Source organism: Amblyomma americanum, chromosome 11, assembly GCF_052857255.1.
Source record: "Amblyomma americanum isolate KBUSLIRL-KWMA chromosome 11, ASM5285725v1, whole genome shotgun sequence".
Taxonomy (NCBI): domain Eukaryota; kingdom Metazoa; phylum Arthropoda; class Arachnida; order Ixodida; family Ixodidae; genus Amblyomma; species Amblyomma americanum.
The window spans coordinates 74,813,924-74,945,919 of NC_135507.1; the positions used below are offsets into that span (position 1 = coordinate 74,813,924).

At 48.2% G+C, this 131,996-nt stretch overlaps 3 protein-coding genes and 1 pseudogene across 5 annotated transcripts; 1 reads left to right on the forward strand and 3 right to left on the reverse strand.

The window, feature by feature from the left end:
* Positions 1 to 14,164: 14,164 nt before the first annotated feature.
* LOC144109704 (chitinase-3-like protein 1) lies at positions 14,165 to 40,911 on the reverse strand (annotated as a pseudogene). Its single transcript, XR_013309630.1, has 12 exons — positions 40,871 to 40,911; positions 38,516 to 38,661; positions 37,370 to 37,414; positions 35,238 to 35,300; positions 34,698 to 34,721; positions 34,265 to 34,423; positions 30,038 to 30,255; positions 21,489 to 21,583; positions 19,132 to 19,243; positions 17,115 to 17,280; positions 16,634 to 16,747; positions 14,165 to 14,368 (listed from the first exon to the last, which is right to left on the reverse strand). The product of XR_013309630.1 is annotated as a chitinase-3-like protein 1 (transcript).
* Positions 40,912 to 68,259: 27,348 nt separating this feature from the next.
* LOC144110414 (uncharacterized) lies at positions 68,260 to 70,429 on the forward strand. Its single transcript, XM_077643292.1, has 2 exons — positions 68,260 to 68,408; positions 69,205 to 70,429. Exons 1-2 carry the CDS (start codon positions 68,304 to 68,306, stop codon positions 70,075 to 70,077), a joined length of 978 nt encoding a protein of 325 aa, XP_077499418.1. The 5' UTR covers positions 68,260 to 68,303; the 3' UTR covers positions 70,078 to 70,429.
* A 4,295-nt stretch (positions 70,430 to 74,724) lies between these two features.
* LOC144111318 (uncharacterized) lies at positions 74,725 to 84,377 on the reverse strand. 2 transcript variants are annotated; one of them, XM_077644579.1, is made up of 6 exons: positions 84,297 to 84,377; positions 83,726 to 84,205; positions 81,982 to 82,209; positions 79,423 to 79,824; positions 76,905 to 77,197; positions 74,725 to 76,082 (listed from the first exon to the last, which is right to left on the reverse strand). In XM_077644579.1, exons 2-6 carry the CDS (start codon positions 83,888 to 83,890, stop codon positions 75,935 to 75,937), a joined length of 1,236 nt encoding a protein of 411 aa, XP_077500705.1. In that variant the 5' UTR covers positions 83,891 to 84,205; positions 84,297 to 84,377; the 3' UTR covers positions 74,725 to 75,934. The 2 variants fall into 2 exon arrangements, with proteins under 2 accessions (XP_077500705.1, XP_077500706.1); XM_077644580.1 differs by lacking the exon at positions 81,982 to 82,209 and having other exon boundaries at positions 74,730 to 76,082.
* Positions 84,378 to 90,233: 5,856 nt separating this feature from the next.
* LOC144109705 (uncharacterized) lies at positions 90,234 to 98,714 on the reverse strand. Its single transcript, XM_077642502.1, has 4 exons — positions 97,629 to 98,714; positions 93,162 to 93,565; positions 90,978 to 91,242; positions 90,234 to 90,359 (listed from the first exon to the last, which is right to left on the reverse strand). Exons 1-4 carry the CDS (start codon positions 98,712 to 98,714, stop codon positions 90,234 to 90,236), a joined length of 1,881 nt encoding a protein of 626 aa, XP_077498628.1.
* Between the last annotated feature and the right edge of the window lie 33,282 nt (positions 98,715 to 131,996).

The window sequence follows — 131,996 nt, forward strand, 5'->3', positions numbered from 1 at the left end:
ACGAATATGGGAGAGAAGCATTTCTTGCTGAAGAGGGAATAGAACATAATTGTGAAGACATTGGGGCGTAATAATCAGACTTATGGCACATTTACAGCGATGTCTTCGTGAGGGATTTTCGCTGATGTGGACGAAGTAGACGCCCGCGTCCGGATTTATAACGCCAACCATCTCCTTTTTCTCATTGAGTAAGAAGTCTGCTATGCTGTTGAGGCTGAGTCAAAGGTTTCATGTGAAGGAAATAGTGAGCTCTCCGCAATGCGCCTCCCGTTGTCGTGTAGGTGTTGTCCTGCGAATAGGTGCATTTTGGGAGAGGGACGCAGAGTGATGCCGAAGCTTTAATCACACCTCCCCATCTACCCTCCCCCTCCTTGGAGAGGAATAAAAAGTCCAGAAGCTTTCACCCAAACATTGTTGAGAACAGCAGAACATCGCGCTTTCAACGCATGAGTGTTAAAGGTTTAGAGCCGTGTAGGTTAAATCTTTCTCTACTCCCTCGTCGAGAAGAATTTGGGAATAACTTGTGCTCTTTTTCCAGACAACGTATGGGAGATGAACGTTTTGCATTCGATTGGAAATAACTTCATTGAGAAACATTTTGAACAGTTCGCTGAACATAGAAACATATAAACGGTGAGCTGCAAATTTGTACATTAGTTTTTTGCTTTGTCATAAGGATACCTGCGATACAGTAATGGTGCGGGTGTGACCTATTTGCTCAGGCTCCGTCTTACTATCTGTTTCATTAGCTGGTCTCTGATTTTGCCGAATGAGGGAGAAGTATCAGGCGCCTTCTCGTTTGGGCACCGCATAAAGTAAGATTCATTAGGATTTTATCCAAATTTTTGTTCTGAAAAGCATAGCAAAATGACAATGCCAGCTAGCAAGAGAGTATATTTACGTTCCGTGCAGCTTTGCTTAAGCTCACAAGATAGTTTTCCGCACTAAGTAAACATCCATCAGATAGGCCACGTCGAGCAATAAGGAAAAGCGCTAACATTTTGTAGACACGTGTCAGTCTTTTTTTTTCTCATTACTACAGTGTGCCTGCTGGCATAATGTGATAGCTATAATTGTAGAGACGCACTGGACACTTGAAGGTCACAAATTCTCATCTATGTTATTCTTGAGATCGGTATACCAAAGGTTACTTTGATAACCGACTTGCTTCTAGATTTTTTTTTTTTTTTTCAAATTCATACTGAAAGGCTCCGGAGACAATACCAGAGCGTCTCCATCTGTGTGCACTTCCCTCTATTTGTTGACCTTTTGACTGTTTTGCTCAATGTCAAGCACGGCTTTAAGGAAGACTGTTAAAGAACATCTACTCTTGTCGACGTCTGCATGTATCCTAAAGATGACAAGCAAAAGTTATTCATGAGTTCGAGCTCAGGCGAAAATCGGGTTGTACAACAAAAAAGTTTGACAAACACACTTCTGATGCTAAAAATCTGGGAAAGCAGCTGAATTTACACTCGATGATTACGTTAATTCTTTTAATGTGTTCAATGATTTTGCTATAAGGCGATGCTGCAAACACGCTTCAATATATTTCTGTAGGATGAAGGTGAGCACGAGTGGGTCGATGATTGAAATGAGGGGGTGGGTTTTGGCAGGAGAGTGGGGCGAGGTGGGAGATGGCCGAAGGGTGTTTTTGGAGGGCAGCTTGCTTTTTGACAGCGCCTCTGAATTCGATTTCGCCGTCACTTTTTTCGTTCCGCTGCATGGCTTCTAGTGCGTGCGGCCCTTGTGGGGATGCAGCCTATGGTGCTCAACAAAGGCCAACTTGGGCTTCCACTGCGAGTAATGTGGAAGCCCAGGTTGACCTTTTCTCGAACTTTGCAGAAGGAGCAGGTTTTGTAGAGTGGAAGTATGGAGGATACAAGCTCCACGCTTGTGCTGCAGACTTCAAAGAACATCAGATTTCGTGAGGGAAAGGGGGGGGGGGAGGGGCTGTCGAATTGGTTATAACAGCCCTGCTTTTGCTGTAAAAGGTTAAACATTCGGTTCTTTTTTGTGTTTGAAAGGTTGACGACATGAATAACTTGCTTCTAAATTGTCCGTAAATTCATTTTGAAGGTCCCCAGACAAGTTAACATATCCGACTTCGTGCACTTCACTCCGTTTGTTGACCTTTGACTGTTTTGCGCATTGTCAAGCGCGGCAGGAAGAAAATCTAATAAAGGACACTGCTCTTGTCGACGTCTGCATTTTTGATGAAGATAAAATTCAGAAGTTATTTTTGAGTTCAAACAGGGGCAGAAATCGGGTTTTTGTTAAAAGGTTAGGCGATTCGGTGTTTTTGTGTTATTTTCTTTCAGTGACGATAGTTGACAAATAGCGTGAATTTTTCGCCAAACATAAAATACTTTATTTATGCTTATGTTTTTGTAAAAATCTAGAAATGGCAACTTGAAGCAATGAGCCGTTTGCCGCTCGTTTCATTATGCAGCACCTTTGCGTCTGTGAAGCCTGGCTGCTTTAAATGCGCACTAAGGGCATTTTAAACACCACAGCGGCGATTTGAAACGCTCAACAAACATGGAGAAGGACGACATTAACGCGGACAGCGTTTGATACAGTATTGTTAATAAAACTTTCTATAGCACGCTTTTCGAAGTTATCCACAAATTAAACGACCCGTAGTAACACGCGTTAAAAAGGCTTGAAATCGTAAACAATTATCTGATCACGAGCAGCTTTAAAACACGTGCAGGGTGAGCTGCTCATCGAGTGGTTCCTTCAGCGTCGTACACTGGCAAACTGCATTTCCCTGAATAGGCATTTCGAGTAGATGTCGGGTTTAATAAAATTTTTAAGAAATACCTGCCCAGGTTTCCGATGGGGCGCCCGATAGTTACACGTTAAAACTTTAGTTTAGCCGTGAATAAGGGGGTGTCACTTAGCCGTGAACGGTTTCGATGCCCCTCAGCTGACAAAACAAACAATAGTTTTTGTTTGTCTAATTGACGCGGTCAGATCACCTTTTTCTCCGTTTTATGTGACTGGCGCAGCACTTTTACCTGTTAGCTGAATAGAGAGTTCTCCTTCTGCAAATGACATCGTTATCGGCGTCATCGGTGTTTTAATTTGCAAGCTCAAACTTCCGCGTTCATCTTCTGCACAAGACAGTGCTGTTGCCCAGCGTGAAGCCTTGGACTTGACTCCCTGCACATAAGCTGCATTTTTTTCCGTTGTTAACAATTAAAGATGTCCAGCAGCTCACTGTTGCTGTAAGATTGAGTGAAAGTCGTTGAGAGGAGATGGAGCGTTTATATTGAAACGGAAAATTGAAACGTGTATACCAGTCATTAAATTATCAGGTCGCGGTGACTGTGTGGCGTTCAGCGCTCGGCTACTGATCCTAAAGTCGGGGATGCGATCCCGTCCGCGGTGGCTGAATTTCAGCGGATGCGAAATGCAAAAGGTGTCTAGACTAATCCGAAACCCTCATCTATAGCGGCGTGCCTCGTAAGCAATGTGTTGCTTCGGGACGTTCAGCCCCTGGTGACCACATTCCACATTCTATACTAATCACCTATCTATGTACGTGCCGACTTTCATTTCGCAATGATTCTACCATTGTCGTCATATAGCGTGGAAATGTCTTTGAAGTCACCACTACAGAATTCACATCTTCAAAACGCAAAACCACGTCAAAATGAAGTAAGGGCATGATATTTTTTCGTATTTAATTAATCTATAGTAATACATACACTTCTCCGGGCGCTCACTAGTGCTCACATACCGGCATAGTCAAAAGGTTATACCATAACAACAGCATTGGGGAGTTGCGGTTGTAAAATGTTGTGCTGCACTCTTCCGCGTTTACTAAATAAGGAACCCGAATAGATGTAGAAATAAAAAATGCCAACTCTGTCCCGCTTATGTGATTTCTTCTAAATTTTTCTCTGAAAGGGCTCTTATGCTGTTTTCGTTGACATATTCGTGTGTACCACTGCCAAGCCTCTGCAAGGTGCGTCGGCATCGTCAAGCCTTGCCACTGGCTTTTTCGGCGCGCCCAACATCCTCATGATATTAAATAAACTTGTGTGTGTGTGTGCGCGCGTGTTTGCGTTCGTGTGTGTGTGTGTGTGTGTGTGTGTGTGTGTGTGTGTGTGTGTGTGTGTGTGTGTGTGTGTGTGTGTGTGTGTGTGTGTGTGTGTGTGTGTGTGTGTGTGTGTGTGTGTGTGTGTGTGTGTGTGTGTGTGTGTGTGTGTGTGTGTGTGTGTGCGTGCGTGCGTGCGCGTGCGTGCGTGCGTGCGTGCGTCTGTGCGTGTGTGTGTGTGTGTGTGTGTGTGTGCGTCTGTGCGTGTGCGTGTGTGTGTGACTACACACTCTTGCATTTACCAGGTGGCGAAGAATCGCTGGGAAGTAGCGATTTTCGGAATATGCCCAGTGGGGTATCCTCTTAGGCCCCGTTGCACACTTTCATGCGGCAAATATACGCGGAAGGATAACGATGGGGTCTGTGTGGAGGAAAAGAAATGAGGAGAAATTGGGGATATTGGGGAAAATGTGGTAAGAAGCCTCGAGCGAAAATAGCTGCAGCCCCACGGATACTCGGTTGCACAGCTAGAACGCGATGGGGCAAAAACTGCCACCGAGTGGTACTCCTTCAAACAGCTTGCGGTGAAGGAGCAGTGCGTGTTGTCAATAGAGTACCTCTCACAATTAAGAAAGCACTGGAAGCAGCACGGAACAGCTGCTTTCGGGTCGGTCTGGGCCTCCCAAACGCATCCACTCCCACGGCAACTGTAGCTGAGACCAGGCGCCTGCCCCTGCTTGTCATCGCCTCCCGGGACACAATGCGTATTCACCATCCACATCTATTACAACCTGGAAAGCACTTCCTTTATCGTACTGATATAACCCACAGCAACTCTGGCCTTGGCCATGCCGTGCAACTCCTAGACACTGTCTTCGTCTTTGCCTTCCTGGACACTTTCGTCTATTGAAATCAATGAATTTGTACCTGGTCTCAGTGTGAAGAGCAGGATGCCACAGGATGAAATGCTTCTGGCCGCTTGAGTTACACAGTTAAAGAGTGCGCGCAAGAGACTCAAATTTTCACCGGCGCTGATCTTCTAAGAAGGGTGGTCTGCTAGCCGCTAACCCAACAGTTCAGCTGAGGCTGATGCACTGGGATAAGCCGGATGGCTCTTTGACCGCTAGGGGCCCTCCTGGGGTACTACAGAGTCATTTTAATAAACGTTTGTCCTTCTGCTTCCTCTAACGAGAGTTCGTCTTGTGGTTTCTAGGTTCCTTGCATAGGAAAAGAGAAGCTTTGTAGAGCTGCTTTTCAGTCTGTAAACAAATATCACCCTAGCTGTTCGGCGCAGAATATCAAGTAATGGAGAGTTTCTTTGATACTGCACTGCTGTGTCGATGTGGAAGACGTCGTCCTGTGAAGGCCATGGGAGTGCATATTCCTAGTTGAGGGCAAATATAAACCGTACGAGAAACTCTCATTAGGAAATGAACCTTCCGCGAAGATCTTAGTCTTTGCAGCCTCTTGTTTTACGTCCGTTAGGCTGATCTTCAAAGAAGCGCCATGTGCTGACCTTTTTATTCGCCCAACTGGAGGAGAATGGAACATTATACAGACATTAAAACATTCTTTTGTTCCCCCTCGCTATGTACTCGTCATGCAGTGAACTTTTTTGCCTGCCCATATGGAGGGCGTTGGACTGCTTCACTAGCATTGAAACTTCATTGCATTCCACTTCGACGTCTATTTACCACAATTAAATTATCGCATACGTTAGCTTTGTTATTTATTTTTGCTTTTTTTTGCATCCTTCTTTATGCATAGCTCTTCTAAAACCTCTCCCCGCCCAATAATGCGGCAAAATTTTATGCCGTTTTGTTGTAACGGCAGATTTTTCTTTAGTATTGTAGTATCTTTCTGTAGATGTGTAGTATATTCAACTAGTATTGTTCTATTGTTCTGCAGTTGCGACAAGGAACTGCACAATATTAAAGAAAATTCTGTTGCTGCAAGAATATGGAGCTAATGGGATAGCTAGCGCCTTTTAAAAACAGGAAACGCACTACAGAAACCAGACATATGCACCCAATTAGGCTACGGGAACTATGCTACACTAACAAATTATTTTTTCATTCTTATTTTCCGCGGACTGCCCGTGAATGGAATGCGCTAGAGCTATGTGTTACCTCACAATGAATGTTTGGAAAATTTGTAGCGCTTGCCGTGAAGGCAGTTTATTTTATGCGTTATTAATGATGATTGTATATTAGCATTTTTATTGTGTCCCCATCTCCATATTTTGGTCGTGCCTTCAACATTAGAGCCAGATATTATTGTATAAATTATGAACCTCATCTAACCCACTTCTGTAATAACTCCTTCGGCGTTGACATTATGCTGAATATATTAAAATAAATAAACTAATATGGCCGCAGGTGGCTCAGGAGAGGGGTAATTTAAGTAATATGAAAGAGGCATTCGTGCTGTAATAGAGAAAACACTTATTTCTTGACCCTTGATCGGATCGCGTTTTCAAGTCGAATAGTCGGATAGCCGGTGCCCACATCGCCCAACACATGGGCGATACTGGCAACGAGTAGTGACCACAGCACTGGGCGGAGTGGAGTAGGAAGAGCGGCCCAAGTCTCCGAAGATTGTTTTACCGGGGTGGGTACGGATCTGCACGGGAGGTAATTACGATGATAATGTAATTCGGCAGGCGATTATTACCTTTGAAAACAGGTGAAGCAGGTGAGCCCCACTTATCTAAATATTTTGAGCAGTTTCTCATAGAGCTAAAGCGGTGGTCAACATCTGTTCAAGATTCACGTGGGCCTTTTAATGTTGTCATCCTCCCCAATTAACGTGGCAGGATAACATCCTCCACGTGATAACATCGGGATAACATCCGTGGCCGCGGTGGCTGAGTGGTTATGGCGCTCGGCTGCTGGCCCGAAAGACGCGGGTTGGATCCCGGCCGCGGCGGTCGAATTTCGATGGAGGCGAAATTCTAGAGGCCCGTATGCTGTGCGATGTCAGTGCACGTTAAAGAACCCCAGGTGGTCGAGATTTTCGGAGGCCTCCACTACGGCGTCCCTCATAGCCTGAGTCGCTTTGGGACGTTAAATCCCCATAAACCATAAACCATAAACCAGGATAGCATCCCTTTAAAAAACTCCGCGTCCGGCTCTCCGAAGAAGCAAGCTTTAAAGGAAATACGGTTGTACTTCGTGAAAGACATGAGAGCGCAAAATGGCAACACGGACGAGTAAGGGAACAGGACGAGCGCTGCCTACTCGTCCGTGTTGCCATCTTGCGCTCTCATGTCTTTCACGAATACGCACCAACAAGCCCAGCTGCAAGTACTTATTAACGGTTGCAATTGCTCAGCAGTATCCACCCAAGCGTAGCCATACGGCTGCAAAAGAAACCTATCTAGCTTTCACAGAAACTCCGTAGTTGAAGAAATGGCCCGGTGAGAGCTCCCGCCTCGGCTTCGAGAGCGTGTCGGTTCGACTCCCGTCCTCGCCGGTTGCCAACCGGTTTCCTTAAAGGGTTTTTCCCGTCCTGATGCTCGACCTCCCTGGGTACATGGCTTGGGAACGGGGCCTGCACTTCAAATCTTGCTGCCGTGAGGTATAACAAGCACTTCACCGAAAATAGACTACAGCTGAGCCTTCGCTTCTTGCAGAAAACAGTGCGCTTTAAAGACTCACTCCAACACTCGCTGTACCCTTAGCACTGCTGCTCGAGAAATTTCGCCTGCTCGTGAACCTAAAAAGGTTCCGGCCATCATTTCAAAGCTAGATATGTCGAAGATGTCTGCAGAGTAAGGAATAGCGTTTTTTTTTTTGAAGCTTGGAAAATATCCACCTCGGCGCAAATAAATTCACGCAGACAAAACAAAAGAGACAAGGAGACAACGGACAGGCGCCTCGTCTCTTTGGTTTTGTCTGTGTGAATTTATTTGTGCCAAGGTGGATTTTTTCCAAGCTTCAAAAAATGCGAAACCAACTAGCCCAGCAACAAGCCTTACTGAGGAACAGCGTTGCCAAGTGTAACGTCTTCTCAACTATATGTTCAGTGCCACCGCATCCCCCTCACTCTCTTACAGACTCTATCAACGTCTTTACACTTAGGCTAACTCGCGCTTCGTAAACCTGGTAGTCACGCCAGAGAGTTCATTCGGTAATTTCCGACCGCTATATGCTACGACGCGACAGCGGGAGCGATGCCTGCGCCGTTTAGCATGAAAAACTATCTAATGCTGCTGTTATGGTAAAAGCTTTTGACTGTGCCGGTATATGAGCATTAGTGAACGCCCGGGGAAGTGTATGTGCAGTCTTTGCCAAAAGTAAGCAGGCTACATGGTCTGCCTATCATTCGAATAGTAGAGCCCTTACGGCTTCCCTAAAGTTCAAGAAGTTCTTGGAACTTGAGGGCAAGGGTTCTCCTTACCATACAGAGATTTAGAACTTCAGGGTTGACTAAACAGCTTCAAGATACGACTGAGAAACAAGCCGTCTAGATTGGTTACTTCTGGCAAAAAAAAATACTACCGCAGATTAATGAAATACGAAGAAATACCATATCCTGAATTCATTTTGACGTGGTTTTGCGTTTTGAAGATGTAAATTCTCTAGTTTGACTTGAAGTTTGAGGTTTATTTGAAATTTAAAGTTTACTTTTATTTTAGTAAGAAATGAGGGACACGAGCAAAAAATGCACGTTAATTCACTTGATGGCGCTCGGGCCCCATAACATGGCAAAACAGCGAGGTGTCGGTAGTAACATATGGTGCACTTACAATTTAGGCAGTGCATCGCAGTACATTTACAGACATTTTAGCTCTTACTACGCATTTTTCAGTCTTTTTGTTGTTAAAGGCAAAGGCACAATAAGAAATGATAAACATGAATCAGCGAATAATAGCAATTGTACATTGCAACAAACCCGCAAGAATCCAGTAGACACAGGAGAAACACACCTCACGAAAAGCAGAAAAAATACATTTGCGAGAGTTAAAATGGATGTATTCTTTTCTTATTTACATTTTCAATATTAACTTTATTTTCGCGAAAATAGTTTAACAGAGTGGGCAGAGTATTTGCAAGCATTTGCTGGCCAAACGTCGTTCTTACGAAAGGTCCCGCCCAGTTATGAGCAGAACGCGAAGGATATGTTCGTGTAAATGTTGTTAGATTGGCGATCGAAACATTGTACTCTCATAGGTAGTTATGTGCTGTTTGTAGCGAACTGCTAAGTTATACGAGTAGAGATAGTGTGCTGAAAAAAGCGGTGCAGTATGAGTGTAGTCGTCTTTTCCAGCTATATGGCGAATAGCTTTTTTTGTAGTGCATATATTCAATTTAAATTTGTTTGTGCAGTTGTACCCCATACAAGGAAACAGTAGTTTAGTGGATACAAAAATAACGAGTTACAGATATGTAGCTTAATTTTCGGCGGTAGGAAGAAATGGAGTTTTGCTAAAATACCTACTGTTTTTGCCAGGCGTGAAATTATTTCATTTATGTGCCTATCCGAGGACATATTTTCGTTGAAATAAACACAAAGTGTTTTCATTTCAACAACTTCAATAGGAGCATGGTCAAAAATTACATTATTATTTGAGGGCACGATAAGCATCGGAGACTGGCTTGTGGAAAAAGCACGGCTTTTGTTTTGGTTACATTTATCTCCAGTGAATTAAGTTTGCTCCAAGCGCTTAAATTTTCCAATGATTGATTAATGTTATATACAAGCTATCTGTGATCATTGTTTCGAAATAAGTGTTGTGTCATCAGCGTATATTATATATTCTGGCTTTCTGCTAATGTTTACAAGGTCACTGACATAAAAGTTAAACAATAGGGGCCCTAGGATGCTTCCTTGAGGCACGCCTGTATTAACACGCTTAGAAGAAGAAAGATTTTCGCCTATTACAGCTTTTTGTGCGCGATGCTCCAGGTACGAACGTATAAAGCCTAGGGTTATACCTCGAATTCCATATGTTTTAAACTTTTTCAGTTAAGTCTGATGATTTATGCGGTCGAACGCTTTTGAGTAGTCATTGTATACACCAGCAACCATCTTCAAAGCCATTTGCGCGCTATGTCTCGAAAATGGGAAAATATCATTGCGAAATAAAGGTCGGTGCGTAATTTGGTGGTTAGTATGGTATGAGGAATGTGGTGACTAGGAGGTTGAACTCCCCGAAGCAACACACTGGCTACAAGGTACACCATAGAGGAGGGTTTCGGATTAGTCTAGACACCTTTTGCATTTCGCCTCCATTTAAATTAAGCCACCGCGGCCGGGATCGCATTCGCCACATTAGGATCAGAACGCAAAAAGCCACAGAGTCACCGCGACCTGATAAAGTTAGGTGAGCGGCTGAGATTAAGTCTTCAGGGTTACGGTGGCCCCAGCTGGCAAAGGACGGGGCTAATTGGACAGACACCGGAGAGGCCTTTGCCCTGCAGTGGGCGTAGTCGGAGTCATGATGATGATGACGATGAAAAATAAATTCTTCAGCTCTTTTCAGCGGCTTTCACTCAATCTTACAGCAACAGTGAGCTGCTGGACATCTTTAATTGTTAACAACGGAAAAAAATGCAGCTTATGTGCAGGGAGTCAAGTCCAAGGCTTCACGCTGGGCAACAGCACTCTCTTGTGCAGAAGATGAACGCGGAAGTTTGAGCTTGCAAATTAAAACACCGATGACGCCGATAACGATGCCATTTGCATCAGGAGAACTCTCTATTCAGCTAATACGTAAAAGTGCTGCGCTGGTCACATAAAACGGAGAAAAAGGTGATCTGACCGCGTCAATTAGACAAACAAAAACTATTGTTTGTTTTGTCAGCTGAGTGGCATCGAAACCGTTCACGGCTAAGTGACACCCCCTTATTCACGGCTAAACTAAAGTTTTAACGTGTAACTATCGGGCGCCCCATCGGAAACCTGGGCAGGTATTCCTTAAAAATTTTATTAAACCCGACATCTACTCGGAATGCCTATTCAGGGAAATGCAGTTTGCCAGTGTACGACGCTGAAGGAACCACTCGATGAGCAGCTCACCTTGCACGTATTTTGAAGCTGCTCGTGATCAGATAATTGCTGACGTTTTCAATTTTTTTTAACCCGTGTTACTACGGCGTGGTTTAATTTGTGGATAACGTCGAAAAGCGCGCTATAGGACGTTTTATTAACAATACTGCATCAAACGCTGCCCGCGATATTGCCGTCCATCTACATGGTTGTTGGGCGTTTCAAATCATCGCTGTGGTGTTTAATATGCCCCTAGTGTGCATTTAAAGCAGCCAGGCTTCACAGACGGGGAGGTGCTGCATACCGAAACGAGGGGTAATGAACTGTAATAAAAAAGAAAGTATGTGGCATGGCAAAGGGTTCATTGTTTCAAGTTCCCATTTCTAGTTTCCTTACGAAAACATAAGGATAAATTATTTTATGCTCCGCGAAAAAAATCCACGTTATTTGTCAATTACCATGACTGGAAGAGAATACCACAAAAAAACACCGAATTGATTAACCTTTTAACGAAGAACCTGATTTCTGCCCCTGATTGAACTCAAAAATAACTTCTGATTTTTATCTTCGGCAGAAATGCAGACGTCGACAAGAGTAGTGCCCCTCATTAGATTTTCTTCCTGCCGCGCTTGACAATGCGCAGAACTGTCAAAGGTCAACAAACGGAGAGAAGTGTACGAAGTCGGATATGTTAATGCGAAAGCATTTCTTGTCTAATGAATGGCGTGTACAAAACCTGCCGGAAGAGCGGGTCATCACGAAAATGACCATTCGAAAAAAGAAATTCACCGGAATTTCGGTTCGAACCCAGATTCTCTTTGTGCCAGGCGGGCAGGCAACGCATACGTCACGAAAAGTTGTTGGTTGAATAGGGGCACGAAGTGAGCGAGTTGTGGTGTGTACGGCGATAAAATGTGTAAGAGATTTGTCCTGATGTTCTGCAGCGATGACTTGCAAAAAGTTGCTGATGTCATTCAAGGGTCACTTGATAAGTGCCACGCTACAGCGATGACTGCGCAATAAACAGTTGCTTACATTCAAACCCAAATGCTTCCGCATTTTTCGAATGCAGCAGACTGAGGTGTTCTACATTTTTTAATTATCTTCTCTGCTGAGCTTCAGAGCGAATTTGCAAAAAGTCTAGACGAAAGTCAGTCGTATCTTCAGCCTGCCTAACACAAATCTACCGGGGCACTTAGGTCTGCTTACCTGCTATGAATGCGAAAGCATTGTGAAGTACTCCTGTTGGCGTTGGTGCCTTTGTGGTTTGTGCCTTTAACTTAGTTCGCATTGGTCACTAAACCGTACACCATTCGGAGGTCCGTCGGTCATTGCCCCTTGTATGCAGAATTGGTAATTCTCTACTTAACATTCATAGATCGTGGCGAGTCCTCATACCACTACCAGCGCAGCGGTTAAGAGATGCGATACTACACTGGCAGGTGGCTGTTCATGTCACAGCCACCCGTAGGCATTGTCCGATACATGTTGCTCTTCCCGAGCAACCTGTCGCACCGCTGGCGCGATGCTTCTCCGAACATTCCCGAGCTTGCCCGACCTTTCTCCGGCAAAAATTTTGAACTAATTTTGAAGTAACTCGGGTAAGCTCGGGTAAGTGTCCGCACTTCGTGTACACACTTTCTGTGGGTGCCTCGCGTAAGCCAAGTAATGCCCGTGCATTAAAAACAATCTAATTTTAACATTTTACAGCGAAAGCAGGGTTACTATACCCTCTCCGCCCTTCCCTCCTACTACCCACGGATGCTACTACCCACAGATTCTTCGTCAGACCACCGCCGCTATCATTTCAGTGTTGCTAGAAACGGCGTTATTCTATATACTCAGTAGAATGCTGAAAAGAACTGTTTTGTGTGCACAATTATGCCATTATCTATTCGATGGTGACAAAGACGACGAACTCTTTTCTGTGACGCCTTTCTAGAACAAAATCATTAACCTGTAACCTGTACCTTCAGCACTTTCTGACGTCAAACAACGCGCACTGACTAAGCCTAGTAGCTCTGTAAACACGGAAGCAATCTGAAAATTTGGTGTGTTTCATGGCAAAAACTTTGTGGTGCAGCATCTTCATAGAAACCGAACGCTTCGTGCGATGTTATTTTGCCATGAACGTGGGGCAAAGCACAGTACAGCGGCAACGACGAATTGATGCTGAGGCGAGAGGCCCGGGCGCCGCCATATTGCTCGGATTTATACCGGCATGTAGAGGCGGGCGGAAGCCGGACGCGGTCGCGCCCAGATTGGCTCGCGCTGACAATACACATTGACCACTCCCGGCGGGTGGCTGATCACCCGGCGAACATGTCTAGCCCGACTTGATCGACGGCGATCAGCCGCTGGTCGCCGGTCTGCCGTTCGCCAGTTTTTCGCTGTAAAATCGCGTGGCCGTGGTAGCAGCACTCCTTCCAAGAAGACCAGGAGGCAGTGTCGTCCGATAGGCTCGGTCTGATGAGCCACTGCGGGGGAGACTCCGAAATCTAGGAGCGGATCGCGGCATGAAGAATTCTGGAGGGCGGTGGCGGGATACTAGATGTCAATGTTCACTTCGGCGGTGTGCTGAAACCCGCGATTCGGAAGGGGTGCTCGTCGAAGTAAGGCGCAGCAACTGCGAAAAACCTCGACCTCACAACCTGCCCTCACTGAGGACGACCTAACTCAGCCTTGAACTCTCATGAGCTTGAGGCCCGATCTGCTGAACAAACCAAGTTTCGAGCTGTCGCAGAATTCACCCCAACCTCGCTCTTAATTGACTCAGGTGAGGTTGAGATCAATCTGAGGTGGAGGCCAGCCTCGTTAGGTCAAAGCCTGATTAGTATTCCCACATCTGGTGGCTCGGAGGTTTACCTTTCCGGTACGGCCTTCGCTTTTCACTTACAGCTCTGAATTCGGTGGGGATTGCAGTGTGCAGGAGCATCAACAGCCGAGGATTCTCGTCCTGCACGCAAGAGCCAGCTGTGTTACACGACATAAAGGTGGTTTGCTATACGGTGGTATAGGCGTAGGATGAATATCACGGAACAGACACTGCGAATAGAGTCTCGGCAGTGTAGTTGTCTAGCAGAATCGTTTCTGCCCTCCGAGATTCCTTCCCAGTTTCTTTTTTTATTCGCGGCGAGAACGGGTGGCACTCGGCCTCCCCACTTGCCCCTCCTGTGCCGCTGGCGCACGGTGGTAGATACGCATGGCGTGCCTGACGCTCTGCACGAGCGGGAAGTGCTTCTCGGAGCAGATGCCCCGGATGTCGTCCTTGTCCACTTGGACCAGCATTACACACAGGCCCGGGTGCTTGCGCAGCGCCAGCCGCACCTGTGTGAGCATGAGGCAGCTGTGAACGCTACAAACTCTGCTGGGCCCTTCAAGATTAAGATCAACGTTCTGGCATCTAGTACTCCGCTCGCAAACAACGTGGGAGTTTGACGGGCTTCAGCCTTTAATACAATCGTCATCTGCGGTGTCGCAGCTCGGATGCGTCCGTACTCCAATTCATACATCAGGTGCAACGCTGTGAAATGTGCGGAAATAGTCCGGGCGGGAAAATAAAGGGAGGCGTGTTACTCCGCGCTTGTTTCATGGCCGAGTGGTCTGTGGCACGGTAAAACGACACCGTGTTGTCAGCAATAACAGTGCATTCAATCAAGATCATGAAAAATGTGTCATGCGGTAAGCCTACATGCAAGGCATTTACTATGTTTCGCTCACCACAAATAACGCACTACTTTTTTGTCGCTGATGCAGGCAGCGCGAATAAGGGCGTTAGCTTTGACAGTGTTGCACATGATGTTTGAAACGGAGTATAGGGTCGTGTACTTGCTTTAGATGTGAAAGCCGTCGACGTAAAGCCCAACGGTAAAAGGGGCAGAGGTAAAGGTGACCTTGAACTAAATTTCGTTTTGAGTAGTGGAGGAAGTTGAAAGATAGCGCTTGAACTGACCGAGCGGTGCTCGAGAGCAGGATGATTGATTAGCATTACACGGACGCTGTAGTGTCACGAACGGCAGCGCTTTGAAGATAAATTTACAAACTGTGTAGGCTCTCCTGCTAGATGGTAGGGTTTTAAAGCTCTCGAGGTAATCTGGTTCTTGAATGCGTAAAATGAAATGAACAGCGCAAAAAAAAAAGGTATGGTAAAAGGCGCCGTGGACGACTCTCATGAAGCTATCAGTGCATTAAATTCGAGGTTGCTTGATTTATTTCTTCGTTAACATTAAACAGGCTGTTTAGAGGAGTTATTACATTACGGGTTGCACGGAAACTGTTTTCTTCAGGCGACGATCTAAATGTTAATGAATCAGAATGAACCAGGACATAATTGATCAAATCATTCCAGTCCCTTGTATTTCCGAAATTAAATGATCACACATGTGCCTGACGTAAATCTCGATGCCGAACTGCATCACGGCAAATCACAACACAGCGCGGCATACTGTGATGGAGCGCTATATTTCACGCAAGGAGCGTTACGAACTTCGGAAGATCCGCAGTTCATAGCAATCTCCAAAACGTAACATTCGGCTCTAACACTTAGAAAATGGTCCTGGAGCTTGACGAAAACGTCGGTAAGTATCTGTACATATATACTTAAACCACCACGGTGCAGATTTGTGCTTTGCAAAGCGAGGTTTGTTGTCCCAAAGCTATGCATTCGCTATGAGGGACGCCGCGTACATAATGGAGGTCTCCAGACTAATTTCGAACATCCCTTACAAAAATGGTCTATACAGAGACTATAGACGTCTTATAGACTCTATTGCCTTCCTATAGATATTTCTTTTCGTCTATTCAAAGTCATAGACCGTCTATAGACAAAAGTCTACAAAAAGTGTATGGTCATAAATCTATAGATTGTCTATAGACTGTCTATAGGACTTGTAATGCCTATAGACATTTCTCTATGGTTTGTCTATAGAGAATCTATAGACTTTATAGAATGTCTATGGACATTCTATAGACTGCCTAAAGAAATTTTTGTAAGGGATCGTGCACTAAAGTCGAAACAAGTAGCCGGGAAGAAGGAGCGTGAAACAGCAGGTACCACCCTAACCCGACCTTGCGGAAATAGATTACACGTAATGCTAAGTGCTGATTCAAGGCAGCGTAAGTGTTAGGTTGCGCCTGCGGTGCCGCAGTGCTAGCCGCTGCTCGGAGTAGAGACGCTAGTTCGGTTCCGTAGGCTCACATTCCGCAGAACAGTGCGTCTCCGTGTGCATGCTGACGTGTGATAAGCTGCAGCAGCGTGGTCCTGAGCACACGTAAGCTGCACCTACCGAAGCACGCCCAGGATTTGTGCGGGGCTGGTACTTTCTTCCCTTAACAGCATTCTCCTAATCTAAAGACGTACTGGAAATAAGACTGCGACTCTGACCAGCAGTGATGTACTTAGGCCGCTTTAACAAAAGCGAAAATAAAAGGTTGTCATCCGATAAGAGCGTGAGGAGGTACTTCTGCTCAAAAACTGCCTCATTATCTCAACGTTGAACAGAAGTGACGACACTGAGTACTGGGCTTTTATAACGGTTAAACCATATGAACCCGTGCTAAATGCCGCCGGGAGTGAGCGAAAGAGCAGCCCACCTTTGCCGCGATGGTCTTCTCGGTGTCGTAGCCGACCCATGTCATCCCGCTGCGCGCGTAGTAGCCGATGGCGGGCTCGATGTACTTCACCTCGTTCCACTGCCTCTTGCAAATCTGCGCCGAGAAGAAATCGAAGAAGCGGAGAAACACACTCTTACTGCATTCTGACCAAGCACTAAGGTTACTAAGAAAATTATAAAGCGCACAACATAGCATCATCGCAAGTTATAGGACGCAACCAGAATGATGGGGATTTTTTGAGCGGTAAGTTGATACACAAATGACTCCTAGAGAAAACTAATAAAATAGGAAGTTCCATTAGAATGAAGCCAATATTCTTGCTATATTAACTTCGCTCACTGGTTTCAGCCATTCACAGCGCAAAGGAGTGGTTAAAATAGACATGCTCAGAGAGTCCCTCAAGTGCGCACAGGCTTTGAAGCGCGTCTCATAGAAGCCTTATAGAGGACTGTATGCTTGCCTCCCCGTATGAGGCGTCTCTGACGTGCTTTGCTGCAGCCCCGAGTCCGTGCTGCGCGGCGTCACGAAGCTGGAACTGGTTTCCGCCCAGGGTGAGGGTGAAGCACAGGTGTGACTTGGGGGACCGGGCAGCCAGCTAGCTGGGCCAGCTTGTCAATTTCGCGGTTCTGCGTGTGTTGCGCGACGAATAGTGAGAGCGAGCGACGAAGAAAAAAAAGTAAGAATCCGCACTCTTTTTCGGACGGCAGCATCGCTGCCGCATTATATTCTCCACCTACAAAAGATAGTTCGGTTCATGAGATTTAACATACCGAAGCTTTATATAGGTTAAAAAAGGCGGCATAGTGAAGGGCGCCAGGTTGATTTCGACCACCTGGGGTTCTTTAACATGTGCTGACATCGCACAGCACACGGGTGCCTTTTGAATTTCGCCTCCATCGAAGACCTATTGCACGTTTAATCACTATGCTGTTCTGTTACTGTGCACGAGGATGCGAGATCGAATCCCTATTGTATGCTCAAGAGATTTGATCTCGCATCCTCGTCCTCAGTAACAGAACGCCATGCTGATTAAACGACTACGGCGGGCAGAGTGGTCAAATTGTAAGCGACATCCAGCGAGACAAACCTATACCACAAAACGTTTTCTAGCATCACATGAACGACAAAGATAGTTCCGTGATTTTAGTACGGCAGTGTTGGCTACTTTAGAGATGCTGAGAATAATGACAGGCGGAGACAAAATGGTCAAGCAACCGCGGTATTTCAATGTCACATGTGATAGAAAGCTGTAGCATAGCGTATAGTGCTACGCCCCTGCTGCCATTTTACATACGCAGAAGGTCCTCACAGCTTAGGTGGCCCCGCAGGTAGCCCGCACCTAACCTGTACCGACCATTTGCGCATGCGCTTTCGGTTGTGGCGGTAGACGGTCGTTGTGCAGACTGACGCTTTCAGGTATTTTCGCATAACGAATATGGCTGCCATAAACTGCATGCCACATGCACGCGCCATGCACTGAAGCACCTGCTCCCGCGGAGTTATCTTCACACGAGCATTGGCGGCTGCTTATGGTGATACATGCAATGCTGGCACGTTCTGGTGTTACGCAGCGGTAACAGCAGACAGGCAAGCGTGAAAGACTTCTAGACACGAGCATCTTATTGGGCGAACTTGGGCGCCCCACCTTGGAACCTACAGTTTTGGCTGCGATAGCGTAGCGATGCGCAAGTGGCAGTTGTGGGAATAGAAACCGCCGCCACTCCAAGCCGAATTCAGTCTATTCTTCTCCGGCATAGGAGTTTCAAGATCAGCTGCACGCATACGCATAGCCTCGAACAATCTTGCATATTGTAGGCGTACGCAAGCGCGATTGCCACCTTGAGCGCATAGATGAACTGGGGCAGGAGGATCGGCTGACTCGTCCCGTTTAAGTGACAACAATAAGATCCCGCACTTCAGCAGTATAAAAGAAATATGCTTTAGTAAAACGAGCTTTTGGGCAAGTTGGTTACTTTGCTTCCACATAACTGCAGCGTAAAAAATTACGAGCACAAAAAAGGAAGAAACACATACGACACGGACAAAAAGCTGCTTTTGTCCGTGTCGTATGTGTTTCTTCCTTTTTTGTGCTCGTAATTTTTTACGCTGCAGTTATGTGGAAGTAGAAAAGAAGTTTGGCTGAAAAAGTAAGCGCAAGGAAACCTCGCTTCAGCGCTAACGATTTTGAAGAAATTTGTAGCCTTTTTAGAGACCGGATTGACACAGAGAAGACATCACTCAGTGCTATGTTTAGGGCTAATTAGTGGGTACTAATAATTCACTTGTAATTAGTATCAATTAGTCATCCGTAGTAACTGTTGCTTGGTGTAATTAGCAATTACTGCCTTATTAAAAGAACCTACCAATATGAAGGAAGCATTTCTTTAAAGTTTTGGTACCAACTCTACCTCGCTTTTAGTCTTTAATGCGAATAAAGTGACATTATTCAAGACAAGAATGTAGTCATATGAGCTCACCAGAAACTGTGCGGAGGTGCTGTTGTCGTACTTGCTGTACGGGTTAGTCAGTGTGGTGCGTTCGTCCGTGTGCCTCACGTAGCTCGTCTTGAAGCTCGCAAAGTCCACCAGCCTGCACGGGAGGGAGCCACGATAGAATGACGCGATCAAAAGCGCGCGAAAGACGCAACCGCTGGCAACCTCATCCGAGGCTCGCTACGATAGATGCATGTGACATCCCGAATTCGACTGGTCAGAAACTACGTTGGCGTGTATATCAAAGCCTGACCGGGCTGCTTTGTTTTCTCTCGACTTATCAAAGCACAGGATATATGCCCCAGAATTCGTATGATGAAAGGAAAAATATGGAGCGAATAAAATTCAAATGCGTTAACGGGGCACTGACACAAAGTTTTGAGGGGTCCATTTTTTATTACTTCAAAAGACGCCTACGGGCCCAGTAGTTATGAAAATTAGCTCAGAACACTAGTGTGCAGAGTGAATAATTAATTACGAATGATTTTGTACTGGCAATACCGGCTTCGTTCGGCGCCAGCCCTGAAGTGCACCCTAACGTGACGGGCGAACGGCCAACCTAGATTACCATATTCTTCATGACGTTGACGTCACCGGCAAGAACTGGTTGTTACTGTGAACAACCACTGGGATCGGTGACGTCACAGTAATTGAGGAAAGCGCATCTTGATGTCATTCGATGCGGGAGGAAGTGCAGATTAGCTCCTCGGACAGAATCTTATTAAATTATGCTGCACTCAACGTCTGCGACCGAAACTCGCTTGAAGGCATCTCCTTACGCCATTAAAAGCAATCATACCGTTTGTTTGCGTTCGAAATTTTATGTCAGCACTTCTTTAAAAAACGCATATTTTCGTTTTGGACGTACGAGTAGTTGCGATCATTGATGCTATGAGTGACTTGGGAAAAAACTGGACGTATGAGACAGATTGTAACCGCTACTGGCGCGCTACGTGACATTACGCTTTCTCGCTCACCGCGCTGGAAGACCGATATTTGTTGCAATACATCAACGTCAAATGGCCTGAATGAGCTGTAGACAATGTAAACTGCGACTGACAGCATGGTTATGCTGGATACCTGCACGTTCCGCTATCCATGTCTTCTTCACTGCTGCTATTAATTTCTGCATCTGGTAGTTTGAAGTCTAAGTCTAAAATTCTATAGGTTATTAATGCCCATTCATTTCCTCTATGCGTTCAACACCATGATTCCGCTTCGACCATGACGAATCTTGCAGCTCGAAAATTCGCCCTTTTTTTTTCAGAAAATACTGTCTTCCGTTAAGCTTGATATTAGAAATTGACAATGGAAATGTCTGACTGTGTAAATACTCATACGCTATATTTTCGGATGTGTATTGCTTTCCAGCTATTGTTCTTTCCTGCAATCATGGTTAGAAATATGTACACAAATGCTTGTGTGTCACGTAAGCGAAGGTTTTTTTATTTCTTTGTATTATCCATTCTGTACGCGTTGACTGCTGGAAGAAGCAAGAGCCCTTCTTAACCGGAGCGTTAGCTTCTGCCTCATTGTTTTCTTTTTGTGTGTTTGCAGGATGAATGAATTGCAACTTCAGTATCAACTCCAACACGTGATTACTCCACCGCAGCACAAACTCTATCTTTGATCAGGAGATCCAAACAAAGCCTAGGAGCGCTAACTCAATAGAAAATGTGAGTTCGGAGCGTGTTTTTCTTCATGCATTCTCGGCACCTGACCAATGAAAAACTATGCATCCACACCGTATAAATTTCTCAGATTAAGTCGAAGCATTGGCTTTTTTTTTCACTATAATGTTTTCCTACTCCAGGTGATGTGCTGTGTGGGCTTCTTGGAAACGTGATTTTTTGTTTAAATTTTACCTGCTGTAGTAAAGAAGAAGACCTGCCATGCGCAGGCTTGCGGCTTCAACAGTCTTGCAAGATTTTCGTGTTTTGCTAGTTCAACTAATTGTGCTCAGAGAAGAACGAACTCACACGAGTGAAAGTGTCCGAGGCACCTCAGAAAAAATTTAAGAAAGCTATTTCTTGCATGTCCCGGAAAGGCACTAAACCCGTGCTTTGGCCTATGTAACAAGGAAGAGAAAAATGAAAAAAAAATTGAAACGGCGTACCCGGTCCACATATTCCACTAGTTTCTCTATTCCTGGTTCATTTGGATAACAAAGGCTCGTCATCATCAGGCCTACAAGAATTAATAAATAAATAGAAGAGGAGGCGTCCTTAAGCGGAAGAGCTCGCTCCTAATTTCCGTATCGTACATGACACACAGAAATGAGAGTATAGATTGACTCGGGCTACCTTAGCTAAGGGACAGGTAGCCCTGAAATTATTACTTACTTGAGGATCTTGAGGAGATCACTCTCAACGGTCTTCTGCGTGCGGTCGATACCGATGGTGATTAGATACTGCCGTTTGAAGGATTCGCGCAGGGCCTGCAAAATGAAAACAAAAATACCATGTCAGCAACTCACCATTAAATGCACTCGCCGAATGAGATCATATGTTTCTATAGGTCATACCATAAACGGAACTGTATGTTTTACGAAGTCAACGGCCTTTCAATTCAAAGAAAGCACAAGGGAGCGTTTTTTTTTTTTTGTGGTGTTAAGGTAGGAAGCGAATTAGGGAATGATTCTAGAAAAAAAAACAATTTTACAAAAACAGAGTGCATGGGTTCAGATCCCAAAGGCGGGATGTTAATCTTCTTTTATTCTCTGTTAAATTATCTATCCTAACTACCTATCTAAACTCACTGCTTAACTAATTTCCTACTTTCCCACTCACAACATTAAAATAGCATTCCCTAGTGTTACTTTGGTTTGAATTTTTCAAACCTTTCGTATACCTAACTTACGCGGGTTACGCATATTTAATTGCTAAAATTTTATGATATGCGGACTTTACACCACTTTTCTTTTAAAAATCTCCTAATGTGCCATTCCCAATGAAGTGTGCACTACCACGTCTTTTTTACGATCATACTTACGACCTGTTTAAGTTTTTGGCATCGCGCAGTTTATTGGCCTTACGCGTGAGCAGCGGATCTAGCCGAGCCGCCATCTCCTTCCGAAGAACACCATCGTCTTCTCACCACAACGCTCATTGAAAGTAAAGCACGCATATAACTATTGGAACCCGAGTTCATAAGGCATGCGTGTAGCCTGGCTGGCATCACAAGCTGCCAACGAACCGTTCTGCTGTGTTTCGCCTGGCAGGAGGCAAGAATGTGAAACCAATGCTCCACATGTCTGTTCTCGAAATAAAATAAACATCAAAACTAATAATGCAGTGAGTACGGGCCTTTTGGTGATATAGAATAAATTGATCGCGTTTGCGGCAGCCGCCTGGTCAATGCTGATATTTACGGGCTGACAAACTGCATAGTTTATTTCTTCAGCGGTTTAAGAAAAAAAAAGGCACTCTAGAGCAAAAAAAAATATGTTTTGGCAACCTCATGGATGCGTGGCATGTAGTTACATTTAATCCTTGTGGGCTCTGTACCGGCTGTGGACCATGAAGGAAAAAGTTTTTTTTTTTTTTCAGCGAGAACTGGTTTAGTTTAGTTTATGGGGGTTTACCGTCCCAAAGCGACTCAGGCTTTGAGGGACGCCGTAGTGGAGGGCTCCGGGATAGTTTCGACCTCCTGGGGTTCTTTAACGTGCACCGGCATCGCACAGTACACGGGCTTCTAGACTTTCGCCTCCATCGAAACTCGGCCGCCGACTAATACATGGGGCTATACAACGGATGCTGACCGTAGTCAGCAAACAATTATTCATCGTTTTGTGAAGGGGTATTTACAAAGCACAGGCTGCCGACAGTCTGAAGCCAACCAGCTGAGGCTAGAAGACAGCTCACGTGCCAACTAATTTAGCGCCATTGTCGTCAAGAAATAATAATAATAATAATAATAATAATAATAATAATTGGTTTTTTGGGGGGGAAAGGAAATGGCGCAGCATCTGTCTCATATATCGTTGGACACCTGAACCGCGCCGTAAGGGAAGGGATAAAGGAGGGAGTGAAAGAAGAAAGGATAATAGGTTCCGTAGTGCAGGGCTCCGGAATGAATAATTTCGACCACCTGGGGATCTTTAACGTGCACTGACATCGCACAGCACACGGGCGCCTTGGCGTTTTTCCTCCATAAAAACGCAGCCGCCGCGGTCGGGTTCGAACCCGGGAACTCCGGATCAGTAGTCGAGCGCCCTAACCACTGAGCCACCGCGGCGGGTCGTCAAGAAAGCTTAAAGTCATTTCATCGCTCGGTGGCTCAGCATCCGTACTTGACACCAGTGGCGTAGTCAGAAATTTTGCACGGGGGTGGGGGGCTCATGTTGCAGGGCGGCCTCCTAATATAATTTGTGGAGGAGTCAAACACAAGAATAATAACTGCATTGCCATTGACAATGCCATTCTGTGTTAGATAGCGCTACGCACTCTCTAGACGAGTGAAATATGTATTCTTTAAATAAAAGAATGTATTCATACGTCTTAAAAATGGTCACAGACATAATTGAAACCAATGGTTCTATGTTTTGCGTATTTAATTACTAAAGAAAATATCACACGAAGTCTAAAACTATATCAGTCCGAAACCAGCAAAAGCAGTGCATGGCGCTGATGTGAAAAAGGTAAAGGACATGAAATGAGCAAGCAGAGGACAAACATTTTAATGAATCTTTGTCGTTCAAGAACCGTTAGATTTTTGTACAAATCCAACGGCCAGGGAAAAATCTCAATGACGCTGTCCTTCGTTCGAGTGTACTGCACAGCAGCAGCTGTCACCTGTCATGTATTGTGAGTAATTGTACCGAAATTTTATTCGCCACAGCGAGCACGTGTATAAACGAGGAGTTCTGCGAAATGTACACTAGAAGTGCGAAGATAAAATGGAGCATTAGAAATGCGAAGATACAACTTGATAAAGGGCAAGGAAGTGTCAGTGGAAACAAAGTCACTGTATGTATGCACAAAACCTCGCAACAAGATATTTAAATACATGTAGGTCTCCATTAAATCTACGTATCTAAGCAAAAGTCACTGCATACAATGCGTCAAACAAGGCAAATAAACATCTTGTGCAATCGCAGAGAGTAAACTTTACACACAGAAAGACAGACGATCCAGGCAAGAACAAAACTATGATAGCAGAAGTCGCGATATGTACTTGGGCCATGCTGCGGTCGCGACAGCACCATATGGTTAGAATAATAGAGGAACAATGCAGAAATTAATAGGAAGGTATGCATTTTTAACTGCTTGCACGGCGACAAATATTCTGCACCCATAATTACAGAAGGCTATTCCTTTGCTTGATTCAAAGAAAAAGTAAAAGCAGGCAGATAAAAAAGAAAGAAAAGGACAACGAAAGCCACGAATGACGCCGCAAGTTGAAATAACAAATATCCGAGTGTGTAGGTTGGGAAACACTGCGTTGGCAGGGCTTTCAATGAGCAAGGTCAATCAAAATCGGTAATTGATGCGCTCAAAATTTTCGTATTCACATGGTAATTTTGATCATGATGCTAACTGTTACAATGATCGGCACAAATTTCTGCGGTATGAACAGACATCATCATCAGCCCTACTACACCCACTGCAGGGCAAAGGCCTCTCCCATGTTTCTCCAATTAACCCTATCATTTGCCAGCTGCATCCACCCTTTGCCTGCAAACTTCTTAATCTCATCCGCCCATCTAACCTTCTGCCGCCCCCTGCTACGCTTACTTTCTCTTGGAACCCACTCCGTTACCCTTAAAGACCAGCGGTTATCTTGCCTTCGCATTACATGCCCTGCCCAAGCCCATTTCTTTCTCTTGATTTCGACTAGGATGTCATTAACCCGTGTTTGTTCCCTCACCCACTCTGCCCGCTTCCGATCTCTTAACGTTACACCTATCATTTTTCTTTCCATGGCTCGCTGCATTGTCCTTAACTTAAGCTGAACTCTTTTCGTTAGCCTCCACGTTTCTGCCCCGTAGGTGAGTACCGGTAAGATTATGCTGTTGTACACTTTCCTCTTGAGGGAAATTGGTAAACTGCCACTCATGATCTGCGAGAATTTGCCATATGCGCTCCACCCCATTCTTATCCTTCTAGTTATCTCCCTCTCATGATCCGGATCAGCTGTCACTACCTGCCCTAAGTAGACGTATTCCGGCACAATTTCTAGGCTCTCGCTGCCAATTGTGAACTGTTGTTCCCTTGCTAGGCTGTTGAACATTACCTTGGTTTTCTGCATGTTAATTTTTAGACCCATCGATCTGCTCTGCCTGTCTAACTCGTTGATCATGATTTGCAGTTCACCTCCTGAGTGACTCAGCAAGGCAATGTCATCAGCAAATCTCAGATTATTTAGGTATTCTCCATTTATTCTTATTCCCAACTGTTCCCAATTCAGGCCTCGAAATACCTCCTGCAAACATGCGGTGAACAGCATTGGCGAGATCGTGTCTCCTTGCCTGACGCCCTTCCTTATTGGAATTTTATTGCTTACTTTATGGAGGACTATAGTAGCTGTGCAGTTGCTATATATATCTTCCACTATTTTGACATAAGGCTCTTCTACCCCCTGATTACGCAATGCCTGTATGACTGCTGAGGTTTCCACTGAGTCGAATGCTTTCTCGTAATCAATGAAAGCTATATATAGAGGTTGGTTATATTCTGCGCATTTCTCTATCACCTGATTGATGGTGTGAATATGATCTATTGTAGAATATCCTTTACGAAAGCCTGCCTGACCATTTGGTTGATTAAAGTCTAAAGTTGCCCTGACTCTATTAGCGATTACCTTAGTAAATACTTTGTAGGCAACGGATAGTAAGCTGATCGGCCTGTAATTTTTCAAGTCCTTGGCGTCTCCCTTCTTATGAATTAAGATAATGTTTGCATTCTTCCAAGCTTCTGGTACAGTCGAGGTCATAAGGCATTGCGTATACAGGGTGGCTAGTTTTTCTAGCACGATGTCCCCTCCATCCTTCAACAGATCTGCTGTTACCTGATCCTCCCCAGCTGCTTTCCCCCTTTTCATTGCTTCTAAGGCTTTCTTTACTTCATCTTTCGTTACTGGCGGGATGACGCATTGCTGTGCACTGCTGTCTTTCTCATTAGCGTTCTGATTACATTGGCTACTGTACAGGTCTGTGTAGAACTCTTCGGCTGCGTTAACTATCTTATCCATATTGCTAATGACATTGCCCTGCTTGTCTCTTAATGCATACATCTGGTTTTTACCTATGCCTAGTTTCCTCTTCACTGTTTTTTTTAGGCTACCTCCGTTCTTTAGAGCATGCTCGATTCTCTCCATATTAAACTTCCTTATGTCGGCTACCTTGCGCTTATTTATTAACTTTGATGGCTCCGTTAGTTCTATTCTATCGGTAGTGTTAGATGCCTTCATGTTTTGGCGCTTCTTAATCAGATCTTTCGTCACCTGAGATAGCTTCCCGGTATCTTTTCGAACTGTCCTACCGCCTACTTCTACTGCGCACTCCGTAATTATTGATGTCAGGTTATCGTGCATTGAATGAACATCAAGATCATCTTCCTCAGTTAAAGCCGAGTATCTGTTTTGCAGCGCTATCCTAAACTCCTGTGCTTTCCCTCTTACGGCTAACTCGTTAATGTTCTTCTTCTTCGCTAGCTTCTTCCGTTCCCTCTTCAAGTCTAGGCTAATTCTAGACCTTACCATTCTATGGTCGCTGCAACGCACCCTTCCGAGGACGGCCACATCCTGAATGATGCCAGGTTTAGCGCATAGTATGAAGTCTATTTCATTTTTAATCTCACCATTGGGGCTCTTCCAGGTCCACTTCCTGTTTTCTCGTTTGCGGAAGAAGGTATTCATGATCCGTAAATTATTTCTATCCGCGAATTCGACTAATAACTCTCCCCTGCTATTTCTAGAGCCTATCCCATAGTCACCTACCGCGTGGTCGTCAGCCTGCTTCTTGCCCACCTTCGCATTGAAGTCGCCCATCAGTACAGTGTACTGCGATTTTACTCTATTCATTGCTGATTCTACGTCCTCATAGAAGCTTTCAACGGTCTGGTCATTATGGCTGGATGTGGGTGCGTAGGCCTGCACCACTTTCAGCTTGTACCTCATATTCAGCCTAATTACTATTGCTGCTATCCTCTCGTTAATACTGTAGAGCTCCTCTACGTTGCCAGCTATATCCTTATTAATGAGGAAACCCACACCTAGTTCTCGTCTACCCTCTAACCCGCGATAGCACAGTATGTGTCCGTCCTTTAGTACTGTATACGCCTCACCTGTCCTCCTAACTTCGCTAAGCCCTATCACATCCCATTTAATTCCCGCTAGTTCCTCGAACAGCACTGCTAGGCTAGCCTCACTAGCTAAAGTTCTAGCGTTAAACGTTGCCAGGTTCAGATTCCAATGGCGGCCTGTCCGGAGCCAGAGATTCATAGCACCCTCCGCTGCGTCGCAGGTCTGACCGCCGCCGTGGTCAGTTGCTCTGCAGCCGCTGGGGACTGAGGGCCGAGGGTTAATTGGTTTGATCATAGAAGGTTGTGGCCAAGTACTACACCAGGGTGGCCAAATCCTGCTCTGGTGAGAGAGTGCGTTGTCGGTTCTGGTCACCGAGATAAGGCCGCACTCCAGGCCTGGTTATGCAATTCCATCGACAGGCGGATTTTTTTTTTTTAAACCCGGTGGAGAATTGCGCGGCACCAGGATTTGAACCCCGGTCCTCTTGCACGCGAGGCGGATGTTCTACCTCTACACCATAGCTGCATCTCAGACATACATTTTCGTAAATGCCCGTTTATGCCCGCAATTGCCCTTTCGCACCAGAATGTCTTTTCTAGTCTGAAAAAGGCATTGTAGGTGACAAAATTCAGAATGATTCCGGCGCCGGTGGTGGTTTTGGTCAGCAGTGCTTGACAGTTCGAAAATATTCCGGGGACGGCTGAAGCCTCATAAGCCTCCCCCCCCCCTCCCCCCCCTCCCCCCCCCCCTCCCTCGGCTACGCCCCTGCTTGACAAAAGGGGTAATATTCTAACGAGCCCTTCATGTTGCTACTCTTGAATGTTTTTTAAAACAATACAACTGTTCTGCAATTGGTAGATGGCGCTTGCGGAAATGTTCAAAAATGGCTGTTGCGCCTCCAAGTGAAATATGTTTACGCGTCGATGGTGCTTACAGCTACTTATGCTTTTACAAAGCTTGCCATAGAGACAATTTTCTAAGCAACGAAAATGGCTCTTTCTGCTGTACGCGAAAACCCTCGCGTTCACCTGCCGATAGGGACTATGAAAAACAATCCATTTGAGTTTTGTTTTTAGTAAAAATTGTTTTTGCCTCTTTTTGACTTTGTTGATTAATGTTTGGCAGAAAAATACTCATTAATTTGCTGCGAGGATTGGATTAATACAGCTCAAATAATTTTTTTTAGCCAGTTGAAGTAGTGACACCAAGAACGAGAATTATCCCCGACGATTGTTTGGAAGTGAATGGCGGTGTAAACGCTCGGCTGCGATTTCATTTTAGTTTCTGTACCTTGCTAACTTATTAAAGCCGTTCCTCTGTCTGTGAAAATAGTGCCTTTGTCAAGATAACGCAGCGCTATATCGGCACAGGCCGATTAAGATGTAAGGTGCCGATGTAAGGCCAATGTAAGATATGGAGCGTTTCACGTTTCACATGAAACTGGCTTTGAGTGATGTGGAACATATACGTATGCATACGTTCCCCACCTTACATACGCTTCCGAGGAACAACTCGACACAAAGCGTGACACACTAATTAATGCCCTTCACTATTTGCCCGGCAAAAACCATTACAGATGCCGCAAAGCTAATGCTTCCTTTCAAAATGGGAGAGATGACATAACTTTGTTTCCAAACTCTTATACGCATTCGTCATGAGAGTTCGTTGACCACCCACTGTGTTACTAACCATGATCCATTGTCACTACCTGCAGCAGGCGCTCGGGCTACAATCCAGGCGCTTTTTTTTTTGTGCGCGAGATTCGCTGAATAGGGTAAAAGAATGAATGTTAGTGCGCGAGCACTAAGGGTTCTATTAACGAAAAAACTTTTGTCTGTCTGAGGCCACCTAGAACTACAGAAATAAAAGAAATATCACCGCGTCTGCGCAGCGCGTGGATTTCGAATCCGCGGCGACGCGAACAGACCAGCTTGGATTTCCATTGCACAAGAGCACTATGCTATCGCCGCTTTTCTTTTTCAACATGGTATTTATTACAGTGATGCTATGTATTATGTACATGGACTCTGTACAGACATTAGAAAAAGAATGACGAATCAACACGATGCCTAACACGACACACCTAAGCAACAAAGTACAAGAAAAGAAGCAGTGAAGAGCACAGTACAAAGAGCGAAATGCAACCAGTCACGGCTCTCATTTAACTGCCAATCTCTCGCGCGGTCCGTTGCACGTCGTCTTCTTCATCAACTTGCATCCTAGCGCAATGGATTCAGACAATACCGTTATCGCAGTGCCCTCTTAAGGTGCGTTAAGCGGTCCCAAAGTTTTATAGCACGCTATACCACTAACTTCCCCAGACACGGATTTCGTCGATCTTTGCCTGAAGCCTGACCTTGAAAGAACATCGTGGAACCAAAAACGAAATAAAACTCGACGTGCTAGCGCGCACGCTTCGCACTTGACCAAGTAAGCTAGCTGTCCCTAACTTTTTTAGTGCGCTCCCACTAAGTTCGCCAGTCACGTATTCCGCCAATCTTTGCCTGAAGCCTGATCGTAAAACCCCCGCCTCGAACCAAACGCGAAATGAAACGCGACGTGCTGGAGCACGTGCTTCGCATTTGGCCAAGTAAGCTGTAATTATTTCTTTTCCCGCATTAAGAGAAAGGGGTTCGGGTGCGAGTACCGTGATGATGTCGGTGACGTTCTCGACATTCCTGGGCAGCAGGTCCAGTCCGGCCAGGTGCAGCCCGTCGACGCCGCTGCGGTCGAGCCACACGCGGGCGTCGGAGGCGAGCTTCTGCGGCGACCAGCCGGTGTGCAGCATCGCCTTCAGCTCCACCGAGAGCAGCAGGCGCACGTCTCCCGCCGTCTCGCGCACGTGGAGGAACTTCTTGAACGCGCCTGTTAACGAGTTGAAGGCACTTCCATACCACGTCTCACGAGTGGCTGGCACTAAAAAGGTGACACGTGGAGTGATATAAGGAGTGCCGGACTGGGGTGCTACACAATTCAGCAGACACCGCGATCATGCCACGCTGACGTCACGAGTTAAACGTTTACCTGGAATTTGCTGCGAAGTGAGGATCTCGCTACGCAGAAAAAACTCATCAGCCTGGCGACCGAGGCTGTGACCGACCAACGGCACCGTTCCCGGCCCGGTAGCCCAATCCCCGGGCCCTGGACTTAGGCTGAGGCCCAAGGGGGAGCATGCTACCACCCTTTGGCCCAATAAAGTTGATTGACTTACTGACCTGGAACCATATCCTATATAAGCTGTCAATTTTACATCGTTGGAGTCGCGACCACTGGGCCGCCCTCTGTCATTGATCACTCAATACGGCCGCGGATTTCAAGCTTGTGTGGGAAGCGACCTGGACTGGATCTCATCATTGGCTGCGATATGCAGCCAGTGGCAGTCAGTTCCGGTCACCTGCTGCTGACAGAGCGCTGCGATGTACCTCATCATTGGCTGCATGCCGCAGACAATGGCAGCCATTAGTGAGGTCCATTTATCAACCTCCCAATTGCAAGGTCGCTTCCCACACAAGCTTGAAGTCGACGGGTATACCCAAGTGACTAATGACAGAGGACCAAGTAGACGCTGAATGTACAATAGAAAGCGGACAGCCTATAGAATACAGCCCCTGAACTTCACCCTACCGCTTCCTTTTCTCGCCTTCGCGCACCCTTTCCTCGTTTCACCACATGTCCTCGCAATCTTCATTAAATCGATGCGCCAGCTGGGAAAGTTTCGGCGAAACGAACTGCCGGGCTAGCATTGCGCAGAGCGCGTTCAAAGTCGTCACGACTTAGTCAGGGGTTCTGGCAGAACGTTCCCACCTTCCTGAACGGTGAGGCGGAATTGTTTTACGCGGGATATACCAGGGATGTTCAGAAGTGTGTCGAGTCGGTTTTGTTGGTTCATGATCATGTTGGCAGCAGTGAAAGGACGGAGCGAAGAGAAGGATACACAACACACAGCGCTTGTTGTTTTGTAGTCATTTTTTCGTACTGTCTTCGCGATGTTACCAACATGACATACCAGGAATAATGGCTGTTTCCACGCCATATATCATATGCGTCACTAAGCTGCACCTTGCTGAAGTAATACACCGTTTACTCCGTGAAGCTTCGGCTTGAGCTGGCATACGAGTCGAAGTGATAATGTCCTATCGATTCCGACCGGGGCTTTATCAAGTAGCCATGGCCTTCCAATATTTAACATTCTCTCTACCTGGGCACAGATTCCAGACACTAACATTTTCTTAGTAACTAAAAAGTCCATATCCCATAATACTTTCCGTTACTAACATTTTGTTAAATAACATTCTGACATCGTAAGTTTTGAGTATCCGCCTCGCATGCGGTAGGTGCGGGGTTCGATCCCCAGTGCTGCCTGGTACCCACCGGTGATACAATGGGTAAAAGCCTTCCCCTGCCTAGTGATCGGCTTCTTTAAGGTGAAATGATTTGGAATTGGCTCTTTGACCCCACCTTGAGTAGAATAAAAACCTTGCGCAATGGGCGCTCTCTGGCCACAGATGCCCTTGCGCCAAAAAACAAATTTTCATCATCATCGCCAACACCGTAAGTTACGATGATTTTTCTACTATGCCATTGATAATCAGATGGCATTCTGTGAAGCCTGAGTCTAGATGCCGTATAAATTAGCAATGAGCAGAGGGTGTTGGCAAAAAGCGCGGCTTTAAGTCAGCCCACGTGCTGATTTATCAGCGCCATTATCCTCCCTGCGTGACACTTATAACATTGGATCGGTGGCTGCTTTGCGCACTCCTATGACGCTTGCTGGGTTAGAGCCAGTCACGAAACGTTCTCACGTGCGAGATGCTTTCACACTCTGACAAGCGATTTCGTCGCGCCAGCATTAAGTTCTACTACTTTGCGAGCATCGCGCAATGTATTAAATTGTAAGAAATAAAAAGTCTAATAATACTACTTTGCTTTTGGTTAGCCTACGGGAAATTTGTATTTAGAGCAGTTAATCGCACGCTGGTCGGCGAGCGCTAAAAACGAACGGCGAAACATGGCGTCGTGGTTCTTCATAATGCAAAAAAAAAATTAAAACACGAGTGGCATCTAAAATGAGGAAAAGCCGAGCTGAGTCAGTGCCATCGGTGGGGAGCTGTCTTAAAAGAGAGCAGTTTTTACTCTTTTAAGTTATAGAAGCTGCGAGCTCTAACCCTTGTTAAAACGGAATTCCTAAAACAGAAAATGAGGAAGGGTCAGGAAAAAAATCTAATTAATGCATTTCCAGAGCAGCAATCGTGTGTAAACGAAATAAGGACTGTAATGCCTAGTTATATTTCATAGTCTTTAAGATAACGCAGAATTGAATGGTAGCAGTGTCCGACGGCTTAACTGCTGTACCAGTGGCTCCAAGGCTAAAGCCCACCCATTCAGTGCGGCATTAGTTTACGGGATTGATTTACGTAAGATGCCGCTGGTAACTGCGGACACGGCGTTATCTGATACCGATAAATACTTCGGGAAAATGCCATTGCCGATCCGCGAAAAACAATGCATGAGAAGATAGAGGTTCATTCAGCCTTTCGCAAGCGGTTTAAAACCCACTCAGCTAGGAGCTACGTCAAAATAAACAAACTTTCACATGCGTGATAGGTGACAGGAGTGTAGCTTAATGGCGACTATTAAGGCGCGTGTCTATTGCAGCAGAAGCCACACGAGGAACTTTATCAGAGGTTAAAAACTGCTGTAGTCGCATTCTGTCGTCAGCGAATACATTGGCAGCCACTGCTCACTTGTCACCCATACTTATAGAACATTCAGTAGAAAAGCTGTCGGCAGTTAAACTGCATCGGCCATCTGTGGAGCCTGTAAAACAATTGATGTACGGGCAGGGAAAACACTGCTCATGTGGGCCTGATCTATGGCGGATCTACTGGCGTTCATGTAACCTTGACCAATGTCAGAAAACATCTATAATATAATAGGTCACTAAGGCATGTTTTCAAATCTTCATCCCTGAAATGCTACAGTATCAAACTACCTTCTTGATTCACTGCTGTTATCGAATATCGTCACCATTTCTGTGAGCCATTGTCCAGCAATGCCGAAAGTTGGGCGAGTTGGATAACCTTCATGATTAAAAAATAGCGCCAAAGGAATACAAGGGACGGAGAAGAAACGACGCAGACAAGTTACATCGTTCCCTTTACGTCCCTCGTACTCCTTATGCGCTATTTTTCATCATGGGCATTGTCCAGCACTGTCAACTAAAGAACCTTCCACATGGATTTGCTTGGATTGCTTGCTTTATAACTGTTATTTTGTATTCAACTCTCCACTCCTCTTTGCAATTCGAGTTGGCCCTGGGCGCTAAAATAAGCAAACAAACAATTAAATAATGGCAGAGAAGTAGATGCTGTCTCCATTGTGCTATGCGTGGTCACAATGCCCATGTGTTTGTGGAAATAGGTTCCTCACTGGGGCCAGGTTTCAATGCTCCCGACGTGTCGCTACCGCCTCTTCATTTCTATGGATGGGGAAGTTAGAGATATGCTTCAACAAAACTCGGTGCTGAGCTAGCTAGTTCCAGGGTTCGAACCCGGCCGCGGCGACCACGGCAAAAGGCGCCCGTGTGCTGTGCGATGTCAGTGCACGTTAAAGACCCCAGATGGTCAAACTTAATTTTCCGGAGGCCTCCACTGCGCCACCTCTTTCTTCCTTTCCTCTCTCACTCCCTCCATCATCCCTTCCCTTACGGCGCGGTTCAGGTGTCCATCGATATATGTGAGACAATTACTGCGTCATTTGCTTGCCTCGAAAGCCAACCAAAACCATTAGACGGTGACTCATTTTTTGACTAATCCTTTTAGAGAGTTAGAGACTGCAGCCCGAGAATACGGTCACGTGGGATGAGCGAGCGCACCTGGGTCGTAGTTGTAGAGCACTTCCTTGTCAGTCGGCGCGTTCGGCCCCGGTGGGCTGGGCACGCTGGCGTAGATGAAGTGCGAGCACACGCCGTACGGGTAGATGCCCGCCCGGTACCGCGGAGAGAAGCGACACAGCAGGTTGACGCTGGGCGACGCTGGGGGGGGGAACGACATCGCGGGAACAAAGTTGAAAGAACATCACTATGGCCAAACGCACTCGGCAGCAGCAACGAACATCTAAGTACAGTGCGAAGTTTTAGTAACAAGTGTATCTTCTGAATAAAGCAAGAGAAGGGATTCAGGAAAATATTACTCAGTGTACACGGCTGAACAAAATAATCTCGTACTAGACAAGTTTAGAGAGTAATAACTGGTTTCGTGCTTTTTTAGGAACATGCACCGGTGAGATGACACTGAAAGTGCACTTGCCTGAGTACTTGCTCGGCGCGTTCTCTGCATAAAATAAAAAGAGAAGTAAACGAGGGAGTTAGGCTCACAAAAAATTCATTTAGACAGTGCGTAGATTGTCCATAGATTTTTGTCAATCAAGTCTTCTAGACGTTCTAAAGGCCACTTTTAAAGATTAGTCTGCAGACAATGCAAATACATTGGGCAGTCTCTAGATAATCTATAGATTTACGTCCATACATTTTAAGTAGACCTTCTTCTATATATTGTGCATAAAATATATTAGAACAAAGGGTATATCTATACAAAGCTGTTACTCTTTAAGAAGTGTATAGAAATCTATAAATCATTCTTATAAGGGCGTGTTCTACGTGCTTATTCATTCAAACGTGGTAACATCATAGTATCGATGCACTGAATTCTGTGGCTCCAATAAACGAAAGGTAATAGCAGTCAACGTACACTAATTCGTGACCATACGGCTGGCAGCAGTCCTTGTAGCCAGTTTATAAATTCTTTCTCATTGCTTCTCTTAAGACAACTTCGCTTATAATCACTTACGCTCGTCGTTTCCGCTCTCCTCGAATGCTTTCTTGATGGCCGCCATGCTCTCTTCCTGGGAATCTGCAAGGAGGTTAAGGAACGCTCCACCATTTATGTTCAGGTGAGGTAGGCACGGCAGTCAGTCCGTTGACAACTAAGGCACAGACCGGAAAACACGGTCCACTGAAGACAAAAAGTGCGCGGCAGCCTTTCTCAAACTCTGCACAGCTATCATGCATCTACTGCCACTATCATCTTGGAATCCACTTTGTTACCCCTAAAGAACCAGTGTTCATCTTGGCGACATTCACTCACGCCTCATTACTTTTTGGACTCCTGAACCAAACCTGTCGGCCATTCATCTAGAGCTTTTAGCGTTACACTCAGGGGAAGCACAGCCCTAATGTCGTGAATTTTATTCCGTGATACGAAAGCATGTTTAATTACCTAACGCTGAGGAAAGTTTAATATGAAACGCAGCTGTAGACAGTACTCGTTCTCGCAATAAATCGATCCAACTTATAACGACTGCAGTTATAACGAACGCTCACTTATTGCGAACCAGGAGAGTGCCACCGTAAAAGATAAGGAGTTTAAGGAGGGGGGAGGGGGGAGGCAGAGATGTTAACCAGAGGGGCTTCCGGTTGGCTACCCTACACTGGGGAAGGGAATGAGAGGATTAAAAAGGGAAGAGAGAAGGAACGGGTCTGCACCTGAGATAAAACGAACAACCATGACAGCTTAACTCGGTTAGAATGAACGATGAGGCCACGGTGGATGAGGCGCCATAAGCTCGGCCCAAAAGTTGTAAAAAATTGTGAATCCAGTAAGCGCGGAGATTGAAGAGCGTCTCTGAGCCACTGTGTCACCCGCCCCCAAAATGAATGTGGCGACGCTAAAATGCAATAGAAAAAGCGAGAAATTTCCGACAAAACGGCGCAATTTTACTGTATGCTGTCGAGTAAAACACATTCCTGTAAAGACGGTGCCTTCGTTGGTGGAAGGCATTTCAAGCTTTTGCTTAACATGCTTCTGTAGAAGAGGATGAGCGGCTGCGACCAGCGGCTGTCTCTCGTCATCGGCCATGCCTCGCAAGCTGTGATAATTTGGTATCTCCGTTTACGTACGCTACTCCCGAGGCCGAACACTACACCTATCATTTTTCTTTCCATGGCTCGCTGCATAGTCCTCAACTTAAGCTGAACCTTTTTCGTTAGCCTCCACGTTTCTTCCCCGTATGTGATTACCGATAATATACAGCTGTTGTACACTTTTTTCTTGAGGGATATTGGTAAACAGCCATTCGTGATCTGAGAGAACCTGCCATATGCATTCCACCCCGTTATTATTCTTCTAGTTACTTCCCTCTGATTATTATGATGAGCGGCCACTACCTGCCCTAAGTACTATTCCCTTACCACTTCCGGCGCCTCCCTACCAATTGCGAACTGCTGTTTCCTTGTTCGCCGCTACGGAAATTATTAAGGCCGCGTGTACGGGACTGGTTATAGTTTGCATCGAGCATTCCTTCCGTAAAGTATGGTTTACAGGCCATGCAACTACTGAAGATGATGTTAAACATCCCCGTGATTATACATATGTGGACGGGGAACAACGCGTCGTTGATGCACCGATGGGCTGGCAAGAGTTCACCTGGGATGGCACCACGGATTGACGTAGGCACTGCAAAGCCATACACTCACGAAGCCATTATACGTGAAGTACGAGCAGTCCCCCACAGATAAGAATCTGATGAACACGACGAGGATGCTGACTCGCCACCAGCGGCCATCAACGCTTAAACCACCATTAGTTAAACACTATTGTTAAAGCAGCTTGTTGGCACCTGGGGCCTCGGCGAGAAAAACACGTTATGACCGCCCTTGAAAGCTGCTTGGAAAGCGCCATGATATGCTCTCCTTCGAAAAAGTTGACGTGCATAACCAACTTTTCTAACTCCAGTTTGTACGGACTTAGTATTCATGGCTGAAAAATGGGAAGTACACTTACTACGAACCGTGGGTACTAGGAACACATTCCGCGCGACCCCCAAAGCCCTCAGGCTAATTATAAGCGGGGCTGGTCTGTACTCTGTTTATGGGCTGCAGACCCCGAGCGACCCGATAATCTAACACCTAGCTTGTTCTTACCGTCGACGTGCATGCCCTCCTCGTTGTCAAAGTTCCTGAGTCGAACTGGAAAATGAAAATATGCCATACTCAGCGAATAGATTGCAGGTCATTAACTGAACAATCGTGCACGTGGTCTTCGGAAGGAAGGTAAAACTCTGCTCCGCAAAAAAAAAAAAAAACTAGGTAGACGGAAGCATGCCCCGCTTTAGCTGTAGCACTGAGTGTTGGAATCTGTGTCGCTTTAAACAGGCACAACTTCTAACCTCAGGTGTTGAACGTCCAGTTGCAAGCATGGCTCCTATCGTACCCATTGCAGTAAATGTTCATGCACTGAGGCCTTGGTGTGCGTTATAACTACTTGCGGTTTAAATAAATCCGGAACTTCCTCTTGTCTTGTGTGCGAAAAGTGTTGCTTTGGCAGGTAAAATTATTATAAGCACAAACAATCCTGTATATTGAGATCGGAGTTGGTAGCTCGTATAGCTGTAATCAGGGGCGCTACTGGGTGTTGATGTAAAAGCACGCGTTCTATTTGTAATTCGACAACTAGTATTACGTTGAAAATACTGGCAGGGTGCGGTGGAAACATCCAAAATATGGCTAAATGGCTGTTATTGTCATTTGTTCACAACAGAAACATCCTGCTTTCGTTCACTATTCACATGTTAAGAACAAAGCTAATGAATGAACAAGAACACGCAGCAAGTGAACGCATCTAAACTACTTCTGAGGTCAGGACTGGACTTTGAGGCCATTATACAATCTGCCACGGTCAAAGAACGAATGGGCTTAAACTATCTCTAGGAAGGAGGATGGTATCCCGGAGGTTACTGAGCTGCCTGTTTAAGCATCCGGATAAGCCGTTTCTCGGTTGTTAACGCGATTTCTCACGAATTGTTTAGCTCTTTGGTAAAGCTGTTAGGTGCCGGCCTGAAATAATACTTATGCATGAAAGCGGTTTCCTACGCTCTCTTGGCCCAGACAGCCGAAAATTAAACCTTTCGGAATAGCAACTTGACGTCGTGAAATTGCTTCGGTGAAAGAATGTGGAATAGCTAGCTGTCGTCATCTTAACTGGTTAAACAGGACCACGGTGCCTCATTGCAAAAGCGCCGTCCAAAAGCGGGCAACTGTTCGGCTTCGCGTGAGTAATTAGTGACTCACCTCCCTGTTGGGTCATGCCGGCGAAGGAGAACAGAGTGGCCGAAGCCAGCGCCGTGACGCAGACGACGGCGAGGAACATTCCGTACTTCCGCTTGGCCGCCGGCAACCACCGCAACACCCACGACTCCTGGTAGTCCAACTGCTCACTGCAAACGCGAAGGACACACTGGTCAGTACATTTAGAGCGAAAGCTCTACTCTTCACCCTACAACTCCCAAGGTCAAGTTTGGTGCGCGTTTGACCTTGAGCCGGCGGAGCGGAGGTGTGGCAAGTGACGTCATACCACGTGACTCGCTGTGGAGAGGCTCCGCGTCTGGGCTTGCTCGGAGCCTCGCCGTAAAATTTAGCACTAGGTTAGCGCTAAATTACTGCTAGTTTTTTGCCGACGCCTACTTGATTTGAATGCCAGAGAGATCAGCGAGATTCGGGAGATCAATCACTACCCTGACTCTTTATTGTTTCCCTTCGTGCCAGCTCAGCATGTGTGGAGAGGCGGAAACAGCGCCCCGCAACCAGCGACATATCACTGGAAATGAGAGAACAATTTGTTCCTTCCCCTTCGCGAGCTGGTGATTTCTACAGTATCGTTAGGTGGTCACGCCTACAGTTCGTGATTCGATGGAAGACACCGCTCCACACAAGTGGCGCGCCATCGCGACAAGCAAAGAGTCGAAGCGTCCAAACGGGTCGATTGCGAAGCACAGAGTTAATATTGCTGCGGCCAATGCATGGGCGCGGACACACTCCAACTGCTCGTAGTTTATAGCTCCTCAAACGTTTCCTGAAGGTAGCGATTAAACGGGACTTGAACCTGTCAGCCTTGCTTGTTGGATGATGGTGGTGTGCAGCTTAATTAGGAACAGAAACCGCAGCGTTGGGCTTTGTACGTTTCGGGTGGTACATATCTCTTACTGAAGTCATGGACCCATGCCGATGTCGTCGGCTCGTATTCTTTTTCGTCCTGAATGGATATGAAATGAAATATTCCAGTAATCACTGCCGTAGCAGCGATTTCATCACTTCAGATAACACACTAGTACAAAAAAAAACAAACACAGCTGCATTCAGAAATACACGCAGACTGTTCGAGCTATTACGGTTGATTTATACGCCGTAACGTTGCTGCAGCTGTTTGTGCTCACCTGTGGTACTAGCGCGTTATCTGAAGTGATTAAATTGCTGCTACGAGGAGACGAAATGACCAGATTCAAGGTTCCGGCTTCGACAGGCTTGTTATATATTGTCACGAACTGGTGACTGCGATCCAGAGAGCCGAAAGGCAGCTAAAATGGCGTCTAAACAAAACTCTTCATTTGGGCTGACTTGCGCTCACGATGGACTGAATCACTTGGCGGCGGCAGAGCAACAAGCGTGCTCGGAGGTGGTCGAACCGAATGCGTGCAAAGTTACCAGAACATTCTGGAACGAGGTAAAACCGGCTCCGCCTGAATGCGATCAATCGAGATAAGTCTGGTTGCGTATTGCATCCACAAAAAAAGTGATAAAGCGGCGAGGCGGCAGCTTTGAAGCATGAACAAACACTGCAAAGATTCGCGGCAATATTTGCGAATACGTATAGCCAAACCACAAGTCCACATGATACCAGTTTTCTACATCACTAGAGCCTTCCTTAGGCAGTTTTCTAAACGATCTAAGTCCGCACGACAAGACGATCACCATCATAATTCACAGCTATACAGATGGATGATGACCGCCACCTCTCTCTCCAACCACCTTGCTGTAATGTACTGGAGACAGTGCTGCGCACGGCAAGGCGCTCGATTGCGCCGCTGATGAACGAAGCGGCGGCGCTAGTGTCGCCCTCTCTTGAATACTGTAAGAACAGGTTACCCCTCGCGATCACTCGAAAGCAATGGCGGAATCGCCATTCGAGCTCTCTTGAAAGCGGGCCACTACTGACGAGGTCCCTGGGGTAACGCAGAGACACTCGCCTGTTACACTTCTTGTTGACTGTAACCTTGATCTCTCCCACCAGGAGAAGCAGTTGGCGCCAACAGCTCGTGGAGTGGGCTGAGGTAGCGGCTGCAATCTGGGGGCCCCCTTAAAAGTGGTATCACTCATTTCTCTATGTCACGGGCATCACTCATTTTTCTATCTCTCGTCAACAAATTGCGCCTCATTACTGGAAAGCTTGGTAATGCGGTACATATTTCCGTTTTCTCCGTGAAAGGAAAAAAAAAGGATTGCATGCGTAGGCGACGCAAGTTTCATCCCCACAGTTCCTTTTCCGTGACATTTTTGTGGTGGGAAAACGTGAGTGTATCCCAAGCAGTCCAGTTGTCCATTATTTAGCACGGTTGAGCCAGGCTAACGATGTGTTCTTGGAACACTTACTCTTTGGGCGCTTTAGTTTCAACAGCTTGGGTTTTCTTGTCACCTGAAAGAAAGAGAAAAGGCTCGTCATTCGAAAAATACTATCTAGAATTAATGCATGCAGCACTTGCATTAAAAACACGCCGCGCGCTGAGTATCCTGACATCCTACATCCTATGTTCGACCTACTGCCTGTTGGTGGGGCAGGAGTACTTGCTTTTGGGCTAGTTGGTTCATCATAAAGTTAAATGGCAGCAATTTCGGACAAAAATTTTGAAAAGTGTACAATTGTAAGATACTTTTACGAAAATAATGAAAGCAATGGTTCATTCTTGCGATATGCAGGAAAATCTTTCTTTCAAATTGTTTCCATCGATCGCATCGAACATTCAAGTCTGCCACAGAAAACCAATAAGGAACGCGTTTGACGATAGCAAGAACGTTAATATAAACAAAATTTCAATATTGCCGACGGGTGATTTGCGGATATATTGAATGTTATAGTTAAACCTTAAATTACATGATAAACATTGCGTTCGTAAAAGGTTTCCTGCTCAAAAATGCTTTTGTCCATAATTTCTGGGTATGTCCTGCAAAACACTAATTACTGTCGCAGTAAGCACTTAATAAAAAAGGGTTTAATGCATTCACTTGCAGAATCTTTGATGCTCTTGGCATAAATATTGCACAAGGATTAAATTCGTTCAGTGCAGAAGACGACGGAACCATATGCCTCTGCACGTTCTCACTTTAGCTCGTTCGAGATTTCGCACAGCGGTTTTTGCATTTGTGCCGCACAAAGTGGCGGCCTGTACTGCTTCACGAAAAACGACCTAAAACGTGTCTGTGCTAGGATCGAGCATTACGAATCCTATTACTGCCCCATAGCAGGCTGATTTTTTTTAAAGAGCGCAGTATGTTGTTTTGTTCAGTCTCTTTTGTCGCACAAGCGTCATCAAGCCACACTCCTTTACTGTGCTCGTTTCGTGTGAAGCGCGGACTTAAAATCAGAGCATGCGATTCAGTTTAAAAGTGCACACCTTCCCTTTCGGAAATTAAGAAACGTTGTTCATGACAAAGGCCGTTGACGTCCTCTGCCAGCATGCACACGTCATAGCCTGCAATTTCAGTTAAGCAACGCGTGAAAAATTTCGGAAAGGAAATAGCACCCTCCATTTCTTTTGGTCCGCACCATGTGTGTAATCGAGCAAATAAGGCCGATGCTGCTGAAGAGTAGGCACCACAAAGCAGCGCTATGTTCTTTGTCGCTGACAAGGCTTAGCTGGTTAGGGCAGTCGACTGGAGTGCTTTGGCCAACAGCACACCCATGTATAATATGAAACAAGTGGGAGCTTTTCATGGTACACTTTGAGAAGAAGAGGTAGCCGAGTCTGCGTAACGCTGGCTCATGGCGTTATGTTCGAGTGCCTAGGCGACTTCCTCGTAACGACAAAACAAAGAAGAGCAGTGCATCACTGTAATAAGGAAGATAACACAGCCTCTTCTCACTCTGTGTGTAAAAACCAGCGACTGCATCGAGAGGAAAAAACACGGTTTTGATGCTGTGAGAATGCTCGTGCGTGAATGCCGGTGCTGAGCTCAGCAAGTACCAGCTTTCAGTGTGCGCTAAGTCGAAGCGCCCGCAGCGACCGCTGAAAAGAAGCGCAGGGCGGTTGCAGCCAAGTTCAGCCCCTGCGAGACCACGCTGCCCTTGCTATAGCACTTCGCAGAGAGAAAAAGTCTGGGAGGCATCATGGGCCTGGCTTCCTTACCGGACATTCCGACCGTGTTCGTCTTCTTCTTCTACTCGGCAACGTGTCTTTCTCGCGGGCATTGCTGTCTTCTTTTTTTTACCTCTCCAAATGCCTGAACAGTAGTGTTGCAGATTCCCTTGCTAACTGTGTCTAAAATTACCGCGTTTAAAAGATTTTTTAGGAATTTTCATGAATACAATTCTCTGATACTCTCTTCCGGTGTTTTGTCTTTCATTCCTCTTTAATTATTCTGATATATCACCCAAGGCACAACCATTACCTTGGCACCAGTGCACCCTCTTCTTTGGGCTCTCCTCACTGAACTCTGGCCAGTCCCCCGTCGTGGGTGTGTGCCATGCCCCTAAGGCAACAACAACAAATAGTGTTGCCTACTCCTTCCCCCTGCTTCACAACAACTCGCATTTAGGTAATGACGAAAACTTTACAGAAATAGAATGCTCCAGTGTTCCTCACTCTGTGATTGCGTCTGAGAAGAAACATCTTAACGCACAGGCATGTTCGCACGATGGCACTTGGGCTAGTGCACAAGACAATCGCTATTGCGCTTGTGCGAGTCTGCCCGTCGTCTTCCGTACGTCCCGCGTCATTCAGCTGCATTCACCAAGTCGCTCGTTTACACTAAAAGATCAGGGTAGCACTTTCCGCATGCAGTATGATAGGCTTATGGTTAATGGGAGTCTAACGTCCCAAAGCGACTAAGGCTAGGAGCGACGCCATAGTGGAGGGCTCCGGAGATTCCGACCACCTGGGCTTCTTTAACGTGCACTGACATCGTAGAGTACATGCACGGGCCTCTAGAATTTTGCCTTCATCGCAATTCGACCGCCGCGGCCGAGATCGGACCCGCGTCTTTCGGGTTCGACCCCGAACCACAGAGCCACCGCGGAGGCTTGCATGCAGTATGAGAAAACGTGCTTTGTCTTGGAATTTTGCGTTCATCCCTCGGCAGCGCATGCAACTGTTCGTACTAGACAAGGATACCGAAGTACATGAACACTGGCTGAAGGAACTTGAAATTAAATAAAAGGATCCAAATCTTCAGGGGCGTAAAAAGGCATGCATATCCATGACCTGCAGGATATACTGTAGGCGCACACAACACTACGCATAAAATAGGCGAAAAAAAACTAAATAACAACAGGGTAAACACGCCCGCCTGACAGCGCTCTTTGCTTCTGCGTCATCATTCTAATTTCCACGTCGCCCACTGTATCCCGAGATGCACTCATTTGCTATATCGGGGCATTTTTCTTGAGCAGGTGGATGCAGCTCAGCGACGTCCAGTCCCGAATACTGGCACGACCTTCAGGGCAAGAGGGATTCCAGAATTTGCAGCCCAAGTTTAGAGTCAGAAGGTATGCAGCACGCTTGAGGATACACTCCACAGAAGTGACAGAAAGCCTCCCACAGTGTCATATGCTCAGCAGCAGTTGATGTCGTTTGCTCACCTAAACCTTGGCGGCTGATAGTCGGCTGAGCGGTTATGACATCCGCTGTTGATGGGGGCGGTGTCGCAGACCCGTCACCATAAACCTCTTATTCTGATCAGGCGTTTTAGGTCACTGTAAGCTGCTTTAGTCCGACTGGTACTGTCGATTTTGTTTCGCATCCCAGAAATGTGCAAGCTCACCAAAGGTTTAGCCAATATCGCTAAGTAAGATAGCAGATGAAGCGGCCCGCAAAGGCCACCAACATCGGCGATACATTCGCTTCTTCACGATATCTGATGCGTCCAAAATGGCTAAAAGATGTGCTTCTGAAGAAGCGCATCGGCTCTGGTGCTTGCTGACTCATCACTACCAATTTCTGTGCTCCGTCTACCCACATCCGAGATCAAGACTCCCACCCAGAATTCCTCGCCATCTGGGAACCCTTTACCACCGACTGCGCCTGAACGCAGCATTTAGAAACGGCTTGCGATATCGTTTCGGACAAATGAACAGCGCGCTTGGTGAAAACTGGGGCTCGAACGAAACTCTGGGACTTATCCTTCTTGAGTGCCCTGTACATGCTGAGGAGTGTGCGCACTACGAACAGTGCATGCAGAAGCTCTCCCCAGTGCCTCTACAAATGGGAAGTGTTTTAGGTCCCTTGGCCTGTGCTACGCAGCAGAGACATGCAAAGAACTTTTTATTTGCATATATAAAAGACACTGAGCATCTTGACCAGCTCTATTTTCACCTTGCATGTTTAATCCTCATACATTCTTCTCGCAGTGAACTTCGTTAGCCCATATGTCGGACTATGCACTTCATCATTTCATATGTAACATCATTATTCGCCGATGCACCTCAGTGCGCATTTAATGGCTGCATTGCATCTTTTCACATTTTTATTTGTTTTATTTTACTTTTCCGCACCGCTCTCCTTCCGCCTTTATCTCCCAAATTCCCTTCCCCGCATAGAGTAGCATGACTGCGATTTTTAAACTGCGCCTAAATTCTCCGTTCTTTTTTCATTAAAGAGCTCCTCTTTCTCTCTCTAAGTAAGATAGGAGCATCAACTCTGGCGCGCCTCAATGCAATCGGCAGGTACGAATTTGTCACTCCGCTTCATTCCCTCTGTTTGCCGACACGGCTTTTCCCCCTTGGCTATACTCCTTTCAGAAATAGTCGGGTCGAGGCGCCATTCGTAGACATTGCCGCGAAACCAAACATTTTCGCTGCCAGTGGCACAGCAAACACAGGAGATGCGCCAGTACAGCGTCACGAAGTAGACGACAACCACGATCGAAGCATGCGACGGCGCATGCGCACGCCTACAGAATAAGAGGGAGAAACGGTCCGGCACCAAGAACCCCAGAGCTGTCGGAGCGACGTCGCGGTGAGAGCGTCCTACCAGCGTGAATAACAAATCAAAGCGCCGCTTATCAGATTCCCCACCGAGCTTTTTGCGCTGTATCAAAATTGATCTCCACTTATCAGCGGAGTTGGCGCTCGTTTCCATCTTACTCCGTGGCCCTTACCCACTCTGGCTCCTAGGGATGACGTGCGAGAACAAAACCTGATGGTATACGAGGGATCGACTAAATCGGAGAGAAAATGAAAAACTGCTGCCTAGCCTATCGTCGATCGAGAAGCATCGGCAGTGGCTGACGACAGTGCCGGGTTAGTTGACGTGGATGCACTTAGGGCACTTCACTTTAAGCCCAATTAAAGCACAAAAAAAATTGTGCCTATGGTAGAGGTACAGTGCGGCACTCCTGGGCATACTGTTTCCTATGCATCTGCGCTTGAACTCTTTCGAACGTGTGCAATCGGTCGTCCGTCCTATTTAAGGCCTCAGCACCCAGTTCGATCGCGAGAAGACGAAGAAGCAGTAGCCTAGCGCTAGCCAACATAATAATAATCATCATCATCATCATCATCAGTGCTCGGAATGACCACGAGACTCGGATACGTGCGAGCGCGATGTTCCCAACGCAATATAGGGGCACATGCCCGTGGTGCGGGGCCACACCCACACTATTTCACATAACATGGGAATGCGAACGAAACAACGCATTCCGAGAACACAAACCCCCGAGTGCGGAGCACTGGGAGAGCCGGCTCGTCAGCTGCGAGCTCGCCGTCCAAAAGAGGATGGTAGAGCACGCACGGGATGCAGCCAAACTCAGTGGAGCCCTGGACTGAGGGACCACCCTTTGCTGAAGAAGCCTTCCCTGCAGCGCAGCGTGAAGACAGCGACACGCGAAGCAAGCAAGAAGACTTCTGATCGCCTAAATACTTATGATTCAATAAAAGTTTTCCTATCCTATCATATCGCCCCACCGTGCGGTCGCATCGCTCATCCCTTTGCTGGCCCCTTTTTGTGGTTCTCTTGTATACTGCGCTCAGGCACCATCCCTGCTCTGCCTCCTGTTGTACAGCGACGCACCTTCGGTGAGCGCCTGCCTCTTCGGTCCCTGGGAGTAAGGGGCGATCAGAAATACGAGGACGACATTCAGGGCTAACATGGCTTGCACAAGATGTCACACCAACGGGCTGACTGCTACGACGGCGATGTTATTAACTGCGCGGGTGCCGCGTGAGCTTCGTGATGCCTTTAAAACATTCGTGTCCCGTGTTTCCACTAGCTTCTTTCCTAATTTAGGAAACAATGCCTCCACTTAGCAGCGCTGAGACCAACAGCTGTTTGGTACGGGTAAAAGTGTCCGGTAGTGCGAGATCATTGACTCCTCTCAAAGCGCATTGAGACGACACGAGCTTTGGCTTCGCCAAGCAGTCTCTCGCTGTGCTTTTTTTTTTTACAGCGAGCAGTATGTGCAGAATCTCTTCACAGTAAAACGGCATCGCCATTGTCGTTTGTCTCAACTGAAAACTACTAACGTTCACCGCTTCTCCAAAGATTTTATTTCTTCGTCTCATTGCTACCACGTCTTTCCCTTATTGTGGCCGCTGAATCACCACATTTCGAAACTTATAAAAGAGAAACGTTCACCTACGTTAGACCATATCAGTGAGGAAACAGTGAATCTCTCAAGCTACGTCCAAAGTGCAGTTTAAACTAGTCGCACACATTAAAGATTCGCGTTTAATGAGAGAGTTCTCAATACGCACTACTTGCCAGTCCACTTCACGAGTTGGTCGGCAGCGTTCCCGTGTACCGCAATGCAGCGCAAAGCGATGTACATTTTTCTTCCGTGTTCGCTATGCAGCGGCGTTTACAAGATGCCTCGAAGCAAAGGCGCTTCGCCTGGGGAACGGAAACCCGCGAGTCCTTCTATGAATCCATGATTTGGGCCAGCATGAACTTTGGGACACAAACGAAGAGAGACACATGGAACACGGAACACGCTGTGTTCCGTGTTCCATGTGTCTCTCTTCGTTTGTGTCCCAAAGTTCATGCTGGCCCAAATCATGGATTCATACCAACTGGCCCAGAAAAATGCCATTTTGCCTTCTATGAAGACACCCGACAAAAGCGCTGGCCAGCCTCTCCATGGGAAGCGCCCCTCAAGGAACACCTCCCCGAAAGAGCAGCTCCGTGAAGGAACAGGCGGAAACAAAGCGAAGCAATTGGTGGCAGAGCGGCGGAACGAGGCAATCGACAGCAAGGTCGCCAAAGTAACAGGTAACAAATAGTAGTACTATCTTGAAGACATGGCGGGAAAGGGCGAAAAGTAAGAAAGGATCACAACGACATGAGCTGTCAGAGTTTTTTTACGAAGCTCATCGTCATCCCAATCAGCCTGACTATGCCCACTGCAGGGCAAACGCCTCTCCCGTGTCTCTCCAGTTAACCCTCTGCTTTCAAAGTTGCGCCCACCCTATGCTTGAAAACTTCCTAATTTCATCCGCCCACCTAACCTTCTGCCGCCCCCTGCTACGCTTGCCTTCTCTTGGAAACCACTCCGTTACCCTTAAGGGCCAGCGGTTATCTTGCCTTCGCATTACATGCCCTGCCCAGGCCCATTTCTTCAACTCTTGATTTCGACCAGGATGTCATAACCCACTTTTGTTCCCTCACCCACTATGCCCGCTTCCGGTATCGAATGTTTTATGCTATCGCAGTGCTTTCACGCCTTGTTGTTCAGGCCGCCAAGACCTCCGCACGCCCACTAGAATACCGAAGTAGTGGTCTAGTGGTTAATGCGTCCACTCCGCATTCGAGAGGGGATGTGGGTTCCATACCCAGTGCCTCAGGCTGCATACCGTTTTAGAGCGCTCTTGAGACCGTTCTTGTGTTCGGTGCCGTCGTCGGCGTAACCGGTCGTCCAAGTAGCAAATCACAACGCCACCTGGATGATCCCGGATGGTGGCTAGCGTAACGCACCAACTTCTAGGTGGCGCCTTATTGCGCCCATACGCCACAGCAGGTGGCGTGTGAAGTTCAAACTTCGTACTAAAGTCTATGGTAAAGGTCTGTAACATGTTTCTAATGGACACAAGGTTTCCCCTGACCTCGGGCTCGGTTCTTCTGCAGCGCAATGCTGAGGAAAAAGGCTCTTCTGCGACCCCCCACCCCACAACTCGACAGCATCGGTCCTCGAGTGACCGAAATCCGTTTTGTGCGACAAAGTCAGTTCTGGCCCTTTTTCGCAGACTGTCTCTTAAAGCCTACAATAGCACGACTTGAAAGCGTATTTTTTTCCCAAGCCATGACACTGAGAAGATGGGCACAAGGATGGGCTTTGATGGAAGTGAAACGCGAACAAGCCCACGTACTGGACGATTTCAGTAGGCGTTCAAGAACCTCAGGTACCCTTAATTAATTCCACGAGTTCCAGTATGGCATCCCTCACAGCCCTCGGGAAGCGTCATAAAACAAAAACTTACTGCCCAAGCTCATTTCCTCAAATGAAAAAAAAATTCCTGTTTCAGGGTGCACTTTGTTTCTTCAGGACTGGCTAGGTGAGGATACGTGAGGTTTCAAAATCTCATATCACACACTATATGTGGTTTCGGGCTAATACATTCTTGCAGGTAAGGTTTCGTCATCCTTGGGTTCTTAATAAAACTAATAATAATAATAATAATAAGGCTATATTTTACATCATTTGCATGATGTAGCAGGCCTGCAGGAAAAGCTGCCGGAAAGCTAGCTTGACAGGACCACAGGCCCCCTTCATTGGCAGTTCGCATAAAGTGGAAAAACAATAACATGAAAGCACACTACGTGTACAATATCACGCGAAGCTTGTGGGGTTTGAATTGGGGAGATAAATACGTTCCCCCCACTCAATCGCGGCTGACACGGTTCAAAGCCGCCCGGACCCGACCCCGTGATCGCGTACGCTACCGAGCGCTCGCCGACCACGGCGGGCCTTGCTCTGAGGGAACAAAGGAACGACACATTGGCTGACACAAACAGGCATTTATTGCTACGGCAACAATAACGCCAGCTAGCAACAACGTACGCTAATGAATCAAGGTCGTCCGACTCACCAGCAAGGTTCCGAGCGAATGTTCGCCCGCGCCAGGGCAAGGGATATATACTCCGAAGGCCGGACGGGACGAGTACGGGAGCCTGTCTCCCCGTCGCTTCCTCGCCCCGCCGGCGAATAGCGGAGCCTCGAGCGATACGTCCGCCCGCGCCGACGATCCCAGCCGAAGCAATACCACCTATCTATACCCAGTTATCTAGGTGGTATTGGCCGAAGCCCCCATGCCCCCTCTCCCGCGCGCGGGCTTTGGCAGTCTTCCGCGCAGCGATGCTGGCGCCCTCTCTTGCCACTTAATGTAACTGACAAGGGAATGCGCTCAGCCTCGAGGTGAGACTGCGCTGCACGGTGCCTCGCGGGAAAGCAAACTCAGGGGGCTGCAGGGCAGGTCCCTACAAGCTACATGGAAAGCAAGAAACATAGGGCTTAGTAACTGAATTTCGCTTACGAATCACGTGCACACATTATTCACTGCTTAAAAGGCATAAGGAAAAATCACATACTATATTTTGAAAAGATCATGATGTCTTGAATGTGATGCTCTCTAGTTGGATATTTCTAGCGTGTAAATTGTTCAGTATCTTGGGTAATTTGTTTTGCAGCATTTCTAAAGCATGTTGTTCTACTTGTTTCAATCTTCCATTCAGAGAATACCAAGAGGCGGGTAATTTTTTCTCTGCAGGCTGAAATATAATACAGGAATTTCGTAACGGCAAAATAAATATATAAAATTGTTAGTGGTTGAAGACCGTTGCGCTAGTACCGTTGTTAGGTTTCTGGATAGCCCTTCATTCTGAACAACTTTCTCAGAAGAGCGTCGGTCACCACCCTTCCTACTGCAGCACCCTCACCGACTCAGAAGGAGCCTTCGTCAGGCCCTGTCACCACTGAGACGCCGACGGCCAGTCCCCCGCCTCCAGGTGGCAGCGTGCCGTTGCTGCGCGCAGACGAACGGGACACCGTCACTGCTGGACCAGATCGGTCGCTGGCTGCCAGTAGACAGGTCGAACTGTCCTGTCAGCCGATGCTGTCTCCAGCTGGATGCTCCACGGCATCGGCAGCCACGGCCCTGGCGGGGCCTGGGCAGCGTTCAGAGGACAACCGCAGCAAGGTGGCCGCTCGTTCCCTCGGGGGTCCTTCAAGGAGGCGCGTTGGATTCCCATGGGGAGGAAAAGCCTGACAGAAAGGACCAACACGAGGATGAGCACTGGGCGTCAAAGTGGACATTTCTTTCCCCCACACGCAAGCCCAGAGAAAGAGGTGGGTGTCATCATCATCAGCCTGACTACGCCCACTGCAGGGCAAAGGCTTCTCCCATGTCTCTTCAATTAACCCTGTCCTCTGCCAGCTGCGGCCACCGCATGCCCGCAAAATTTTTAATCTCATCCGCCCACCTAACCGTCTGCCGCCCCCTGCTACGCTTGCCTTCTTTTGGAATCCACTCGTTACACTTAAGCAAGGACCAACAGTTCTCTTGCCTTCGCAGTACATGCCCTGCCCAAGTTCATTTCTTCCCCTTGGTTTCGACTGATGTCATTAACCCGCGTTTGGTCCCTCACCCACTCTGCCCGCTTCCGGTCTCTTAACGTTACACCTGTCATTTTTCTTTCCATAGCTCGCTGCATTGTCCTCAACTTAAGCTGAACCTTTTTCGGTAGCCTCCATGTTTCTGCCCCATAGGTGAGTGTTGGTAATATACAGCTGTTTTTACTTTTCTGTTGAGGAATATTGGTAAATTACCGTTCATGATCTGAGAGAATCTGCCTTATGCGCTCCACCTCGTTCTTACTCTTCTAGGTATTTCCATCTCATCATCCGGATCCAGCGGTCGCTACCTTCCCTAAGTGGACATATTCACCACTTTTAGCACCTCGCTAGCATTTGTGAACTGTTCTTCCCTTGCGAGAGTGTTGAACGCTACTTTAATTTTCTGCAAATTAATTTTTAGTCCCACCGTTCTGGTCTGTCTTTCGAACACATTGATCATGCATTGCATTTCATCTGCTGAGTGACTTAGCAAGACAATGTCATCAGGGAAACGCAGATTACTAAGGTATTCTTCATGAACTATTATCCCCAACTGTTCTCTATCCAGGCCTCGGAACACCTCCTGTAAACATGCGGAGAGCAGCATTCGCGAGATCGTGTCTCCCTGCCTGACACCCTCCCTTATTGCAGTTTTATTGCTGACCTTATAAAGAACTAATGTAGCTGTGCAGTCGTTACAGATATCTCCCAGTATTCTCGCATAAGACTCTTTTACACCCTGATTCCGCAGTGCCTGCATGACAGCCGAGGTTTCCACTGAATCAAATGCTTTCTCGTAAACAGTGATGGCTATATATAGGGGTTGGTCATATCCTGCGCATTCGTCTATCATCTGATTGATAGTGTGAAAATGGGCTATTGTTGAAATGGGCAGCCTTTACGAAAGGCTGCCTGATCATTTGGTTGTTTGAAGTCTAAGGTTGTCCCGATTCTGTTACCGATTACCTTTGTAAATACTTTGTATTTAACGGTCAGCAAGCTTATTGGTCTGCAATTTTTCGTGTCCTTGACGTGTCTTTTCTTGCGAGTGGGGTGTTATTTTTATTTTGTACTGTAGGCCCCACTCGAACGACACTGAAAGCGACTGTGGCTCTTGGTGCTGAAAGTTGCACGTTGTATCGGCTAATCGCATCGAGTACAGCCAATATAGCCAGCTGGCCACACAGTTTGACCATGCTGGTTCATAAGCCTCTCGGCAGATGACACGAGACTAACAGGTGTAATTACCGCATAGAGTAAGGAATTAGTAAAAGGCTTTTAGCTTCGAACTTTTTCGCTTTAAAGTTTTCGCCTTCATGACGATTCTGATGCCATTGCATTAAAAAGGCGATGGCATCTCGCGTATTCTCGCGCACTCCTGCATATCCTGGTTACGGGACTTCCGAAGGTAGTTTTAATTTCACTTAAGGGAATGATTATTCATTGCCATCCATCCAACCGCAGCCATTCGATTACACAGTACAGCTATGCAGTTTTCGCGGAAACTTTGTAGTGGAGGAAAAATTAGCCCGTCTTGGGACATAACCCGGGGCCACAGTCTTAGCGGTGCAGCCGCTTTACGAACCAAGCTATAGCCAGGACTACTGGTGTGTAGTTACTGCCTTATTTAAAATCTACACCGCCTTGGCGGCTTCCCCCACGCAATGAACTAACACTGCTCCCACTTCTCGCTGTTGAGGAATAAGGCCAAGCCTTGCCATCGCTAGCAGTCCTGGTAAGCTCTGTTGCATGAGTTACTGCCAACAAAGACAATACAAGCACGCACGACGATTAATACTTGACAAAATCCTGCTTTTTGGCTTTCACTGACCCTGAACAAAGCAAGTATTGATTTAAACATACCAGAAAATGACGGAAGGGAAAATGCGGGTATTTCCCTGACTGCTGTCCGAAAAATGTGTCCAAAACAAATTTTTCTGCTCAAATGGCGGAATTTTAGGTGACGGCATAGAGCATGCCTCCCATGTGGTTAGTCCCGCTTGCTTCCTTACACCTCGCAGTTAATGTCATAACTGGTTGTCCTGCCGGATCAAATGAAAGATAAGTGAAACGTTACAAAAACATACTGCTCCCCAAATACAATGCGCTAAAGTTGGAGCGTGGTCTGTTTCTTTTTCTCCGCAGTTCACTCCTACGAGAAGAGCTGTCCTCGCAGTTACCGCATGCGTCGGAACGGTTCTGCTCATAGCAATTGTCACGACGATTATCGCGCTGACATACCGGCCTCCGAACGCGCCTGCAAAACAGTCAGAGTACTGTGACACGGTGGACTGCCACTTCCATGCCAATCTTCTGAAGTCCAACCCCAACAGGAGCATCGACCCATGCGAGGATTTTTCAGCTTACGTCTGTTCCGCCTGGATGCCTCCTGGTGACCACAGGGAGCACTCGAAAATCCCCGTCGACGACGTCGCCTTCTCGCGGATCGCAGACTTCAGCACCATGCTCTTCAAAGGCACGTACAAGTTCCTGGTGGCACACAAGGCCCTCAGCATGCACAAGTCCTGCATGGGCGCAGAGAACCCCGGCGGCGCCTACCTGCAGCAGTTCCGGGCGCTCATGCGGGAAATGGGTCTCAGCTGGCCGGAGCCGTCTCCATCGAACGCGACTGCACTGGGAGTACTGCTCGCACTTTCATACAAATGGCAGGTCCACTTATGGTTCGATATCAGCGTGCTGCCCCAGCCTGTCTTTGGAAAGTGGCGCCTTGCTTTCAAGCCTGCGCCAGCGTTACCCATTCTTCTGAACCAGTTTGACTCTGTGAACGACAGCACCAGCTACACAGCATACTGGATGGGTTACTACGGTGATCTTTGCGGTAACACCACGACTTCCATGAACCCACATACCCGCCATGATATCATCAAGGACACCCGTGCCATGGAAGGTAATGTGTTAATAGGGCTGAGTCAACTGATCTTCACCCCAAGAAATCTTCCGGCTGTCTTCCGCCTCGAAAACATTGGTGATCACTCGCACAATATTCCGACTGCTACCTGGATCAAAGTCCTCCAAGAAAACATACAGCTGGATCCTCGGTTGGGTGCCAGCGACGACGTTAGCCTCAGAAACGAGGACCTCTTGAAGACGGTCGGTGAATTCTTCGGCCAGTACCCCGAACCGCGACTTCTCCGACAGTTTGCTTGGACATTCCTCCAGATGTACGCGCCGATAGCCGAACCAGGGATGCTGCTGAGACATTTCGGCGCCAAGTACAAGGTTACCACCTACCGCTCCCTATTCTGCTGCTTCCACGTCGAAGACACGCACAAGGTGCTCGTGCTTTCGATCGACCTCTTCAGCCGCATGGAAGAAAATGGCCAGGACGCCATTCGCACTGGGTTCCAAAGACTGGTTTCGGCAGCCGTCAAGAACGTTGAGAACACAATGTGGCTATACGACCGTAGCAAACGCTTCGTCGGCGACAAGATAGCGTCAGTTCAGATGCGAGCTAGGCCTGAGAAGCTGGAAAAACATGAGCTTGAGGAAATTTACAAGGACTACCCAAGCACCGAGGGGTCGTTCGGCGAACACTGGATGCAAGCGCGTAGGATCATACGCACTGCACACGAGAAAGTTCGTCATATCAACGATTCTTAGGCGTACTACGACGCGCTCATGTTGCCACAGAACTTCCCGCCGTCCTACCCCGAATATGACAATGCCTCGGGGAGCCTTAATGTGCCAATCTACCTCTTCAACACGCCCCTATACTACAGTGAAGGAACGAACGCCATGTTCTTCGGTGCTTTGGGGTACTTGCTGGCGTTAGAGTTGGTGAAGGCTTTAGACGAAGTGGGTATACGCTGGCTGCCGAAGGCACGAGCGTTGACAGCGTTTGGTCTGCGGAATCGAGAAAAGCCTTCCACGAAAGGGACCGCTGCCTAGACACCCGTGCTGAGGGCAGTGTGTTTCCGGAGGTGCCGGCGCTTGAAATCACATACGCTGCACTGGAAGACGCTGATGAGAGTGGAAGCGGCAATCTCCCTGTTGCAAAAGACCTTGCACCGTTGAAGGCTTTCTTTATGACCCTCTGTCACATGGCCTGCACTGCACGCGGCTTCAAGAGCGCCTTCACGGCGGATTGTAACAAAATAGTGCGCAATACTGCTGCCTTCGCAAGCTCGTTCAACTGTCCTGTTGGCGCAAAGATGAATCCCGAGAAGAAATGCAATTTCTTCGCCTGACTGCCCGCACTGGAAACCTCTCATTGTGGTGCATCGAAGTGCTTCTGTGGTACTTTTATTCCCCTACTTTTCCCGACCCTCCTCCCTACCTTCGCTGATATATGCTCCTCTAGAACTTAATTTGTGCTATCAACTATGTTTTGATGAATTCAGCATTCCCCCTTGAAAGAATATCTTTTCATTTTGATTACCGGCACTATTGTTTGCAGTTTTGCAGTAGAGATTGCCTTGATGCAATACCAATCAACATTATATTATTACTCTGACAGACACCTCTGCCGAAAAGCAAACGATAGTGTTAATATCTGCCTACTTTTGAGATATAGCAAATGAGAATTATGAAACGCCTAATCTCACTTCGTTTATATAAGACCCATAATAGACTGATGAGGAAATGAGATCCATCGTTGTGGGAGATGTTTGAGGGGAGCATGTTTTCTGGTTTCTGATGGGACAAAGCAGTGTGTGCTGCGCTTACTTGTAAGGAAAACTTGTGCTCCCATTGCAACCTCTGACGGACGTCGTAACTGCTGTCAGAATTGTAGTCGACGCCGGAAACACGTGCCAGTTTCTGGTCGCAACGAAAGACAAATTAGTTTTACCGCTTTTTATTTTTCGCATTTTTTTTCTTCCGGCTACTATAGATACACTGCATTTGACAAGAATGCATGGCGTCACCTGATGCTTCGACCAAGTGTACGTGCCTGACCACAGACTCGTCGCTTTTCGAGCATTTCGCACATTACTCATATTCCGCTAGTTATCTTACGTTCATGTTTACGAGTGTGTTCATGTGCTTAAGCTTTGTGTGTACCGCAGACATTTGTTGCGATGCGGATAAATGGTGTGCCGGCAATGCATCCGCCCTCAGAAGTCTTCATTTCGAGCTTTTAGTGCATCCAAATTGACGGGCTATGAATTGCTTGGTGTTTCTAAAAAAACTGATAGAGTTCAGAAAAACCTTTTGTCTCTTGATTTTGCCCTTTTTTTGATCGGATGGTCACGCAAATCAACTCTCACAACCACGCCCACTTACCATCGTAACCTCCTATGGACACCAATGTCAATTTCAAACACTTCTCGCCGTTTAAATCCTGCACCATTTCCCTTCAATCTAGAACACTGCGATGCAAGTTTTTCTTAGGTGGTCTCTTTCTCCATACCAGCGATTTTTTAAGCACGTGTAAAAACATCAGTGCGTTGAAGTTGAGGATGACTGCCTCCACCAGCTTAATTGACATGCTCTCTGACACGGCGGCTGGAGCAGTAATAAACAATTGCTTTCAGATGTTCCAGTCCACGTAGTCCCCACGGAGGAGCAAATCTCTTGATACAGCTGCGTCCACTGTTGATTTAATTAGTCCGCAATCTAGGTACTAATGATCTAAGTACTAGGTACTCTGGGGAAGCTGCCTGATTATTCAAAATTTTTTTCGGAGGGGGACAACATCCAAGGAATTACCCAGAACATCGGTGGCAGCGCCTGAGTTTATCTGGGCCCATTTTGCTCGACTCGGCGGATATTTGGAAAGGGTTTAGGGTTTCCACACCATTAAGGGAGGACGAGACAGGACAGCGCTAGCATTCACTAGGTTCTTATTGCGGATTCAGAGATCTGAATATGCATAATGAAATAACGTCCAAAACAAAGGAAAAACAAAAACAAATGCCGTTTACGCCATGAACTCGACCTTTCCCCCAGGCGGCCTACATATGCACTCATCTCCTGCTCGTTAAAAGCTGATAAGTTGAGTTGAAAGTTGGCGCTTGTCCGGTCTCGTCCTCATTTGTCTTGTTAGCAAGCTGAATTGATGAATCGGTGAGACGATGAATTTCGAACTTTCGTAAGTCTATTGTTTGATATCACCTGCGCTGCGAAGATTTCGCTTGACTGTTTTGCCCAATCGCGTGCCCAGCTATTCGCGAGTAAAGTCAACTTCAGGGGACGCTGCCAAGTCTGGCAACATGCCACGAGTGGAGGTCCGCGCATAGCTCGTCGCTTACGAATGTATGGGCGTTCCTTGCTTTTGCCGAAATTCGCGCTGTTTTGTTGGGGCTAATCGCGTCTTTGACGTTGAGCACTTTGGACATTCTCGAAGGGCACCGAAAACTATCAGATCGAATTTGTGGTGAAGGAGTGGCTGTCGATGATCGGAAAATCACGCTAGCACACGAAAGTCTTCACGGACCTTGCGTGGAGAAAGCGTACTGTTCCTGTTTCGCCGGTCTCTGTGTTGGCACTCGACATTTCCCCCAGACTGCCTACATATGCACTCAACTCCTGCTGGTCAAAAGCTTAAAGGACCTTGGCGACTTTGCCATTATTTAGCAGGAAATCAGCGGCAGGCGCGCACGCCGGAGGTGACCCCGGCCGTCACGTTTTTTTATGTGTCGCGTTTGTTTCCGCGAAAATATTGATAGCAATCAGCAATGAACACCTCCAGTCGACGTCAATTTATGTTCTCAGTTTAGAACATGCAGCTATCTTTGGCGAGAATGGGCAGCAGAATAATTTGGGATGTGAATTGTGTGCGATGTGATCGCTCTAAGATAAATATGCTTTTGAAGAGAGTCGGCCTTATGCATGGATAGAGCATGGATAATGCGCATGCGCCCACTGCTTTCGTTCTAAATAAATGTAAGGAGAGTGCGCTTCAATGACCTTAGTTGCAGTCAGCGACTGTCCTGTCGTGTGTGCTGGTCTGAAAAAAAAACTACGCTTAATGCAAAAATCGATCACCAGCTATCCCCGCAACGTATTTTAACGCATTGGTGATAAGGATCGCATTCACCGGAGAACCCGGAGGTGTGTCAAAAAAATTGGGATTCGTCGAGAAGGTTAGACGTCAATGTGGAGCTGCGGAATTGAATGGTGATTAAAAATAACATGAACTGTGATTAAAAGGTCACAAAATGACTCAATCGTGATTAGGGCATGCAAATACAGGGAATGCTCAAATTGGTGAAAAACTGGAGTCGTCTGCGCGCAGAATGTTCATTGAGGCGAGCGGGATAGCCCATTTTGAGAAGCTGCGCCATCTGGCGAACTGCGAGACAGCCAAATCCCTGCTCGCAACTGTGGCAGGTCTTGCAGTGCCCCAAATGGCGTAGTCTGTCAAATCTGCTACTGAAACTTCTCCGCGCACTCGACTGCAGGTTTTCGGTGTTGAAATTAGTTATTGAAAAATGCAGACTATCGTAAGCTACCTTATGGTCTGTGCTTGTGCCCAAAGAGGAAAGTAGCTTGCGCAGGAGAATTTTTACAACTTAGAAGATAAATAAGGAACACCATGTATATAAAGAAAAGTGCGTTAAAAAGACAATTGGGCAATAAGTCGGGAATCTAAGCTTGACCCTTGAATTGTATAAAATAGAGGCACATCCGTACTGTTCGGTTAAAGCGGGGCTTTGTATGTGTGTCGTGTGGTCTTTCACATAATCTGGAAACAATGTCCCTGTCCGCGTGAGCAAGAGGAGCCGCTCACGGGGCCGACTAACGCTATCGCGTCATACCTTTATTGGCGGATGTCAAATGTCTCCCAGATTTTTAGTGCTGTACTTCTCCTGATAGAACGACGTCATCAGGAAGACGAACTTAGCACTTAAGTCCGCATAACACCTTTTTGAACTTACAAGCCTTCGAGAATCTCTTTCTTAACGTCATCTTGAGGCAACAATAGGATACTCGTATAGCGCCGAGCCCCTGATCTGCTACGCCTAAGCGAAATTCAAAGTGTACTTTGCGGAAGTCACGAAATTTTTCTTCGAGCAAATACTTTTGCTTCGCGGTGCCTCAGATGTTTTCATTGCGGATAGGGGAACAGCACTTACGGCCCAGTGTACCCAGATCAAACTCAACAGAAAAACTACTAAATACCACCCGAACATCAATGGACTTACGGATCGTCTGAAGAAAATCATAGCGGTCATGCTTTCTATTTACGTCAACGCTTAACACAAGCCATCTCACCTTACGTGGTCTTCACTTACAACAACACAATCCAGAAAACAACCCGGTCGCCCCATTAAATCTCGTATATAGCATGGAGACAACGACAACGCTGATGCAATGTAGCCGGACGTATTCGACGCGATCTACCTCGACGTCACCACTTACCTGCAGCGCGTAGAAGTAGCTTGATGACTTACCTGGCTACACATTCAAGTCCAACAGCTGCACTGACGCCCGACATACAGTGTACGCCTGCACCCCACGGAATCCAAACCGGGTGTCCGGGTATGGGCCTGGACGTCCATTCGCTGCCGAAGACTGAATGAAAAAACTTTGCACTGCTTTTTCTGCCCGCACAAGATCCTTCCACGACTAGGTGAAGTTATAACTGATGGAAGTTATTCCTGATGGAGAGACAGCATTCCAAGTACGCCGCGCACAGCCAGAAATGGGGTACATGCGTATAACCCTATATTATTAGCGCGTAAGCACTAATCTTAAGGGTGCCAACCACGAGCAAAATCGCCTCTTGCGTGTCTGTCCGCAGCTGGCCTCACGCGAGCGCTCCGTCCCGCGGCACTGCCTGCTTATCGTCTTCTGCGTAGCGCAAATACGTGCTTTCTCATTGATTAGAATGTCGTTAAACATTCTGTGTAGTTTTTGCATTTGTATTCTGTTTATTTCTGTTCAGGGGATTCGCGACCACAAGAGCATGTCGGTGACTTGTGCACTTTGCTTTCTAGATACTCGTATCCTGCCGCGTGGATACCAAGACTGGGCGCCGCGCAAGCTTCTCGCCATTATCCCGTCATCCCATCGTATCATCGAACGCCTTACCTGTCTACTGGTGTCTCCGTTGCGTGACACCCGTGAGACCCGTCCTGTGACGTCATAAACCGAGACAGCACCTCCTGGAGCAGACTCATCACCATGGACGCCTGTAAAGCCACCCTCCGGCTTCGCATTTCTGAGATTCGCGGCCACAAGAGCATATCGGTGACTTGTGCACTTTGATTTCTAGTTAGGCCTTTTTACTTATTGCTCAATTTTTTCGCATATACCTGAGGCCGCTGATCCCATTTGCTGTGTTTCAATTGGTGTGGGTTTGTGCACATATCGCCCTCGCATCGGCTCATTTTCTTCCTGTCGCGTACATGTGTGTGAACAAGACTGTCGATTTAGACCAGGGGCGGGAGTAGTCCGTGAACTTTGCCCGAGACGCATTTCATTCTGCATGCCTGACTCTACTTTTGCTTTGTGCGTGCGATGTCAAAACAAACCCCGGAAATAAAGTTGATGGTGTGCTCGCACTGTTAAAAGAATGCCATGCTAAAACGTCAGAAACGCTAGAAGAAATCAAACAGGACATATAAACAACATCCAGGACCGTGTTGCTGTAATAGAGAAAAGTATGTGCGCTGTACTTGATATGAAGAAAAACTTCGAAACAGTGCCTTCGTTTGTAGAAGACGTCAAGACAAATATACGCAAAACAAACGATGAACTTACATGAACAACAGAATGAGAAGGAACAACTTGATTATCAACGGGCTCGCTGAAGAACACGAAGGTTATGCAGAAACAGAAAAAAATTGTTAAGGACTTCTTTAGCGAGCATCTTAAGATACATCGAAAGTGTCCATCGCCTTGGCCAGCCACGTTCTGATTAAGCTTGACCATTTATAGTTTAATTTCTGAACTTTAAATCTAAACACGAAGGATTTCAAAACGTTTATAAATTAAAAGAACTCACGGAACCAAAAGCTTGGCTAGACGAAAACTTTTCCCCGAAAGTTCTACATGCAAGGAAAAAGCTACGCGACTTCGCCAAAGCGAATATCAGAGAAAACGAGCTTTATTATGTAAGGTTTGACAAGTTTCACATTAAAATGGTTTGGTTTGGTTTATGGGGGTTTAACGTCCCAAAGCGACTCAGGCTATGAGGGACGCCGTAGTGAAGGGCTCCGGAGATTTCGGCCACCTGGGGTTCTTTAACGTGCACTGACATCGCACAGTACACGGGCCTCTAGAATTTCGCCTCCATCGAAATTCGACCGCCGCGGCCGGGATCGAACCCGCGTCTTTCGGGCCGGCAGCCGAGCGCCGTAACCACTCAGCCACCGCGGCGGCTACATTAAAATGGTGTTTACCGGTATGATTCGGCAACAGACAGCGTGAAAAAACTTCCTTCCAGGCACACGCCCCCGGAGAATTGACAGTCTAGCGCAAAGAAAGCCAACCTTAATAAAATCAAACCAATCTCCTTGGTCTTGGCAAACTTCCGCAGCATACACAGCAAAGTAGACGCACTTAACGCTATTGCGCATACCTGCTAAGCTGATATCATCCTGGGTACGAAAACGTGGCTAACCGGAGACGTTGCACGTCACGACATCGCGCTTCCATCATCGTCCCTTTTATTTAGGAAAGATAGGGCTGATTCTCGACGAGGAGGAGGGGTGCTCATTGCGATTAACGAAGACTTCCATGGATCTCTTACCCCTATCGACTCTCCCTTAGAAATAGTCTGGGTTTCTGCTCAACTTCGTCATGTGTTTTGCATTTTAGGCGCCTGTTATAGGCCACCAAGTAGCCAACCTGAAGTCATTGAACTGTTAACTGACGCTATCGAGCATATCCTTGTAAAGCACCCGAATTGCCTATTATATTTAGCAGATTACTTTAACTTTCCTGTGACGCTAACTGTTGACTCCAATAGTAACTGACAGGAGAACATTAACCTCCTTTATTTACTTCAATATCACCAGCTCACCCAAATTGTTCACGAGACCACTGGCGGTAAACATATCCTGGACCTTATCCTAACAAATAATAATAATAATTGGTTTTGGGGGAAAGGAAATTGCGCAGTATCTGTCTCATATATCGTTGGACACCTGAACCACGCCGTAAGGAAAGGGATGAAGGAGGGAGCGAAAGAAGAAAGTGAAAAAAGAGGTGCCATAATGGAGGGCTCCGGAATAATTTCGACCACTTGGGGATCTTAAACGTGCACTGATATCGCACAGCACACGGGCACCTTACCGTTTTTTCTCCGTAAAAACGCAGCTGCCGCGGTCGGGTTCGAACCCGGGAACTTCAGATCAGTAGTCGAGCACCCTAGCCACTAAGCCACCGCGGCGGGGACCCTAACAACCCATCCTGAGCTCTCAAACATCCACGTCTTGGAAGAATTAAGTGACCACAAAGTTCTGCACTGTTCTCTTATACTTCCACGGACCGACAAAACAAAAACCAAAAAGCTTATCTACAACTACGCACGTGCGGATGTTGAAAAAAACAGCCTGCTGCTGGAAACTTTCACAAATATTTTTCAGGCCAACTTTCATAACCGCAAGACTAATGAAAATTGGAAATTATTTCGTGACAAACTCAAAGAAATCAAAGATTCCTGCGTGCCAAACGAATGATAAGCACACGTACTAACGATCCTTGGTTTACCACAGATGTCAGTAGGGCACTAATTAGGAAAAAAAAAGACCATTTAGGAAAACGGTTCAATCAAAAGAAGCTACAGACTGGGGAAACTACAAAAGCATTTCCAAAATATCTGAAAAACAAATTTCCGAAGCCAAAAACAAATATATTATTTTACACTTCCTAGTTAGATAAAAAGTGACCGTAAGAAATTTTGGAACACTGTTAATCCTAAAAGCGCTAGTACGGTTCCTGTTCTTATGGGTGTAAACGGCAGCAGCCTACCTTTAGAACAGTGTGCAGAACAAAATAGCCACTACTCACAAGTTTTCACGGACGAATTGCCCATTTACAACCCACTGCTGCTTCCTGAGGCCGATATCCAGATTCCCTTTTCACCCATTCACATATCTGCGCTTGCCGCGGCTCGTGCAATTGAACGCCTACATCACCACACCAGGCCAGGACCCGATGGTATCAATGCGAAACTGTTAAAAAAAACAAACCTGCCAGCACACAGCTTTCCTGTTGTATCTCATTTTCCATTCCAACAGTCACTCGATACGACATGTGTGCCATAGGATTGGAGGTCCGCTTATGTAATCCTGGTATTTAAATCTGGAGACAGATCCGTTCCTAATAATTACAGGCCAATTTCGCTCACCTCGATACGTTGCAAGGTACTCGAACGCATAATATACACTAACATTATGACTCATCCTAACCAGAACAACTTGCTTCATAACAACCAGCATGGCTTCCGCAAACATTTAACGTATCAGACACAGTTAATAACGGACCTTCATCAAGCAATCGACTCTTCCCTCTACATTGACTCCCTCTTCATTGATTCCTCTAAAGCCTTTGATCGCGTGCCTCATAACCACCTGATGATAAAAACACGCAACCTGCAGCTGGATCAACATACTACGCAGTGGATTAACGCACTTCTGACAACCCGCTTTCAGTGAGTTAAGTTAGGGAGCTTCTTATCAAGACGTAAAGGTGTTGCTTCAGGAGTACCCCAGTGTTCATTGCTGGGCCCACTGCTTTTCTTAATATATATATTAATGACATCACGGCGAACGTAACATCAACATTACGATTATTTGCAGAAGACTGTGTAATTTACCGAGTAATATCGAGCCCTTTCGATATCATTGCTCTCCAGACTGATCTTGACGAGCTAACTCATTGGTGCGGCAGGTGGAAAATGGTAATTAACGCAGCTAAAGCTAAAAATCTCAAGTTTACTTCCGCTGCTAACACGAGTCCTAATGCCTACACAGTTAATAATACTATCATTGAAACTGCAGCGTCGGTAAAATACCTCGGTGTAAATTTTAACTCTAATCTGTCCTGGAGCACTCATATTGAACTGATCACTATCAAAGCCTTAAAAAAACTTGGTCTTCTTAAACGCCGACTACACCAAGCCAACCCGGACACAAAACTACACGCATTCAACATGTTAATCAGGCGTGCGATAGAATACGCGTGAGTGATCTGGAACCCTCATTACAGCTATCTTATTAACACGTTGAAATCTCTACAAAACAAGGCTGCTCGATCCGTCCTTCCCCGTTACTCTCGGTATCAAATTGTAACCGCACTGAAAACATCGCTCCATCTCCGGCCTCTGGTCATGCGCAGAAAATTCAGCCGTTTATCTTTTTTTTTCCATACCCTCTACCACAGCAAAACTTCATTTGCGAGCTTACAACTTCTCCTCGTACCGCACACATCGGCTCGTGTAGATCATATGAAGGAGACAAAACCCATTTTCGCTCGGACCCAACGATACAAATACTCACCTTTGGTCCTGGCTATTGAAAAGTGGAATAGGCTTCCTTCTAGCATTGCGGCTATCGCTGGAACGTCATCATTTCAAACAGCTCTTTGGTCCTACTTAGAAAATTCTAATGTAAATTCTAATGTAAATTTTAATGTAATTCTAATGAATATTCTAATGTAGAAGGATGTGCATTTTTTTTATCGCTGTGTGGTTCACTTTTTTTTTCGTTTGCTTCAGATTGTGCGTGTCGGCCGTATAGATCCGTGAAATGTTAGATGCCATGTTTTGTAACTTCTGAAGGTGGGGTTTTTCTTGTTTTGTTTCGTGGGATTTGCTACGTGTGCATTTTTTCAAGTACCTGTTCCCAGACATTTTCTTTCCTATTAATTTCTACATGGCTTCTTAACTTGCTTATTTCTGTCCTCAATCGTTTATATTCTGTGTTGTATATTTGTTAAGTTTTCATTGATGAATCCCCCTGTGTAATACTCGCATTGGGCCTTTAAGATATTGAAATAAATAAATAAAAATTTTTGCCGACCCTTCTTTTGCTGTACAGCATCGTACCAATCCTTTTTTGAGAGGGGTTGTTAATCACGTAAAGCTTTCTAATGCTTCTTTGCTCAGCTGTAAATTAGTGCTGCCGAGAGCAGCGATGATTATTTTCTTTGACGAACGCCGCGCGCTTGTTGCTATCTCCACCGGCGGGTTTTTCTGTTCTTTGTAAGGGGGGGGGGGGGGTACACGCCCCGCTTTGTCTCTTTAGGTTTGAGTTTCCGCAGTGTCGCGCTCCTACAGCTGCTCAACTATCAAGGGTGGAGAGCTGCGAAGAGAAGCCTCGCCGACCGCGGGAACTGGCCATGCACGGACGTTTCAGCGCGGGCTCCGTTCTCCGCTAGAGGAGGGAAGCCCCGTGGGAACTTACCTAGCAAGCACGTCCTGTCCGACCTCGAAGTACCTCCCTGCACTGAGTGGTCGAACACTGGCTTGTAACCTTGCTGGCGGGTCGGACGACCTCGATTCCTTAGCTTATTTTGCTGCTAGCCCGCGTTGCTGTTGCAGTAGCAATAAATGCATTTCTGTGTCAGCTTTGTTTTCTTACCGGAGGGGTCGGCTTGCACTCGGTAGCGCTCGCTACCTCACTGCGTACTCGACGGTGTCAATGGTCAGCCGCGCTTATGCGAGGAAAACATGTTTATCCCCTGGTTAACCACACAGTGGGCAAGCCAATACATTAGAAAGTTCGTTTCAGTGGCATATGTGAATCTGCCCATGAGTTGCTCACGGCATTATCACCACGGCGGCATGTTTGGTCCGAACCACTTGTAGTTTTTGTACAGTCCATTAGACAGCAGTGCAGTGCATGTGTAAAATGCGTAAAGTTAAACGAGAGCACTGCTATCATAGGGAGCCTGGGGGCTCCAGAAGGATTTTACCTATACTTCTACATGAACAGTCTTTATTTTTCGCCAACCAACTATTCCAGGCCAACCAAAGAAAGGAAGGTACGAAAAGACTGTCTGATTGATGTGAAGGGGTGGATAAAGAAAGACTGGCCCGTTATCTCATGTACAGAGCCATGCAAACACCTATGATCAAAGCTACGGACAATCCAGATTGCAAAAACTAAGTTGTTTCCTTTAGGCCAATCTCATGAGCATTCTGTACGGCAAAACAGCTCCAAGCACTCCTCTCAAAGCCTCAGGTAGTCGGGGCTGTTCTGAGGAGCACTCATCACCTCTTCCCAGAGCGACTTCATGGACATATTCAGGTCCTGTGGGAACGTGTAGAAAACCACTGCACCGGTCGTGTAGAGCATGGTCATGTTGTCATCGACGGACAGGTAGCTTGCCACGTCTGCAGCTTCCAGACCGGATAGCATGAACATGTCCGCCGCCATTGACGCTTTACTGGCGAAAAGCTTGAGCCCCGGCTTCTTGGCCATCACCACAGACCACGCTTTGCACAGAGAAGTCGGTAAGCCGCCAAGGCTATGACAGTGGATCACCTTCGGCCTGTGGTCCATGTGCATGACCCTGTAGTTGGGGAGGTAGAATGGATTCGGTATCACATTGTCCTGCATGAAGACCACAAGGTCGACGTTTGGACAGTTATCCAGAATCCACGGCACGAACTGGAGGTAACTGGAAGAGTTGTTGCCCACTTCCAACTCCACCAGTTCGCCTGTGCTTCTATTCCTGTGGACGACGATGTCACCGAAAGCCCTGCATTCGGAGCGAGCCTTGGGCGCCAGCTCACCCTTCTCGTCAGTGACGTTGCCCATCATGCGGAACACGGTAAGCCAGTGTATGGGCCTAGCAAAGCTGCGCTTCGCGTACGCGTTGCGCGCAAATCGACGGTTGGACCTGTTTTCCAGGACAGTGTCCACGACGAACAGCACCTTGACGAGTTCCTCTTTACCGCAGGCTTCTACCACACGCATTCCAGTGCAGTTACTGTCCTTGAAGGCCAGCTCGTCGGTCAGCCTACGCCGAAGCTGGAACGGGAGCCGCTGAATGTCGTGGTGATAGAGGTACAGCAGCGCGCCGAGGACGAGCACCATGATGACGCTCTCGCGATGAGACGGCTTGTAAATGGGCGCCAACATGGCTGCAGTAGAAGCAGCAGCAGCAGCCCCGGGAACAAGAGTTGAGGTGTTCTATCCTGGATTTACTGGCCAGCACGCATCCAACGTGCGGGCTCGAGGCTGGCCTCAGATGATGGCGAAGAAGACGAAGTGGAGCGAATTGATTACCAAAGCTGAAGCGCTGCAGCTTCTATATAGTCTAGTCGGATTTGAGAGAAATATAATTTTGGGTTATATTTAAGTACATAAATAGTGACGAACAAGCGCAGGTACGCGTGAAAGGTGGAGAGGCGCTTATAAATAACCAGGGAACTACTACCACCAGCAGAAAAATGACCACGCTGAGTTTAATTTCAAATATCTCCCAGCCATGTAAGATGCGCAACTTCCGCGCTAGGCAAGAGGCTTCCCGAGTGTAGTGGGTGGCAGCCCAGTTGAGCATACTGATTTCTCCAACGCTTATGCGCCGCGAAAGCAAGATGTTCAATCGACACTGACAAAGCTAGATGCAATTATTGTTCTCACTGAACAGTGATTATGTTGCTATTTCTGGATACGCTGACATTTGTCCGGCAGAAAAAGGCGAATTTATTCCAGAGAAAAAAATTTAAATTAAAAACCTTGCCTACAAGTGATTCAAATTTGCGACGCGTTTACCGAAAGGGACTGGTTGCCACCGTTTTGAAGAGAATGGCACTATAACATAGACTCTAGGATCCGTGCAGGAAAATCGTGTCGACACATATATTTTAGTTGAGAAATTGGCCGGTGAAGGCAACGCTCGTTTTCTTTTTTTTTGTCCTTTAGAGGTTATAAAAACTCATTTTCGGTTACAGTAGGTTCTAATCGGTTAAAAGGTGATATCTTATCAACTTATATTATCAACTTATCAGTTTTGCGTTTGTCCTCAGTATCCAAAACTTTCAAGCAGAATTAACACAGCTCAGCTAAAGAGGATGAAGAAAAAAGTGCTAAAGCTTTCTTAGTCTCCATAGCGTGCCATGTCAAGAATAGCAAAATCTTTGCAGACCGTGTAGCGGAAGTAGCCGCCTCAACGTGACTGTCTCCTGAAAAAATAAACAAAAATGCCTTTTACTTGATATACTGAAATAGGAATGCGTAAATTCTCTACTTCCTAGAATTTCGTTTAAATGTGCCCGTGCAGCATTGCTATTAGCTTGGATATTCTGGAGGTAGGAAATGGCGGGGTATGGCCAGGAAGGGGAAGTCTGAAACAAAGGAAGAAGAAAAACCGGCCGTCATACTGCTGCTGCAAGAATACAAGTGTCATGCAGTATGTCCCACCGTGCGCGCTTTCCAGGAAGCAGCCAGACGACGACCCCGCTACTCATCGTGTCTCAGGCAAAGAAGCAGCAGCTCCACTGCATGTGCAGGTAATATAAGATGTTAACATGATGTTGTGGTGAGAATAGATTGAGGAGCTGACAAACGCCGTGGCACCTCATTAATTAGGTTTGAGAATTACTCGGGAGTCAAGTAGTTGAAAAATTTTCAGTCACAAGCACTGCGGCCACGAGTGTGCTGACCGATCATCCGGTGCTATGATGAAAGCAAATATTGTCGCTCTGCCGAACCCGCCGCGGTGGCTCAGTGGTCAGGGCGCTCGACTACAGATCCGGAGTTCCCGGGCTCGAACCCGAACTCGGCGGCTGCGTTTTTATGGAGGAAAAACGCTAAGGCGCCCGTGTGCTGTGCGATGTCAGTGCACGTTAAAGGTCCCCAGGTGGTCGAAATTATTCCGGAGCACTCCACTACGGCACCTCTTTCTTCCTTTCTTCTTTCACTCCCTCCTTTATCCCTTTCCTTACAGCGCAGTTCAGGTGTACGCCAATATATGAGACAGATACTGCGCCACTTCCTTTCCCCAAAAACGAATTATGATTATATTATTATTGTGCCGAAGGCAATGCCTGCTTTAGATCAAGTCGACAGGTTCTGTTGGCGTATTTCCAAGACACAGGACAGGGATTTGTACATGTCGATTACCGCTTTTATGCAACTTTGTGGCTGAGTAATTCCTGAGTGAGTACCAATTCGCTTAGGGCAAATGCCACTCTTTCTGCTTTGTAGCGCTAATAATTCGCAGCTGGTGTTTTTTTTAAGTAAAACATAAACATGCTACTACTCGAGACATACTCATTGAGTTTTTACGTGCGCGTTTCCCCGCAGATACCGCCGACCCGGCAACCATACGGCGAACAAGTCCGCGGAGGATCGCCGCTTCTGGTCATGTCGCCGAGCCGTGCCGCAGGCGCCGTCCTACTCCGTAGGGATTTCGGCAAACTGCAAGGACCTAAAAGCCTTGAAGACGTACGGACGAACCAGAACCTCTGCTTTCTCGTCGTCCTTGCCTTGATGTTCGCAGCGGTCGGCTGGGCCTTGGCCTCATTCTTTAGTGGAGGCCACGGGAGCAGTGGTAATACCGAAAGCAAAAAGCCCATCTTAAGCCTCAGCAGGCAACAGTTAGCTCTGCATCATCGCAAGGATTCCTTTTCTGGTCCGCAGCTAAGTAAAGACCGCAAACGCACCAGTCAAACTGCTGAAAGAAGTGTGCGCGCTGAGCATAAACGGCCGAATTTGAAAAGAATGACATCCGCACGAGGGCGGCACTTCAAGGGCCGGAGTCATCGCAGAACCCAGACCTGTGAAAGCTGCGGCAGTAAAGCAAGTTTAAGAAGGTTGGTGATGGCAGAAGAGCGTACTGTCATCACTGACCATCAAAGCATTGACCGAAGCAAGTCGCTGCATTCTTCCAAAGGACCCCCAGCTCCGACGACGCTAACGGTAGTCACTCAACCTCGGGACGAAGGCGGTACCGAAGCACTAGACAATGACAATGTGTCTGAAATTGCTGGAAAGGGATCGACCGCAGGATTTGAAAACTCAAGGAGAACGGATACCCATGCAACTAGCGTCGAAGTCGGGAACATGACACACCAAAGCTTCGTACGTTATACAATGAACAGGAAAGCTGAGGGTGCAGCCGAAGAGACAGTTGCCGGCTTCGGTGAAGATCATCTGGACGTCGCGACAGAAGGGTAATTCGTGCTTGGTTCTCAAGGCACGACACCTATATACTGCTGATCAGGGACAAGCAGCAAAGAGCCCGTTTTAAAGTCTTTAACGGGTGTCGACGATAGCGCAGAACCTAATAAACGCACAGTATGAGACGTTTACGTTTAAGCAAAGCACTCGGCGGACGAACGAAATTCTGTAGATAATGGCTAAAAGAATTCATCACCGAAGCGCTATGGACAGTTGATACTGTGGAAAATGTTTCAGTATTACTGCCACCATCACGGACTTCACATCACAAGGCCTCAACAATAGTCATCTATTATTGAAGACATGAGGCGCCTTGTCTTAATAACTGGCCTTAATAAAGAGGCTTCAGCGGGTGTGCTTCAAGCACACTACATGCTCAAAATATTTTTTTTTTCCAACGCACTTTTCTGTATGTTGATCTCACATCTTCAGTGCAAATAAGTATTTCCCTTATAATCCTCCGAAGATGAAGCGGTGACTTTTAATGCATCCAGCCAGTATACCATAGCGTTCTTGACCTGTACGATTATCTTTCGCATCAGTCATATCAAGAAAGGAAAAGAAGGCTAGTGCGGAGCTTTAACGTTGGAACTGGAAGCGTAGTAACTTAATAGGATTGTTGCACACCTAAGCATGCCCGAAGCAATCGTAAAGTAGCGCAGTGTATCACAATAGATTTCCGTTCACCTAAAGAAAGAGAGATACATATTGAACTAGTCTCTAAAAACTAGGGATGTAGGAGAAAAATGCATTCCGCTAAAACTTCTACCTTTGTGTCTATAGCAGCTCGTTAGCGAAAGTATAGGTTGTCAATTCTATCGAGTTACTGTTGTAACTACTAAACATAGCGAAAATGTGCATGACCGTGCCCCCCAGTGCCACGTGACACAACTGCCCCACTACTGCCATTAGTGAGGTTATAATAAAAATGTCACGAAAACAAGCTAAATTTAATGTCAGTATACGACCCTTTACTTCAACGTACCCGACATAAAAGCGGCCTTTCACTTGATATTATCAGGAAACAGACGAAGCCGGCAGTGGCGCAAGACGGACACCTCGCGCTGGGCCAGCAGCCATTAAAAATCATCTCAGCCATTTGTCATCACGCGTCATTCTTCGGCTGACCGTCACGTAACAATATTGACGTGGTGCTGCTGCTGCAAAGGTTCACTCATTTTAGGTCAGGCTTAGGAAGTGAACTCAGTATTACTGAGTTTTGGAACCCAGGATCAAATCCTGGCTGCAGCAGAAGCTTTTCGACGGAGGATAAACGCTAAAGACGACCATTCTCTGTGCGATGCTTGAGCTGACAAACACCCCGTTGGTTGGAGATAATCTGGAGCCCACCACATTGGTGCAACTGTCTATCCCCTTGTTTCATTCCCTCCTCCATACTATTCCTCCCGACGGGGTATAAGTATCCATCAAGAAATTCGAGGAGCGTTATTGTTTCTTTTTATCAACCACTCTCCACCCTTTTCAATATCGCTGTGAAGTTACCAGAACAGCTCAACGCAGTCCCTGGTGGGCGTCATGGTCTGTACGCGGATGACATCATTTGGTGGGCCACAAGAGGCTCTGAATTTAAAGATGCAATATGCCCTACAGCCAGTGACCGATGCTGTACAGAGATATGCGCGTGCAAGCGGCTCACGGTGCTCCACGGAGAAGTAAGAACTTGTAGTTCTCAAAAGCAAACATAGAGGCAAGACCCCAGAACCCCCGCATTCGATTTACGCTAGAGGGCGATGAAGTCCCAATCGTAACTCGCGTACGAGTAATACGTCTGCAGATCCAACAAGTCGGAGGATGTGCACGAAGCGTACAAAGGCTCAATAACGCAGTCGCGCAAATTCTTCCTATGGTCAGTCGCTTCACGACACGGCAGCATGGCATGAAGGAGCGGGACACGATCCGCTTGGTTAAAGCCCTGGTAATCAGCCGGATTCTCTACACCGCACCATTCGTCCCGCTGAACTCCAGAGACATGTATCAAGTCGAGGTAATCATCATCATCATCCTCAGCCTGACTAGGCCCAATGCAGGGCGAAGGCCTCTCGCACATCTCTCCAATTAACCCTCTCCTGTGCCAGCTGCGCCCACCGTATGCCCGCAAACTTCCTAATCTCATCCGTCCATCACATTCTGCCGCCCCCCTCTACACTTCTTCTCTTGGAATCCACTCCGTTGCCCTTAAGGACCAGCGGTTGTCTTGCATTAGCATTACATGCCCTGCCCAAGCACACTTATTCCTGTTAATTTCGACTAGGACGGTCATTAACCCGTGTTTGTTCCCTCACCCACTCTGCCCAGCTAACTTTCTGCAGCCCCCTGCCACGCTTCCCTTACCTTGCAGTCGAGTCAGTTACCCTTAAGGGCCATCGGTTACCTTGAAGTCGCGGGTACCAACTGGGAACAGGTCGCAAAAATAAAAACAGAGCTCGACAGGGCATTTGACACGCTTTTGGGACATGCCGCTAAGAAAGAATCACAGGCGCACCCCCCGGACATTCAGATCTTTGAAAACGAGCTCATTTCTTCCAGGTTTAGGCAGTTTTTAAAAGTACTGTTCAGCGAATTCTTTTCACCCTCGTTCCTCGTTAATGCTCGCCTCTTTAGCAATGAATCTTTTGCAGGCGGAGCACCTATTGGCCGATTCTTAGGCGGGAAATTTCTCATTCTAACTTCAAGCAATTTTAGCCGCGTAGCTATACACAAATATGCGAATTGTTTGGAAGGGCCACTTTGTGCGCTGTCTTCAACATTGCGTGCTTGATAAATGCGCCTTAATTATTCCACTGACGCCAACGCTATTACATAACTAATTAGACCAAAAGAGAACATACATTTACGATTTATTTTAAGAAAATGCCGACCGCTTTTGGTGTGAAGCCGGAGAAAGCAGTACATAAGTGACATTACAATGCCTTGGCCTTCAACCACAGAGTGAGCGAGCCTTTCTATTATTTGTAATGAACTGGCGCCTGACGTCACGCGCATCTTGTGAAAATCTTGTGGATATCACATCTAAAGAATGCGCGCAATATACAAAAGTTACATGAAATTCAGCATGCTTTGCTTACCGTACGGTCTCCTTGTTGCAATAGTTTCTCAGGCGTTGCTCATTAGAAAACGTTTTAGCTGGGCGCACTGTGCCGCCACATCTTCCGCGCATCATTCACGACGGACCAGACAGCGGGATTTCACGTTGCCGCTGCCCTGCTGAAAGACGTGTCATAGGCCAGAGACTGATCTCCTTGCTTCGTTTAAAACAGCCATGTGACACTCTACAGGGAGGAAATGGGGGCGCGCTTTCACTGAACTGCACTGAAACCTGAAGTTCCCGCCGCTTCCAATAAGAGGGGGTGCGACGGCTGGGATCGAGCAACTGGCAGTACTCTCTCTCTCTCTCAACAGCAGGTGTGGCCGGGATGTACGGTTAAATAGCCATTCAGTTCAAGCTCGCATGGTGTAGTCCCTTCTAGTTCCCGACACCATACACATAGGTCAGTCGATTCATCTCTCCACGCATCACGCTCATAGTAGGCGGTGGGGGAAAGAACAGTTGAATAGAGATCATATCCGACGTCTGGGCACATAGTTCTGACAGTGCTTTTGTAGTATACCTTCCTGTTCTGTCCCCAACAGTACATCCGCAGCTCCCTTGCTACCTCTCACTCAACTTCCTACCTCCATCCTCCGCACACCTTCCTCCTCCGCTTCCATCCTCTCCACTTGTTCTCTCAGTAGTGCCTTTACTTCCGTTCTTAGTGGATGTCTTACGCGACCCAAATTCACTTAGTTGAAGAACTAACAGGAGAATCGTACCCCGTATTCAACGTTGAGCAAGCTGATCAAATGGACAAGGATCTTTTTCTATGCACCCCGCCTTTTCGGAGGTGATGCTGCATTATATGAGGGAAACGTAATGGGGTCAACTTTATCCGCTCACTTTCATTCTGAATGCGCTTCTCCAAGGAGTGTACCACAAAAACTGGCATGCCTGAAGAACGCGGGTACCTTCGTCCAAATTTGGACCTAACCTTGTGAAAGAAAAAATAAACGTGCTAATTTATTTTGGTTCTCATCAATTTCAAGGACTAAGCCTTGAAGTGATGTTACACAAGGGTTCACACAAATCATAGCGATTCGTCCGCCGCGGCGTTCCTATGCCGCTCTCTAAGTAGCACCAAAAAAAGTTTCAGGCACAGCTGCACAAATTTCTTTAAATCTCATCGCCAGTTTCGGGTAGAGTTTTCGGGCTATAATTTGCAAGTACTCTAGTTTAAACCGTAGAGGAAATTTGGATTGAGCTTGGCTCATGCCAAATTATTTTGTGCCCTGACGCATTATGAAATAAAGAGAGGAAATTAATAGCGCTCGAAACCCCGCGTGGTTGTTGCAGTGCGGTTATAGGGCTTTTGAGATTATGAAATTCACGGCTGGCCGCCACTCGGCCCGCCTGATCAGCTACACAAGCTTAGTAAATCCACGTTTCAAAAATTTTCGCATGTGCGTTTAAGGGACCAAGACTAGCAGCGATTTTCGGGTTCATCAAGTGTCTGGATAAGAAAACATCGGCTCTCGCGCTGAGACGACTTCTATAACACGAATGAATGAAAGGAAATGAACAGTAAAATACCAAATTAAAGCAAAATTAGAGAGGTTATCGTTCGACAAACCACCAGCTGCAGTCTTCACTCTAAACTAATGACTGTTATACACTAGGACCGACCATACTCTAAATTCGGTCGCCTACCAGTGTTTCAGAAGAAAACTTTAAAGGCCGTAGTGCCACTGAGCCTTTATTTTTACCACCAATGCGATCATAGCATTTCAGGTACCGATATGGACGGCATATAATCAACCAATGGTCAAAAAATTTTCGCACTCGTTCTACACCGAAACATATCAATAACTACACAGAATGTAGAACAAAGGTATCTAAAAGCCTAATTTTACACAACTCTACCATCATAGCCAGGGAAACCAGTAGCGAAAATCAAGCGATAACAAACGTACAAGCGAATGCTGGCGCATCATTAACGTTCATCGCGTTAAACTCTTCTGGCATATTTTGCTAAAACAAAATGCAATAAAAGCGCAGTAGAATGAAGATACAAGCAAAGGCTGTGAACTCTATTTGCATCGCCTCTGACCGTATAGCCTTTGGATACTATGTAGCAGTTTCCAAGGCCTTCGATCCGTCAGCTTAGTTGGTTATCAGCTATGGGATAACTATACCACCACTGCTTTGGTGGTGCACCATAAGTACTCCGGAAATTATGGCATCGGAGCTTGGTAGTCACAGCCCGTGATAAAATCAATCGTACTATGCATTACAAAACTGAGCTATTGAGTCACAGCACATGGAACAGAATAAGCGTGGATGTAGCGGCCTTGCGAACCACACGGCTAAACCATGCAGTACACGGAATGGCTCCCGGTTGGTTCATGCGGCGTCACAAAGGCGACAAGCTGAAATTCACGTACCATTCAAAGAGAAAAATACTTTGCACTCAGCTCAGCTCAGCTTTCCTTTCACATATAAGAGCACGATACTAAAAATTCGTCCGTATGGCGCGGGCACAGATAAAACGCTCATGATCAGCGGACTCTGCGATATACACAGCATATACACAGCTTTAGACATTATTTCTAAGCCCATAAAACAGGGACACAAAGCGCCGAAACAAAACGAACCAGTTACAAACATCGAAAAACCTCTTCCACCCTGAGAGCTGTGAAGGATAGTTGGACACAACGAAAAAAAAAAACCAAAAAGAGACCATAGCGGCCGAGTGTTCGCAAATTGTTCCGTGCACGACGGCTTTTCCTGGTTTGCAGCAGCTCAAAAGAAGTCCGAAATTTCGCACGTGTCCCGGGGAAACATCGGTGATCCTGGGTGGCAGTTGAACGAGCGGCCGAAGTGACGCATGCTGCGAACCGCGGCGTTGCAGCCTGCGTCCCGCCGGTTGCCGGCCGTTTTCTTCCTGCACCTGCTCGAACGAGAACAGGCGAGAAGGAAAGTGCACTGAGCATACGTGGGAAGTTGATAACCAGTGAAAGTAGGAATACGGGAGGAAGAGGAAGAAGTACTGAAGGAAGAAAAATTAGCTGTGCTTTAAACTTTGGCTAAATCTGGTGAGAAGCGAAATCTTGCTTTGCATGGCTACGTTCACAAACGCCACACACGCGCTGCCGAATGGATTATCGGTAAAGCGTCGATGAAATGCCTGATGGGGCAGTCGCCACCTGCCACGGTGGGCAGATTGTGATGACGTCCGTAGGTCACATGGCCTGTCACGTGACACCACGGGACACCTGTCACGTGACTGCACTCACGCTGCCCTCTTGAAAACCTAGCGTAGTGAAGCTTTCGCTTCAAAAAGGAAATGACCACGCCATGATACAGAGGCTTCTAAAGGAGCTTTTTAAAAATTAAACATTTTGACATATCAGCCTGTCTGGTTGGGTTTGAAGACACATCTCCAAACAAAAACTTCAATTTAAAACCCAACGTTTCGGAGCCGGCTCGGCTCTTTCTTCAGGGGTGACGGAGGCTGGCGTCTTTAAGGAGAGGAGCAGGAGGTCGAAATAACGAAAGCGGTGATGCGAAAGGCGCTGGGGAGGGAAGTAGGAGGTACGGGGGGTTAAGGCTGTGAGTCACGTTGTAGGACAGTGGGGAGGCAGTCTCACAGCCTTAATCCTTAAATTATACGGCGGCACGAAAGGTGTATTCCGAACATCCTGTGGTCGATTATACTTCGAACATGCATCAGATGTGCAGTAGCCTCCATTGTCAGTCGTTGCACTCTCACCTGCTGCGGCAGTAGGTAAGGAAGAAAAGCTGGTCTTCGGTGTACAGGTGCTCCTCCTTCTGGTCGTCCCTGATGGCCAGCAATGCAGGATCGGGTGCCCGCTCGATGTTGTCCGTCTCGGAGGGCTGAAGTTGGGTAGCACTGTTCACCGCATGCCAGGCCAGGCCCAAGGCGGCAATGTCCAGCAGGTGCGGGAGGAACTCGGGACCGCACCTCAGGCTCTCCGCCCGATGCCGGACTTCGGCGAGCTCCGGCCACGGAACATTGCCAAGGGAAGCGTTCATGCCCTCGTCCTACGATCGCGGTGGTAAAATTCCATGTAAAACGAGAACGCGGCGTCTCTTTCATGCTTGACCTCAGATCACCTGCAGAATTACCGTAGATTGCGTAACGCTGCTAGACATTCACAAACCCAAAATTTTTACAGCCAAATCTCGTGTCAGGATTTCGGGTTAGGGTGCATTACTGTATGAAAGAGCAGCAGAGAACAAATGTGACATCAGAAAACACCTGCGACAGGGTGCGCTTCCTAATCATATCGTTGGTCTTGTGGGACAGCTTGCCAGTACCGTGTATACAGCTATCCAAATCCTAACATCTACATTGCACTTCGAGATTTAAATCCAAAAGTGATCATTTAAACCGTGTAGGTTAAGGTATCCTTCCTCAGCTAAAGCGGAACATCACCTCTGCAGAAAAATCCTGCGCTCCCCTATTTTTCTCACCGCTAACAGATTTATGCTGCTCTTCTTCACTACATTTTCCCGTTTCACTTTCAAATCTAGGCTCATTTTAGAACTCCCCATATTACAGTTTCTATACAACACTCTGCCCAATATCTCCCTATCCTGCAGACAATAGCGACGGGGTAAAAATAAGGAGTCTTTTTATTGTTAGTCTCCACACTCGGGCTCTTCCAAGCCCAGTTCCTGTTCCCATGTCTCCGAAACTGATAATCAGGAATCGTAGCTTTTTTCCTTTCTTCAAATGCTGCTAAAAGTTCAGCGTTAAGCCTAAACCGGATATAACCGTTTCCTGCACACTACCCCATGTGTACTTTATAACTGAAGTCGTCAATTAATAGAGACTATTGCGCTTTTTCATCATTCATTGCCGATTTAACGAAACAACATCGCACCCGCACCGAGGGAGGGGGAGGGGGTAAATTCCGTCGATAAGCCTGGACCGCCTTCAACTTGTTTCGCTTATTATGCCTAATTGCGATAATGGCGACCAGCTTATCTATCTCAGTTCTTTATTCCATTATCCTACCAAATGTATCCTTCTTTACAACAAATTGTACGCCTAGTTTACACCTCTAAAGTAAATCATAACAGCAGGATAGTCGCCCATTGCTTAGGACTGTATGTATATGCACCATCTGTCATTTTATCCTCGGTAAGCCCAATGACGTCCGCGTTAAGCCCGGTAGGTTCTCGAACACAACTTCAACGCTAGCAATACTCGATAAGCTTCTTGCTCTAATCAATACCAAATTCAATTTCTACTGATGCAGTATGCGGATCTAGTTATTTTTAAACTACCTGACGCCCGCAGTGGTTATTTTCTCTACAGCCGCTGGACACCGGAGGCCGGCAGAAATTGGTATATAAACATAAGAGGCGAGCAACAGGTACAAACCGGTGGTGGGTGATTGTTCTCGTAACGGAAGCGCTTCATTGCTAACCAGTAAGCCTTTGCAGTGCTAGCGTACTTTGACCGGAATAACGTGAATGGTATTTCGCTCTATTAGCCAGGATCTGACCCTAGACCTTAGTGTTCGAATCCATCACCACTATAGTTCCTATTTCCATATTTATAATTTGCGCCGGCACCGTTACTGGAATCAAGCAACCCTTCCACGCGGAGCGGGTGCTCTGCTTCTATACGGCATCGCTGCGCAATAGTGAAACGACGCAATCAAACATTGCCTTCTTGCTGTAATCCAAAATGGGGTAAAATGATGTGTGCTGGATAACTAATGCCGAGAAGATATAACCGGTAGTCTTCTAAACTCAAGGCGCTGTCGCGTTCAGTGCGTTCAATAATTTGAACGTTTACTCCGGCCACAGAGGAAAGCAACCACCTATTTTGACATACCCGCCGCGGTGGCTCAGTGGTTACGGGCGCAGGGCTACTGAGCTGGAGTACCCGGGTTCGAACTCGACCGCGGCAACCGCATTTCGATGGAGGCTAAAAGCAAAAGGCGGCCGTGTGCTGTGCGATGTCAGTGCACGTGAAATATCCCCAGGTGGTCGAAATTATTCCGGAGCCCTCCACTAAAAGCACCTCTTTCATCTTTCACTTCCTCCTTTATCCCTTCCCTTACGGCGCGGTTCAGCTGTCAGCCGAGATGTGAGACAGATACTGCGCCATTTCCTTTCCCAGCAACCAGTTTTCCCATGTTGAGACAACTCTTCCAGCCCGATTGAAGGACAGAGGGCAAAAAGGCTTCATCAAGCAGCCCGTTCATCACGAGACCGAGCCGCACTAATCGTGTTAAGTGCTTCGAACTCACCGGTGGGTCGGACGTCCGCAGCATGTGCTGAAAGAAGGCGGCTCCCAGTCCCCCGAAGTTAGCCTTCCGCAGCTCGGCACTACCAGGATAGAAGAGCGGGCTACGCAGGGCAGCGTGCGAAACTCGAAGCCGATTGGTCCACGGCTCGTGTCTGAGGAACTCGAGCTCGTCGCTTTGCCACAGCAGCTGCATGCGCTCGCGTTGCTCGTCGCTCAGTTCCCAGAAGCTGGCGCTGACATGCATCCAGTGGTCCATGAGGAGAGCATCCCCGGTGTCAGCCGCGGACTGAGGTCCCGCAGTCGTCGATGCCTCACCGCCGAACAGAGAGGACCAGAAGAACTTCGCGTACGACCTCCACAGCGTCTCGTTCGATTCTGCCACGTTCCGGGGCCACACGAAAACCTTCGGCGAAGAGAACAGCGTGTTACTGCCGTCTGGAAAAGGTTTAACCTTTATCGAGCTGGAGATATTTCAAGGAAAGAAGTGCTTGATATACAAGAGTAAAGCTCACTCCCGTAACCGATTAGGGACAACTGCTCGTTCAATCGTAGCAGAAAAACGCATGTTTAGAGTTTTCTACCAGTTTTTAACGTAGCAGCAATGTTAAAGCATTCGTTCGCTCGTTCATTTCAGAAGGAAACGTTGTGCTGTGTGAGGTCATCCGTAGTGGACCGCCGTAACGATTTTCATCAAGAGTCAAGAGTCAACGGTAGCCGTCATTTTTGAAACAGTCTGCAGTGGGCACACGCGCGTGCCAGTACTATATGGAGTGCGCCGAAGACTTCGGCATGTACTTCCGCAGTTCTTTCACCCTCAGAGGAGGCTCTGTACCAATCTGGCGGATGTCTCTCTTCTGGAGGACGTGGTTGTCACCTGTTCTGTGACATGTCTGGTTGTGTCTACTCTGTCGGTTCTTGTTCTTTTATTGTGGGCTGTGATCAAATAGACAGGCGTAACCAACTAGGCCACCGGTTAGCCCGGATCAAACTCTAAGAGCATGCAGCGGCGAATGACCCCATCTCACAGAAGGCATTTTCGAGCAGGTCCCCGTCGTTTCCACTCTGACCGCACGCCGCCGCATCCCAGAGAAGTGGAGAGGGCATCATATCTCACGCTCAAAGCTGGGCAATCTCCGCTGATAATTGATGGATTTTTCTCTGACGTTAGCTTGCATTCTACGGGGAGAAGCGGCGAGCTTTCGTTCGCGTCGCGCCGGTTACTTAAATGTGCTCCGAATTCGGCCATAAGAGAAGAGGCGGAAAAAATTAAAATTGTTTCGTGATGCCAATCAGGGTGTTTTTAGGCCTGTGCGCCATCAGAATGCTTCATCTTCGATGCTTTCCAGAAACTCAGTCCTGTCGATTTACATTCTGGTCACGGCCGTCTCGTCAAAACAGACACTAAATTGCAAAACATGATACACTACCAACTAATCTCGCCGTTATTCAGACGAACCGCGATGCGGCCTTTATGCGGGCGGAAGCCTAAACTACTGAAGGCTCCAATTAACTGCCTTTCAGTTATTCAGAAGTAATTTGAAAAATATTGCACATAAAAGGGTTAAACAGCAATTTCACTGAGATATGGTCACACAGAACCATGCAGACCTCTGTGGGTAGCTTTTTCGCGATGGCCGTTAATTATGAACAACGAAATTTAGAAAGGTTCTGCGTGCAACTGAGATAAATTCCGCACACTTAACGGGATGTGCGCATGCCGCATGCGTTCCAGATATGCGCGCGTTTTGCCGATTCTGTTGGAAGCTTCTAGTCCTCTAATATGCCTCACTTTTGCAACAGTTGATCTTTGTGGAGCGCCGGGTCTAATTAACTATCACAGAAGTCGAGAACCGCTATAAATATAACAAGACTAATATTTCATTTAAACGCTACGGAATAAGCCCTGTATTTGGCGAAGTAGTTATTCCGAAACTATGCATGCATGCAGGCAAGTCGAAAAAAATAATCAAGGCACATGATGACGCTAAGCCGCCCGTGAGCTTGCTATGCGATATCAGTGCACGTTAAAGATCCCCAGGTGGTCGAAATTATTCAGGAGGCCTCCACTACGGCACCTCTTTCTTCTTTCACTCCGTCCTTTATCCCTTCCCTTACGGCCCGGTTAAGGTGTCCAACGATATATGAGACAGATACTGCGCCATTTCCTTTCCCCAAAAACCAATTATTATTATTATTAAGGCACATGGTGACGAGCGCTAAAGAAAAGGACAGAACAGATACGGACACCACGAACGCTGTCCTTGTCTTTAGCGCTCGTTACCGTGTGCATTGAATTTAAAGATCATCAACTAGCCCAGGTTTCCGCTTTAAATCGAAAAAAAGTATACTTTAGGCATTATTTTTTATAATCTCACACGTACCCACAAATACTGCTATTAATATCGCTAAAACTTTCTTTTCTATCACGATCGGGAGGATATAGCGATTGGGCAAGCATTGCAAAAAATAGCCAGTGACCTCCAAAGCATGGGACCGCAGTTAAACAGTGAGCCTCACTGACGATGAAACCGCGCATCCGTAACCCACAGTGCATGCATACCTCGAGGTCTTCCACTCTTCCAGCTGCGGTGGCCTTGCCCTTGTCACTGAGCAAAGACGTGTTAGCGATTACGCCTGTCAAGAAACCTCGCAGATTGGCGAAGAACGCCACCACCTCGCGTCTATAGTCACTCGTGAACAGGCTAACGGCGCTCTCCGAGGCCAGGAGCAGGCCGAACCTCTTGGCCATCAGTGCGTAGCACTCCTCCTGCACCTGCTTCAGGGCAGCCTGCGAAAGTGGGACAGAGCTTGAACGATGTCGCCTGCATTGAAGGTGGTCTCCGAAGAACTTTGCGGACGCTGTTGTAAGCCGCGAACGTAGATATGAGTCTATTCTCCGCGGTCCGCCTATTCCCGGCAAAGTTTCAGCTTCCCGCTAAGGAACAACCCAAGCAGCACAGGTAATTGTCCCGATATGGGGGTCGCTGGTTCCACTCTGGTCTTTTATAGGACCCGCCATTGCCAATGGCCGCCGCGGTGGCTCAGTGGTTATGGCGCTCGGCTGCTGACCCGAAAGAAGCAGGTTCGATCCAATCCGCAGCGGTCGAATTTCAATGGAGGCGAAATTCTAGAGGCTTGTGTACTGTGCGATGTCAATGTACGTTGAAGAACCCCAGGGGGTCGAAATTTCCGGAGCCCTTAACTACGGCGTCCCTCATAGCCTGAGTCGCTTCGGGACGTTTAACCCCCATATACCGTAAACCATTGCCAAAACATTTGGAGGACGCTTAAGCTTCGCCTTTGAGAGTGGAACACGATAGCGTGTTGCAGCATTGCCAGGGAGTTCACGGAACGCCATCGCCCGTTCGGCGCGACGCCTTGCCAGTTAGACAAATTGCTCTGCTACGTACGGTGAAACGGACGCGCGGACCGGCAAACCACGTAGAAGCGCTGCCAGGCGCCTTGCCGAAACGCGTGGGACTCGAGTTGCAGTCGTAGTTCGTCGGCACATCGTTCTCGACAAACCCGATGCCACGAGCGCCAGCATAGCTTCCGCGCCGAACGAGCGGGAAGCAAGCCGCAAGCTTCGCGATGAACGCGCTTTGGATGTGCGCTGCGTTGTTTGCCGCTCACCGCGTGATTTGTGCGTCCCCGCAAGGTCCCACCGCCCCCGAACGAGACGAGTGGGAGGCGCTAGTGTTCTTGTACATATGCAGGAACACTAGGAGGCGCTGCCGTCGCACGGTATCTGTTGGGGCAGTGGCGTACATTGCGAGGAAAAGGGAGTGGCTTTAGTGGGCGCCGCCTGATGGCGCTACGTGCGCGCCAAGCGAAGAGGAAAAGTAGCGGAAACGTACTTTGCCAATCGCTTAACTGCGACTTCTGTAATTGCCATGCTCAGAATTACTAATATGAACCACAGCACATGTCTCTATAGCACCCTTCATGACAACACCGTATTCACGTGACGCGCCTTTGTACATTCCAAACCATCGCACTGGCGTGGCGGAGTGGTGCTCGTCTCGCACTCCGGAGACCCTGGTTCGATTCCCAACTCGACCAATTTCCTACTCGGTTTTATTTATTAAGCATCTGGGATTTTTCGCACCCGACCAACGCCGCCGATGCCGACGACACCGGCTTTTCTGCGACACGAGGTCTATTGCCAATATTTGGCTGATTAGTTGCGCTGCTGGGGAGAAATGCACCACAGAGCATGAACGTTCCGCCAGATAGTCTGAGCCACTCGCATTTACGTGTGCGCATGTGCGCGGCTTTCTAAGCTCAACAAAGAGCTCACTCACCTCTCGACTCCCTGCGATGAAGCGGAAACCTTGCGGCCAACCAAGAACCGTTAGGATTTGAACCACCCACAGGGACAAGTGGTCCATTAGTGCAGCCGCGCTATACTTGGACAAGAGCTTGTCCACAGCCCGCAGAATGCGCACGTCTTCCACGGACACCAGCATCGTGTCGTCAGCGGCGCTTCCGCCAGGCGCGGCTCTCAACGCACTGATCCAATTATCGAGAGTGGATTCGCCCACGTTAGCGGCGATCTCAGCTAGGCTAGCGACAGCGGGTCGCGCTATCGTTCCCGGAATCCGCACGCCATCGAGAGTCGAAAGGATGTCCCTTTCGATGTCCAGCCGCCTTGAGATAGTATTCGAATCCGGAAGGGCTGCTTTGAAGATCTTGTGCAACTCGGTGAAATAGAATATTCGGCGGTCGGTTGGCGCTTGCAGCGAGTCCACCAAGTCGAGCCAAAAGGACGCCTGTCCGCTGACCTGTGCACAGAAAATAGTGCACAAATTTATTATTATCATCTGCTCGCTCACAGCACATTTCCGCAGCATATAGGTGAAAGAAACCACTAACATTAGCGCTCGTGGTGTTCCTTCTGTTCAGTTTTGTCCTCGTCTTTAGTTGCGCTACAGTATTTCGAAGTATCTGTATCTCTTCGAAGTATCTGGACTCTCGAGATCAGCTGCCGAGACGACAACGACGCGTAGCCGTGTCTCAGTTCGATAACACAGGCCGCGCTCTTCAAGTAATCGCAGCTGATACAGAGGAAGCGCTGAGTAATAAAACAATATATACAAGATGTCCGAAAGCCGTACATTAGGCCTAGATACTTGTTACTCGGTTAAGCATCCGATAAAATATTTAAAGTGAACAGAGCCGACAGGGAAGCTTCACACACGCAGTGCGAACCGAAGCACTAAACGACACAGAAACCGCATTTGCTCTCGCTTTATAGCTCCTCTGTGTTGTCTCATTGAAGCGTGAGTGAGAATCTTTCCTTGGCTTAGTCGCATCTGTAGCTGAAAGTTACATTAGTTCGGGACTCTTTCTCGCCACTGAGGTCAGTAGCCTGACGTAAATGAATAAACGTACAATCCTGGCAAGTGCAGTGACTGTGGAACTGGCTCAAGAAATGTACGGTAGAGGAACCTGCGGACCACTGGTTTGGAGGTGGCTTCAAACAGGTAGAGCAATCGTGCTTTCTACCAAGGGGTACATTTACTAGTCCGTACTACCTGTTCGTGGCACACCCCGCAGGGGCATCTGGAACATGCAGATGATGGGGATGCATAGTGCTGGTTCAACAGCGCAGACACAGACCAAGCAAGAGACGAGACACACAAACCACTTGGTCTTGCTTGGCCTGTGTCTGTTTGCGCTGTTGAACCACCACTATGCATCAACGCCAACTAGCCAAATCTGCAGTTCTTCTACAGATGATGGGGAGTTGCGACACCACGGTTCCCCATGCACCCCCAGGGACATCCTCGCAGGGTGTGGTCGCAATGCGCCACCACAGACCCGAGTATCTACGCTTAGCCGTGCGTGACTGAGCCGTGTCGGGGAAAAAGTGGATCCTGGTGGTTGATCCGATGCCCATTGTTTGGACCTTTCAGGTCCCTCGGAGGAGGCGACACCCCACTTTGGCCCTAGCTATCCATATACGGCACCTACAGCCTGACCAGACTGGGGAAATCGGCAAACGCCTGTCCTTATCCTCCCCTCTATCTTTCACTTCACTACATCTTTCTCGCAACTATCCTGTCTCGTACTCACTTCTTGGTTGTTTCTTTTTTTTTTTCCTGGCGGCCAGGATACACCTTGTATGGCTGTCACAAAATTCGGCGCCTATTCGAAAAAAACGGGGCTGCGCGTAAGCAATCGCGCCCGCGCGCGGTAAAATAAAACAAAAACAGCAGGGAAGGGTCCCCGGAGAGCGCATAACTTTGCGTGTGGTGCTGCCCTTTCCACTCAGCTCGCCGGCGCGGCGCCAAAGTAAACATAGCCACGCACGGCGTCGATTTCTGTAGAATGTCCGGGTAGTTTCTATTCATCGTCGACGGAGAGGGCGTAACCTTGTCCGCGCTAAAGTGATAACCTCTTCCCTTCGCTCTTGCGCCGATGACTTCGCGTCCCGAGAATGACCCAGATTTTTCTGGAAGATGGTTTCCGCGCTCAACCACTGGGGTCGCATGCACGGCGCGAGAAGGAGGAGGAGTTTGTGCAGTTGATACTGCGTGTATGTGCTCGCCTGCCTTGGCGCGAAGAACGAACAGACGCGGTCTGCGCCTATAAATGAGGGGCTCCAACCGCTGTCTGTTAGCCCGCACCGCCCTTAAAGCTTCAGAGAAGCGCGCCCGCTCGACTCTCGGGAATACACCACTCGTCCAGCCACGGACCAGCGAGGCAACGTGCGCCAGTCTGCGGATCGGCCCCGTCGTGCTCCTCAGGTCGTCGGACTGTCGCAGTGCCCGGTGAACAAATTGTGTTATTTGTCTTTCTCTGTGTTAGTGCATTATAGGTGCAAATGTTTTGTTGAATTGTAATCTCTCTCTATTGTTACTTTGCACGAGTTGCGTTGTATTTGTGAATCATTTTGTATGTGCTCGTACGAGTGATTGTGAAATGCTCTGTATCGTTTCTTAGCTGTATAAACTTTGTTTTGTTTGTGAACCTTTGGCTCCGACCCATTCCCTGGCTTGCGACCGGCGAAAGCTGGGCACCAAACGACCAACCCCCTTGTCACTTGGTAGCTGGTCTCCGGCTGAGCTTTCCACGTTGTGTCGAGGGCGTCTCCTTTGTGACCGAGACCGCTACCCCCACACGCTCTAAGGGTGTCTGGGGGCGCGCAAAAGTGCACGAAGTTGTGACAATGGCTAACTACCGTGTTGCACCATATTAGGTTATAGCTGGAGTGTACAGAACGCCTAGACAGGACTTGTCTGCAACATCCTGTCCCATCCCCTTGTGCACTTCCATGGCTGGCGGCTTGCATCGTTGCCGAATAACAAACTCATTTCATCACTGCTATCTTTTCTACAAATGATCGCTTTCTCAGAAGAGGGCGGAACGAAGCAGCTGACTTTTTCCCCAAAAAGGAAGATCAAATTCTCAGTTTCAAGTCTTCCGTACATCGATCTAAAATCAGATCGCCGTTCTTAGTGCTAAAGCGCTTAACAGAATCCTTAGGCCCAGATTACAAGTATCCAAAATCGCCACTGGAGATTTATTGCTCGAACTAGAATTCCAAACTCGCAAACGTTGTTTCTGTTGGGGACATCAAGTCTCCGTCACAGTCCACGGATCTCTCAACACTGCCCATGACGTGTTCTCGTAAAGTGATTTCATACACCTCACCGAAAGAGAAATACTGGAAGGGCTCAGCGACTAAAATAGCACAGAAGTTCACCGGATCCAAATCCGCTAGGATAACAAGGATATAGTAACAAAACATTCGGTCCTCACATTCAGCACTAAAAAATTGCCTGAAACCATCGAAGTGCGATACTTAAAATTAAATGACAGTACGTTCCAAACCCCCGGAGATGTTTCAATTGCCAGAGGATTGGCTACGGTTCACACAGTTGCCGCGGGCGCCAAACATGCGCAAAATGCGTGTCGATTGAAAGATACCCTTTATAGAGCTTACGCTGTGCAAACTGTGAGGGAGAGCACGCTGCCTACTCAAGGTCGTGCTCATCCTGCAAGGAAAAAATTAACTCTAAAAACAAAGGAAAGCATCAGTTTCGGGAAAGCACGATGGCGATACGCATTGACGCTGGGCACTTTCTCTTCACCCCCCCCAATACAAACTTCACCGATGTGGTGCGTGGGCGCGGAGCACCACACCGGTGCAGCTCACACAGAGCATCAAAGCAGGGCTACTCGCGCCTATGGCAAACGCGGGGAAATCTGATATGGCGCTCCCGAAAAGGGCTCGCCGGCCGCCAAGCCGGCAGCCAGCAAGGCTTCCCCCTTCGGGAGAAGCCTGCCAACCCTGGTTCTCCGCGGAACTCCAGCGCCTCCAGTGAAGCGATGGACACAAATCCGAAAAGCTCTTTTGAGCGCAAGAAAGAAAATCCCACTAACGTGCCTCAATCAAGCAGGGACCTAAATTTTTAAATGCGTCCCCAACAAACACTGCATCTGACGTGGACTACTAAAAAACTATAGCGAAGTAATAGACCTTTTAAATTCACTGTTGCCTGTAGCATTATGCTACAGGAGACCAACTTGAGGTTCCAAACAAAAATACTCATAAAGCCTTTCGTCGAGAACTAGACAAGGCGTGCAGGGTCTCTGGAGGCGTTAGTCCACAGCGGTGTTGCAATCCACGAAATCAAGCTCAGACTGAAATCTAAAGTAGTTGTAGTCACAGTTCTTCATTTTAATACAATTATGACATGCTCAATATACAGTTTCAACCACACCTCACTGTAACTCTCTGTAATCTAGAAGAACTTTTTAATCAGTTACCAGAGCCATATATCTGACAGAAGGGGATTTTAATGAGCACTCCTCTTTTTGGGGAAGTGAACAGAGAGACACTAGAAGCCGCATTATAGAATAAATTCAGGGGGGGGGGGGGGGGGGGGGCACTCTGCTGACCTAAAGTGCGGTGAGGCGAAAGCCTTTTAGCGCGGTGTTGCTGCTTGTGTCGCTCATGTGTGGTGAAGATGTTGATTAAAGACTTAAGAAAGCGTTAAAACTTGGAAGCTTTAGTCTTCTAAAAATACCAATGTCCTAACCAATAGACAAGTCGTAGGCATATTCTTTAGCAGGGAACGCAGAAGTGAATTCACCCTGTGCTGTCAGTGAACCGTGCAGTGACCATAAACAGTGATGCCATATCTAAGAACACTATAGGCTATAGAGCATGTGCAACACATTTACGGACAGAAAAAGGCATAAAGTATCTAATATTATACAGCACATGCGATACAGCCTGAAGTATTTGGCAAACAAAAGAAAGATGTGAGTTCCAAGAGAGATCACTGTCGAAAATCAGGCCAAGATATTTGACCGACTGCGCATATTTTACTGGTGGTACACAGTTACAATGAAGACAGGAGGAAGTATGCAAATAAACAGCATGACTCAACTCAAATTGTTTTAATGGGTTGTGAAAACATATAAGTTGCGTTTTAGAAGCATTATAAGATAGTTACAAAGTGCACCTCCGGAACCCCCCTCAACATTGAGCCCCAGTCGACCATACCTATGCTTCTCCGCCTCGAGGATGGTAGCCCAAACTTAGAAATATCCTTCCGAGACAGAGGCCGAGACAAAGTGAACACAAAGTGGGCAGAGAGAAGAGCAGGATCAATAAGGTTGGCGTCTGCTGCGGTGAATCGGCCTGCAGAAGCTTTACAAGAGCTTTGGCATTTGGGCGCATCCCACCTACACCTCCAGGGTATACTTGGTGCCGGGACAAGCCTTGCTGACGACAGGCGCTTCGGAGGGTGGCTGCTTGCACAGGGTTTCTGATTTTACTCCTACCGTCTGCAGTTGTCTGAGCTTGACAAGATTCTCGTGAGCTCTCGGAAAGTTGCAGATCGCGCGAGAGGTCTTTAAAGCGTTTATTATAAAGGTAGACAGAGCAAAGTGGATTTTTTCACCCCGTTCTCTCCGTCAACTCGCCTACGTAACATTCATCCGTTCGAAACTCGAATATGCCTCGGCGATCTGGAATCCCCATCAAAAATATCTAATCGATCAGCTTGAAGCCATCCAAAATCGCGCAGCCCGTTTTATCACATCGCAGTATGACAGACGACACAGTATAACTCTTATCAAGGCATCCCTTGATCTTCAACCCCTGGCACTTCAGCGTAAAATTTCACAGCTTTGCCTATTTCACAAATTGTACCATACCTTCCCACAGCTAATAAATTCTGTATTACACCTGCCGCTTCGCACCTCACGCCGACTTTTCAATTCTTTAAGTTTGCAGCGCATACATGGCTCCACAAAACTCATTTAATAAATCCTTTTTACCTAGCTCCATTACATTGTGGAATGACTTACCCGATTCCATAGTTACTGAAGTAGAACCTAATAAATTCAGGCACTTATTAACAGCACATTTTAAGGACTGAGATATTTTGCCGTGTTTTTGAATGTGTATGCGTCTGTTTTTTGTGTTTTTGTTTTTTCCAAGTTGTTCTTGAGCAGCTGTGTCTTTATTAGTGTTGATGCTTGTAATGATGTTAATGTTTAACAAGAACCCTGCACTTTGTATTGATTTTTGTTGTACCATTGTATATGTAACGACTACTCCCCCCCCCCCTTATGTAATGCCCTAAACCAAGGGCCTTTAAGAGTAAATAAATGATGATGATGATGACTGAAATAAACGCTTTAGAAAGGTCTCACCACCAGGAAATAGATATGTCTTAACGGCACGGTTAAAGTTTGTGTTGACCATTAATCTGCGCCTTAAGTGTATGACGCGATAGCGTTAATGGTTCAGTGCCCACATATGCCGGATTGGTCATTCTCTATCTGCATTCACAGATTGTTGAGAACCTCATACAACTTCCAGGGCAGTGGTGCACCGGCCATACGGTGCGCCACTGCCCTGCGACGGCAGACAGCTGGCCCCCGGTGGGGCTTGTGAATCTCAGGTTGCTCTTCCTGAACAACCTTTCGCAACCGACCATTAATTTAGCCTGCCGCAGTAGGCAGTCTGCTCTCCATCAGGCAAGCAGGATGTGATGACGCCACAAGGTCATGTGACCTAAGATGACCGCCTAGTTTGTTTCTCAGGGGAGTTTTTCGTGCATTTTTCGGTCACGGCCAAAGATGCCGACGGAGACGCCGGCTTTTATCCGACACAGGCTCATTAACGCTACTGAGTGAAAAGATTACTTTCAAAGTCAGAATCTATATCTCTTAAAGATAATAGGTGTTCTTCTGTGAAGACGTCTTCTATATCAGTTTCTGCGACCTGGGGTACATCTGCCTTCCGTTATTTTCAAGGGAATGATGGCTTTTCACTCCAGCATCTCGCCATTGCCTTATGAATTGCTCATATCCTGTTGTATTTAATTAAAGGTGACCACATTTCATAGTAAGCGGGAATAAGTAAGCTTTTGATCCGTGCATTAAAGACTGGCCTTATATATTCATATGTGGCTTATTAATCAGCCCAACCCACTCTACGATTCAGCCCGCACATGCCCAGCGATAACAACAACTTTTACCATTTGAATTTATGATGTTCAGTATAAATGAGCTAATGCGTTCACTCGCCTCAATGTACAAGGCTGTTGTGGCGCTAAAGTTGGACGTGGATGGTCGCTGCCTGCCCTTCTGCAAGTAGGCGCGGAACCAAGTGTCCACACCCCCGCTCAAGCTGAGGGTCAAAACAGCCTCCAGAGGGTGCAGGCCCTTTTTCTTGTCTGTGGGGTCGAAAGGCCACGGCACGGACAGCACACTGAAGAACCGCCGGAAGCTTTCCATAGACGGGGACTTCTCGTAGCCGCCCGTGCATTCTGTGAACAGCTGGGTGAGAATGCTGCAAGAAAAGAAAAGGATTGCTGTTTGGCTGACAGCTCATGACTATTTAACCCGGATTAAATTTTCTCAAGGCATCACTACGCAGAACTGACGGATCGCATTTCATGTACAATCATGAGCATTACGCGAGGGAACAAAACCTGGACATTCCATAAATATTCCTTAAATATTAGCGACCGACAGAGTTTCTTCCGTTTTCTAACAAATTTTCGTCTTGGCGCATAATTACTAAAAGTCATTCTCCAACTTAATACAAAAATAACCAGAAAATTCAAATTTTTGTGAAATAAGTTTGTTCTCTTTCACATTGCTCACAACTGTATATTTGGAAGTATATTAGCTGAACGAGCCAATATTATTTATTCGTCGGCTACTTAATGCTTGCTGACTGTAAATGAGCTACGTGAAATGAACAGCGGGATATGCCACAAAACAGCACATGCAACATTACACCTTTAGCATACCGTGTATCGTGTAATCATACCGGTACTGGTATACCGGGAGCTTGCGCGCAGCCAGTGCGCATGCGCGAATAGCCTTGACGGCGCCAGATGGCGCCAGGTACCCGGCAGCTGCGCGCGCATGCAACATCGAGATCAATCAGCGCGTGCTCACCGGCGGTGGGCGGGCTCCCGGTACTCCGTAACGGTAACACAGTACACGGTATGCTAAAGGCGTCTACTGTTCCCAATACGGGAGTACCGGGAGTCTGCCCACTGCCGGTGAGCACGCGCAGATCGCCTCGGCGCTGGCGCAACGTACCCGGCAGCTGCACGCACGTCTCCCGCATAGGGACCAATCAGCGATTGCTCACTGGCAGTGGGCGGAATCCCGGTACTCCGGTAACGGTAACACGGTATGCTAAAGGTGTCTATTAGAGAGTTATAGCATATCGTTACCGTGTTTACGTTACCGCTAACCGTGTTACCGGACGCCGGACTTTCCGGTTAGCGCGGCGCGCGCCAGAAGACGTTCTAGCGTACCGTCTCTCCCGTAACAAGTTAACATAAGGCTAAAACAAGTGATGATGATGGCAGATGCCCAACTTTTAATACAAAAAAATACGAATATGCACTGCAATCAGTTCTATGAAGCGAGATGCTACACTTTAATAATCGTTTTCTTTGCATATAAAGGCGTACCGACTACACTTCAGCCAACTTCAGCGGCTTTTCAAATGTGCCGGTGAAGATAGACCCGTTTGCCTACCCTGGCCAGTAGTCTATTTCACTACGTAGACCTCAGTAAGCTCGCATACACAGCGCACGTTGAGTTTCGAGCGCTGTAAAAAAGCAGAACTACGACACCCGTTTGCCGTGCCGCATCGTCGCTTCTTTGTGTGTTTGGATGTAAACACAGTGGCGCCATCTAGTGGCAGTAAGTTAAAACGCGCCAACTCCGGGCCGGAGAAACTTTTTATTTTCTGCAATTACTGATGAATACAGTAAGAGAATTCCCAGTTTTTTTTAAGGAAAAAATCATGAAAATATAGAAAAATGTTAAATCGGGCACAAAACTGAAGAGCTGCAGTGTAGTAGTTGCTATTTGGCTATGTACACGGCATATAGTGAGACTTAACTGCTCAAAAATTGGCAAATAATCTGAAAAACATGGCCTAGTTGTTACTCAAAATTAAAAGCGAATGCCTTCATTTATAGTGAGAAATGGCGCCGAAGAACGCGGCGGCAGTGCTGTATTTGGTCCGAAGCGGCCGTGCAGGGCGCCGCCATGTTTGTTTACGAGACGCTAACTCTCCGCAACGCTAAAACAGATTCCGTAAAGTGCTAGCGGACCGGTAAGTGGCGGCGCATGCGCAGATGTCGCTAGCCGGGCCCGGTAAACGGTAACGCAAACACGGTAACGATATGCTATAACTTTCTATTGTATACCAAAAACGTGTCTGTACGCAAAGTTTACCTGGATGCCGTAAACGTAGTCTTGTCCTTGAGGAAGAGGCCCACCATCTCCAGCTCATACTCCTGGATGCTTTGATCAGAGGCACTGAGGGGCCCGCGTCCGCCCTCGACGCCTTGATTCAGCCACTTGGAGCACACGAACCTGTCCATGTCAACGCACGGGTCGGCGCTGTAGTTGAGCGCCGCATCGAAGGCCGCCGACAGTTGGGCGCAGGTGGTCGAGGCGCACAGGAGGCGCACCGTCGATCGAGAGCCGCGGAGAAATAGTCCGAGGAGGACAGTCATTACTGCGAAGACGCCGACACACGCCACCACGGTCCATGCGCGGGAGCACGTGTGCTTCGCCACCGGGGGCTGCCAGGTCGCTCGGGGTGACATCGGCGACTGGGCTTTCATCGTGGCTGCCTGCAACGTCCCCCCAGAACTTCAGAGCTCGCCTCACGCGAATTCTGGCTATCACCCATTGCCCCAAAGCTGCCTTCGCTCTGGTGAAGCAGTTAATTTTTGAAGCAAAAGCTTCACTCGGTAAGTAAAGCCGATTTCGCCGTGCCTTGCCAGTTGACCTTGAAGTGAGTCAGAGGTAAAGTGTGCCCATAGGCCTTACCATATGTGGTCCACCATTGTGTCGCATCACTTGGCCTTTGGCCTTTCGAATCGCCGGTAGAGGGCGGTAGAATAGTCTCGTGACAATTGCGTGATGTCGCACGATAGAAACTGCCGTTGTGATGTCATTCAAACGGGGGGGGATATAGGCTGCATGCTTTCATTGGGTGACCAACCTCTCGCGATCAACCATTAATTTAACTGCCACCAGCCATGGTGGCAGGGTGGGCGCGCTGCCTACCCAGTGAGCGGAACGCACTCAACGTTACAGACGCCAAGCCGCGTCTACTTGCCCGATACACCACAGCTTTCGCTCTCTAACTAGGTTCAAAAGTAGTTTAACCGCAGCTAATTTTTTCGCAAGGAGGTTGCTAGGCGGAAAATGTCGCAGACATGCTATTCAACTCAATGCCAATTTCCAACAAAAAAAAGCTAATACAGGACCTAGTTGGTTTTGCATCATGGAATACTGCCCGCTACTACGAAAAAAATACAAACGACGATCAAACAAGCACGTACAGTCGCGAGTAAATAAGATTAGCACTAGTGACGTGCCATAGCAGTAGCAGATAGCAACGCTCGGCGCTGCGGTTACGAACACGCCGATAACAAAAGTGCCAAGTGTGTTCACAAAGCGGGGCGCCGCGCTATCCGCACAGTGCGATTTTCACCGCTCCGGTGAAGTTATTGTGCTAGCTTTTTTACTCGTGACTGTACGTACAAGTCGCGAGCTCAGTTTATTTCCAGCGAAGATTTGGTGTCAGGAGGCGAAAAGCTGTCTTATAGAATCTTTGAACGGCTACGTTTTTAATCCTGTATGGCACAGCGTATATCATCCGCGACACTATTTCTCCCCGCAAATTTACACCAACTGCTAGCATAAAGGGTGCGATTGCTGACATACCACGAACTATTAATAGCAGCGTTGACTTTAAGCTCAAAGCTTTAGAGAAGAAATGCGGATGTTCATCTGCTCATTTAACAGTAACGCTTTATATGAGTAATTTGACATGTGTGAAATCCTCCTTTGCAAAGTAAATTTTTGTTACTCTTGTTTCCTCAGCACAGTAACCTGTGTCTACAATTTGTGCGAATAAAAACATTTACTTTTTAGTCATGCCTTGTTTCGCTCTTCTCTTCCCATTTGAATCTTGTTATCGTTTCTTATTGTAATGAATCTGTGCATCTTTTATTATGTAGCAGCACACCACTGTTGTACCGCCCTGTGTAGGCAGGAGCCAGTCAGGAGGCAAATTCCTTCCTTGAGTCCTTCCTCGGGGGCAATACGAATCTATTGCCTAACCAGCCTTTATGAGCACCTGAATATGTTTTAGAGTGCGACGAGCTCAAAGGGGTTGAATGTGCGAAACTTGCAAGTTAAACGTCAGAAATCTTTTCGTGTTAGCTTAGGGATGTAATCGTCGAATGAAGCAGGGACGGTGTTTTTGCTTCTCCACAGCGCACAACGCCGACAAGGATTCACGATGACGGCGTCATGTAAGATGGCACTACCATTCCCACAAAGCAACGATTCCTTGAAGGAATTAAACCAACGCCACCGAAGTTGCAGCCCATGAAGCTTTGTTTGGTGCCATTGGGTGACGCACGGCAGCAAGTAGGCGAAGGCAGCGGAAATGTGAAATATTGGCGACAGTGACGTCATATCTACCCTCTTTGCATTTCTCCGAAGCAGTGAGAACTTGTACATCATGCAGGGTTCAATCGAGGATTGCAACCCCGGTTTAAATGGTAGCACAAAAATACTTTGCATGCTTTACCCAGACGCTTGAAGCATTCCAATCACTTAATCTCGTTGAATTATCAAAAAACACTTCAGATTCCCTTTAAGAAAAAAATCATGCACGGCTTGAAATCCCGAACGGCCTTTTCCAATATGTTTATATAAAAAAATCTTAGAGTCGGCTTCCGAAGAAGCAGGGTGCCAGGTAAAAAAAAAAAAACTTCGTACAAAAACTAAACCTATTCGCTAAACTTCCTCAAATTTTTGTCGCAGTAATGTTACATTGACGTGGTCGATGGTTTGACGGCACACCGTCTGACCATGGTTTGAAAAAAATTTCGATTATGGTCCATGACCAGTGAACTTCTTCAATGTTGCATTGAGAGGCGACGGATAGCTTTTGAATTTTGCGTTTAATTTATTGTACGGGACTGCATGTCTGTGTGCAGTTTTTTCGCCCTGAGGCATTCAGAAATGATCACAATTAGCGGACTAATTTCTGCTACAATTTACATTTTAGCAAAAATATCGTTTTTTTTTCAGATTTCTTCTCAGGAGTAACCGCTAGAGATGAAATCCTGAAAGCTCATAGCTTTTGTCCAACGTTTTCATTGTGCGCGCATTAGAGTGCTAACCTTTCATAAGAGGCTGCGAGAAAAAGGCAGTTATGAAAAAAATTTAACATAACGCAGACAAAAGGAAAAGTAAATAAACCCAAAGCAATACCATTGCATTGGGCTTTGAGGAACACTTACTCACTCTCGGAATATTTTACTCTGCCACAATCATCAAGATGACGTGGATGAAGAAATCTAGCGCGTCTGACATGAAGGTGCATTCATAAAAACTTACCCGGCGTGAGAGAGGCGCCTGAAAATTATCTAGAGCTAGTTGGAAGAAATTGCGTAATGGTTTATGACCACTCGCTTCCTGACTGCATAGATACTTGTCATGTTAAACTAAAGCATTCTTGTAAGCTCGGCATGCGGACTCAGGGCTTGGGCAACATACCCTGTCCCTATTAGGAAGTGGGCTTTCTTTCTACTCCCTTAAAAGGTATTTCGTTTCTATGGTGTAATTGCGCTTACGGGATATCTTCTACCATAAATAATCGGCGTGAACGGTGAAACCCACGGTTAATGACACATTACCAGTGATTAACGCAGTAAAAGCGCTGTATTTAATTATAGAATAGCTGTCTATTAATCAAGCGCCACTAAATACTTTAGTATTTCTTCAAAACCCTCTCATCATAGCAGCAGCTTCGTCATGCTTCGCCCACACGCACTTCGCACTATTAACGCACCCATTCAAATCCTGCTTTTATTTTCCCGTCCCCGTCATATTCTGTAAAGACATCGCAACGTTTGAATATGCCCTTTAAAGGGGCTCTGAAGCACATTCCGAGGAAATCACATAACTCGCTCAATCACTGCATTCTGTTCTCATGAACACCTGAGCCAAATAATACACTTCTCCACGCAGCAGAGGACCCACAACCACGCGCGAAAGTTGGCGAGCCCTTCCCGGCGACTTTTTCATGCTCGCACCCTCCTCCGTCGCTCCCATTTACGCATACATGTTAAGAGGTGGCTACTGGTTAGATTCTTTCAGACGTCAGGCGGCTATCAAGGCCGCGACCAATAAGCCGCGTAGCTCAGGCAAGCCAGGAAGCTTCGCCGCCGGAGTTGGGGCCGGCGGAGGAACGCCGACCTTCCAGCGTGCAAAAAGTGACGAGAGGAGAGGGAAAGGTGCGAAGACGGTGATATTCAAATTTTGACTTCAGATAACTCAGCTTCTACAAAGCGCATTAGAAAGTTTTTTGCTGGACAATATTCGTGAAGAGGTGTGCTTTAACATCCCAGCCATACCGCAACTTAGAGCCCCTTTAAGTATGAACAATGATGGCGTCGCGAGCCTCTTTACCTCGACATTTTTTTGGGCCAATCGTTTTGCCTAACGAACCACTCCAGCAACACTGAAGGCTAGTTCCTTTAAAGCTCCCCATTCCAATATATCACGCTTGTGCGTGGTTCGCATTAGCTTAACGGAAAACGTATAACATAGAGGCACTAGAATCGCAAACGACCGTAAGTGCTCCACAGTCGGAAGAAAGTTACTTACCAGCTCCTGTAGCGCAGCATACTGGTACGCGGGGGTCTTCGGTGTTAGTTTTGGCGCTGTGGCTGTTATAGGCTTTTTGTTGCTTCCATGCCGCGTTTCGGGTTTAGACGAGGCCGATGGCACCTGGTAGGCCGCTCTACCACCTTCCTCCATGCCCTGTTTCACCCCTACTCCATTTCTTGATTCGCGTCCTCCTTCAGAGTCCGCTTTTCTGCCTGCCCCAGCCGCTGGACTGTCATCTTCATTTGCACGAGCACTGCCATCTACATTACAGGCGACTGTGGCTGGAGCTTTACTCTCTTTGTTGCGTGCGCCATCTTTAGCCTCTTGAATAGCGTATATGGCAGAGGGCAATAGAGGCTGTTGGGAAGCCACAAGGCGGTCCTCGTCTGTTTCTCCGGGCGCTTGCTGCTGTTGGTCTGCTCCCGCGGGAACAAAAACCGCTTGGGCCTTCTGCTGCTGTTCTTCCTGTCTGCTTTCCCTTGGACTTCCTCCCAGGGTATAATCGGTTGACGAATCCAGAGCAGGTGGCCGTCGGCTGGGCGTCTGCAATGCGTGTCCAGGAGACGTAGCCCCGCTTGATGAAGCTTTGGCTTTGGATCGTTTCACGCTAGCGAGTTCCGTTTGCTTTACTCGGCCAGCTTCGACATCCTGTCCATCTCCAGACTTGCGCATGCGCAGTCCAGGCTCATGGGCCCTCGGAGATGATTTAGAATCCGGCGTTTTTGCAGCAGAGGCTGGAGAGCTGCCGGAGGCGCCATGTTTCCGTCTGGACGGTGTTGTCTCCCTGCTCAATGGCTTGCGTTCTTCTGAGGCGCGGCGTGATTGGTCACGAGGCCGTGTGGGTCTCGTGTCGATTGTCTTCCGCGCTTTTGCTGGCTTCGTTGTGTTCTTTGGGGATGCATCATTCTTCTTGGGTGATAGTTCATTCCTCTGGGTTGATGATGGCTTCGCGACCAGAGAGGCTGGAGCTGGGCTCTCCTGCTCATGTTTTTCGCTTTCTACTTTCTTAATGGGAGTTCCGCCATCTTGCACACCTTGACGCAAGGGTGTAGGAGTCGCAGATGGCTCAGGCGCCGCAGCCATGGTTGCTGCACGCCAACTGCTTAGGTCACTGTTAGATGGGTTTGAAAATCTTCGACGTGCGGCTGTAGCTTCTTCGCCTGGAAAACAAACAAAATTCTTTCAGCAATCGGCTGTGTCTGCTTTATTATCTTGGTTACCGTTTTAGCATGCCTTGCCTACAGCCTGTTGTCCTTGTTTTTGATCCTGTAAGCCTTTTTATAACTTAAGTCAAAACTTTTTGCAGATAATTACAGATGCCGTCAGTGTTCCCTTACAAGAATTACTTTTGTCAGTCTATAGACTTTCCACAAACTTGTCTATGAAGTCTATACACTATCTATAGACAAATCGTAGAGAATACTCTATAGGCAATATAAATTCTACAGACAAGTCTCCAGACAATCTCCAGACACTTTTACTAGACTTCTGCCTATAGGATGTCTATAAAGTATGAACAGACAAAAATATCTATAGGAAGGCGTCTATAAGATGTCTATAGACTGTCTATAAACCACATTATAAGTTGGTGTTATGCTTTCATTCACATCGTGTCTTTTAAGTCCTCCACATGCTGTGCAACCCCATCTGAACTGAAAAACCCACTGACAAAAAGACTTGAAAGCGAGCCAGCGAAGGCGGGCGTTAACGATGATGTGTGCGCAGAGAAATTATGCACTTCTGTCTGATTCGTCACCTGCGTTAACAACGCATAAATTGCTCACATAAACGATGGAGAAGAGGTAGCCTTCGAAGGGGAACGCTATCGTGCAGGTTCGGACAAGAGAACAAAGAGATCGAAGAAAACAAAACGAAGCCGTATTTATAATTTGAAGGAAAAGAGCCGGTACGAAACGAAAACAAGAAAAACACTCAACACGCGTACAACACTACCGAAATAAAGGAAAAGTTCACCAAGTGCTGAGCGTCCCAGGTGCCTTGCAGACAGGGCGGACGCTTGCAGACAGGGCGGACGCGGGTCGATGTAGTGCGACGCGTCGCTGGCGTTGCGTCGAAAGAAGCGGCGGAAGGGAACCAGGTGGTGGTAGGAGCGGAGATAAACACAAGGAGACTCAACTCGGCAGCAGCAGCAGAATCGCTGCCAGATCCCGTCGACGGCGGCTCGAAACGCCAGAGGCTTAAGGCAGGCTATCCAAGGGTGCCTTTAGGCAGCAATCCATCGGCTGCAACCTCCCCTCTGGCAAGGAACGCAGTAGGCTTGCTTCGGTGATCCAAGGATGGTCACGGCAGCACGGACCCAACGTCCGAAGGCTGCCACCTACGCACTTGAATGACCCAATCTCCGCCGCACTGTCTCCCTTCACACCTCGGTTTTCTGACACGTCAGCTCTCCGCTCCTCGCCACGCTCTTTGTCGCCGTCGCCTCGAAGACACCCTTCGCACGCGCACACGCGCAACGCCGGGCTGGCACGCGCAGCGCTCCGCTGTCCGGCGCACCACTGTCTACGCACGGCGTCCAAAAATAACCCGACGATTTCGTGTGCACATCACATATGCCCCCCCCCCCCCCCACCTTCGGAAAAGTTTTTCACATAGAAAAAACTGCCGTTGGTGCACACAAAACTTATGTTCATGTGGTAAACAGACAAGTTAGATGCCGGTGAAGACACCAAAGGCACTTTACACAGTGACACATGGAGGCACATAGTGACGCACACAGAGAAAACATGTCAAACCTTATGCATGTGACAAAAGGCCAAATGAAAACAGTACAAAATATCAGACACAAACTTTAATATGTCTGTACCATGAAGAACAATATGAACACACTGAACAACCCATAGCCGGCGAACGAAGGAAAAAATAACGTACAAACACTACCAGGCTAAATATGCACAGGTAACAATTGCAAACACCGGACAGTAGCACTGTACGTTGGGCATCACCCTCCGGCACCTTACAAATGACTCCTGCAAACAGCACCTACGTCTTCCGAGACTGAGTAACCTTTTCCGATTGCAATGAAACATGGCACCTGCACGGTCCCCTGGGGCGCACGTCCTTCGTATCGCTTAAGCATATTGATGTGGAAGAGCTTCCTAGTGCGGCCAAAGTCGATCCAATAATCCACATCGTTCTTTTTGCCACCAACCACGAAAGGACCATTCCACTTCATTAGCAGGTTATTGTGGCTGCTCGGGAAAAGAATGAGGGCACGATCTTCAACTCCTAAATGCCGCTTCTTGCTGTTCCTGTCATAGTATTTCTTGCGAGACTGTTGGGCACGCGACAAATTTTGATGTGCCGCTCTCACAGTATGCTCGAGACATTCTCTTAGATCGAGAACGTAACCATAGGTCGTCTTCGTGACTTCTCCCATCTCTTCTCTGGTCCAGGGCTCTGAGCACTGCGAGCGGTCCTCGCACATGTCGTCCAAATATCAACTCAAACGGGGAAAACCCCAGACTCGCCTGCGGCACCTCTCTGTATGCGAACAGGAGTGGAGCGATATAATGATCCCATGTTTTCGGCCGCTCCTGACTAAGCTTCCGCAGGATCTGCTTGAGTGTGCCGTTAAATTTATTCACCATCCCATTGCACATTGAGATGTTTCACCGCCAAGAGATCACTGAGCTCTCTCATCATCTCGGAAGTGAAACAGGAGGCCTGATCACAGAGGATCTCTTTCGGAAAACCTATTCGGGAAAACATCTCGACCAAACCTTCTGCCACGGTTGCTGAATCTATCTTTGGCAAAACCACGGCGTCGGGATACCGCGTGGCAAAATCGACGACAGTGAGAATATAGCTATTCCCTTTCACCGATGTGGGCGACAGCGGACCGACATTATTGACAGCGGCCCGATCAAATGGAGTGTCGATAAAAGGCATTGCGTCCCAACGAAGCTTTCCTTGCTTTGCCTTTCGGCACGTCCTTTGGCACGAGTCGCACGAACTGACATACCTATTAATCTCCTCCTGCACTCCCGGCCAGTAGAATTCTAGATCTCGATCTGTAGTCTTCTTGATGCCCTGATGCCCCGCCAACGGGCTATCGTGGGCATGCCTTAGCACCTGTGATCGGCAAGAGTTGGGAAGTACTACCTGTCGAACCTCTCTGTCAGAGGCGAGACGATAGAGGCGGTACAGCAAACCCTTTTCAACAGAATACAAGTACGAAGTGCCGTGCTTGTCATGGAACACCTTCCCTACTTTCACCCAACACGCCTTCAATGACTCATCGTCTCTCTGCTCTGTTTCTAGCATTTCCTTTGTGAACCTCATGGGACCAACGCTTAAAGGGCCACAGAAAGGGGTGTATGAGCTCGGCTCTAAAATGCTTGCACTATGTAGAGTACAGGCCACCGGGCGTCCATGCCGCGTACGAGACCTCAGAAGCGGGCGGGAAATTTACAATACGTTTTTAAAAATTCCCGCTTTCCCACCTCGCGGTGACGCGCGGTGCCGGGCTTTCGCACGAAAACCTCGCAGACGACGTTATGTCTTGCAAATGACGTCAGCAGCCGGGGGTTATCATTGGTTCACAGCCCCTAACTCTTTCAGACATCACGTGCTACAGCGGCCGCGGCCACTCCTCGCGCGCCACAGTTGACGGAGGTAGGGGAGCGGCCGAGTGAGTGTGGCTGGAGGAGGAGCGACGCCGTTTTGCCTTGCGAGAGGAGAGGGAAAGGCGCGAAGACGCGGACGTTCAAATTTTGTCTGCATATAGCTCTGCTTCCATATAACGCATTAAAATAATTCTTGCTGGGGGATAATTACGAACTGTCGTCTTTTAACATCCCAGACATAGCGCACCTTTATTGAGGTCCTCTTTCTGGGTCCTTTTAAAGCAGTATTTTCCCTCCTTCGCCCGGAAACTTCCTTTCCAGCCAACACCACTTTTGCGCCCTCGCCCTCACCATTTTCACTCCCAACATCGTCATTGACTATGCCAGGAAATAATTTAGGAACGCCCTCCGATTTCTTCCAATTAATACCTGGATTTGACGGCTCTAGGGCCTCTGGTATATTTTCAAGTATGACATCGTACAATGATCTATCCATGCACTTTACCAGGGCCGTGCCAGTGAAATAAGGGGAAGCGATATAGACTTCTGCCTCTGGAACTTCCAGACTATTGCCACCAACACCGTAGATGTTGAGCCGGTGACATATTGGTTTTTGTGGGGAAAGGAAATGGCACAGTATCTGTCTCATATATCGCTGGACACCTGAACCGCGCCGTAAGGGAAAGGATAAAGGAGGGAGTGAAAGAAGAAAGGAAGAAAGAGGTGCCGTAGTGGAGGGCCCCGGAACAATTTCGACCACCTGGGGATCTTTAACGTGCACAGAGCTGAGTCAGGAAGTAGGGCCCTTCGCGCAACCACCGTACTGCTCCCAGTGTCTCGTAAAACACGCAAGGGTAGACCTCGGAGCTCTCCCTCGAGTACAGGCATGTGTTGGGTGTCTGCAGGCTTTTTCCGTACAAGTCTGACCACCGCCTTATTCTCGGCTGGTTCAAGCCTATCTGCTGTTGTGGACCCCGTTTCAGGCGCAACACTCTCTGGCTGAACACAACAGGACGATTGCTTCTGGTTTTCATGCTTCCTTGAGCAGTAACTTACATCATGCTCTGTTTTCGACAATAAACGTAATAAAGCTGTTTTGGCTTAGAGCGATGGACAGCGGCGTTATGTCCAGGTCGGTTACAAATGAGGCACCTTCCTGACTGTCTATTTGATGGAATATCCTTTTCTCTCTGGATGCCCACCTCGAACGATTCTTTGAACGAAGACAAGTTTCTTTGCCGCTGGGCCTCTAGAAAGTCGTCTGCTGCCTCAGCCACTTTGTCCAGCGTCTCGCACTCTCTTTCTCGAAGGAAAATCGCCAGACTATGACAGTTCCTAATGAACTGTTCGGCCACCACCAAGTCACGTAAATCATTGTACGTTGTTGCCGCACCCAACATATCGACCCATCGATCAAAAAGACTGAGCAAACGTGCTGCGCAATATTGCTTGCCTGTTTCTTTATCAAGCGGCTTACTTTCACAAAACCTTTCGCGATAACCTTCTGCTGTAAATCGAAAATGTTGGAGCAGGGCTAGTTTAGCCTTATCATAATCCATTGAATCTGCAAGGGAAAGTCGACCGAACACACGGAGAGCTTCCCCCGTCAAAGACATACTGAGTGCTGTAGCCCATTTTCCTTGAGCCAGCTGAGCCAGCGGCGCCCGTGTGCTGTGCTATGTCAGTGCACGGTAAACATCCACAGGTGGTCGAAATTATTCCGGAGCCCTCCACTACGGCACCTCTTTTTTCTTACACTCCCTGCTTTATCCCTTCCCTTACGGCGCGGCTCAGGTGTCCACCGAGATGTGAGACAGATAATGCGCCATTTCCTTTCCCCAAAAACCAATTTTCATTTTTCTAATTCACGGCCACCTTACGCTCAATGTTAGTCATCGTTGAGTGGGCTACGACTCCCAGAAACGCGCCTTACTTTGAGGCTGCTAAGTAGCGATACTCGGTAAGCACTTTTCCTTCTCGTGAGTTATGATTACGCACGGCCTTTGCGAAACATTGCCCATACTATAGAGTTATGGTCTACAAATGTGTACCAACCGGCGCCGCCCAACCATTTAAAGGCGTATGTTCATCACGCCTTCCAACTTTGAAAGTAGCTCAAGTAGAGGTCATTAGAGCAGAAAGTAAAAAGGAGACGCTGGTTAGAGAAAATACGTGTCACAAAAGAACCACGGGAGTGAGCGTCATGGGCACTGCGGCCTCATTAGACACGCTGCTATAAAGCCTGAGGGACGCCTTATACAGCCGCGTAACTCACCAAGTTGCAGTCCTGGAAGAGTGATTATTGCCGTTTGATTTATACTCCACCTAGTGATCCGGGGTGAAAGGATGATCGAGGAAGTCTCCACCGCTCTAATGCCGTCAGCTGATCTTCTTCTTCACCCCAGGTATATGGCACATACCCACGCGGGGGGGTATGTGCCACTTCAGTGGCACTTACTGCCGGCGAATGCGACTGCGAGAAACTCGGCTAGCTACGTCTAAAGGGACACTGAGGAGAAACTGAAGTTAGCTTGTATCGAGAGAATATCAATCAGCTCCTAAACACAAAAACATTACTTGCGAGATTGGCCTGCGGCTGCGATGCATGTATTTTAATTCTTGCTCTTTACTACATTACAAGAGCTTTATTTTCATAAATAGTGGAAAATTGGTTTTTGAGGACAGGATATAGCGTAGTAATTGTATATAATTAGCATGATGACGAAGTAGGAGAAAAGACCCACAAATCTCTGAGACTGACAAACGTGCGTGAAGGTTACGCGTTTGGTCGATACTGAAGTATACAACTTTTCTTTTGAAGCCATTATAGCGCACTTATATCACAAGAGGATGATGGTAATAAGGCAACCTGAAAGTCAAATAGAACCTGCAATTCGTGGGTGTGTGCCATTAAGCCTGAGGTCATTGTTGTAGAAAGTAGCCACATGCGCTGGCTAGGCCGTCTGCTTGGCGTGGCTTGGCTGCGCGCTCGCGCGAGGCTCGAGGCGGCTGGCACGCGTCTCGTACTCGTGCCAGTATTCACCTCGCTGGAATAAAGCTGTCCGGTTGGCGTCTCAAGGGTCCTTTCCTCGATTCAACATGGTGTCAGAAGTAACGAAATTCTCACAGTAAGCCCAGCCGGGGCTGCGTCCTCTCACTTGGATACCCATCGATGGTGGCACACGTCACAGCAGCGTCTACGGCCTGGACTACGCGGCGAGTACATGGCGTCTTTCGTCATTCAACCGCCCGAGGCCTTCTGCTTCACGACTCCTGCTGACTGGCCGAAATGGAGGAAGCTTTTCTACATGCGTTTCTACATGGCTTCCGGTGTCTGCGACAAATCAGGGTCACACCAAGTCGACACACTCCTTTACTTCAAGGGCGAACAGGCCGAGGACGTCATCGGAACCATAAAACTCTCCGGTGAGAACGCTCAGGACTTAGAAGTCGTCCTAAAGCAGTTCGACAGCTACCTCATACCACGGAGCAACGTCATTTTTGAAGGGGCACGCTTCAACACGAGGGTCGAAAACGACGGCGAATCCGTGGAAGACTTCGTAACTGCGCTTCACACGCTTTCCAACCATTGTGAGTACGGCACCCTCCGAGAGGAACTGGTTCGAGACAGACTGGTCGTCGGCATTCAAGACCAGAAATTGTCAGCGAGACTGCAACTTGATGCTGATCTTACTCTTCAGAAGGCGCTTTACAGTATCAGACAGGTCGAAAGCGTTCGTAAGCAGCATGCGGAGCTTCACCCCGAAACGCTGACCGTCATCAAAGTTGCATCATGCAGACAGCAAGTCAGGCACACCACGAACGCTGCTCACCTCAGCGACGGCTGAGAACACTTTGAATCAAGGCCATATCCGCGTCCACCTGACAGCGTTCCGAGATTGTGTCGTTGGAGTGGGAAAGAACGACATCCGCGTTCACTACGCCCGGCGCGGACGCAGGTATGCAGAGGCTGCCACAAGAAGGGCCACATCGCGTCTGTCTCCGTGTCACGCAGGGTTGACATCGTTGAAGCATCTGGACCCGACAGCGAATGTGGATTTCTCGGAACCGTCTCGTCCTTCGAGTTTCCTTCAAGACCATGGGAGAGAGTTGCAATGGACCTGTTCTTCAACTGCCACCGGTGGTTAATCGTGACTGATTATTATTCCACATATCCGGAACTCACTCGTCTAGAGAAGCTATCATCTAGTACCGTGATCAATCACTGCAAATAAATTTTCGCCCGGCACGGCATCCCAGAGGTGGTCTCAGATAATGGTCCGCAGTTCTCGTCCTCTGACTTCGCTAAGTTTGCTTAAGTATACGGGTTCAAACACGTCACATGAAGCCCACAATACCCTCTAGAGCCACGGACTCGATGAGGCTGCGGTGAAAATCATCAAAACTTCAATGAAGAAGACCCAAGACCCGTACCTGAGACTCATGTCATACAGGTCAACTCCATTGAAAAATGGCTACAGCCCCTCTGAACTACTGATGGGGAGGCGGTTGCGGATATTCCTCTGACTCCCGGAAGGCTTCTTCCCCGTTCACCAGACGCCACTAAGCTTCGGAATTTTGAAACCCAATACCGCGAACAGCAGCGAAGGGATTACGATAGACATGGCGTACGGCAGCTTCCGACCCTTCTGGAAGGAGATGAAGTCTGGGTTACAGACTTAAAGCGAAAAGGGAACGTGGTGGCGCCCGCAAGCGAGCCTAGGTCATATATAGTTGACACTGGAAACGATACTATACGACGAAATCGAACCCTTCTTGTCCCTTTTCTCAAACCTGCGGAAGAGGAGAGAGACAGCCAAGACGTCGTATACGAGGAGTCTCTCCCTGGGACTTCAGTTTCTCCAGAAGATTCACAAACAACCTGCGTTGACGCCTCCCACTGGCACACCAGGTGTGGACGTTGCGTCAATCCTTCCAAGAGTTTGCTTTTCTGTCAGGGGAGATGATGTAGGCAGTAGCCACATGCAGTGGCTAGGCCGTCTGCTTGGCTTGGCTTGGCTGCGCTCCGTTGTTGCGCGCTCGCGCGGGGCTCGCGGCGGCTGGCACGCGTCTCGTGCTCGTGCCGGGATTCACCTGGCTGGAATAAAGCCATTCGGTTGGCGTCTCAACGGTCGTTTTTCTCGACTCAACAGTCATCATCATCAACAACCTGCAATTGGCGGCGCAACAAACGGCAAGCTGAGTTTCGGTAGGTCCGTTCGATTCGCCTGCACTACGTGAACTGGTTCTCGCGGTGCTGCACTTCACCATTCGTTTCAGCGGTGCAAGATGGCGCCGTCTGCACGACGCCATTCGTTTCAAAAAAGTGGAGACGTTGTGCAGGTCTTGTTCAGGAAAGTGCAGGAAAACTATGCACCTCCTCAATGGTCGGTGCCGAAACGGTGCAGCTGCATCCGCCATAGAAGCAGACGACGGTGTGATGACCCCCATAATGCGCAGGTCCACACGGGACGGAGAGGCAAAGAGACACCGTATGGCTCAGTTTAAACAAACAGATATATTCAATAATTATACATGATTAAGATTCAGAGGCTGGGGCGTCCGAGCTTACGTGCCGACGACTTCATGGTGGCGATGGAGTGGCTCCGGAGTTGGGCTCGAGCGGTTGCTAGCAGAAGCTGCACGCCGTCGGGCTTCGGCGCTGAAGGCCCTCTTGGCGAACGATGTCGTCCTGAGCGTTCTTCTTCCGTACTGCTTGTCGATTTTTATATCCTCTTCTCCACACTCCCTAGGGTGAGGACGCCCACGCCGGAGGGGAAGGAGGGGGGCTAGGGCTTTCACTTGGGCGCACAAACATACCACCGCACTTATGGTCTCGCCCCCCTCACGTGTTGAGTCCGAGGGAAAGAAGGTTGTCTTCGAGGTAGCGCATAGCGTCGGCTGTGGTAAGGCGCGCTCTGGCCCGCTGACAGTTCCCGCGGGTCACCGGCCTCCATTCTCCATCCATCAACTGACACTCGCTCCTCAAGGTAAGGCGCGCTCTGGCCCGCTGACAGTTCCCTTGTCCTTGAATGTGCTCGGGAGGGCCGCCCCTGGAACCGCCACGCCAATTGGGGAGGATAAAGCCCGTTTCCCCGCGGCGGCGGCGGCGGGTCCGGTTGGGTCCGGTTGGGCTTAAACCCCTTCGTTCTGGTCGTCACTCAAAGAGCATGGCTGGGTAATTGATGATGCCGCTGTCATCTGGGTCTCCGTCTACGCCGCGCCGTCGAACGCGGAACCTCGTAGCACACACAAGGAATGTCACACTCGCTCACCCTCCAGAAGAATGTTCTCCGAACATTTGAGTCCACGCAGCTCCCCTTGTCTTTCTGAATCGCCTCGCACAGTGCGTCCGACAAAACACTTTTCGCTGCACTCAACACCACTGCACTGCACAACACCATATGCCTCCGCTGTCATAACTGGCGTCTCCAGGGGCAGCACTGATCTTCTTTTACAGATAAACATGAAACTCAGCACCCAAGCCACTCCTTTCTAGTCCAAACTGGACGAAATAAATTTGCCACAGTTACAAAGGAGCTCCCACTTCTAGCACGATCACGGCACAGACAAAAATATAGATAACGAAAGGAAGTAGGGCAGGTTCTGCATGCGCTCCGCATGCTCTCCTGTGAAGGTGTTACTTAATGACAGAAAGGTTTAACTACCAACTCCGATAACTTAACACATAAGCACATAGCAATGTTATGAGCTGCGGCATTACACAATTCTAACCAGTTCACAACTCCGCTCTGTTTACGCCATTAGTCCGACTTAGCTTTCCGATTTCGCAGCGGATATCGGCCTTCATGAGTCATACTAAGTAAGTCTGTGCCCCTTTGTCTGCTTTGGGACTCGCGAGGGCTCGTGGCAGGAGCCTCTCCTGGCGTTATCTGCGCGGCAACCTCGCGCGCTTCTTCTAGCAATGCATGAAGTAAATCCGGTGGCATTCCGGCCGTCACCTCGGGCGCCTGCCGAACAAATGCAGGAGAGGGCGTTTCTTGCGAACTATCTGCGCGCTCCGCTTCACTTCTGTCCCCATCAAAATCCGCGCTTTCCCTTTCCTCATTTCGTGAATACTGAACCGGTGCCGACTTGAGGCGATTTGCGTGTATCCTTATCAAGCGCCGGTTCACGTCTCGGACTCTGAAGTTTACCGGAGAAAGCTTCTCGACAACCTCGCACGGTCCTCTCCACTTCGTCTGGAACTTACGAGCTAGCCCAATCTGCCTTTGGCAGTTTTCAATGTACACGCTGTCCCCCACATCAAACGGCGCGTCTCTAGCACTGCGATCGTGCACCTCCTTCCTGCGCTTCGCCGCTTTCTTTAAGGCCTCCTTTGCGATGTCCCTCGCCACTTGCAAGCGCGATTCTAGCTCAACCTTATAGTCGTCCAGTGAAGCGTATGGGACACGACGGGGGCCCTCTGGCACTTCACTAGGCTGGTCCGGGTCTCGGCCGTAGAGAAGAAAGAATGGCGATTCGCCCGTGCTCTCGTGTGCTGCGGAATTGTAGGCAAACATTGCATACGGGAGCCACAAGTCCCAGTCCCGCTGGTCGCGCGAAACAAAATGCGACAGGAACCCGGCCACGGTTTGGTTCAGTCGCTCCACCGCGCCGTTGCAAGCCGGATGGTACGGTGTTGTCTGCTTCTTAGCGATCTTAAGCAGCTCGCAAACTCTTCTCATTAGCTGCGACACGAAGTTCGTTCCCCGATCTGTCAAGAGTTGCCTCGGGGGTCCATGTCGGAGCGCGATCTGTTCGACAAATGCTCTTGCAACCGTGTCTGCCTTCTGATCTGGGAGTGCTACCGCTTCCGCGTATTTTGAAAGGTGATCGACAAATACTAAAATGTACTTGTTTCCGGAAGTGGTCGTGGACAATGGGCCCATTATGTCCATACCTGTCTGCTCGAAGGGAGCCGAAACCTCAGAGAACGGCTGAATTGGAGCTGGTCTTCGTCCCTTGGGTGTTTTTCTTTCGAGACAGGAATGACACTTCGCACAGTAGTCTCTAACATCCTGTCGCATGCCACTCCAAAAGTACAAACGCTCCACACGCCTGCGTGTCTTCGCTACGCCAAAATGACCGGCGCATGGCGCATCGTGAAACGCGCGAAGAACCCTTTCTGTCCACGACCGAGGTATGATGACTCTCTCCCAAGCGGTTTTCTCTGGTCTCCCTTTCCTGGTTGGCCTCGTGCGCCGACACAGGGTGCCGTCTTTGTCAATGAAATAACCTAGCTGTTCGGGGTGAGACGGTGCGCCCTCTAAGCTTTCGATTATTCGCTTCAGGTCAGGATCTTTGCACTGCTCTGTGCGTAATTCGGCGGGGTCGACTACGGGGACAAACTCTTCTATAGCTGCCACGGCAGCTGTGCGGCTGAGTGCATCAGCATTCAGATGTGTCTTTCCTGACTTGTGCTCAACTTCAAAGCAGTATTCCTGCAGGTGTAGATTCCATCTAGCGAGTCGCGAGCTAGGGTCCCTGACACTCATCACCCATTTCAGAGGATGGCAGTCTGTGACTAGCTTGAATTTGCGGCCGTAAAGGTAGCATCTGAAGTGCTTTACTGCCCAGACAACGGCGAGGCACTCCCTTTCCGTAGCTCCGTACTTTTGCTCTGTGGGGCTCAGCTGTCGGCTAGCAAAAGCAACGGGATGTTCTTTGCCCTCGATAACCTGAGATAGCACGGCACCAACTGCGAACTTTGACGCATCTGTGGCCATAACGAAGGGCAAATTAAAATCCGGGTGGCGCAACAGCGGTGCACTCATTAGCTTCCTTTTCAGGGCCCCAAAAGCATCCTCCGCGTTTTCGTCCCAGCGAAAGGCGACATTTTTGGCTGTTAAGGCGGTGAGCGGCTTAGCGAGCTTGGCGAACTCCTCTATGTGCCTTCGGTAGTAACCGATCAGGCCGAGAAACTGCCGGACCTGGCGGACGCTAGTCGGGGATGGAAAATCCGAGACACACCTTAGTTTCTCAGGGTCCGGTCGCACGCCGTCAGCTGAAACAACGTGCCCGAGGTATTTCACCTCATTTTTGAGGAATTGGCACTTAGAGGGCTTCAGCTTGAGACCCGCTCCTCTTAGTCGCACCAAAACCTGCTCAATATCGCGCAAATGGTTCTCAAAACTGTCACTGTATATGATAATGTCATCCATATACACGAAGCACAGCCTCCCCAGAAGACCTGCCAGGATAACATCAGCGGTTTTCTGCCAGACAGCAGGGCTGTTGGCCAGACCCATCGGCATTCTTTTCCATTCATAGTGCCCTGAGGGCGTGTTGAATGCCGTTTTCTCGGCATCTGCCGGATCCATTGCTATTTGCCAGAATCGCGCTTGCAAGTGGCGAGGGACATCGCAATGGAGGCCTTAAAGAAAGCGGCGAAGCGCAGGAAGGAGGTGCACGATCGCAGTGCTAGAGACGCGCCGTTTGATGTGGGGGACAGCGTGTACATTGAAAACTGCCAAAGGCAGATTGGGCTAGCTCGTAAGTTCCAGACGAAGTGGAGAGGACCGTGCGAGGTTGTCGAGAACCTTTCTCCGGTAAACTTCAGAGTCCGAGACGTGAACCGGCGCTTGATAAGGATACACGCAAATCGCCTCAAGTCGGCACCGGTTCAGTATTCACGAAATGAGGAAAGGGAAAGCGCGGATTTTGATGGGGACAGAAGTGAAGCGGAGCGCGCAGATAGTTCGCAAGAAACGCCCTCTCCTGCATTTGTTCGGCAGGCGCCCGAGGTGACGGCCGGAATGCCACCGGATTTACTTCATGCATTGCTAGAAGAAGAAGCGCGCGAGGTTGCCGCGCAGATAACGCCAGGAGAGGCTCCTGCCACGAGCCCTCGCGAGTCCCAAAGCAGACAAAGGGGCACAGACTTACTTAGTATGACTCATGAAGGCCGATATCCGCTGCGAAATCGGAAAGCTAAGTCGGACTAATGGCGTAAACAGAGCGGAGTTGTGAACTGGTTAGAATTGTGTAATGCCGCAGCTCATAACATTGCTATGTGCTTATGTGTTAAGTTATCGGAGTTGGTAGTTAAACCTTTCTGTCATTAAGTAACACCTTCACAGGAGAGCATGCGGAGCGCATGCAGAACCTGCCCTACTTCCTTTCGTTATCTATATTTTTGTCTGAGCCGTGATCGTGCTAGAAGTGGGAGCTCCTTTGTAACTGTGGTAAATTTATTTCGTCCAGTTTGGACTAGAAAGGAGAGGCTTGGGTGCTGAGTTTCATGTTTATCTGTAAAAGAAGATCAGTGCTGCCCCTGGAGACGCCAGTTATGACAGCGGAGGCATATGGTGTTGTGCAGTGCAGTGGTGTTGAGTGCAGCGAAAAGTGTTTTGTCGGACGCACTGTGCGAGGCGATTCAGAAAGACAAGGGGAGCTGCGTGGACTCAAATGTTCGGAGAACATTCTTCTGGAGGGTGAGCGAGTGTGACATTCCTTGTGTGTGCTACGAGGTTCCGCGTTCGACGGCGCGGCGTAGACGGAGACCCAGATGACAGCGGCATCATCAATTACCCAGCCATGCTCTCTGAGTGACGACCAGAACGAAGGGGTTTAAGCCCAACCGGACCCAACCGGACCCGCCGCCGCCGCCGCGGGGAAACGGGCTTTATCCTCCCCAATTGGCGTGGCAGTTCCAGGGGCGGCCCTCCCTAGCACATTCCAGGACAAGGGAACTGTCAGCGGGCCAGAGCGCGCCTTACCTTGAGGAGCGAGTGTCAGTTGATGGATGGAGAATGGAGGCCGGTGACCCGCGGGAACTGTCAGCGGGCCAGAGCGCGCCTTACCACAGCCGACGCTATGCGCTACCTCGAAGACAACCTTCTTTCCCTCGGACTCAACACGTGAGGGGGGCGAGACCATAAGTGCGGTGGTATGTTTGTGCGCCCAAGTGAAAGCCCTAGCCCCCCTCCTTCCCCTCCGGCGTGGGCGTCCTCACCCTAGGGAGTGTGGAGAAGAGGATATAAAAATCGACAAGCAGTACGGAAGAAGAACGCTCAGGACGACATCGTTCGCCAAGAGGGCCTTCAGCGCCGAAGCCCGACGGCGTGCAGCTTCTGCCAGCAACCGCTCGAGCCCAACTCCGGAGCCACTCCATCGCCACCATGAAGTCGTCGGCACGTAAGCTCGGACGTCCCAGCCTCTGAATCTTAATCATGTATAATTATTGAATATATCTGTTTGTTTAAACTGAGCCATACGGTGTCTCTTTGCCTCTCCGTCCCGTGTGGACCTGCGCATTATGGGGGTCATCACACTCCCTAGGGTGAGGACGCCCACGCCGGAGGGGAAGGAGGGGGGCTAGGGCTTTCACTTGGGCGCACAAACATACCACCGCACTTATGGTCTCGCCCCCCTCACCTGTTGAGTCCGAGGGAAAGAAGGTTGTCTTCGAGGTAGCGCATAGCGTCGGCTGTGGTAAGGCGCGCTCTGGCCCGCTGACAGTTCCCGCGGGTCACCGGCCTCCATTCTCCATCCATCAACTGACACTCGCTCCTCAAGGTAAGGCGCGCTCTGGCCCGCTGACAGTTCCCTTGTCCTGGAATGTGCTCGGGAGGGCCGCCCCTGGAACCGCCACGCCAATTGGGGAGGATAAAGCCCGTTTCCCCGAGGGGGCGGCGGCGGGTCCGGTTGGGTCCGGTTGGGCTTAAACCCCTTCGTTCTGGTCGTCACTCAAAGAGCATGGCTGGGTAATTGATGATGCCGCTGTCATCTGGGTCTCCGTCTACGCCGCGCCGTCGAACGCGGAACCTCGTAGCACACACAAGGAATTTCACAACGGCTTGCGCGACGATGGCTTACGATTTGCAATAAACGGCGGGTATGCACGAATTATTCCACTCGTCGATGATAACGGTGCCTCACACGGGCCCGCCGACTCTCATGGAACGTGAGCGGCCACCCGAGAAGGCGGCGACGGAGGTGGGGACGGCGGCTCTCGCCGGCACCTTCCATCTCTCGACAATCGTGCTCTCGATGGACCCGTAACCGGTGTCTTTCCTTTCTACTAATAAAGTTATATTAGTACTCGAAGCCGGTTATGTTAACTAAAAAGACAACACGTGCATGCAGCGCGTGATGCACGTTGTCGCAACAATCGCTTAGCATGCAAGTCGGCGCGCGCACACCTCAGTCGTGTTGAGTAAAAGAACACACGTGCGTTTCGCTTAGCTGCCGCGAGGTTGCATCGAGGCTGATTCATGGCAACACTTCGCTGCGATGTGCTGTTTGAAAATTCTTCACGCGGTTCGGGATGTTGGCGACCGTTGATTTGGGCGCCACGCTGCTCGCTGGAATTTGGTGGCGACGCCAAGGCTAGCAGACGACCAGGCCTGCACTCGACCATTCGTTTTGGAAGTAGGCGGCACTTGAACTGCTGGAAGTGGCGCTGCACGCTCGCGGCACCCCCACGGCACCGCTGTGGAACTTTACAGAACTGGTGCAGGGGGTGCAGGCGAATCGAACGGAGCTGGTATGTTTTGGGGTACTTCGCGGCTATGCGTTCAGCGTGCCCACGTGGTTTCGTTAAGCGCCTCGATTGCAAAGGCGGAGCAGCAGAGGACCCCCGTGCCTAAGTGCTCCTCAGACGAAGTTCGTGCAAAGGCACCCAACTGCGGCAAGGAAAAAGAGCTGCGACTCCACGTTACCAAGTGCACCGCTCGGCGTGTTCACTTCGGCAACGTACCAATTAAGAGGCTTGGATGCATAACCAGCCCTACGAGGACTATTGTTACAGAATTTAAAATATGCCCGCACCTACCAGTGGCTACGCATAAGTCGTGACGGTAGCTCGGCGGTGACAGCGACGCTGCCAACTCATCGGCGCTATGATTTCCTTGCCAGACCCGCCGCCTCAGCCCTCAAAGCATTGCACGCTGTGTGGGGTTGAAGTCGCTGAAAGCGGGCCGTAGTTCTTTGCGCGAACTTCGTTCTCGGAATCGGGAGCAGGATCCATCGTAACATTGGCGCAAACGTTAACGAAGCGACGACGGCTCATAGAGGCCTTCAACGTCCGGCTGGCAGTAGTTTTCATTTCGGCTGCTGCTATAGGCCGGCAGCGCTCGCCGCCAGCACGCACGAAGTCCTCGTTTCTGTTCATTTACGTCACTCTCGCCCTATTTCTTCACCAGAGAGTCCCGAGTTTGAATCGTAACGGCGCGAAAAAGCTTTACAACTTCGAATCCAAATCTCTTAGCAATAAATTCACATTTCGCTGCCGGGCAAACGGCAACAAAGCCGCGAACTTAACTATCGGATGTTACTAACCAAAAAAAATTTCATAGCGTTGTCCTCAGTGTCCCTTTAATAGTGTTTTGTTCTCAATGCACAGATGTTCATGAACAAACAAAGTTCCTATTTTTCAAAACCAAGAAGTCTTGTGTTCAGTTCGGTCTTTTTAGCAGCATTGAACACTTTATCTTGCATAGACCTTGTGGCAAACTTGGCCACCACATTTGGCTTGTCCTTACCTTTAGAGCGCACTTGATGCACTTAATCAATGTCAGATTCGCCAAGTTCAGCAGCCAGGCAAGAAGCCATCTTCTGAACTGATTTAATTAAGGTCTTCAATCAGAGCAATTGGAATAAGTCTCTTGATCTCAGATTTATGTTCCTGGTGAACTGCTTTAACTCTACTATCTTTTTTTGTCTCTAGCAGTTCCTTTCTCAGGAGCCCGTTTGTTTTTTGATTCTGTTCATTTTGTTTCTTGACCTCTGCAAGCTCACGGCGAAAGCCTTCTACAGCCGTTTTGAAATGAATTAGGTTTTCAAGTCCTTCATCATTCATGAGATCAACTGATTTTAATGCCACAGAGCTCAGCGGGAATTTCAGCGTTGGAGCCGCCCATCTTTTCTACGCTACTTTTCATGTCGAATGCAAATGTATCAGGTTTAATTAGAAGTTTGTTAAGGACCTTGACTACTTCTTTAATTCTCCCTGGAGGCTTACCGTCGAGAGTCCTAAAATCTTCTAGGGCGCCTGTTTCACTGTCCATTTTCGAGCTGAGTAGATCGGTGAAAGCACCTGACAACTCGATTCCAACGGCGACAAAAATCACACCACAAAACACTAGGCAGAAGCAGCAGCAGCAGCGACGGCAAGGTGACGATGACGTTTACAGTAGTAGAGAATACGAAGAAACACGAACCTGAGAAATTGAAGACAGTACCTTGATTTGCTTGTGCGCGCGTCCGCTTTATCCCCATTTAGTGCCAATGGAACAAATACGTCCCACTTTTTTTCACTAAACTATTCGTACTAATATTGCGAAATTTGTTTAGAACCATTTTGTGTATAAAAAATATATGCTGCAAAAAACTATATGCTCTCCCACGACATGGAATAGACATGTTTCCTATATAACATCTAAGGCACTCACTGCGCTCTGTTCATTAAAGCGTTCCTTAACGTCTGCTGCACCTGACGCCAAATTATTAGCATAGCCTGTTGGTTTCCGTCGACTAACCACTGCATTGCTCAATTAGAAAGCGTGCAGCGAAAGGCCATTCGATTCATTTATAACAAGAGCGATTCTCCAACAGCACTTTTACGCAAAGCTGGTCTCCCAACAATACAAAATAGGGCCAAATTCTTGCGGCTAAAGTTTTTCAACTTTTAAATGATGCATTCAAGATAAACAAAAATAAGTACTTGTCATTTTCTAACTCGGTAAACTCAAGAACAAAGCGTACCAAGCACATTATAGATTTCATAATGGCACATTCAAATCTTCGTTCTTTCCGCAAACCATCCGAGATTAGAATACGCGTTGCCGAAAGATGTGGTCACCTGTAATTATTTAGGTGCCTTTTTGGGAGGATTGTAAAATCTAGAATGGGAATAAGTGCACTGTGTTGGAATTGTTTGTTTTTATTTTGTTTTCTGTGTGCGTTATTTATCGCATTGTAATTTGCATTGCCTTTTTCGCTTTGAAAGTTATTTTGCTACCAAGATGTTATTTTTTCATTATTATTATAAATTATTTTTCCATTCTTGCAGTAAACTGATTGTACTTGTTTTTCATGTGTGTATACAATTTATCCCTGTCCTGCAAAAGCCTCCATGATGAGGCTAGCAGTATGTTGTAAATAAATAAAAATAAATAAAACGTAAAGTGAAAAAAGTACTCTGCCGCGGAGCCTTTTGGTCGAAACGATACCTGCGGCACTGAGAGTGACCGAAACAGCACTCTTTCGAAACAGAAATCCGCCACCAGTCAAAGCTCTCAGTCCAGTCCAGTCCAGAAGAACTTTATTTCCGGCAGATGGTGGTCTCTCTACCCCCTCTCAGGCTCGGCCGAAGCCTAAGCCCGATCAGGATGAGAGGCCGTCGGCTGAGGACGGTGTAGCTGATGCTTCACGGCCTCAGCCGCCATGCGAGTTGCTTTGCGCTGCGCGTTTGGGGTTCTCGCTCCGCAGCAACGCCTCCCAGGCTTCAACACTATTTATTTCTTCCTTAGCCCCTGGTAAGCTAAGGCATTCCCAAGTAATGTGGTTTAGCGTACCCTTTTCCCTACAGTAGATGCATTTTGCGTCACCTGGGTTTCTAGCATTTTTGGCTGGCGATATGTATACCCATGCCTGGATCCTCCTCCAGATGTAAGCCTTTTTGTGATTAAGGAATACGTCCGGAGGAGGGTGTACTCTTCTTCCTAATTAGTAATTATCCGTAATTTTCTTGTATGTGATTGTGGCATCCTTAAGATTTTCACAAAACAGGATGTGACGTCAGCTAGCCTCGCCCGTCACAGACTATCACCGGCATGAACCGCTCGGAAGTGAACGTGTTTGGCGTGCTTTTACCATAGGTCGGCATACTCACTGATGAGTGCACTCATATATCTCTCACTTGCACTCAGTGTGGGTTGTCATTAGTGTGAGTGAGTGGTTGTGAGTGCGAGCGGAGATGAGTGTGAGTGCGAGTGAGTGGATGTCAGTGTGAGTGGTCATGAGTGTGAGTGGATGCGAGTGGTGAGTGGACATGAGTGATGAGTGGGTTGGAGTGGATGTGAGTTGTTGTGAGTGGTTACCGGTGGACGTGGTGTGGACGTGAGTGCCGAGTGGATGAGTGGGGAGTGGACATAACAGTGAAGTTTGCCGCGTATGTTTCGCGATGGTATCCGCTTGGCTACTCTGATGTTGCTGACCGCTGAGGCAAGCAAATATTCACTGCCGAGTGTGCTCGAGACAGCATGAGAGATCATGCCGGCGTATTTGAATGACCGAAGCAGAGGATTCCACTGACGCAGGAAAGGCACTCTTTAGTTGCTGTTCGCCTCACAAGTTCACCGTTGGCATGCGCGCAGGCCCTTCGAGGGAGCAATGAGCCGTTACGAGTTGTCAGGTCCTTTGATTCGCCTCTTACACGGCTCGAGCTCATAAACGCAGCGTTCCGACGCTTTCTGCTGCAACCAGCGTAACGTGGGAACTCTAGTAATGGACGCTTAGGTGTTTCCTGTGCCCGCGTGTGTGCATTGCAGAGCTCTGCTCTGGCCGCAAATTTTTCATTGGACCAGACCTTCGAGGAGAACCCGACCCACTTGGCCTGTCTCTTGAACTTCACAAGCTTCGCTCAGCCCGGAAACGATATGAAAACCAAGCGCCAGCGGCTCCTCTTTCTATCACGTACTTGAAAAAGTTCCACGTCGCAAATCACCGAGCAGTTGGTTTTTATTGAAGCGAGAAGCTTCACTACGCTGAGTAAAGCGGTGGTGGCTCAGGCCGGAGAATTACCTTGAACGGCCTAAAAGGGACACTGAGGAGAAATCGAAGTTGGCTTGTATCGATAGAATACCAGCCCCTGATCACAAAAACGCCGCTCTTACTGAAAACAAAGCTCTCGTAAGGTAGAAAAAAGCAAGAACCAAAATACAGGTATCGCCACCACAGGCCAATCTCGCAAGTACAAGCGTGGTGACGCCATAGGACAAGAGACGCCACCTTGGAGGAATTTTCCATCCTACATGGTTTCACGAATCTCTGAGGCTGACAAAGGTAGGTTGCGCAGATCAATATTGAAGTAAGTTTTGTTTTAAAACCAACAGTGCACTTTTATCACACAAGGAAGGCAGGCAAACGACAACCTGAATGTTGGAAGCAAAGAAAACCGATGCTTGGCGGCGCCACAGGCGGCCAGGAGAGTTTCGATTTGTTATGGCGCTTCGCGTCTATGAGCTTTGCATGCCCGGTTGTTTTGTTTTTGACGCGCCTCGATTTACAAGCGCCGAACAGCTGAGGAACTCCAAGTGCCGCTTCAAGTGCTCGTTAACCTTTGAAGGAGCCTGTTAAGGCTGGTCAGATGATCGCCACGGTCGATGAAAAACTATGATGGCACGATGGTCGGTGATCGTACAAGGCAGCACTTGTGTATTCGCACGCTCGCCCGGCGAAACATTCCCGGCTGTGCCAGTCAACGTCAACTTCAAACTACTTAACGGAAATCGTTTATTAGGGACGGGAGACAAGGTACAAGTTCAGGAAAATTCCTGATGGCCTAGCTCTTTTAGGCCAGGATATACCTAGCGAAAGCGCGGAGATTTCTGCATCGAAGGAGTGCATTCACTAGACGCGCCTTTATTGACGGCCGTCGTGGCGGAGTGGCTGCGTCTCCGCCTCAAACGCCGAAGGCCCTGGTTCGATGCCGAACCTTGGCACAGGACCTCTTTGCTTTTATTCAGTGAGTGGGCGGGGGGCATCAGTGGCTCCCATGGATGCCGCCGCCGAATACGTTGGTTAGCGGTTGAGCGCAGGCTCTTTAAGGCGCGTTTATGCTGCAGCGAGGCGCGCGCGCGCGCTGCACGGCGAAGTCGCGTCGGTTAAAGCGAGACCTAGACCGCCCACGCTTTCGGCGGCCTTGGCGCACCCTGACCGCACCGGCGGGGAGACTTCGAGCATATGTCTATTTCGCGCCGTGTGCGCCAACCGCCGCCGGACCGGCCAGACTGCTTTGGCTCCGTGGCGAGGTGCGCGTTGTATTCAATAGCTGCGGCAGTTGGGCGTAGCTGTTCTTTTCGAGCTCTCGGCTAATTTAATCCATTCACAGTACATATCTGAAGGCACATGCAAGTGGGCGAGAGAGCCCGATCCAGAGGACCCGTTGGATCTAGCGGAAGCCGTTGAAGCGTCGTGCGCCGGCTTTAGTGTCAAGCCGCCGACTTTAAACGTGACCGCCCTTGAGCACCCCTTTGTTTTTTTTTTTTTGTGGCAAAAAATAAATAAATAACTTGCCCCTTGCAACCGTGGGAGACCTCGATGCCGCCTGCTGCGACGCGCAACCGCGCCGTTCAAGGAATCACAATCCGTTGGCCCCAAAGCACCGGCCAGCCTCCGCTGGGCGCAATCGCCGACCTTGTCCTGGCCCCTTGCGACTCCCCGCACTGGGGTTATGATATTTAGTTTGCAACGGCTGCTCTCTGAGGAAGGGGCGCCTAACCTAACCGTGCTCCCTCAAAAGCATCGCACGCTCTGTGGGGCTGAGGTCGCTGAAATGCAGGCCAGAGTTTTTGCGAGAACTACGTCGTCGGGTTCGGGAACGGGATCCATCGTAACGCTGGCAAGACGCCGGTGCAAACGTAAACGAAGCGACGGTAGCGACCCCCGATAGATGCCTTCAACGTGCGGCGGCGGTAGCTTTCATTTCGGCAGCTGCTAGACCACACCGCTAGCCGCCAGAAATCACGGAGTCTCCGTTTACGTCACGTTTCACGTCACTCCGTTCTGTGTCGTCATAAGAGTTCTCCGTGTCGTCATAAGAGTTCTCGAGTTTGAATCGGAGCTGCGGGAAAAAAAATTTTCAACTTCGAATCCAAATTTCTTTGAAATAAATGCATCTTTCGCTCCCGGACAAGCGGCAACAAAGCCATGAAATGCCGAACTATCAGATATTGCTAACAAAAAAAATTTGATAGGGTTCTCCTCAGTGTCCCTTTAAGCCCAACAAAGTTTATTCCTTCCTTACAGTGCTGTTCGGGTGTCCACCGATATATGCCAGACAGTTACTGTGCCATTTCCTTTCCTCAAGACCAATTTTCAATTAATTTTCGTCGAAAGCAATGGAAAGGCGCATAACTTACCCCCCCCCCCCCTGGGACAGTGGACACCTCATTCGCGCTTTATAATTGGGTGACCAACCTCTCGCGATCAACCATTAACTTCTACCTGCCAGGGTGAGCGCGCTGCCTATCCAGTGCGCGGAACGCACACATCGTTACAGACGCCAAGCCGCGTCTAGTTGTCCGATGCACCACAGCTTTCGCTCTCTAACCACGCTTAGCAGTAATTGAACCGCAGCTAATTTTTTTTTTGTATTCACAGTATCAGACACGCTGGTGCCTTGACTACAAGAAGATGGCCGAAGTGATCATAAAACTTAACGAATTCATCTGCTCTAGAAATGATCGTTTCGTGCCAATGCATGGTGACGAAATGTGTCGGCGATTTTCGGTGGCAAACCAATTTGTCTGCACCTTTTTTGATTGATTGGACGTACAGTTCGGACTTAATTTTTCTGTACTAGGGAATGGGGTTTAAAATGTAATGTTTCGGAGTATTGTCACCTTTTCGCCCGCGAAAAACTATACAAGAAAAGCAGTACAAGCGAAAAGAATCCAGCTATGGGCGACAGTTATCGTTTCGCCTAAAAATATCGTGCGAGCAAGTGCTGCTGTTCGAACCGCCGATACTGAGAAGGCAGTGAAGAAAAGGACCGTCCTGCGGACATCGCATATCAAAAAGTGCGACGAAAAGAGAACAGGAGGCTCAAGGCGGTGTATGTGTGTGTGTGTGTGGGGGGGGGGGGGGGGGGGGCGGGGGGCAAGGAGCTTTTTATATAAACAGGTCGAAGGGTGTCAGCATAGGCGCCGACTGTGGTGGAGCTGGAGGAACATTCTGAAGACTAATCCAAAACGCTTCTGGAACATAATAAAACCTGGAAACACCGATAAAGTGTCGTTGTTGCACCCACCGGCGAACCTGCTCCCGACCACCTCTGTACTACTGCACTAAACGATACTTTCGCTGAGTTGTGTCTTTCTTCATCCAATGTTATCCAAAGTCCCGATCTCCAACTGTGCGATCATTTCAAGATGGACCCGACCATGTTCAACATGCAAGACATCATACCGATTATCGATTTCAAACTAAAGTCTTCCAGTGGAATTGATGGTATAAATGGCAGATTCATAGGGAATGCTGAAGAGTATAGTTCTCTCATCATGAAATGCAATTCTCACAATTGTGTCATCATGGTGTACTATTGAAGACTGGAAGACTGCTGTGGTCATACCAGTAAGGTAAGGTAAGCAAACTTTATTGGATCTTTTAAGGAATTCGCGGCTGCAGGACCCGCGTCGTCCCCGTCTCAGGCGGTCCCGGGTCCTGTCCTCGCAAGGTTGGGCCCTTATTCCAGGGCTCCGCTGAGCCGCGCTGCCTCGCAAGCGTGCTGCACCAGGGTCCTTTGGACTGTGAGCTCGCTGCTGACGAGCCGGCTCTCCCATTGCTTCGCACTCGGGTGTTCGTGTTGGTGGTATGTTCTGTTTCGCTCACACTCCCACGTGATGTGGTAGAGTGTCGGCACCGCCCCGCACCAAGGGCATGTGGCTCTGTACTGTGTTGGAAACATCTTGTTCAGTAGATGTAGGTTGGGAAAAACACCCGTCTGCAGACTGCGCCACCCGGTCGCCTCCTCCTTTGTTAGCGCCCTGTGTGGCGGTGGGTACCTATATATCATGCCCCTGTATAGGCCCAGGTGCTCTGCGTACCCTCCGTCGCAGGCCTGGGTGTAGAAGTCGTCCGGTTGCCCCGCTCGGAAACTCAACTCGCGAGCGAGGCCGTCCGCCTTCTCATTCCCCTTAATGCCTGCGTGCCCGGGTATCCATATCAGGTTGTGTATGTGTTTCTATCCAAGCATTTTACCTTTCTGAGTATGTTTAAGGCCACGCTACCTATTCTCCCTCTAATGTAGTTTCTGCATGCCTCCTTCGAGTCAGTAAGTATATTTAGGGATTTGTTTTCCCTGGACCCATTGGCTACCGCCAAGGCTATGGCGATCTCTTCAGCCTCTGTTGCGTCCGCAACCCCGGCTGCTGCGCATGCAACCAGGTCTCCCTTGTGATTGGGCACCACCGCTGCGGCCGTGCGTTTCCTCCCGATTAGGTACAGTGACGCATCCGTATAGACTGTGCTTTCCAGTTGGGCCAGTCCCCGTTCCACATACTCGGCTCTCGCTTTCCGTCTGCCCTCGTGCAGGTTCGGATCCATATTCATAGGCAGGGGGCTACCCTAAGTATTCCCCTGATTCCGTCTGGGACGTCCTGGTACCTGTCCATGTGACCTTGTGTATCCACCCTTATCCTTTTCAGTAGCGCCCGGCCTGTTGGCGTGCCTCGGAGTTTCATAGTTTGCGCTCTGAGCAGGGCTTCTCCCAGTTAGTAAAAGGTGTTGCTGATTCCTAGTTGGAGCAATTTTTCGTTTGATGTATTCCTGGGTAGATGGAGAGCGGTCTTGTATGCCTTACTCAGGATTACATCTATCTGCTCCCTGTCTGTCTTCGTTGTCACTTGGTAGGGCAAGGAGTATGTGACACGGCTGACTATCAGGCTGTTAACGAGTCTGAGTGTGTCCTCTTCTTTCATGCCATATCTCCTGTGTGAGACCCTGCTGATCATTCGTCCTACCTGCTTTGCTGCTTTACTTATTAGGCTAATGGTGTGGCTGCACTTCCCAATCCTTTGCAGCCACATACCCAGCACCCTTATCATGCCCTTTTCTGGGATTTTCTGCCCCTCTAGACGGACTTCTAGGTCTGCCTTGGTGGGGTGCCTTCCGACCCTCAGAAGCTCTGACTTCTCGGTCGAGCATTTGAGACCTCTTTCCCTGGTGTAGTTCTCCACACAGGTGGCCGCTTCCTGTAGCCTGTCGTTTCTTCCCGAGCGAGCCTTGGGTGACCCATACCGTGACGTCGTCCGCGTACATCGTGTGTTGAATTCCCGGTATTCTTTCCAGTTGCCTTGCTAGCCCGATCATCGCCACGTTGAATAGGATTGGTGAGATAACTGATCCTTGGGGTGTGCCCTTGCATGTTGTGGAGAAAGGATCGCTTCTTAGCTCTCCCAGACAGACCGTTGCAGTTCTGTCGCTTAAGAAGGCCCTGATGTAGTTATGAACCCTTCTTCCGCAATTGGTATTGTTGATGCCTTCCATAATGGCCGCGTGGCTGACGTTGTCAAAGGCTCCTTTGATGTCTAGGGCCATGACCACGTTTTCTCCAACCCTAGACATTGTGGTAAGGACCTCCTCTCTGATCAGGAGAGCAAGCTGCCGGGCTAGTTGGCGATGCATGTTGTAAACTTGGAAGCGCTCGTGAACCTGTTTTTTGTGTTCCCTTACTCTGTCCGTCGTCCGGTTTTTTGCGCTTCCAAGTTTACAATTCCTCTCTGAGTTGTAGCAGTATGTCCTGAGTGGATAATTAGCTCTGAAGCCGAACATGCTGTCTGGGTATAGCCTTTCTCTCTCTAGGTGTGTTTGGATTCTTTTGGTGATTATCCTTTCGTAAAGCTTGCCTAGACACGATGTTAGGGAGATCGGCCTTAGGGTCTCGATCGACAGCTTTTTGCCTGGTTTCGGTATCATGACCACCACTGCGTGCTTCCACTCTGCTGGTACTACGCCCTCCTGCCAAAGCTTGTTGAGGTACTCGACTAGTTGGTCTATGGCTTTGTCGCTGAGGTTTCTGATTAGCGGGTTGCTGACCTTATCTGCCCCCGCTGCCGTGTTCTTGGTGGCGGACCTCATCGCCTCAATCACTTCCTCCCTGGTGATGGGCCTATCCATGTTCGCATTCTCTTCGCCTCTGTATTCCTCCTTATAGCTTTCTAGCTGTTCCTTCCCAAAGCATTTGTTCCGGACCTCTTCTAGTAGCTGTTCTTCAGTGCCGCTGTACTGATGCACTAGCCTTTGTATTGATTTGTTGGTTTCCGCTTTGCTTTGGGTGGGATCCATGAGAGCCCTGAGTATCTGCCACGTCCTGGCTGTACCGAGCGTGCCGTTCAGCGAGTTGCTAAACTGTTGCCAGCCCTGTCTTGCAAATTGTGCTGCGTACTGTTCTGCCCGGTCAGTTACCACCGCGATCTTTCTCTTGAGCTTCCTATTTAGCTTCTGCCTTTTCCAGCGCTTGGTGAGCCCGCGTCTTGCCTCCCACAGCCCGAGGAGTCTTTTATCCACTTCCGGTGCCTTCTTCGTCCTATCCACTTCCTTCGTGTGTGCCTCTTGTATGCGCCTGAGTTTTTGGCTCCACTCCTCGGCGGATCTGATGTCGCCCTCTAGCTGTGCGCAGTGCGCCCTAAAGGCATCCCAGTCCGTGATTCGTGCCGTGCCGATTTTCCTTTTGACGCCCTTGGCTACCATGCTTGTCCTGATTATGAAGTGGTCGCTTCCTAGATTTTCGTGTAGATTTTCCCACTCCACTTGACTGTTTCCTCTCACGAAGGTTAGATCCGGGCTCGTATCTGGACTCACGCTGTTGCCTTGCCTGGTTGGCTGACTTTCGTCAGTCAGAAGCTCGCATCCCGTGTTCTCTGCCGCCGTGCATATGCCGCGTCCCTTCTTTTCATCTCTAGGGTATCCCCATCTTGGAATTTTGGCGTTGAAGTCGCCTGCTATGACCAGGTTGTTATGGCCTGCGATCTTCGCTTCCGCAAAGAGCCTAATGAAATCGCCATTTGTTTGCCTTGGCGGGCTATACAGGTTAACTACGAAGGTGCTTGTGGCTTTCGTTTTCTTCTTGGGAATTATCTCGGTTATTACATGATCTATTTGTGTCTTCTATCTGTTTGTGTTCTATTGCCACCACCCTCTTGCTGATTAGCGTGGCGGTGCGACTGCCCTCCTGACATGTGTAACCCCTGAGTGTCGGGGTGTTGTTTGTTTCCTGTAGTAAGACTAAATCTGGTGGGGTGGTTCCAGTTTCTGCCGCGGCTGCGGCTCCGTGACTTGCTTCGGTCCGGATCTCTGCTCTCGTCTCCGAACCATCCTGGTCTTCTTCCCCGGCTGCGGCTTCGACTACGTCGATTCTGTTGTTGGGGCCCCCATCGCAGCTCACTCGCTGGTTTCAGGCGCTGCTTACAGTCCTTTGAGCCCGCCGCGTGGTCGCCTCCACAAAACATGCATTTAGGCGTGCACTGGTGTGCTTCCGCTGGGTTTTGGCACCCGCACTGTTTGCAGGTCCTGGCTTCTGGGTTCGGGCAAATGTCCATCCGGTGTCCTTGTTGGCCACAGGTGTAACACACTTACCTCGTTGGCCGGTATGGGTAGCACCACATTTCCCCGCCGTGATACATCACTTGTTTCGGGAGGGTAGTGCCGTCGAAGGTGATGATAGATGTGCTTGAGCCGCCTAGCATTCTGGCCGCCAGGATCTTCACCCCTTGCTTGTGGAGTTGTTCCAGGGTCCACTCCGTGGATGACACCGCGTATTGTGTCCTCTGGTGCTGCTACGTGGGCGTTGACCGCGTAGCTCCTGTCTCCGAACTTTAGCTGCGTGATGTTCCTGATCTTCCGGGCCACCTCTTCGTTATCAGTGCGGACGATTATAATATTGGATCCATTGCGTAGCCGTACGATGAAGTCCCCGGTCTTGCAACCGTGCCCGGTGGCTTCCGCCGCGGCTCGTGCTACTTGGTGTGTCTGCAGATCTTTAACTGCGAGTCCCCTCGGTCGGAGAACTACCTTAGGTCGTCCTTGGGGAGTGGCGGTAGCCTCCTCCTCGGCGCTCCTCCTTTCTCATTCTTCCACGGCGCAGCTGGCGTCCCATCTGTTGTTGCCGCCTTGTCTAGGGAAGATTCGTTCCTTAGGTCCGTGTTCCCTAGAACCTGTTGTTTATCCTTTCTGCGTTGCTGTCTTCTCTGCATCTTTGGTCCAACGACCACCCAATCTAGTTCGGTTTCGCCGTTGCCGACTACCTGTGTGCCTTGTATCGTTGGGTTGCTGCTGCCTTGAGTTAGACCGACCGCCTTTACGGGTCCGCCTCGGGTTTGCCGCCCGGGGTTCGCTTCGGTTATGTCATGAATATCTTCTTCCACATTTTCTGGTGTTTCAGCCGAAAATCTGTTCGGGCCGACCGTTATGGGTTGGTTGTAGCTGGGGATGTTCGCTCGGGACATTGCTCCGTTTTCTCTACCTCGGGCCGAGGCCAGGGAGGCCGCGGAGCCCCGTGCTCTTGCTAAGCCTAACTAGGCTTAAGGTTGGGTCGGCCACGTGGGAAGTGCGAGGACCGATAAAAGCCAAAAAATTGGAACCACCAGCTTGAAATTTGGGTTCTCGTGGTCCTTTTCTCCTTCGGCGTCGATTCCAACCAAAAATGAGGTGGTCCGAGTGGGTTAGAAGGGTCAAAAAGTCCCAAAACTGCGGAGCGCATGTGACGTGCGTCCACCCGTCTCGAGTGCTTGGCAGGAACCCGCGGTCATACCAGTACAAAAAGCCAGAGATAAACAGAATCAATCTAACCATTGATCCATACCTTTGATACCAATAGCATGCAAAAAGGTGGTAATATATTTACACAGCTTGTTAATTTTCATGGGGATAACAATTTCTTCTAACAGAGCATGGCTTTCGCAAGTTTTTCTCTTGTGACATTCAACTACTTTCCTTCACTTACGACTTGCACTTCTATTTGGACTCCGCTTTTGCATCCGATTGCACATTTCTTGACTTTGCTAAACCATTCGATAAAGTTAATAACTGACTCCTATTACACAAACTATGTGGGCTGAGCATTGATCCTGCAGTTCCTAACTGGATCCGCGGATTTCCTTCATCCCGTTTTGAATTTGTCACCATTAATGACGCTGATTCCTCTATACTGTACCACCTGGTTCTGGGATTACTCAAGGATCAGTACTTGTTCCCCTTACCTTGTTATCTTCCGTATTGCTGTGAATTGCTGTTCCCGTCTATAACGTACTATGTGTTCTGAGAGTAAAATAAATAAATATCTCTTGCCAAGGAGCATGCCCGGAGGAGGGGAGGGGGGGGGGAGGGCGAACGAAAAGTAGAGACGGTGCTAACTGGGCCCCAGCCCCTGCCCGGCAGATTGCAAACTCAGCGCCTATTGGTATCAGCATGTTTTGACACTGGAAATGTTCTCGTGGAACAGGGACGAGTTGAGGTTTAAGTCCCCCACGATCTCCTCAGAGTCCAAAAAACCTTTTCGGTGCCATGAAAAGGCTCCCGCCGGCATCATGTACGTGGAATTAGTACGCCGCCGGCAATTTGGGCTGCTGAGGGCTGCCCTCACAAGACAACTGCATGCAAGCTTCCGCTGCATACGTGCAAAGCGTGGTTCTGATTTAGGGGCCCAATCTTCGGTGATGGGAGAGTGAAATGCAATTTTTTTTACCTTTCGGTTTTCAATATTGTTGGTGGAATAACTTTTGATTGCACAGTCCACTTTCAGCAATTCTACCTGCACTGATATCTGGACAGCATGATGAATCCTTTGAACTGGATACTATGATTTCCTCTAAGAACTTTTGCATAAACAAGCGTCAGGCCGTGACGTCAAAGATATGCAGCGGCGCTGGCGTCAGCAATGACTTTGGTTGTGTAGGCAAAAAGCGGGACGCTCCGCATTGGGTGCGCCACGCTTGCGTGTTATTGGGCACAATTCACAGCGTGCCGACAAACTGTGGCGCGGTTGGTTGAGCCGCAATGCAGAAGAAAGGAAGCGGCATAAATTTATACGATTTTATTGCAGTCAGACAGGCGCGAAAGCGACGGACAGGTGCAGAGGAGCAAGACAAGTTCGGCTTCGAGGCTAATTATTACCGCCGAGCTCGTGGGTTATTACGCCGAGCTCTCTTCACCCCTTAGATTATTATATTGCGTTTCTGCATTCAAAGCTAGTAAGTTGGTTCGTGTCTCTGACTTCGCATCGTTGCTGTTCGGTCGCGAACGTGAAGTGTAAAAATCAAGTAACGCCTGTAACTCATTCTGTCGTGCTCTCAGAATAAGCTTAGGCGTGATATTCTGTGTGCGTGGTATCGTAGGTTGAACGCAGGGGGCCATTTTCAGATGCTTATCACCTGGACAACTTCCCGAGTATCACTGCGCGAACAAAAAAAAAGACAAAAAGTTGCCGCCAGTCGCCTTAAGCGTTAACACCGTCCCGCGTTTGAAAAAGCACCGGACTCGGGTAGTAGTATGCACGACGGTTTTTTCTGTTTTCATTTTCGTGAATTCCAAGAAATGTGTCGTTTCAACACCGGTCTAACGACGCTAGGATTTTGACAAAGTCGCGCAGTATTATTTCCCAAATTATTTGATTTTTCACATTTTAGGTGTATCAAAACTTGGCGAACAAAGCAAATTCCACACCAAAAGCCTCTCCGATCAAGCAGTGGGCACACACAAATTCTGAAATAAGTAAAATTTTATAGCTTAGCAGAGTGAGCGTAAATATCGTTTGGAGCTCGAGGAAAACGTCGACAGTGCATGCGCGTGTGGAGCTCTCGGATCGCATTTGCCCCCGGAGTGAAGCGGCTCGGTGAAAATAGGAAGACGTACATTACAAGGTTCGTCGTGTGAGAAAGCTGATTCGCGTCGTGCATCACGTCGTCCTATATTGCACTAGCAGTCTGGTATGCTTTATCGGCACATAAGTTGAGAACTGTGGACGATTAGTTCCTCCCCATACCTCGCGCTTTCACGCGCCGTAGCACTGCGCTGTTACTTGTCACCAACTATAAAAGCGGAGAAGCACCCGATGCAGCACTCCGCCTACTAATTCCGTCTACCAAACAGGCTGAAGAAATGTAGAACTACTCTCCGAGCATCAACAAAAATGTTTCTAGCCAGAAGCGACGCGCACTCTTTCAAGTATCCACACGCACTAGTTCGTTTCGAAGGCAACGTCGCTTGGCGCAGTGCAGGCGTGCTGCGTTTTGCCTACACCCCGTGTCGCTGCCGACCGCAGCGCCACCTTTGTTTACAAACGCGACGTTTGTCTATAAGGCTTTTTCCTGGTAACATCCCATCATTTCAGAATGGCATGAACTGCAAATTGGCTCAAAATTTGGCTGCACATGCATTCTTGCAAGAATGACATTTCATAGAGCAACGACACGGTGGACTATGGGACAATAATTAGGTGTGTTAGCACCCCCTATTCCCATTCAGATGCACATATGGTCTCTAAAGCACCGGCCTCAGGCAACACCACCATGGTGGTTTCTAAATCCTCCTTCAGACCGGGATTATGTGCAGCGCTGACAACGTACTACACGGCAGGCATGTCCACAGATCTACCAAGCACACCTGCTCTGGCTAGACACAGCCAGGCCTGTCCAGCTCCCCAAAGTAATTAAGTCCAGGAGGCTGTTGTAAATGGATAATGGCTGCCCCCTTTGGATCCTTTTTCAGCAGGGCAAAATTGTACTTGGCGCCCATTCCAGTCATTTCCCTTTTGGCGACAACCTCACTAGATGTTCTAAAAAACACTCTCCATTTCACATGCCACGAAAAGTATGCATAGTTGCCACTTGCCTCCAATATGTTCATGCAGACTCACGGAAACGTCACTGTCAATGCAAACCCAATATTGGTACTTAAGGCGCCGCCCAAGACCACTATCAAGCAAAACCATTATTGTTACTTAGACACCGACCGTTGAAAAACATGTCCAAGCATCTTGGCTGAAGCTAGAAAGGAGCTCATCGTTTCAGCAAGTGCGGGACATGAAAGATGCATGATAAGTTACCACTTCCTTAGAACATCGAAACTGAAAATTGGCTAAAGAATTCCACAGAGCGCCGTGCAGCTCACCACTACTTCGGTGCGATGAAGGCTGTGCCAGGGAATCCATGAGTGGAGTTGGCTGCGGCAGTAAATCTTTCATCGCCTCCCTTGCCAGCAAACAGGATACAGTGAGTGAGTGTGAGTGGACATGAGCATGAGTGAGAGCAGACGTGAGAGTGAGTGGTCACGAGTGTGAGTGGACATGAGTGTGTGTGGGAGTGGTTGTGAGTGGTCATGAGCATGAATGTGAGCGAATGGTTGCAAGTGGACAAGTGTGAATGACTGGATGCGAGTGCGACTGACCGCGAGTGTGATTGAGCCACCTCTCATGGTGCCGAGCTCTGGCTTTTAGTGTTTCATTGTACTGTTTATTTCGTTTGGCTTCCTTGTGTCCACGCTTCAAAATTCTCAGCATGCATCTCATGGTTGTACACATTAGGAGACTACTTGCTTGATTGGGTCATAATTAATCGGAAATACACATTGTCTGCAGCAACAGCAAACCAAGAAAGCAGAGTTTCGCAGAGGCTAATGCCGGTAGCGCCATCTCGCAGACCAAGCCAGCTTGTCTGCGGCACTGCTGATTGGCTTATGGTTTGGTTTAACATCTCAAAGTGACTCGAGCTATGAGGGATGCCGTAATGATGTGTCCAGAAATTTCGACCTCCTGGAGTTCTTTTAACATGCACTGAAAACGGCACTAGAATTTCACCATCGAAACTCGACCACCACAGCCAGGATCGAGCATGCGTCTTTCGGGTCAGCGCCTAACCGCCATAACCAGAGCCACCGCGGCGGCGCTGCTGATGGTAGGCGCGACGTTATGCCCTCCAGCTCGTAGACAGGCACTTGCCTAGTGCGACCCAGCAACTGCTCACTAAACGCCGAAAAATACAGCTATCCGCTCAAAAATAACCGGAATGATGAGTGTATACGTCGGTAATCATATCTTACAAATGAAAATTTAGTA

Excerpts from the sequence above, each read along its gene's own strand:
- LOC144110414 (XM_077643292.1), top strand. The coding sequence starts at position 68,304 with ATGCAGTATGTCCCACCGTGCGCGCTTTCCAGGAAGCAGCCAGACGAC. Across the intron at positions 68,409-69,204 it reads CAGCTCCACTGCATGTGCAG|ATACCGCCGACCCGGCAACC; the intron begins GTAATATAAGAT and ends GTTTCCCCGCAG.
- LOC144111318 (XM_077644579.1), bottom strand. The coding sequence starts at position 83,890 with ATGCTGGTGTCCGTGGAAGACGTGCGCATTCTGCGGGCTGTGGACAAG. Across the intron at positions 82,210-83,725 it reads TCATCGCAGGGAGTCGAGAG|GCTGCCCTGAAGCAGGTGCA; the intron begins GTGAGTGAGCTC and ends CCACTTTCGCAG. Across the intron at positions 76,083-76,904 it reads CTTACCTACTGCCGCAGCAG|GTGCAGGAAGAAAACGGCCG; the intron begins GTGAGAGTGCAA and ends TCGTTCGAGCAG.
- LOC144109705 (XM_077642502.1), bottom strand. The coding sequence starts at position 98,714 with ATGGCTGCGGCGCCTGAGCCATCTGCGACTCCTACACCCTTGCGTCAA. Across the intron at positions 93,566-97,628 it reads ATGCTGCGCTACAGGAGCTG|GCAGCCACGATGAAAGCCCA; the intron begins GTAAGTAACTTT and ends GGGACGTTGCAG. Across the intron at positions 91,243-93,161 it reads ACTACGTTTACGGCATCCAG|CATTCTCACCCAGCTGTTCA; the intron begins GTAAACTTTGCG and ends CTTTTCTTGCAG.